We start from the raw sequence: 144,179 nt of genomic DNA on the forward strand, positions 1-144,179 counted from the left end.
AAACATAAACAATCTTGAATGAAGAATTTTCCTCTAATCTATGATATATTATACTATGAGAATAATTATGATGATGCAATAATAATTAAGTATAATTTCGGAAAGAATACATAATTAATAAATTATTGCCAAGAGCAAACTAAGGAAGGAGTCACAGGATATATCACCTTTGATGACCTTACAAAAGAACATGTAATCTAGCTCATTGCGTCTAGCATATAGTAGGTTTTGACGATTTAAATATTCACATTTTCTCTCGTAACTATACCCGGAGTTAATGGGCAGAAATCTGAATGAACATAAAGATGTAAATTTTCTTTGTATATTTTATAATTTAGCCGAATCTATAATAATAATAATAATAATAATAATAATAATAATAATAATAATAATAATAATAATAATAATAATAATAATAATAATAATAATAAATTATTAACAATAATGTCTTCCTTATTTACCACATCTCATCTTAATGTTGCGAGGCGTTTCCTAAATGGTTCAGTATTTTATGAAATAGTATATATATTTCTCCTGGACTACGCGCATATTATGTTGGTAACTAGGATTAGTATGATCTAATATTAAAATCTATTTTGTCTGGCAACATGAAATTCATTGCTTTGACTGAACAGTTTACCATCCATGAAACCTAACCTAAAAATGTATTTACTTGCTTGCATTTTCACTAGGCTCCTTTACTGGAAACCGAAATTATTGCTGCCAACATAACAGTTAGAAAATAACTGCCAGTTGTAGTATCTGTCAGTACCCGAAATTCGAAACTAAGTTGGTAAAAGAAAATTCAACCTGAGAGCTATAAAATCACTATAATCCACTAGCATATTTTGTAGTAATAGGAGAAGAATGGTTAGGTTTCACCCTTAGGGTATTAAGTTAGGTGATCCGAACAATATCAGTGAGGAATTCAGGGAGTGGTTGAGGTGGAATGTCCCGTCCGGGTTGCAGGATGCCCCTCCGAAGATTTCAAACTTTCAAAACTAAAAAATTTAATTTACAGAATAATAAAGGCCTATTTCAGTTTGATACGACTTTTCAGTAACCAAAATAAATTGTTATATTGTCAGGTGGTTTTTCTCTTGAAGTTATTTTTATTATTTATGTACAGGATTTTAATAAAGGTTGGCTAGTTGGTGACGTAATTCGCATAGGTGAGTCTGTCAGCCGATCTTCATTGATTAAAAATATGTAAATCATTTGAAATTCTAGTTTTGATTCTTACAGTCAAGAAGTAGATTGTGTTGCGTTTCTGTTAGTGTAGTTTCAGTGTTAGTTTCGTTTAGCAAGTATAATAATATTGATTGTTAAAACAGTCTGTTATAGCATATAGGCTACAGTAAATACATATAGGGCCTATTGCAGTGTACAATGGCAAAACAAGAGACAATGTTTATCTTTCTTAAAAGAAAAAAAAATATGTGGGCTTATTGAGGAGTCAATGGAAAGTTAAGGGGTTAGGTACAACTTACAGCAGTAAAAATTTTTTTAATGTTCAACATTTTTACCCTCCACTACTGTATTTTGTACAATAATGAAAATTAGTATGTGTAAAACACGGTCCTTTTGCTATATGAAAAAAAAATATTATTACGATTTAAAAAAGGATTATTTATTTATTTCTTTTCATTCAAAATGGTTGCAATGCACTGTGCAGTGATGAAGCGTTTCCCTCATAACTGGAAAACTATCCAGCATTTTGTGATGAAATTTTTTGTGTATTTATGCACGCCATATCTACATTTGATGCAAAATCAGTTCTCTACCTTTAGTAGATTGTCTGATAAAATATAAATTCATTTTAAAAGTGGTCAAATATCAGTAGTCTATTTTCTTCTAACATAAAAAAATAAAAAATATATATATTATTTATTAAGGAATGTAGTTGAAAGAACAAGATATTTTAAACACGAGTTTCACCAACAAAATAAAATAGAGAGAACATGAAAAAGTTAACAAGTTTGAGTTATAAGGGAAAAGCTTCATCATTGCACAGTGAACTGCCATCATTTTGAATTTTGAAAAAAAAAATATATATATATATATATATATATAATTTTTTATCGTAATTTCTTTTTTTTTTTTTTACACATACCAATTTCCTTTATTGTACAACATACAGTAATGGAGGGAAAAAATCTTGACTATTTCCAAAATTTTACTGCTGTAAGCTGTACCTAACCCCTTAATGAACAAAAACTCTCAATTGTCTTTAAGTGAAAGTGAAATCTGTGAACCGGTAATTGTAACTGTGTTACCTTCATTTATTGCTGATAGTTATCAGCCACTTCACAGTAACAGACGGGAAGTTAGACAGTTCCCTTCAATACAAACTATCATTTTTTGTAATATATTCTTCAAAACTAAATAGTTAATAACTATGTACAATCCAGTAGATAGGTCTATACTTTCAATCTACCGAAAGTGGAAGCAGTAGGCCTATGTTTCGTAAAGCAAGCTGAAAATTCATAATTTCGTTCTGTAATGGACGGGACACAATTTAGATATCCACCTTACTACTGCATGATTGGCTGCTTGTTCAAATATTTATTTATTTAAATATTTAAATATTTATTTAAATATTTAAATATTTATTTATTTATTTAAATATTTAAATATTTATTTATTTATTTATTTAAATATTTATTTATTTATTTATTTAAATATTTATTTATTTATTTAAATATTTATTTATTTATTTAAATATTTATTTATTTATTTAAATATTTATTTATTTATTTAAATATTTATTTATTTATTTATTTATTTATTTAAATATTTATTTATTTATTTAAATATTTACTCACTCACTCATTCATTCATTTATTTATTTAACCTGGTAGAGATAAGGCCATTAGGCCTTCTCTTCCCCTCTACCAGGGAATTACAACTACAATATTAAGAATACAATTACAATTAGGCTATAATTACAATTAATATTGAATTTACAAATACAATAAAAATCAAAATACTAAAACATTAACAGACTAATAAAAGCTAGACAGTTCATTGTAAAAATTTTATTAACTAAGTAAAAATTAAACCTACTCTACGCAGTAAGAAAATGCTTAATAAGTTTGCTTTTGAACGCTACTAAATTCCGACATTCTCTGATGTCACTGGGTAGGGTATTCCACAAGCGCGAAAGCGAGATTGTGTATGATGATGAATACGATGATGTCTTATGTGTTGGTATGGCTAGTATGAGGCTATTTTGCGTGCATGTGAAGAGGTTATGATATGATGACAGGTAACTGAAACGGGAGGCGAGGTAGGTAGGTGTAGAGGTGTGAAGGACTTGGAAAAGGAGAACAAGAGAATGAAAATTTCTACGTTCGTTAAGCCGGAGCCAGTTTAGAGTTTGGAAGGATGGGGTAATGTGGTCAGCGCGACGGACATCGCAGACGAAGCGAACACAAGAATTATGAACACGTTGTAATCTTTGCGACTGGTTGACATTGAGGTCGGTCAGTAGAGAATCACAATAATAATAATAATAATAATAATAATAATAATAATAATAATAATAATAATAATAATAATAATAATAATAATAATAATAATAATAATATGTGCTATCTAATGGATTATACTGATTTTGATCATTATTTCTGTGTATTAGTTATAAGAATAGTGTTCCTAATTTCAATATAAGAGAGATTACAGAACAGTTCTATGCCTACCTGGGGCCTATTTCAGGAAAGTACAAATTAAAAATTTACAAATTTACAGGAAATAGTTCCTGTAGCTACATTGCAATGATTGAATCGATCTTCTTGTGCTTCCTATAAGTTCCAAGAGATGTCAGGAGCTTGACAAGCATAGAAAAGAAGTGATCGATAACGATTCCACCTAGTGGCAAATTTGTATGAAGTATAGTATACTAGACCTAGGAGGATACGCAACAACAGTGTTGCGGGTTGCTTGCTGACTCTAGGTAACCAAACGCAGAACTCTAGTCATTATTAGTCATAAACTTCAAAATTGTAACCTTGCTGAAAACTTAAATCGAGGACTTCTGTTACAGAGAATCCTTGATTGTAGTAACGACCTCAGAGAAGTTACGACCACGATCGGAGTACGGTACAAACGAACGACCAAATTTCTCCCGCAGTGCGTCACCCCATCAGATCATCTTGCTCAACTGTATTCTTTGGAACTGGATGAAGAGTTCGGCCACATCGCTTCGGGAATCCAATAACTGTTCAACTATCAACTGAAAACTACTCATAGAAGGAAAAGGACATAAGTACTTTAAATATATTGTAACAATCAAAATTAATGCGAATAACGTATCTATAAATCAGTAATTACAATTTTTGGGACAAATTAAAATCTTTCATGTAGATAATATTCCTAATTTTGCACATATGTTTAATGCGGTTGTTTTCTGAACTCTATGAGATAAATTCAGATATTATTAGTAAATTACGTCACTGACTTTTTCAGTGATATAATTATACGAAGTCACTTTTTTTAGTGATATATACGAAATCTTCCATTTACTGTGTGTGTTATTACAGCAAATTCAGAATTACTGAAAAGTGACTTACGAGTGAATTCATGCCATACAATTTTAAAGTGAATACAGTTTTTGAATAATTTCAGTACGACGAAAACCAGAGTGGGGCTGAAGTCATTTTTTCGGTGGGGATTAGATTTCAGTATGATTTACACCCGACCAGGACAGAGATCTGAACCGAGACGGGCAAGTCTCTTGAAGCGGAGATTCGCTTCCAATAAAACATTCATCCGACCGGTACAGAAATATCTCTTCAAGCGTGGACTCTCTTCCAATACAACTTTCATCCGACAAGTACAGAAATCTCTCTTCCAGCGTAGAGTCGCTTTTAATACAAAATTCACCCGACGGAAAATGGGACATCTCTTCTGGTGGGAACTCGCTTTTAATACAAAATTAATTCAACCTAGAACAGGATCTCCCTTCTGCCGGGAATTCGCTTTTACTACAACATTCACCCAAGAGAGGATGGAATCTCTCTTCCGGGGGAAATTGCCTTTAACACAAAATTCATTCGACCTAGAACGGAATATCTCTTCCGGTGCGCATTCGCTTTTAGAGCCACAAACACCGAATCGTGACTGTGATCGTGAGAGAATTATCTTCCGGTGAGGATTCGCCTTTCAATTTTATTAGGTCACCTAACGACTCAGTATCAACTACTACGTTATGAAGAAGATAATACGCCATGATTTTCATTACATTACAACCTCACCAGCAGATGAACGTGTTGTAATTTGATTGAACCTTGTAGCAGACTCTCATTTACTAAGACATTCGCCCGACCGGGACCGAGATTTAAAAACGGTAGATATTCGCTTTTATTAAGACATTCGCCCGACCGGGACCGAGATTTTAAAAACGGTAGATACAGTCCGCATTTCACGAGAAAATCTGAGCAAGGAATGCGAGTTTTTCCCCCACTCTTATAACCTGAACCGACCTGCCATTGACAGAGTCTTATCAATGATATCACTCCCATCCACCTGCTCTTTCATTAACGCCGAGTCACTGGCTTACTCTCCTCTTACTCCGCAAGGACGATACTCCCCTCGCAGGGATCTTCTAGTTAAATTTGGACAGTACTCGCTTTTATTAAGACATTCGCCCGACTGGGACCGGGAAAATAAAAACGGTAGATACTCGCTTTTATTACTCGCTTTTATTAAGACATTCGCCCGGCCGGGACCGAGACTTTAAATACGGTAGATACTCGCTTTTATTAAGACATTCGCCCGGCCGGGACCGAGATTTTAAAAACGGTAGATACTCGCTTTTATTAAGACATTCGCCCGGCCTGGACCGAGATTTTAAAAACGGTAGATACTCGCTTTTATTAAGACATTCGCCCGGCCGGAACCGAGATTTTAAAAACGGTAGATACTCGCTTTTATTAAGACATTCGCCCGGCCGGAACCGAGATTTTAAATACGGTAGATACTCGCTTTTATTAAGACATTCGCCCGGCCGGGACCGAGATTTTAAATACGGTAGATACTCGCTTTTATTAAGACATTCGCCCGGCCGGAACCGAGATTTTAAAAACGGTAGATACTCGCTTTTATTAAGACATTCGCCCGGCCGGGACCGAGATTTTAAAAACGGTAGATAGTCGCTTTTATTAAGACATTCGCCCGCCCGGGACCGAGATTTTAAAAACAGTAGATAGTGGCATTTACTAAGACATTCGCCCGCCCGGGACCGAGATTTTAAAAACGGTAGATACTCGCTTTTATTAAGACATTCGCCCGCCCGGGACCGAGATTTTAAAAACGGTAGATAGTCGCTTTTATTAAGACATTCGCCCGGCCGGGACCTACATTTTAAAAACGGTAAATAGTCTCTTTTATTAAGACATTCGCCCGGCCGGGACCGAGATTTTAAATACTGTATATACTCGCTTTTATTACGACATTCGCCCGGCCGGGACCGAGATTTTAAATACGGAATATACTCGCTTTTATTAAGACAATCGCCCGTCCGGGACCGAGATTTTAGATACGATAGAAACTCGCTTTTATAACGACATTCGCCCGGCCGGGACCGAGATTTTAGATACGATAGATACTCGCTTTTATTACGACATTCGCCCGGCCGGGACCGAGATTTTAAATACGGTATATACTCGCTTTTATTACGACATTCGCCCGGCCGGGACCAAGATTTTAAATACGATAGATAGTCGCAATTATTAAGACATTCGCCCGGCCGTGACCGAGATTTTAAATACGATAGATTCTCGCTTTTATTACGACATTCATCGGCCGGGACCGAGATTTTAAATACGGTAGATACTCGCTTTCATTACGACATTCATCGGCCGGGAGCGAGATTTTAAATACGGTAGATACTCGCTTTTATAAAGACATTCGCCCGGCCGGGACCGAGATTTTAAATACGATAGATACTCGATTTTTATTAAGACATTCGCCCGGCCTGGACCGAGACTTTAAGTACGGTAGATACTCGCTTTTATTAAGACATTCCCCGTCCGGGACCGAGATTTTAAATACGGTAGATACTCGCTTTTATTAAGACATTCGCCCGGCCGGGACCTAGATTTTAAAAACGGTAGATAGTCGCTTTTATTACGACATTCGCCCGGCCGGGACCGAGATTTTAAATACGGTAGATACTCGCTTTTATTATGACATTCGCCTGTCCGGGATCGAGATTTTAAATACGGTAGATAATTACTCGCTGTTATTACAACATTCATCGGCCGGGACCGAGATTTTAAATACGGTAGATTCTCGCTTTTATTACGACATTCATCGGCCGGGACCGAGATTTTAAATACGGTAGATACTCGCTTTTATTAAGACATTCATCGGCCGGGACCGAGATTTTAAATACGATAGATACTCGCTTTTATTAAGACATTCGCCCGGCCGGGACCGAGATTTTAAATACGATAGATACTCGCTTTTATTAAGACATTCGCCCGGCCTGGACCGATACTTTAAATACGGTAGATACTCGCTTTTATTAAGACATTCCCCGTCCGGGACCGAGATTTTAAATACGGTAGATACTCGCTTTTATTAAGACATTCGCCCGGTCGGGACCGAGATTTTAAATACGGTAGATACTCGCTTTTATTAAGACATACGCCCGGCCGGGACCTAGATTTTAAAAACGGTAGATACTCGCTTTTATTAAGACATTCGCCCGGCCGGGACCGAGATTTTAAAAACGGTAGATACTCGCTTTTATTAAGACATTCGCCCGGCCGGGACCGAGATTTTAAATACGGTAGATACTCGCTTTTATTAAGACATTCGCCCGGCCGGGACCGAGATTTTGAAAACGGTAGATAGTCGCTTTTATTACGACATTCGCCCGGCCGGGACCGAGATTTTAAATACGGTAGATACTCGATTTTATTAAGACATTCGCCCGGCCGGGATCTAGATTTTAAAAACTGTAGATAGTCGCTTTTATTACGACATTCGACCGGCCGGGACCGAGATTTTAAATACGGTAGATACTCGCTTTTATTACGACATTCGCCCGGCCGGGACCGAGATTTTAAATACGGTAGATACTCGCTTTTATTAAGACATTCATCGGCCGGGACCTAGATTTTAAAAACTGTAGATAGTCGCTTTTATTACGACATTCTCCCGGCCGGGACCTAGATTTTAAAAACGGTAGATAGTCGCTTTTATTACGACATTCGCCCGGCCGGGACCGAGATTTTAAATACGGTAGATACTCGCTTTTATTAAGACATTCATCGGCCGGGACCTAGATTTTAAAAACGGTAGATACTCGCTTTTATTACGACATTCGCCCGGCCGTGACCGAGATTTTAAATACGGTAGATACTCGCTTTTATTACGACATTCGCCCGGCCGGGACCGAGATTTTAAATACGGTAGATACTCGCTTTTATTAAGATATTCGCCCGGCCGGGACCGAGATTTTAAATACGGTAGATACTCGCCTTTATTAAGACATTCGCCCGGCCGGGACCGAGATTTTAAATACGGTAGATACTCGCTTTTATTAAGACATTCGCCCCGCCGTGACCGAGATTTTAAATACGGTAGATACTCGCTTTTATTACGACATTCACCCGGCCGGGACCGAGATTTTAAATATGGTAGATACTCGCTTTTATTACGACATTCGCCCGGCCGGGACCGAGATTTTAAATACGGTAGATACTCGCTTTTATTACGACATTCGCCCGGCCGGTACCGAGATTTTAAATACGGTAGATAGTCGCTTTTATTAAGATATTCGCCCGGCCGGGACCGAGATTTTAAATACGGTAGATAATCGCTTTTATTACGACATTCGCCCGGCCGGGACCGAGATTTTAAATACGGTAGATAGTCGCTTTTATTAAGATATTCGCCCGGCCGGGACCGAGATTTTAAATACGGTAGATACTCGCTTTTATTAAGACATTCGCCCGGCCGGGACCGAGATTTTAAATACGGTAGACGCTCGCTTTTATTACGTCACTCGACGGCCGTGACTGCTCATCGGACCCGACATTTTTCCTCCGTTGGATTCTCGGTTTTAGTGCGTAATAAGGGAATTTGTGTCATGGGGTCCGCCTGGGTAGCATTCGGTTTAGCGCTAGTCTTCTGTGCTCGAGGTTGCATAAATGCCGGTAGCTGATAAGCTTTTAGTACGACATTCGCTTGGTCGGAACTGAACATCGAGTCCGAGAATTTTCTTCTGTTGAAATCTCGGTTTTATTAAGATATTCGCCCGGCCGAAACTGAGCAACATAACCGATATATTTCTGACGATGGAGTCTCACTTTTCCTAAGATATTCGTCCGACCGGAACTGACCATCAGGACACATTTTTCTTCCGTTGGAGTCTCATATATACTACGGTATCACACATAGTCGAACTCTGATCAGCAAACAAATTTCTGAGGCATAATTGAAGTTGTAGATAACAAGCTTGTACTAGAATATTCGCTCGGTTGGGAGTGACTATCGAGATGCTGAGACAGAGATTTTTCTTCAGGTAGAATCTCACCTTTAGAATAACATTCGCCCAGCCGGCACTAAACACCGATAGCAAAATTTTTGTTAAATGGGGGATTTGTTTTTGTACGACAGTCATCATATCGGGACAGAGATTAATACCGAAATCTTTCTTCTGATGTGAGCGACGTGTTACGACTTTCGTCTCGCCCATGGCAAAGTAGTCATCACCATTTCACTTGTTCGATTCCCGTTTCAGTCGCAGGATAATTTGTGATGGACAAGGCGGGCGCGTGAGTGTTATCTCGGAATTCTATCGGTTTAAGTTACAATTTGTAATATCCCACTCTATAATCACCCTCCCACTGAGAGGTCTTAAGACCACATAAAAATCATGACAAATGTAGTTTAATAAAGACTCTTATTATTACGATTCTTACATTACCGGGAAAAAGATCGAAATTTCTTTACTGGTGGTGGCCCAGTTTTAGTTCGACTTACCCGTCGAGGAACGAATCCAGATCGGAATCTCCATTGAGGTCTGATTTGCGGAATGGCTTTTTCTAGGGTGTTCGAGCTTCTAGCGAATAACGTATAAACATAAATCTTACGGACTTGAGGCATTATAATAGCACACAACTGCCGTTGTTATCTGCTGCTGCCTTGGTGGCAGCTTAAGGAGAGTTACTGGAATTTCTTCCTTCTTTGCATTGGGAATTGATCTCTTATAGGCAGCTTCAAGGAAAGATAGTGGAATTTTTCCCCCTCTGCATCTGGAATTGATCCCGGTAATCATATACGACAATCATCCTCCCACAGCGAGGGGTTAGATCAAATAAAAAAATTGGATTAAAAATGTAGGCTTTAATAAAGACATTATTATTACGATTAATACACGACCGGGAAAATGATCTAGATCTCTTCCCCTTCGGGACCCTGTTTTAGTTCGACTTACCCATCGAGGACCGGATCGATATTGGAATCTCTCTTGAGGTTTAGATGTGCGACATGGCTTTGTCTAGGGTCTCCGTGTTTGTATCTAAACGAATCTTACGGACTTGTGGCATTATAATAGCACATAGCTGCCACTTATCTGCTGTCTTGGTGGCAGCTTCAAGGAAAGATATTGGAATTTCTTCCCAATCTGCATGGGGTATTGATCCTGATATACTCGACAATCACAGTCCCACCACGAGGTCGCAAGATCAAATAAAAAAATGGATGAGAAATGTAGAGTTTAATAAAATCGTATCATTAAGATTCATACACGACCGGGAAAATGATCGACATCTATTCCCCTTGGGGACCCTGTTTTAGTTCGACTTACACGTCGAGAACCGAATTCGAGATCGGAATATCTCTCGAGGTTTGGATGTGTGTCTTGTCTTTGTCTAGGGTCTTCGAGTTTGTAGTGAACGACGTACGAGTATGTACACAAATCTGTAATAGCACACATCTGCCACTGATATTTACTACCTTCGTGGCAGTTTCTAGGAAAGTTGGTCGCATTTCTCCCCCCTTTCCCTCAAGAATAATAATACTAGACAATCATCTTATTGCGAGGTTACAAGACCAAATAAAAAATTGATGGAAATTATAGACTTTAATAAAGACTATTACTACGGTTCTTACACGACCGGGATAAAGATCGAGATCTCTTTCCGTGGACACCCAGCTTTAGTTCGACTTGCCCTCGAATGCCGAATCAAGATCGGAATCCCTCTTGAGGTCTGAATGTGCGACATGGCTTTGCTTAGGGTCTTCGAGTTTGTAGCGAGCGACGTGTCAACGGACTTCTGGCATTGTAATAGCACACATCTGCCACTGATATTTACTACCTTCGTGGCAGCTTCTAGGAAAGTTGGTCGCATTTCTCCCCCTCTCCCACAAGAATAATAATACTCGACAATCATCATCTCACTGCGAGGGAAGAGGACAAAATAAAAAATTGTTGGAAATTATAGACTTTAATAAAGACCATTATTTTTACGATTCCTACACGACCGGGAAAAAGATCGACATCTCTTCCCGTAGGGCCCCAGTTTTAGTTCGACATACCCGTCGAGGACTGGATTCGAGATCGGAATCTCTCTTCAGGTGTGGATGTGCAACATGACTTTGTCTAGGGTCTTCGAGTTTGTACCGACGAAGTATCTACCAAAATTACGGACTTGTGGCATTATAATAGCACACAGCTGCCACTGACATAAGCTGACGATTAGTGGCAGCTTCTAGGAAAGCTAGTCGAATTTGTCCCCCCTCTGCCAAGGGCATTGATCCCGATAATCATACTCGACAATCAACCTTCCACTGCTAGTTCACAACCATACAAAAATTGGATGAAAATGTAGATTTTAATAAAGACTGTTATTATTACGGTTCTTATATGACCGGGATAAAGATAGAGATCTCTTCCCGTGTACATCCAGTTTTAGTTCGACTTGCCCGTCGAGGACCGAAAAAGAGATCGGAATCCCTCCTGAAGTCTGCGACATGGCTTTGCCTAAGGTCTTCGAGTTTGTAGCAAGCGACGTGTATACGGACTTGTGGCACTGTAATAGCACACATTTGGGACTGATATTTACTACCTTAGTGGCAGCTTCTAGGAAAGTCGAATTTTCCCCCCTCTGCCACAAGAATTGATCCCGATTATCATACTCGGCATACAACCTGTCACAGGAAGGTTGCACGACCAAATAAAAAATACGTGAAAAATGTAGAATTAAATAAGGACTATTATCATTACGATTCATACACGACCGGGGAAAAGATCGAGATCTTTTCCCGTGGTTATCCAGTTTTATTTCGACTTGCCCGTCGAGGACGCAATCGAGATCGGAATATCTCGAGTCTGGATGTGCGACTTGGGTTTGTCTAGATTCTTCGAGTTCGTAGCGAATAACGTAGCTTCAGAAATCTTACGGACTTGTGGCATTATAATAGCATACAGCAGCAACTAATATGTGCTGTCTTTGTGGCAGCGTCTAGGAAAGCTAGTCGAATTTCTTCCCTCTCTGCCTCTGGAATTGATCCCGATAATTCTGTGTTGTTTGGGTAAAGGCAGATAAGTAATAAAAATGAGTTTGGAGATAAATGAAAATTAAACTTGGAACTCTTATTGCAAATAATTTTCTACACAAATAAAGCACATCAACTACTAGTACTTTTTTTTTTGCACACTCACTTTTATAATTTAACTTGTTTGTTCATCTGAGGAAGACAATTCCATCTGCACAAAAAATGACTTATCCCCCTTTATCCGAACACCACAGAATTATACTCGATAATCATCCGCTCACCACGAGGTCGCATGATCAAATAAAGAAATGGATGAAAAATATAAGAGTTGAATAAAGACTGATATCATTATGATTCATACACGACCGAGAAAAAGATAGAGATATCATATCATGGAATACAGTTTCAGTTCGACTTACCCGTCGAGGACCGGATCGATATCGGAATCTCTCTTGATGTTTGGATGTGCGTCATGGCTTTGTCTAGGGTCTTCGAGTTTATAGCGAACGCCGTGACTATACATTTCTTACATACTGGTGGGATTATAATAAACCTTGCTGCCATTGATACCTGCTGCCTTAGTGGCAGCTTCTAGGAAAGTTAGTCGAATTTCTTTCCTCTCTGCCTCGGGAATTGATCCCGATAATCATACTCGACAATCGCATTCTCACAGCGAGGTACAAGATCAAATAAAAAAATGGATGGAAAATGTAGAGTTAAATAAAGACTTATTACGATTCATACACGACCGGGAAATGGATCGAAATCTCTTCCCGTTGGGATCTGTTTTCAGTTCGACTTAGGCCAACTCGTCCAGGACCGAATTCGAGATAGGAATCTCTCATGAGGTTTGGATGTGCAAAATAGCTTTGCCTAGGATCTTCGTGTTTGTAGGAAACGACGTACTGTCCGCATTTCACGAGAAGATCCGAGCAAGGAATGCGAGTTTTCCCCTCCACTCTTATAACCTAGGCCCGTCACGGAATCGACCGGCCATTGACTGAGCCTTGTTTGTCCCAGCCGGCCAATGACACCACTCCCATCCACCTGCTCCTTCCAGAACGCTGAGTTATTGGTTTACTCTCTCCTCTCACCCCGCAAGGACCATACTCCCCTCTCAGGGATCCTCTCGTGAAATTTGGACAGTATAGCCTATACTCCATTGTTTTCTGCTGTCTTGGTGGCAGCTTCAAGGAAAGAGATTGGAATTTCTTTCCACTCTGCATGGGGTATTGATCCTGATAATCATACTCGACAATCATCTTCCCACCACGAGGTCGCAAGATCAAATAAAAAAATTGAATGAGAAATGTAGATTTTACTAAATTCATATCATTATGATTCATACACGACCGAGAAAATTCTCTAGATCTGTTCCCCTTGTGGACCCTGTTTTAGTTCGACTTACCCGTCGAGGACCGAATTCGAGATCGGAATATCTCTTGAGGTTTGGATGTGCGACACGTCTTTGAATAGGGTCTTCGAGTTTGTAGTGAACGAGGTACAAGTATCCACACAAATTTTACAATTGTGGCACTGTAATAGCACACATCTGCCACTGATATTTACTACCTTAGTGACAATATCTAGGAAAGTTGGTCGCATTTCTCCCCCCTTTACCGCAAGAATAATAATACTACAGAATCATCATCTCCCTGCGATGTCACAAGACCAAATAAAAAATTGATGGAAATTATAGACTTCAATAAAGACTTATTATTACGAATCCTACACGACCGGATAAAGATCGAGTTCTCTTTCTGTGGCCACCCAGTTTTAGTTCGACTTACCCATCGAGGACCGAATAAAAATCGGAATCTCTCTTGAAATCTGAATGTGCGACATGGCTTTCCTTAGGGTCTTCGAGTTTGTAGCGAGCGACGTGTCTACAGACTTGTGGCATTGTAATAGCACACATTTACTACTGGCAGCTTAGTGGGAGCTTCTGGGAAAGTTGGTCGCATTTCTCCCCCCTCTCCCTCAAGAATAATAATGCTCGACAATCATCATCTCACTGCGAGGTGAGAGGACAAAATAAAAAATTGATGGAGATTATAGACTTTAATAAAGACCATTATTATTACGATTCCTACATGACCGGGAAAAAGATCGACATCTCTTCCCGTAGGGCCCCAGTTTTAGTTCGACATACCCGTCGAGGACTGACTTCGAGATTGGAATCTCTCTTCAGGTGTAGATGTGCAACATGACTTTGTCTAGGGTCTTCGAGTTTGTACCGACGAAGTATCTACCCAAATCATAGACTTGTGGCATTATAATAGCACACAGCTGCCACTGACATATGCTGCCGCTTAGTGGCAGCTTCTAGGAGAGCTAGTCGAATTTGTTCCCCCTCTGCCAAGGGCATTGATCCCGATAATCATACTCGACAATCATCCTCCCACTGCGAGGTCACGACCATACAAAAATTGGATGAAAATGTAGATTTTAATAAATACTATTATTATTACGGTTCTTATATGACCGGGATAAAGATCGCGATCTCTTCTCGTGTACATCCAGTTTTAGTTCGACTTACCCATCCAGGACCGAAAAAAGATCGGAATCCCTCTTGAAGTCTGCGACATGGCTTTGGCTAAGGTCTTCGAGTTTGTAGCAAGCGACGTGTATACGGACTTGTGGCATTGTAATAGCACATGGCTGCCACTGATATTTACTACTGTCCGCATTTCACGAGAAGATCCGAGCAAGGAATGCGAGTTTTTCCCCCACTCTTAAAACCTAGCCCCGACATGAAACCGACCAGCCATTGACTGGCCCTTGCTTGTCCCAGCCGACCAATGACACCACTCCCATCCACCTGCTCCTTCAACAACGCCGAGTCACTGGCTTACTCTCTCCTCTTACCCCGCAAGGACCATACTCCCCTCGCAGGGATCCTCTCCCGAAATTTGGACAGTACCTTAGTGGCAGCTTCTAGGAAAGTTGGTCGCATTTCTCCCCCCTGTCCCTCAAGAATAATAATGCTAGACAATCATCATCTCACTGCGAGGTGAGAGAACAAAATAAAAAATTGTTAGATATTATAGACTTTAATAAGACTATTATTATTACGATTCCTACACGATCGGGAAAAAGATCGTGGGACCCCAGATTTAGTTCGACTTACCCGTCGAGGACCGAATTCAAGATCGGAATCTCTCTTCAGGTGTGGATGTGCGGTATGGCTTTGGCTAGGATCTTCGTGTTTACAGCAGACGTCGTACGTACATAAATCTTACGGACTTATGGCATTATAATAAGCACACAGGTGCCACTGATATCTGCTGCATGAGTTATAGCTTGTAGGAAAACTATTGGAATTTCTTCCCCTTCTGCTCCGGTATGTAACCTCTTGGCATGAATTCAGTGTCATCTTTTATGAGCAAAATGTGTGCATAATGCATTTTCAATTGAAGCGGTCAGAAGCAAAGGGTTGTAAATGCACTTACGTTATTTTCCATAAAATTTGATTAAAGATACTAAGGATTCCTAAATTCCTTGAAGTTTTAATTTAATGTGCGATGTGGTTAGAAGATTACCACTGAAATTTTAAATGCTTTAGTTTACTCTGGATGCACTTAAATCATTTTTTTAGAAATTTCACTTACACTCCTTTGCATCTAACCGCCTGAATTACGTTATGTAATTATTTTTATACTGCCAGAATGTAATGTGTAATTATAATTTTCAAGAAAATAAATTAATCATTGTGAAATGTAATCTAGTGTATTTATTAAAAATTAAAAGACATGAATGTATGAAGATTTCACTTCATTCACTGATCCTGTGATTCTGCAAAAAGTGATGCGAGATTCAAAGGACCCCTGTATTTGTGGGGAAGGTTTCGTTGGGTGTTTTTGTGATATTTAAATTTTTAATGATTTTTTTTTCTTATTTGTAAGGATTGTGGATATAACTGAAAATTAAATATGTTTAATGCAGTTTATTTGTTGTATTACCGGTATGAATAATTTTTTTAATTATTAAACTTTAATTTAATATAATTTTTACCATCCCTCAAATTTCTTCAATATGACACGTCAGATCAATGCAAGCATACCACATTGTAACTTGAAGAAATGGACAGAGTTTGGGGGATGGTTTCTATTTGTGTAATATCGTGGCTAAATGCATTACAGATGTGCATTTTTTAAATCAAGATATATATTGTCTAATTTAGGGATCCTCAAACTCTGGTACGCATGCCACCAGTGGTACGCGGAGGTTTAGTAGTTGATATGCCAACACATTTGTAAAAATTACCAATTGTCAGTATGCAATCAGGTCAACCGTAGGCCTATATCTCTCGGTTCTAATCATGGCAACGTGTTTTTTTCAGCTTCCTTGTTTTCATTATACACCAAACAAATGTCGATATTTGCTTATAATAAATGCTTTGTTTAAAAAAATTATATTGGTATCATTCTGGCCAGAGGAAAAAAGACCTTTGGATAGACCGAGACGTATATGTGAGGATAATATTAAAATGGGTTTGAGGAAGATGGGATATGATGGTAGATACTGGATTAATCTTGCTGAGGATAGGGACCGATGACGGGCTTATGTGAGGGCGGCAATGAACCTCCGGGTTTCTTAAAAAATATAGGTAAGTAAGTAAGCATGAATCCTGAAGCGGCAGTTAAGATACAAAACATTTATTTTAAATTATTAGAGAACTGAATTCTTCACATTAAGACTTAGTTTTTTTTACCAGAATTCTGAACTATTTTTACTCGTGAGTAGAAGTTTCCTTTCAAGTATTTCTGCTAAAAGCAGTTAATTGAGCTCACTTAGGCCTATAATGGCCTTCATATATTCATTAACAAGTTTCCCGAACTTCGTTTTTATTTAAAGGCAAAAGGAGTAAACATCATTGGCAACAAAAATGTAGTACAACTTTTATTTAAATTCCTGTTGTTTAGCATTTCTAGTAAAAAATGTGAAAATTGTAGATTTTTTTTTTCTACCTAACACCATTACTGTGTGTACTTTCATCCTGTCATAGGACTTTGTCCAATTCCACTTACAAGTTTGTTGAGAAATGTTTTTATAATGTTTGGATAATTGAATGAAAACAGTACTTTTAAATTTACATTTACCGTAACTTTTTTTTAGTAATTTTATAGTAAATATTGTTCAATCTTCAATAAATTTGCAAGCACATAGATCAGTTCCGAATATCGATTTCATACAAGTTTGGTTGTGCTCCGAGTACTAATTTTTATTATCAAATTTAAAAAAAATGACAAATTTTGAATGCAATTTTATTACGAAACTAATGTTTAATATATAAATATCTGCAAATATTTATGTATTTATTTATTTATTTAATCTGACAGGATTAAGGCCATAAGTCCTTCTCTTCCATCCTACCAGATAGCACATATAAATACAAAAAAGAAATACAAACACTGACGAAGATAATACAAATTAAGTTAGAGCCCTGTAGAGGGTCAACAGGGTCAAAAGAACACGATAGAGCTCTCATCGAGGTAATACATGAAAAAAGAAAGAAAAACAAAAATAGCAATGATGATAGTGATAACTGATGATGATAATAATGATAATAATAATAATAATAATAATAATAATAATAATAATTACATATTAATTGTCAATTTTACAACAGCATAGTTATAATATTTACTAGGTATATGTCATGGGTTAAGCCGAAGTTGCGCAACCTGACAGGTGTTCAACAAGCAATTCCATGAACTAGAATGTGATTTTTTAATTTAAATTTAAATTTTGATATTGTCCGATTGTTTATCTGTATTCTGTTTAGGGGTGAAAATGAGTGATCATCATCTTTTTGTAAAGTTTGTGCCACAAAAAATTTTGATAGAAAAACCGATAAATATCTGCCCTATAAAAAGATACAAGGTATGCAGATTGTTTCAGCCTACCCAGTATTTACATCTTAGCTTCGCCAATAAATTATTCTCTCACACAGAACGAGCAACGAAGATTAACGTAGTTCTAGTGACGAGGTGACGACAATACAACATACTTACAAGAATGATCAGTCGTTGCTGGGACACGACATTTCGAAACTATTGCAATTTGCATCTGCGATTGTGAAATGGAAGCGATAGAGAATTTCTTGAAGCTAAGCAACATTCTTCAGTTCGTGTAGGCCTATGGACTTCCCAAGTTTGCGTTCAAGATATTTTTTGGGTATGTATGAAAACATAGAACTATTACACTCACTGTAGCCTATGTTAGAAATTGGGATGGTGGCCAGGAACAAGAAATCAATCATCCAAATCCACATTTCGCTATCATATTTGGCTAACCTCTCTCGCTTCGTGCCTCAAAAAATACCGATTCGTATAATTTGATTACGTAGATTGTAGTTTTTCGTTCACTGCTATAAATAACCCTCTTCTCGTTTGCATTCTCTGGTTATTTTAACATCACTCTAAAAATTGACACGTGCACACAGCTTTACTATGTGCCTAGATCATATATACCCCGATAGCTCGGTGCTCGGTCTTATAGGCTTTGACGGTAACAACTTTTGTCAGGTTTACTATGCTGCCATCTAGTTGTTACATAAGGAGTTACTTCATAATTCCCATTTGAATTGCATTAGCGACTGTACTCGTGTTTGTTTACGGCGGACGGGTGGCGATCCTGGCGGTTTTTCTCTTCAAAGTGCTGCCGATTTTAACATAGAGATGATCTATCTGTTATATGTATGATCTAGGCTAAGTGGAATATCTTTGCGTAGAACTACGTGTGAGTGTATCGAGATATAAAACACGGAGAATACAAAGATTACCGGAAAGGAATACAAAGTGAACAAGGGAATGGCAAGGGGAACAAGACGGAGTCAAGAGGAATAAGGGAAACAGAAGGAGAACAAAGGGAATTTACGAGAACGAGGAGAATATGAGAACAAGGAGAATACATTGAAAATAAGGCAAATAGAAGGAGAATAAAGGGGAATATCAGGAGGGCAATAGGAATACAAAGAGAACAAGGGGAATACGAGGAAAGCAAAGGGAATACAAGGAAAACGAGAGGAAGACGCGGAGAATAAGGAGAAGACGAAAACAAGGGAAAGACAAGAAGAACAAGAGAAGGACGAGGAAAACCGAAGGGGAACAGAAGGAATATAAGGGAAATAGAGGGTTATCGAGGGAAGGAAAGAGAAACAAGGCTAAGGAAAGAAGGACAATGTTAATAGAAGGAAAAAAATTGGAGCACAAAGTGAATAGAAGGGGAGAAGGGGAATGCAAGAAGAACAAGTGGGATGTAAGAAGCACAAGGGTTAGGGAAGAAGAACAAGGGAAATACAAAGAGAACTACAGCAACACGAGGATTACAGCGGAAATACAAGGAAAACAGGGGGAAGAGGAGAACAAGAATACAAGGAGAACATGGGGAAAAGCGAGACGAGAATACAACAAGTAAATGGGGATACAAGAAGAGCAAGAGGGGGGTACATGGAGAAGGAAAGGAATACAAGGAGATCGAGGGAAATACAATGAGAAGAATGGGACTGAAAGGAGGACAAGAGGAATACAAGGAGAATAAGGGGAAGAGAGGGACAAAGAGAATAAAAGTAGTAAAAGGGGATACAAAAAGAGTAAGTAAAATTCAAGGAGAACAAAAGGAATGTAAGGATAACAAGCGTATAAAATCTGAATGCAAGGACGACAATGGAAATACAAGGAGAACAAGGGGACAAAACGAGACAATGTATATGCAAGTAGGACAAGGGGAACAAAATGAGAACAAGAGAAATACAAGAAGACAAGTATAATATAAGGAGAACAAGAGTAATACAAGGAAACCAAGAGGAATACAAGGAAACAAGGGGAATAGAAGAACAAGTAACACAAGGAGAACAAGGGAAATACAATGTTTACAAGGAGAACAAAATGACAGAAATGGTGGGGGGGGTGGCATTTTTATGTGACCGTCAATTCCTACGTATTTCTACGTAAAACCTAGGATGATTTTCTGCGGCGACTGCGTTTTCCATACAACCAGCCAGTTACATAGACTGGTCTTAGTTTGAGTCTCAGTCAGACCTGCGATATTTCATTGATAAATTCCTATGTAGTGACACTTATAGTGGGCGCATTTGGACAGTTTCTTGAGGGTTCTCTCGTTTCTGTCTATACGCGTGGATATCATTCAGTCAACGTCTCTCCATCCCATTATCAATATTCAAAATTATTACTCCATTAGTCGGTGACTTTTGGAGAATGCTGATTTAGATGAATGCGGTGTTACCTGCATGTATCCCGGTTTCCCTGATAAGCACAGTGATGTTAACAGGTGCGGGTGTGACTGCACCTAGCTGGGGTCAGTACAGTGCACCTGACAAGAATCAGGTCTTACTTACTTACAAATGGCTTTTAAGGAACCCGAAGGTTCATTGCCGCCCTCACATAAGCCCGCTATCGGTCCCTATCCTGTGCAAGATTCATCCACTCTATCATCATATCCCACCTCCCTCAAATCCATTTTAATATTATACTCCCATCTATGTCTCGGCCTCCCCAAAGGTCTTTTTCCCTCCGGCCTCCCAACAAACACTCTATATGCATTTCTGAATTCGCCATACGTGCTACATGCCCTGCCCATCTCAAACGTCTGGATTTAATGTTCCTAATTATGTCAGGTGAAGAATACAATGCGTCCAGTTCTGCGTTGTGTAACTTTCTCCATTCTCCTGTAACTTCATCCCTCTTAGCCCCAAATATTTTCCTAAGAACCTTATTCTCAAACGCCCTTAATCTCAGTTCCTCTCTCAAAGTAAGAGTCCAAGTTTCACAACCATACAGAACAACCGGTAATGTAACTGTTTTATAAATTCTAACTTTCAGATTTTTTGACAGCAGACTAGATGACAAAAGCTTCTCAACCGAATAATAACATGCATTTACCATATTTATTCTGCGTTTAATTTCTTCCCGAGTGTCATTTATATTTGTTATTGTTGCTCCAAGATATTTGAATTTTAGAGTCAGGTCTAGTAATATTAATTAAATTATTTATTTACTTGTTTATTTATTTATTTAATTATTTATTTGTTATTTACTTAGTTACCTACTTAATTTATTGACTGACTGATTTATTTATTTGTTATTTACTTAGTTACCTACTTAATTTACTGACTGACTGATTTATTTATTTATTTGTTATTTACTTAGTTACCTACTTAATTTACTGGCTGACTGATTTATTTATTTATTTATTTATTTATTTATTTATTTATTTATTTGTTATTTACTTAGTTACCTACTTAATTTACTGACTGACTGATTTATTTATTTAATTGTTATTTACTTAGTTACCTACTTAATTTACTGGCTGACTGATTTATTTATTTATTTATTTATTTATTTATTTATTTATTTATTTATTTGTTATTTACTTAGTTACCTACTTAATTTACTGACTGACTGATTTATTTATTTATTTATTTATTTGTTATTTACTTAGTTACCTACTTAATTTACTGACTGACTGACTGATTTATTTATTTATTTGTTATTTACTTAGTTACCTACTTAATTTACTGACTGACTGATTTATTTATTTATTTATTTATTTATTTATTTATTTATTTATTTATTTATTTATTTATTTATTTATTTATTTATTTATTTATTTATTTATTTATTTATTTATTTATTTATTTATTTATTTATTTATTTATTTATTTATTTATTTATTTATTTATTTATTTATTTATTTATTTATTTATTTATTTATTTATTTATTTATTTATTTATTTATTTATTTATTTATTTATTTATTTATTTATTTATTTATTTATTTATTTATTTATTTGTTATTTACTTAGTTACCTACTTAATTTACTGACTGACTTATTTATTTATTTATTTGTTATTTACTTAGTTACCTACTTAATTTACTTACTGACTGATTTATTTACTTATTTATTTATTTATTCGTTATTTACTTAGTTACCTACTTAATTTACTGATTGACTGACTTACTTAGTTACTTAGTTACTTAATTACTTATTTATTTATTTATTTATTTATTTATTTATTTATCTATCTATCTATCTAGTTATCTATTTATTTATTTTCTTACTTATTTATTTACTTGCTTACTTAATTGTTCACTTATTTACTTATACATTTATTTACTAGCTTATTTATTTATTTATTTATTTATTTATTATTTTATCTTATAGATACATTCTATGAAATAAAATTAATTTATATTAGCGTTGTACTAGATCCACTTTTTATAACGAATTGACAACTCTTAAATAGCCATTCCCATATGATCGATCTTTTACTCTATAACATTCCCTGACAAGAGTCTAGTGCTGCGTCGTTATGATCTACCATATTAATCAATCCCGTGACGCAGGATCCCTAACTGAGATAATACAGAACATCACAGTGATGACTGAAAAATATCCGTGTATTGACGGGATTCGAACCAACAACAGAGTCAAAACCACGCCCCTTTACTGCTGCTGCTAGTATAAAAAGCATTATAATAGGTTTACTATTGTTCGTACAGCTTGAGGTTCTTAAGAAAGAATCAAAATCAGAGTCAACTGTACCACAGTCTACTATATACAGTCACGAAGCTTGGGATGATTTTTTGCATTTCTCGTGATAGTTGCTAGCCGCTTGGAGCGCTGTGAGTACTAGGAATAATAAACTGTGTCACTGCCATCGTGATCTAATACAGCCTGTAAGGCATACCATGTGACTCGCTTAACTCGAACACGAAGGGCGGCGTTTCAAGCATATAAATTAGTTGGAATGCGTAAAGAGTAACATATATTTCTCTAAAATGTAGTGTAATTGCATTAATAAAATTTAAAACAAAGATTATGAGACACTTCAAACATAATTCACTTGCAAGTTAAGGTGTAATATTATTTTTAGTATGAAAATTATGTTGCCTTCATTTCGATTAAATATTGCGAAATTTTGTGCATTCATTTAAGCACAATTCAATCATTTTCAGTTGCACCGCATGGATATTTGGATATGTTAAAATTATAGGTTATGTTTACTGTACCAGTTGCCCCTTTCTGTCTAATTTGATTGGTCTCCAATGCCCTGCCATTACTATGTCATATGGACATTATTAATTAACTTGTATTCTTTTTTATTAAACCTCAAAATAGCTTCCATTCTAAACTTAAAATGTTGATGCGAACTGATTATGTTAACATGTAAAATTCTCTTTACATTAAAATAACACAGTTTTGTAATTATTTCTGCAACATACTATGCAACAAGAAGTAAACGGAACTTATGGACACATTACACTAAATAAAACTTAGCAATGATACGCAATAACGTTATAATATAATATTTCACTGAGCTCCATACACTGAAATAGAAAACCCAAACATATATTACGGCCTGGTCTAGATCGAAAAAGCATTGACTGTGCCGTATTTCGCACCGTCGTGAAAAGTTGTGTAAACTGTGAAATGTTTATCGGTTGTAATAACTGTAATAGACTAAGATACAATAATTTGAATAATAATATGGGACAAGGAAAAGTTTGTAGTACTATAAGTTGTAAGAACAAAGGTCAGAGTTATCCTTCTTCCGAAAGATCCATTTTATGAAAATAATATATAAACCCTATGTATTTCATATTTCAATAGTGGAAGAAAGGTGTTAATTTTTTCAAAAGAACACGATATCGGAAGTACAATACATTTTATCGTCTGCTAGGGAAAGGGTCTGTGATGAGGCGATAGTAGCGATCCTGGTGGTTAGCAACTATCTATGGATGCATATTTATTAAGTATTGAGCTTCGTGACTATACATTAGACTGTGACTATACTTCACAAGCCGTGACTCAATGCTGTTCCTTCCACTCCCATCTGACCTCTGTGGCCTGCCTTTGCGACCCTGTGATCCAATTTCAACTTGTGTGTGTTAAGAACAGTCATAAAAATAATACATGGGAGGTAAAACCCATGAAATGTCAACTACGTGCTTCGTTATAGAAAAGACGCAGATTTTTAATTACCATGGCCGAGTATAACAGCAGCAAACCGGGTGGGCAAAGGGGCCGTAGTAACAATAAAAATAAAGAAATAAACTGCGTTTGGAACTGTGTGAAATGGTTGCGGTAGTAAAGGATACAGAAGAGCAATGGTAGCCTAGCCCCAAATCAAAAAAGTTATAATGCTCCATCAGAGATTATTCCATTGTAAAAAAAAATCCACTGTAGAAGACGGCTCTGTCCGGATTAACCTGACGACCCCTCTGTGGGCAACCCCTCTGGTTTTACCTATCTATCCTCATGCTGGACATTGTAAGTAGTTCCGAAACGTTGGAAATGTCAAGTTCCAGGACAAGGTGGAATACACAAAAGCCTATTTCTGATTACAGTCACCATCTAAACCCAAAAATTCGTATGCTGTCAACAGGGGTGTACTTCAGGCCTGGCAGGCCAGGACAGTTTTACGATTTTCATATTGCACTGCTCCGCCGATTTATTAGAATGCGTCCGAGTCTAAAGAACACAGCAAAACAGTACATGATGAGTATGACAGTATGTTATGACGAGAATCCAAGCCCTCGCATACCGGTAAGGCATCATGTCACAATATTTCTGACAAAGTTAATATCATTCAAAGCCTTGAAAACGACGCAAATGTTAAAGATATTTCTTGAGAGTTTAAGGTAACATATATTTTACTTATTTAATTTCTTATTTACTTATTTATTTTCTTATTTACTTATGTAAATATTTATTTTCTTATTTACTTATGTACTTCTTTATTTTCTTATTTACTTATGTACTTATTTATTTTCTTATTTACTTATGTACTTCTTTATTTTCTTATTTACTTATGTACTTATTTATTTTCTTATTTACTTATGTACTTCTTTATTTTCTTATTTATTTATGTACTTCTTTATTTCCTCATATATTTATGTCAGGGGGCGTCAAGTGACTACACTCTCGGGCGTGCGTACAAACCCTCAAGCCCTGACGTACGGCTGCGGGCAAGGGAAGCTGCTTCCACAGTGGCGGAGCTAAGAACTTGTACTGTATGTGAAGCAAATTTGTGACAAGAATATAAATTAACTTCAGTTTTTAATTGAAGTACACTTTCACTGTTAATTGCACTATACTCAAAACACTACTCTACATAATTTGGTACAGTTAACTATATACGAAATAAATTTTTGCATAATTCGAAATTTTCTCGGGCTTCCAGCCAGGTCATAAGTTGGTGATCCACCGACGTTTCGAGGATGTTCATCTTCCTCATCTTCAGGGTTAAATGATATCAGATATGACCTGGCTGGAAGCCCGAGAAAATTTCGAACTATCACGTCGCCAGGAAAGCTTCAGTAGTTATTTCAAATTTTTGCATGTTTGCACAATAATGAAACAAAACAAAATATACACTTTTATACAGATTAACATACTACGAAATAAAACTGTACACTGTTTGTCTCCCTCTCATTGCTATACAATTCAATTAACAAAATAAAACAGTAAAAACGTTATTATTCAAATACAATTCTGTAATATTAGTACTTTTTCTTATATATTAGAGATCCGCGGCGATTTTTGCAGTTTTCTGTTAGTAAGCAGCTATTTAATTCTCGGAGCTTTTGTTTTAGTACCAGCCAATCGCAAACATGCTTTCAGTGTTCATCACTTAGTTGGCTTCTGTGACGTGACTTTGTAAACTTCATTAAAGAAAACAGTGTTTCGAATACGTAGGTTGTCCCGAACATGCACAACGTTCTTGCAGCGAGATTGTGCAGTTTAGGAAACCTTTCTCGTGGAAAACAAGTATAGAAATGGTTAATACTTTTCTGTTTTGATACTTATCCTTTAGCTCAACATCGCTTTCTAAATCAAGTATTTCTAATTGTGGTTCAGCAGGAATATCCAGGTCACTCACTGAAAAAGGTGTTGTAAATATCTGAAATTGTTGTTCAAGTTCTTTAATTTCCTGATATCTACGTTCGAAGTCTTCGCACAATTGTTGCATTATTCTTAATATATTCTTTCAAGGCTTCTAACAAGTTTCCCATGTACATCCATAAATAACGCAATTTCATTCCTAAGTGGGAGAAAACGTTCCAGAACTTTTCCTCGACTTAACCACCTTACCTCGGTGTGGAAGAGTAAATCCCCATACTCACTGTTAATATCATCAAGTAGTGCCCTGAACTCCATGTGATTAAGTCCTTTAGACCTTATGAAATTAATTGTTCGCACAACGACATCCATTATATTGCTAAGGTTCATGTTTTTAGCACAAATATTCCTGGTGCAAAATGCAGTGCACCGATGCCCCCAAGCGACCTCGATAGGCTCCACCACTGATAGACTGCAGTGTACAACTGTACTGCCCGCAGTGGAAACCGTAAGCAGGCCTGTATGCCCTCTCGCGATCTTGACTCGACCTGGCGGAGCCTGATTTATGTACTTATTTATTTTCTTAAATATCTATTTATGTACTTATTTATTTTCTTAAATATTTATTTATGTACTTATTTATTTTCTTAAATATTTATTTATGCACTTATTTATTTTCTTAAATATTTATTTATGTACTTATTTATTTTCTTAAATATTTATTTATGCACTTATTTATTTTCTTAAATATTTATTTATGCACTTATTTATTTTCTTAAATATTTATTTATGCACTTATTTATTTTCTTAAATATTTATTTATGTACTTATTTATTTTCTTAAATATTTATTTATGTACTTATTTATTTTCTTAAATATTTATTTATGTACTTATTTTATTTATTTATTTATGTACTTATTTATTATGTTATTTATTTACTTAATTGTTATTTATTTATTTACTTATATATTTTGTTACGTATTTATTTTGTTATCTATTTGCTTATTTATTTATTTACTTATTTATTTATTCACCTAGTTATTTACTTATTTATTTTTTATTTACTTATTTATTTTTTATTTACTTATTTATTTTTTATTTACTTATTTATTTTTTATTTACTTATTTATTTTTTATTTACTTATTTATTTTTATTTACTTATTTATTTTTATTTACTTATTTATTTACACATTTATTTACTAGGTTATTTATTACTGTAATCTTATAGATAGATACATTCTATGAAATAAAATTAATTTGTATTAGCTTTGTACTAGATCCACTTTTTAAAACGAATTGACAACTCTTAAAATATAGCCTACCCATTCCCGTATGATCGATGTTTTACTCCATAATATTCCCCGAATTTCATATTCCACCTAAACATGATGCTTGTCGATTGCAGGGGACTTACTCCGCGTGTTATATCTAAGTAGGTAAATGTTAGCTTTCTCCTATATCGACGGAGTAGTGGATCGTCAAATTTTGCATTTATAGAAAATCATAGGCTAGGCCTATGTTATTCATATTTAAACAATATTTCATGGGGAGGTTTAGCTACTTCGCAGATCCAGCAATATCTGTATCTATATCTCAACCTACGTATTTTCGTTTGACATTCCATAAATATTCCTGCGGAAATGATGGTGATGATGATGATGATGATGGCGACGAATGCTACCGGTACTACCGAAATCACAGAGCCAGGGCACTTTTTCGGTTAAAAATACACCACTGGTTGTCAAACTCATAAGAAAATACTTACAAATTTTTAAATTACGCTTTATTTAACGACGCTCGCAATTGCAGAGGTTATATCAGCGTCGCCGGTAGGCCGGAATTTTTGTCCCGTAGGAGTTCGTTTACATGCCAGTAAATCTACTGACATGAGCCTGTCGCATTTAAACGCACTTACATGTCATCGATCTCGGCCGGGATCGAACCCGCAACCTCTAATATAGAAGGCCAGCTCTATACTAACTACGCTACCGAGGGCGACGAAGATACTTTTAAAAAATTATATCTTCGTACCTTTTAGCTATCAGAAAGCGTAGCAAAATGACGCGTTCGCAACGAGTACTGAATATTGTTTGTACCAAAAATAAAATAAAAAATAAAATGCTTTATGTGCGTTGTCGGATTATTGGTATTGCGACCAAAGCTTCCATATCGGAGTCCATTTTCCTCCTGACTAGAGGTTAGAGAAAAGTCTCCATAAAGTGGGAACCACTGTTGAAATTGGTAACTTTTACAAAAGTCAGTGTTGCTTATTTCATTAACATATATGTAGTGCTCTGCCCAAGGGCACGTCTTTCACCGCAAATCCAGCATTCTTCAATCTCTACTATTTTGTGCCTTTCTCTTTGTCTCCGCATAAGATCCATATATCTTAATGTCTCTATCTTCTGATATCTTTTTCTGCCTCGAACTCTTCTCCCGTTCACCATTCCTTCCAGTGCATCCTTCAGTAGGCAGTTTATTCTCAGCAAGTGACCCAACCAATTCCTTTTCCTCTTCCTGATCAGTTTCAGCTCTATTTCCTGCACATGTTGGTGAAACTCCTTAATTTTTTGCCCCCTTAATACTTCTCCTATACTGTACTACCAAAACTTTTGTGGCTTTGACCTAGAAAATCGAGCAGCAGTGCATTACTTATCACCTACCAGCTGGGGCGTGGGAGTGCCAAGCTACTTGGAAATGTAGTGCAATTCTCGTGATTGCATCATTTACTGTGTTTCCACGTCTGATGAAATCATCATTAACGTAGCTCTAGAGTGACGAGCTGACGACAATACAACATAGCTACCAATAAGAATATTATCAGCCGTTGCTGGGACACGACATTTCGAAACTATTGTAATTTGCATCTGCGATTGTGAAATGGAAGCGATAGAGAATTTCTTGAAGCTAAACAACATTTTTCTGTTCCTGTATGGACTTCTCAGGTATGCATGAATAGTACATTACGCAACGAGCCTATAATGGTAGTAATTAAGACACGAGTATGTTTATGAAACTCGCTTGCGCTCGTTTCATAAACATACTCGCGTCTTAATTACCATTATAGTCAAGTTTCATACGACTTTTTATGCTCGACCATATTTATAACTTGAAATTATTCATAAATATTCATGTTATTCTTATCTCACTGAGGAGCGGAACTGACCTTGTGCAATACCTCGTAAATTGTGAGATGTGCGCAGACGCGAAAGTATTGATTTTTTCCGAGAAACAAATGTCGACATTGACCTTGATATAATCTAGAAAGTAAAATAAACATTAATCTTGATATAACCTTGAAACTGAATTAGACATTGAAAAACGAGATGACAAATTGAATTTATTTGAATATTATTTACAATTAACGCTAATTATTATAGTAACAGAACTGACTTTATTTCAAATATAGGTAATTTATTGATTTATTGTTGTCTTTCGATTGCATATCCGAGAAGAATCGATACATGGCGCTTTCATATTGCTACAATAGTATTTTCTGATTGGTGGAACACCTGAACTTTAATGAATAGGTGTACTTTAATGAGGTCCATTAAAGGGCTGCTACCAGGTGTATAATTACTACATTTCGGCATGGTCGAGCATAAAGTTATTTTTGGGTGAGTATGAAAAACAGAACTAAGACACACTGTACATTAGAAATTGGGATGGTGGCCAGGAACAAAAAGTCACATTTCGCCCGCATATTTGGCTGAGCTCTTTCCTATTCGAGCCTCAGAAAATACTAATTTTTAGCACAATTTGATTACTTTACGTAGGTTGTAATTTTTCGCTCAGTGCTATAAATATAATCCTCATCTCGTTTGCGTTCTCTGGTTATTTTAACACCACTCTAAAATCGACACTCGCACAGCTTTATTATCCGGAATATCTTTACGCAGAACTACGTGTAGTTGGTTCGAGATATGAAACACGGAGAATACAAAGATTACGGGAGAGGAATACAATGTGAACAAGGAGACGGCAAGGAGAAAAAGGCGGAGTCAAAGAGAATAAGACGGAGTCAAGAGGAACAAGGGAAACGGAAGGAGAACAATGGAAATAGGCCTACATGAGAACGAGAAAAACACGAGAACGACGAGAATACAAGGAGAATAAGTGGAAGAAGAGGAGAACAGAAGGGAAATAAGGGGAATAGAAGGAGATTGAGGGGAAGAAAAAGGAAGAAGGGAAGCAAGAAGAACAAAGTTAATAGAAGGAAAACAAGGGGAACACATGATGAATAGAAGGAGAAAAGTGGAAAAGGGGAATGCAAGAAGAGCAAGTGAGATACAGAAAACACAAGGGTTATAGAAGCAGAAAAAGGAGAAGGCAAGGAGAACAAGGGGAAGACAAGTAGAACTAGAGAAACACAAGTGTATATATAACAATGCAAATAGAAGGCGAACAAGAGGGTGGAAGAGGACAAAAGGAATACAAGCACAATGGGAAGAGAGGGACAAATAGAATACGAAAAGTGAAAGGGGCATACAAGAAGAGTAAGCGGAATGCAAAGAGAACAAAGGAAATACAACGAGAACGAGGAGAATACAAGGAGAACGAGGGGAATGCAAGGAGAACAAAGGAAATACTAGGAGAACGAGGTAAATACAAAGAGAACGAGGGGAATGCAAGGAGCACAAGGGGAATACAAGGAGAACACAAGGAAGGCTAGGGGAACGTAATAAGTAAGGAGATACAATGTTAATAAGAGGAATACAATGAGAACAATGAAAACAAAGGAACAAAACGACAACAAAGTAAATGCAAGAAACACAAGGGGAACGAAATGAGAACAAGGGGAATACAGGAGAAGGGTAATAGAAAGATAACAAAGGGAATATTGTACAATGAGAACAAGGGACATACAATGAGAAAAATGAAAATGCAAAGGAACAAGGAGAACAAGGAGCAGAGGAGGACAACTGAAGAAAACAAGAGAAATAGAAAAACAAGGGGAATATAAGGAGAACTAGGGAAGTACAAGAAGAAAAAGAGGAATACAATGATACTGTAACAAGGAGAACAAAATGAGATCAAGGAAGGGAGTTGCATTTTTATTTGACAGTCAATTCCTAAGTTACACATTCACACCTAGTGAGGGGAAAAACGTAGTTCTACGTAAAAGCTAGGATGATGTTATTTCTGCGGTGGCTGTGTTTTTTAGTCAGCCAGTTACACAAGCGGTCTTACTTTGAGTCCCGGTCAGGCCTGCGAAATTTCACTGATACTCTCGTAGTGGGCAAAGTCACATTCGGGCTCTTCCTCGGGTCTCTCTCTCATTTCAGAGAATATACTTGGATGTTATTCCGTCAATATCTCTCCTTCCCATTGATATTAGGGCCTATATCATTATTACTCCCATCAATGGTTGACGCTGTGTGCAGGACGCTGATTCAGGGGCATGTAAGTTTTACCTGCATGTTTCTCGGATAAACAACGTTCTTCATCACAGTCGACCATAGTAGATGTGAACGCGCTTAGATAGGGTCAGTACAGTACATCTTAGACCAGCATTTCTCAAACTATGATCCGCGGACCACCTATGGTCCTCGAGGTCTGCCCTTGTGGTCCTTCAAAAAAGACAGACGAGAAGATAAAATTCGAATGAATTGCGTATCACACTGTAGCTTAAAATCTCAGACTTTGGAAATGACACATGGCAATCGAATTTCACTTTTTCTCCCAGTACTGACATTTTATGAAATTTATTACCCTACCCGTCTATCGACTTACCACTCTACTCTCAGCAACAAAAGAGGGATTTAAAGCACTATATACGTGGTGTTTCTCAACATCTTTTCCCTGCACATCTGGCGCCGCGCCTGTGACCCAGCCAGGCACCACCCGAATTCATAACAAAGAACCAAAGTACCGAATCTTAATTCAATTTTAAAATATAAGTACACTGCTATTAAAACATGCTACAAAAATGATAAATTTGCTTTCGAAAGGGACTAGAGTAAGGTGGTCCGTGGAACTGTTCTGACTTTAAAAAATGGTCCCTACTTCAAAAAAGTTTGAGCAACGCTGTCTTAGACTAATCGTTAGTCCTGAACCGTCATATCCGCTATATTAATCATTCTCGTGATGTGAGTCTCCAAATGAGACAAAACAGAACATCACACTGAAGTCTGAAAAACATCCGTGTGTTGTCGAGATTAGATTCAACAACAGTATCTTCCATCAGAGCCAAAATTGCGCTCCTTAACTGCTGCGGCTACTATAACATGCATTGCAATAGGTCTACTATTGTTCATACGCTTTGAGTTTTTTAAGATTCAGAGTACACATCTCTGTCCTTGAGGACTAAACTTCACAAGCCGCCACTCAATGCGGTACCTTCCAGTCCCAAATGACCTCTGTGGCCTGCCTGTGCGACCCTGCGATCATATTTCAACTTTTGCTTGTTAAGAAGAGTTATAAAAATAAAATGGGGGAGGTAAAACCCATGAAAAATCAACTACAAGTTTCGTTATACGAGAAGGCGCAGATTTTTAATTACCACGACAGAACATGAACAACAGCTGCAGACCCTTACCGCTGGTGCACACGGGATCGAGAGTAGCAATAAAAATAGAGAAATAAACTGCGTTTGGACTGTGCGAAATGACGACGGTAGTGAAGGATTATGGCGTGCATACCTAGATGTTTTTTAACAAAGTGCACAAGAAGTTTTTTTTGAACGCCGTTTATAAAGAATAAAAGCAAACTCAGTTTTAAATTAATTAATTTTCAAACTTCCCCTAAAATAGGGGCTGCCCTGAAGGACAAAATATACCAAATATACATGTATTAGTAAATACAGTAGAACTTGGTTATAACGACATCCAATGTTGTTATAAACGAGTGTCGCAGTAACCGAGATTCACATTATCAATCTAGTGAGGTGGAAAATGAAAAATAACAAACTTAATTTGACTTATTTTAGATCTATATATTGACTTTTAAGCCTACAATGAACATAATAAAATACACGCAGGCCTACAATTATAAATACAGTATTCTATATTAAAACAGTTTGTTCAGAACTCACCAAACTACTTTACTTAGAAGTGAAGTAATCAGCCATTTTACTCTGTTGTCTTCTACTTGCCCAATACACACTTTCTAGGGCTAAATTACGTTCTATGTTCATAATTTCAGTTGTAATTTCACTGCTCCCTTCCCTAGCTTCATAGAACATGTTCATAATTCTAATGACATCTAAAGCGTCACTCACTTCTTTTAGTGGCCATACTGCATTAAAATGCGTGTACTTAGTGAAAACGTCCTGTCGAAACTGATCTAATACCGCATGAATTCGGGCAGGTTACAATGGGGTGGGGACTCCGCCTGCATTCCAGAGGTCTATGACAGAAGGAGACTGTAAAGAATTTATCAGGGTCAGATTTCAACAAAATATTTCTTAAAATACTTTGGTTCTTAGAAAACCTTATTCCAAACTGAGGTTGAAAATGACGTTATATGAGAGGTAGACGCATATGCGTTTGTCGTATTAAGCAAGGTTGGATAGCATATGTCTTATGGGGAATTAGTTGGGACCACAGAATATTTGACGTTATAGGCGAGGTGTCGCACAAAACGAGGTCGCTATAACCAAGTTCTACTGTACGTACAATTTTATGAAAATTTTTTCGTGAGAAATATAATTATTATTATTATTGTGTTGTGAATTTACTTTATATATGATATTTCTCAGAAGATAGATTGAATATTTTAGAGCTATCAAAGAAACAGTCTTGGCCAAAGAGGATTCAAGATTGAACTCTTTGCAGAAATTGATAATTTTTTTGTATTCGTGCCTCTAGCACCCACTAACAACCCAATAATTTCAGTTGTTTGTAACTTATACATATGTAAATAATAAGGAACAGTTGGACCATAAATTAAATTCTTCTCATTGTTAACATCTTCCGGTTGAGTTGTATTCAATTCGAAGCGAATAGTAGGAACTATTACATAACCTGTTGTGTTGTTAAAGACTAATATATCAACCCGCCGACAGCTTCCTGTTTCCGATAGATCATGGATTTCTTCCTAGGTGGTATATCCCTTGTCGCGAAGAGCTTGAGCGATTGCGGACCTGATTTTGTGATGCCTGGCATTGCGTAATGTCTCACCATGCGGGCAAGATCCAAGAACGTGGGCGAGAGTTTCTATCTCGTTGAAGCAGTGGCGACAACGGTTACTGTCCATGGATCTTCCCAGAATAACGCGTACAGCCGCAACATTACCGACCATTTTTATAGCATCCCTCCATTCACTGCAGCTCAGTCCTTCATGATGAGTGATCCACCGGTTTGTGGCAGGATGGGAATTCCTTTCCCTTTTTGAGAAAGCGCGCTCCATTTCTGAAATTCTAGATCTCTTAGCGTAGCCCTCACTTTCCTTGAATCAAGAAATCCGTCTCGGGAGTTAGTGAGACTGTCTTCGTATGTTTGGTTAGTCTGGTTAAGTAGTGTTTGCTTTCATCTATTAGGCATCTGGTATTTAGTAGGCCTATATAATCGGTTATGGTAGTCTACTATTGGTGACATTATTGGAATTTATACACACACCATATGAAATTGAAGAAAAAACACAAATACAAACCTAGAGTGGACGGCAATTGGGAAGGCGGTCGTCTGCTAGCGTTTGCGTCCAAATACAGAGAATTAAAATTATCAAAAGACAATAATGACCTTGGCGGTTGATTACTGTAAACACGATACCAAGCAAATCCTATTTCCTTCACTAACAATATTCTTTGCACGGTTCTCAATCTCACACTAGCAGTTGTTTCTTGAGCATTGACAACGTTGTAGCCAGCAACATGATGGCCGACAGCGTTCTGTTCGTCAACGTTTTAAAAATAATAAAATTATACACTTTAAACTAGCGTTGTGGGATTTAATCGATTAATCTAATCAATTAATCGGTCAATTTCTGTTGGAAGATTAATTGATTAAAAATATTTAATCGAATAATCGAATCGATTACAATTAATCGGTTGTAGTTTATATCCCTCGTGTTTATCGTACGGCTCGAGCTCCCCCATACGTTACCTGCACTTTGTTTACGTTTTCACTGTGCCTAAACGAGACGCTCTACTGTAATCCCCTTAGCAACATGATCCCCATTATGTTTAGGCGGAAACTGCACACTTTGATCCGGAAACTGCACAACGCTTTTCGAGGGATCCACTAATCCTACCCGGATACTGCTCACTGATTCACGAGGGTTTAACAAATCCTACCGGGAAACTGCACAATTTACAATAGTAATATACGTTACAAGAGCGGTATGTTGACGTTTTCATATTCGAGGAAAAGATTGAAAAAGCGAAACGTAGTTGAGCTTTTTTAATTTCCGAGAACATGAAAACAAACATACCGCTCGTGTATTGTACATTATTTTGTGCGGAGATCGTTTATTACATACCTGAAAGACGAATTTCTAATTAGTTGCAATGAAATCTCCATGTTGGCTTCTGTTTAATGACGGCGACTTAGGAAAACCAAAATATCTTTCTTCAACATTGTTGCTATAAAATGTTTTCTGTGTTTACTATACTCCAGCAGGCCGTGATATACGTCTGTCTTTTTTCCCCCCAGTCTATAAATGCGAACTTAAAACAAACGGTAAGGTTATGTAATGATTTATTTTTCATTTTAATATTTTAACAATATTATTTATATAACATATTGCAGTAATAACATCGGCATCTGGAATCTTGTTGATTTTTTCACGGCTTCCTTAATGTTACTTGTATCAGGAATGCAATAAGTTTCGTGGAGTAGTAGACTTTACTTAATTTTTGCAAATATTTAAAAACAATAATTAGCATTGCAATTTAGGTGAAATTGCAGTGGTAAGTTTCCAATTTATAATTATTGCTATGTTAAACGTCTCTAAAAATAATATGTTAAAAGCCTAAAGCAGTAAAATGAATGTCGCGCTTAAGCGGTAAGAAGAGGGAAATTGTTATGTGTGTTACGTTGGGAATACTGAATGTGGTATTTCACACTTACCGCGTATGGGTTCTGTGCGGAAAACAAGCAAATACGCACGATCTCGCATAAAATATGTTTATTTTGCATTTGACTGACTTTACATTGAAAATTCGCTTACTTGCTTCATTGCTTTGCAGTTTAATATACTATAAGTAACAGTTTGTATGTCCAAAAGTTGATTCACGAATTTATACAATGAAGGATGATTGCTGTAAAAACCGGCTTTTCTTTTCGTAGCTGCATTAATTATTTGGCGACTTAATGTCTTAATGTCCACCACATGGTTATACTCATCGCGTTCTCTGATAACTTTCATATTGTTCAGCAAGCTATAAATTTTCGCATTGCATTTTCTAACACAATACCTCCACATCACTTCATACCTTTCAATTCCTTAGCTTCATAAAATTTACGTCCTCATATATCAGCACTATATTTCCCCGTTCACTTTCAGATGTAAGCAAACGCTCCATTTCGAACAAAATTAAAACAGTTTGGTAAATTAAAACTATGTATATATCGGCAAAGCAGGTAGAAAACATTTTGGTGTGCAGTTTCCATATGACCGAAATCCAAATAGGAAATGTTGGTGTGCAGTTCCTATATGACCGAAATCCAGGTAGCAAATTTTGGTGTGCAGTTTCAGACGTGGTATGGCATAGTTGCGCCCCGCGGTCAATTGGTAGGCCTAGGCATGGCATATTGCGCCCCGAAGAAACCAGGTAGAAGAAGGGACATGGCATAGTTGCGCCCCGAAAAAATCAGGTAGCAGAATGGACATAGCATAGTTGCGTCCCTATGAGCATAGTACACACGAAAGTGATTGTCATAAAATAAACAAATTACTTACAAATATTACAGTGATAGCTGCATTGAAATCAGGTAGGCCTAGCATATGATCAATTTTACTACTTGAAATAACACTTTTTTTAATCGATCACACATAATAAATGAACTGCATTTTTTGTTTGTACATCAATATCTTAACCCTACGGTACAGGGTTTCGAAAATTGAAACTTAGAACCATTGTGAATTATTATTTATTATTTACCCTTTTCACTAAACTTAACATTAATTTTAAATTAACCTCACTATACGCCACAGACGGTGTGAAAATCATTAATAAAATGTCAAACACTGCTAAGCCCCCATATTCCAACGGCTCACTCATTTGAATATGTCAGTTAATAAAGTACTGCCAACTTCATGGTGTTCATTTTAACGGTAGGCTATCGATAATCACTGCATAAACAGTAGAAAAACAGTTAATAAAATACTGCCAACTTCATGGTGTTCATTTTAACGGTATCGATAATGAATATTAAATCGCATAAGAAATCAATACGTTTGGTTGATTACGACGCTCGAGTTTCCGTAGTGTATTTTTCTCTATCAATTTCATCGGGGCGCAACTATGCCATCCCTTTTTCTCTACCTGATAGGAACGGGGCGCAACTATGCCCACAAAACAGGGACCCTTTTTTATCTGCTTCATTTTATCTGACCGTGGGGCGCAACTATGCCCTGCCCTTCAGACGCCCGCCCCATTATAACTGAGCTAGTAAGAGGATTACAGGGGTCCATTTGACGCAGTATACGTCTTTATCAGTACCGAGTGTGGGTATTCGTGGTGAAACAAGAAATGACTCTGCTGTTAAGTCATATGGATGTCAAAGATTTTGCTGTAGAGGAAGTGTTACAATATGCAATACCGTTTTGATTTTTTAGTTTTGGAACCTCTATGTTTTGAATACTGACCGTATAGTATCGTCCTGTGTATTGCTGAATGTCCCTGTGAATGGTACACCGGACTTAGAAGTTCGTAAGATGTTACAAAATATTTGAAAACAAAATCCTTAAAATCTAACATACTGTATTTCCTTCATAAAAATGAAAGTACAAATATGGAATACTATTAACAAGTTAACAAGATTAACAAAATTGCAAAGTCAAAATGGCCTCTACTAAGAAAAGCACAGAACAAGCATTCAGCATCTTCATTACAGTCGCGCCAGAACTTGCAAGCGCGACGTTGTCATATGTACCCTCTACGTCTCTGTCTCTCAGCAGCAGTAGTTTTAAACCTGTGGAGCGCGACTCTTTACCTGAGATAGGTTTGATAGGGAGATGCAAAAGACTTCTTAATAATAATAATAATAATAATAATAATAATAATAATAATAATAATAATAATAATAATAATAATAATAAATATGATCATAAGATTGCATCGAATTGAAATTAAAAGTAACAAAATATAGAAAAACTAGAGGCTTGTGCAACAAATGCTGCAAACTAAGTTCATTAGACGTTCAAATAAACATTTTTCAGATTTATTTTCAATGAAGAATACCAGACATTCTGAAAGTTATTTGCTTCCATAATAATGAAAGATACTCTCTCTCTCTCGAGCCAATACTGAAGAGAACCACGCATATACAGTAAATATCTGCACCACACCGCCATAAAATATATGAAAAAGACCCAACCCCACTTGATTAATAACTATAAAAATATTTGATTTTTAATACTATTATCTTACGTAAGTTTTATAGCTTTCAGTAACATATACCATATAGCCGCCACTCAGTAAAATATAGAAATCAAAATCTAATTTAAGTTATTCTCTACATCTACTTATATAACCCCAAAACGTTTCACTTTCATATCATCAATATAGCAATAATATGTATAATTAATGAAAAATAGTCACATCACGGCATTAACTACAATAATATTTCATTTCTAATAGTAATAATGTCATCAAACCACCTCAAGTTTTGTAGTTTTTAATATCCAATACAGAGCTGTACCCAGAAAATTACACACCACAGAATGGAACCTGTAAATTATTTTCAGTAAGTTAAGTTTTTAATAATCAATTTAATTTGAGCTCTAAATAGGTCAGCATTCTTGCAGATTATGGCCTTCGTGTAATATTGTTTACTGTAGTGTGTGTTTTGTTTTATTCTGAAATGCAATACGGCTGACTTGATGCTCGCTTCGCTTCTCCTGAATGCGATTAGCTAGTTCTCAAAACTGACGACAGATGGATTTTGGAAAATAGGAAAATTATGTAGGAAAATTGACATTTCACTGAAAACTACTATTTTTCCGAAAAACTCTGGGTTCCGAGCTTCAAAATGAGGGGCCATTTATTAAAATCCGTTCAGCCGTTTTCCCGTAATTTCCATTACCAGTTCAAATTATATATATGTAGATTAGTTAGTCAGACGTAAATAACCATACTCGCTGAGTTTAGATCAGTTCTTGTAATAGTTTTACTTTTATTAGGTTAATAAAGTTGTCGAATAACACAAAGGCGCAGTATGATAAAATAAATTGAATGACAGGATTAATTTGAAATAGTAATTTTCTGTACAAATGAATTGACCATGGCCCTAAATAGCATTATGTCCATGCTGTCAAAGCATATTCTTACAAAAATAGAGCGATTATTAAACTATATGCCTGCACATTTCATACATAACGTTTTATAAAATACCCCGTTTATTGCGCTCAAGATCCATATAATACGCCATTTTTGTGGAATATTTTCGATGTAATTTTCAGCAATGTACTGTAACAGCAATGAAACATTTTGGCCATTGAATAGAAATTTTTGCTGGTCAATTTGTTGTCTTTTAGTGTATTGCAGTATTTGTGAGTGTGATTGCAATGAGTGTTACAGGAAAAGCGCTTTCTGTGTCGGAAAAATTCTTACGAAAGTACGATGAAAACGGTACTCTTAATCAGAAACAACTCTCTGATTCATAAGGAATCGCATCATCGATACTAAAAAATCGCGACTCAATCTCTGCAGCTGCGACGTCGGGAGGATGTAAGCGCAGGAAAGTGAAGTGTGGTAAACATGAGGACTTTGAGAACACGCACACGGCAAACAACTATAAATGACTTTTTTTTTTCGAAAGAATTAAGCACAGTACATATTGTAAATGTGTGTGACGTACAGTACAGTAATTACACAATGGAGTAATACTGTATTACCTTTCATGAATAATGTATTTCAATAAAGAAAAATGCTAATAGATACTGTATATAAGTCAAAATTAGTGTACCCGCCTAATACGCGGTCCCGGTTAATACGCGGTTTACACGCGGCCCCTTGAACAACTTCTTATCGGAGTTTTACTGTATTAACCCATAAAATTGGAACCACTGGGGATAGAAATGTGATTTTTGTTTCTGTGTGTTCAGAAAACATAAAAACATTCATCATATAAGTATACATGCAGGATTCCTACAACATACCAATTTTCCGAGCGCACTTGTTAGTTGATCTTGAGACTTTCTAAGCGGCGAGTCTGCGTGCCCATATGTTGCAACGCAGCACTGCCGCTATTGGCTATCGCCGTTAAGCGAACACATCTGCAAACGTCAGGAGGCTTGAGCGCGACTGTAAAGGCCCATTCACAATGAAAATTAAACGTAAGCGTAACGCAAACATAAAAGCTAGATGCTATGTAATGTAATGGAACCGTTCGCAATGGAGCATATAAACTTAAACGTTAACGTTCAATTAAACGTTAACATAGAAGCTTGGAAGCTCCAAGCTTCTGCTTTTATGATTATACAAAATGTAAGAAATCAGCCAATCAGAACGCTTGCTGTTCGCACTTGCACAATGGCGTCGATTAGTTGTCATTTACCAAACACATTCCTGTTTGCATGACAAGAAACTGAAGCCATATAAACATGCAGCTTTAAAATCTAATGCATAGGAATCAATTTCATGTGAATTGAACTGTGAAATTAAATACAAATATGTTTTACATTGATGTAAATTAATTAATTATATTAATATACGTACATAACTACTTCGTTTTGTAATGTTTTGCAACGTTGTAGTTATTTATTTTTATTGTCACGTCTATCATGAATGTCGTGACATCAGAAAACTGTACTTTGAAATTGTAATTTTTATTTTATAAGGAAATTGTGCATTTTATTACAGTTATTGTCAGTCAAGAATGAAACTGTTACGAGAACGATACAAGTAGTCATTTTGCATCAGCTGTTATCCTTCCACTTCTTCTCTTTTTCTGATTGGCTAATACTTTTTTTTATTATCCAATTTAATAAACCCTAGTTCACTCTGAGGTATATTAGGGTTATAGTTGGCATCAAAAACATATTTTATAAGCAATAAACAATAGTAACGTTATAATATAAAATAGTGGTCACAGTTACAATCCACATGATATATGTATAAGAATGCACCTTAATGAAAGAATGTATCCTGTTAAAGATTAATGAGATGTTTGAGGAATAATCAATGCAAAAGATATACAAAACGTCTAACCGTTTCAGAGTAAATACACGATCTTAAAAATATAATAAATAGTAGATTAATATAACAAAGTTTGACTTTCACTTTCAAATTAATACTTAATTAATGAACAATGGAACAGTTAAAAGTAATAAAGGAATATTACAAGCAATGATTTACAGTTAAAAGTTACATACGTGATTCAGGAACTAGTACAATTATTAAAATAAGACAAGTAATGACGAAATTCTTGAAGGGCAAAATATAATAGTAGGGGCAATACAAAAGATTTAAAAACAATTATAAACAGTAAAGGAATAGTAGAAAAATTGACTTAAAATTACGAGTTTAACACATTCTTTTTAAAGCAATAGGTAACAACAAAGAGATACTAATAACAATACACTGACTGTAGTTACAGATTAAACACAAACACGCAAGGGATCAATACTATTACTTAAGTTTGCGTAGGCTATTTCATTGTGAATGTCTACATCCCAGTAATTTTACGCGTTTAAGTTTTAAGTTCTTACGTTTGCGCTTAATTTTCATTGTGAATGGGCCTTTAGTATTTTCCCAACCGTAATACTGAATCCAGATGAATCGTCTCTCACGTCTTTTCTCGAACTTGCTTCATGGATTCTTGCATTGCCTTTTCATTCCACTGTTTTCTAAGTTTGTTAAAAAGTGAGATTCTCTCTCCTCCTACAGATGCCAACACTAGTAACGAAACAGAAAACCAAGGTTTAAAGATGTAATATACTAATAATAGATCTACTAGTATTTCATAGGCTATTTGTGACACACAGATGCAAGTCATAACCTCAAAACATATCATAATTTAAAAATGAAATCAATTAAACATACATTGCTATAAACGTAGATTATTTGTCTTTAAGAATATATATCATTAATATTTCTAACATTATGGAATAACAATGTATATTCAAGAAATGAACTTACCGCCAAAATTTTCACTTTTCTCGAAAACGAAATAATGATAAACGTTTCAACAGTTCAGCTTCTAACTGCAAACTAAAACATTCTCGCGAAAGAGAGTATGAGTGCGTAGTAATTTCAAAGGCTTCCGCTATAATACGACACGTCTCAGCCCGTATATCACACTATTTCATATTTATAACACTTCCTCTACTTTTCTCAGGCCTTTAACTTATATTTTATGCGAGTAAATACATTCTGAAAAAGTAAACAATTAAAAAAATATGCACTAACTAGACCGAGGAACTTTATGTAATTGCATGTTTTTAATAATTTATCATATTGAAAAACTAAAAGCAGGTCTTTGCCGATCATGGTTTTTACGTTCTAATGATAATAATCTTTACGTATGTAGATTCTTCTAGCAACAGTGAATATTTCTGTACAGATTATTGTGCATATTATTGTGGAATCCCGGCCCCCAAGTCACTCAACTGAGTGCGCTCCTTGTATAATGGCAATTGACTTAACATGAAATGTCAACTTACATGCCCAACTTGGAGTCAGGCCACAAAGAGAAAAATACTGGAGGAGGGGAGTTCGATCCGGTGCTGTGGATTGGACTTCGGCGTAGCTCAATGGTGAGAGCGCTTGGTACATAGTACCAAGGACTCGGGTTCGCTCCCCGGCGTCGGAGCGAATTTTTCGCCTCTGATATTAATTGCAACTTTATTTTGCAAGAATGCTATATTTCGAATGGTGAAAGTAACACAACACGGAACTGCACACACTGTATTGTTCACCTAATATAATTAGGAATAATAAATTCAGACGTTTGAGGAGGACAGGACATGTAGCACGTAGGGATAAATCATGAAATGCGTGTAGTGTATTAATTGCGAGACCTGAGGGAAAAAAGACCTCTGGGGAGGCCAAGACGTATATGGGAGGATAATATGGATTTGAGAGAGGTGGGATATGATGGTAAAGTCTGGACTAATCCGGCTCAGGATAGGGACCGATGACAGGCTTATGTGAGGGCAGCAATGAATTTCCGGGCTCTCTGAAAGCCATTTGTAAGTAAGTATAAGTTCGAAAATAACTTTGCCCCTTCAGGAGTTTTACATAACTGCGTACGACAGAGTTGAGTCGTAGGCCTATCTCGTACATATGGCAACCCTGTCAGCGTCTGTCTGGTTTCTCGAACATTCGATGTAGCCTAGATTTTACGACGGGCTTGGCTTCTTATTACTTCTTTCTTTGTGATTGTTTCATAGCAGAGCCCATGAACAATGCACGTGATCGGAGACCAGAGGTCACCTTGTGTGTTTCCCCTTCGCCTCTCCAGTTAGACTAAACAAACTCAAAGTGTCGCGCTTCACGTTTCCCGACCATAACGATTGCAGAAACAATACCGGCCTTATTGGTATGACTTCTGAGGCTCCAATAGGGTTTCCACCCTTCTGAGTTTCGCCCTGATAACCCGGGAATTAAAACATTTGTCCGGAGTCCTGTAACTCCGAAAACCTAAACGTTCGGGAATATCGATGTACTTACATTTATTATTATTATTATTATTATTATTATTATTATTATTATTATTATTATTATTATTTTAGTGGGTTACTTTACGACGCTTTATCAACTGCTATGGTTATCTAGCGTCTCAGTTATATGAAGGTGATAATGCCAGCGAAATTACTCCATGGTCCAGCGCCGAAAGTTACTTGCTTCTAATGCGTTGAGGAAAACCCCCGGAAAAAACCTCAACCAGGGAACTTGGCCCAACCAGGATTTTAACCTAAGTCCGCTCGTTTCACGGTCAAGCAAGCTGTTACTCCACAGCGGTGGAATTATTATTATTATTATTATTATTATTATTATTATTATTATTATTATAATTACTGTTATTATTCAGTTGAGATGCTTTTGTCATTTAGTCTGCTGTCAAAAAATCTGAAAGTAGGAATTTATGAAACAGTTATTTTACCGGTTGCTCTGTATGGCTGTGAAACTTGGACTCTCACTTTGAGAGAGGAACATAGGTTAAGGGTGTTTGAGAATAGGGTGCTTAGGAAAATATTTGGGGCTAAGAGGGATGAAGTTGGAGGAGAATGGAGAAAGTTACACAACACAGAATTGCACGCATTGTATTCTTCACCTGACATAATTACGAACATTAAATCCAGACGTTTGAGATGGGCAGGGCATGTAGCAGGTATGGGCGAATCCAGAAATGCATATAGAGTGTGAGTAGGCCGGAGGGAAAAATACCTTTGGGGAGGCCGTGACTAGATGGGAGGATAATATTAAAATGGATTTGAGAGAGTTGGGATATAATAGTAGAGACTGGATTAATCTTGCACAGGATAGGGACCGATGGCGGGCTTATGTGGGGGTGGCAATGAACCTGCTGGTTCCTTAAGAGCCAAGTGTAAGTAAGTAAGTATTAATCATTATTTTAGTGGGTTATTTTACGACACTTTATCAACTGCATTGGTTATCTAGCGTCTGAATTATATGAAGTCGATAATGCCGGCGAAATGAGTCTATGGTTCAGCGCCAAAAATTACTCAACATTTAATTTTAATGGGTTGAGGAAAAACCCCGGAAGAAACCTCAACCAGGTAACTTGTCCCAAGCAGGATTCGAACCCAGGTCCACTCGTTTCACGGTCAGGCAAGCTAATCGTTATTTCACTACTACTTACAAATGGTTTTAGTGAACCCGGAGGTTCATTGCCGTCCTCATACAAGCCCGCCATCGGTCCTTATCTTGAGCAAGATTAATCCAGTCCCTACCATCATATCCTATCTCCTTCAAATCCCTCTAAAGCTGTGGACTATTATTATTATTATTATTATTATTATTATTATTATTATTATTATTATTACACTAAAGCCTTTGATAAAGTTAATAGAAATAAACTTTGGAAAACTATTAAAGATTAAAGAATTTCACATCATCTATGGGTTACAAAATTTTATATAGAGTTTACACACATACAGATTGAAAACAATGGACATAGAAGTGGAAAATTAATTGTTAACCAAGGAGTAAGACAAGGGTGTCCGTTATCACCTACGTTCTTCAATTTTTATATTGATGAAATAAGTTATATTCAAAATGTAAAAAACAACTATTTTCAAAGTACAGGCCTAATAAACATATAATCTTATTAAATTTGGTATCCCCAAGAAACTAGTTTGATTAATTAAAATGTGTCTCCGAGAAATGTACAGCAGAGTCCGCATAGGCCAGTTTCTACCTGATGCTTTTCCAATTCACTGCTGGCTAAAGCAAGGAGATACTCGTACACTATCACCTTTACTTTTTGACTTCGCTCTAGAATATGCCATTAGGAAAGTCCAGGATAACAGAGAGGGTTTGGAATTGAACGGGTTACATCAGTTGCTTGTCTATGCGGATGACGTGAATATGTTAGGAGAAAATCCACAAACTATTAGGGAAAACACGAAATTTTACTTAAAGCAAGTAAAGAGGTAGGTTTGGAAGTAAATCCCGAAAAGACTAAGTATATATATGATTATGTCTCGTGACCAGAATATTGTACGAAATAGAAATATAAAAATTGGAAATTTATCTTTTGAAGAGGTGGAAAAATTCCTATATTTTGGAGCAAAAGTAACAAATATAAGATTTAAAATAATGGAGATAATAATTACAGTTGTCTGAACACTATTTATTGATAAAATAATAAAATAAATAAAATTGGTTCTTCAAATTTTTTCTTAATTAAGTTTATAATGTAATTTCAATTCAATACATTGGGTCATTTTACTTTTTAACGATGTTATCTTAGACTTCGTATTTTATAAATTTTATAATTTTGTAGTATATTCAAGATCTTTATACATACACTCTTGTTGCAGTCGTGGTAAAACCACTGATGATGGGGGAGCACAGCCCCCGAAACATGTATAGTTTCTAACCAATTTTATTTATTTTATTATTTCATCAATAAATAGTGTTCAGACAACTGTAATAATTATCTCCATTATTTTAAATCTTAACTTATGAACACTGTTGTATTTCGACCTTCTAAGTATTTAATCATAACAAATATAAATTACACTCGGGAGGACAAGATAACTGGGCTCTAAATAATTACCGTTCCATTCACAAGTTTAACTTCAGTAACTCTTTAATAATCAGGCTACTCTACTCCAACCACGAGAAAGTCTCAAGGGAATGAGACGCAGCAGGGTAATGCTGTGAATGAATGTTGATGTCATAAGGTGTCATATGTGGGTACACGCAACTTCATTGGCTAACTCTCAAACCACAAACGATAACACTGATACACACATACTTATACTACTTCATTTCCTGGTCTTTTAATCCCTCCACACAGGAAATAACATATGCAGGAGAACGCATGTGTTTTAAACTGACGTTATAACGGTAGTATTATCTATCTACTTCGCTCCAATAGATGACGCAATAGTAAGCACATTCCTTTCACGGTTAATCTTCTGGTTGGAGAACAGTACCGTACTCGTGTATATTCTTCCACGAATGAACCGAATCATTCGTGAACAGTCTTGGGCGAATATACGCCCACAAGAATCGCGATAACAGCGCTAAATGCATGTCTGTTACACTCACTGCCTGATCATTGTCAAAATGAGGAGCTTATATTCAAAAACACGTTTCTACATGGAAGATGATTATGGATAAAAATGAAAAAAGTGAATCTGAAACAAGATTTGTAGTGAATGGTTTTATCTTACGAGTAACTTGATTAAGCACAATGGTCTTAAACTAAAAAATCCCATTTCAATACGTAATATCTTACAAATGAACATATTCTGAACTTAAAATTTTCGAAAAAAAAAAAAAGAAAAAAAAACTAACAAAGTTGTATAAAATATAAACTATCTGTAATATCAGCAAGCATTTTGCGATGTTAGGTTGAGAACTGTTGACGGGATAAACTGCATTTCTCAGCAGGATGGGGCACCACCCCACTGGTACTGGTGTATTAGAAATCAGAAATTATCTAGACGAGACACTTCCACAGCGCTGGACTGATCATACAATGAACGACAATGCGCTCTCGCAGGGTGACCACCAAGCAGCCCCGACCTCATACCTTGAGACTTTTTTCTTTTAATATTTGTGAAAGACAAGGTTTACGTCTCCCTAATGATTTATAGCAGTGGTGGTCAGCACTCGCTCAAATGTGCAAAGGGTACGCGGTGCTGTCCCGTGTGCACTGTCGTGCAACAGGGAGAGATAGAGAGCATACCGCTAGCAGCTATGGAGTGCACCCTGGTGCACTGCGTTTTCCGCGGGTAAGAGTGTCTAGCCCCAGCGTGCTCTGTGCTGACGACCCCTGATTTAAGGGAATTCAAACAACGTATCACGAGAGCTGTGGCAAGTGTCGATGCAGGGATGTTACACCAGGTTTGGGATGAACTAGAGACTACAGTCTTGATGTATGCAGGGTGACACAAGGAGCACATATTGAAAACTTGTGAGTTGTCAAAGGAAATTTGAAGCATTACTTCATAAAGCAGTGTAGATGATATTACCAGTTTTGGATATCATATTTTTATCCTGGTCTCTTTTTACAAGCTTAAATTAAATTAAACACATTTCTAGCTTTTCTGACACAACGATAAAGTTTTTATTGGTCATATAAATGCATGGTTTACAATATTTTAGCATTAAGTCATATTTGATCAAGAAATGGTAGAAAAGCATATGTTTGGTCACATTACAATAGTTTTAACAGTTCTGTAAGTAATATTCTCACGTTTCGTTTCAACAATGGCAAGAGATTTTGTTTGCATTATTATAAGTGAAAAACAATTTTGCGTTTTCGAAGTAAAGCTACAGTTTCTTTACGGCGATCATCGCCGGACGCACATCACCAGCCATTATAAACGCTGGCGATGATCGTCAGGAAGTTGTTTCTTTATCAGCGTACATCGCTGTCAATTCTAATTTGTTTTGCTGCCATAACTCGATTCAATATTTCTACATGGCCTTCTCTAAATATCCATTATTGAACATGTATGCGATGATGTGCGTCCTGAATTTGCTTCAGAAGCAACCTCCAACGATCTACGTTGGCTATCATCGCCGTAAAGAAACCGTGCGCATTCATTTTAACTACTAACAACTCCAGGCGACAATCGCCGTAAACGAACTGCAGCTTTAGTGCATGTTTAGAAAATTTTGCTGGAAGTCTGGCAACGTTGCATCGCCGCTCACCTACGAATACATACATGCACTCTGGTCTAAATGGCTGCATTTTGTCCCTTACTCATTGCAGCAGGGTTGTCAGACTTCCTAATCGCAGGAAATAATGATATGTAATAAAATTATTTAATTTGCAAGAAAATCGTCCATTTTATTCAAAAACTGCAAAGGGATTAACCATTCCTTTTCAGTAGAGAGCGGATTTTAGCATATTTTGTATGTTTTATTCCTTAGTTACAAATCATATGCTATCATTATGTAAATGCACTTCAAGTTATTTGCAATCAAAGGTCAAGTTTTTATAGTGCAAATATAGGCTATACAGTACAATATATGCACATTTAAGGAGGTTAATGCATATTATATCAGCTTTTTGCGCATGTAAAAGCATATATTATTAATTATATTTTAACAATGTGGTGCTTAATCAAAGATTCAGAATTCCAAATATCGATAAAACGGAATACAGAAAAACCGCAGACATTGAAACACATTACGGTAGTTATATTGCGTTTATTGTAATCTGACAACCAGTGTTGCCAATTTAGCTGTTTTCCCGCTAGATCTAGTGTTTTTCAGTGTTAGTTTAGCGGGTAAATTTTTTTAAATTTTTATTACTCATATAGGAATTTAGCGGTTTTTTAACACTCACAGCGGTAAAATCTTATTTTTGCATTGACTATTACACTCTTACTACGTCATACTATTTTTTACCAATAAAACGGTACGAAAGGACGTATTTCAACCAATCACGGCTGCTTATCGCACAATTTTATCGCGTCCCTGGCATTTGTTTCTTTGTTTGCCCACATTTGAAACTGCGCTGGTCTGGACGTAAAAAATATATATATATATATATATATATATATATATATATACATATACATATATATACATACATATATATATATGTAATTACAAACCACTCCAGTCGATGCACAGCAGTTTCAAATATGACTCGCATTGGCATTCAAGAACAAGAATTAATAAAAATCACTGATCATGCCTATGCATCTTCTGAAATCCGATTTACAAATAAATGAAGAGCACCATTCGGAAATCCTGAATAAGTTGAATACACCATGTAGGCCTAAATCAACGAGTTCCACTTCTATTACGCACACGTCCAATATAACATCAATTGAACCACCAACCACATTCAAATTTGAAAATTGTACATTCAATAATCATTCCTTTTAAAATTATTCATGTTTATTTTTTATGTCATCGTCGTTAATTAAAACTTTTCTAACACTTGTGTACAGTATATTAGTTAGGTTATGTTATAGCTTCTACTATATGATATTATGGATAGTCACGTATCAGAGATTGTTTAATATTAAGATTTATTGAAAATCATCTGTCAAGTGACGTTGATTACTGGGATTCGGATAATTGAAGTTTTAATAATAAAAATGAAACTGAATCAACAAAGCCTTCTTGACTAGTAACATTGCCATCGTGTATACGTGTAGATCGAGAACTTCTCGAACGAGAAGGCATTGCTCACTGCTGCCATCTAGCATGCATCTAGCGTAATATTTGTAATGTTGAGATGGTACAATAATACATTTGAAGACAGTTGTATTTTCGCAAGTCAATATTTTATTGTATTGGAGTACTTCGTTACTTCTAATCTTTATATACTTTCTTCTAATCGTGTAATAGTCAATTAAATCCCACTCGAGTTTTGATTTTCTTTAGATAAATCAAAACGTCTAGTGAGATTACTGCTGACAATATAGCAATTTAGCGGTTTCGGCACTGTATCTTAGCGGGTTTTTAACAATCGACTTGGCAACACTGCTGAAAACATACAGACAGTGCACTGTTGTGGAATCATTGTGGACAATTTCCGTGGCAACCAACAAAGCACTCCATAATCAAATACATTGCTGACTGTGCAAAATGTACGAGTATATATGACTGAAACGTTATGGTGGATGAAAGCTGAGATTAAAAGAACATACAAAGAGATACTCAAAACAATAAGCCGTCTTATTGTCTGCTATGCACGTGCATAAGATTTTGAGATTTTTATGAAAAGACTGCAATATGATCGGCACGGGAGTTACAGGAAGTGTTGAAAGATTTCTTTGCTCTCGCTAAACTCGAATTTCGCCGCCTCTCAACAATAACAAGCCTAGTCACGATAATGCAATTTCCTTTCTTCTACTTGCCGACATGGCAACTAAGGCTATTTCATTTTATTGTGGTGATAAATGAGAGACACTTTGATAGTGTGTAGAGTGCGTTGTATTTTAGAACAGGTTAGCTGCAAGAAAATTATCAATTTTGAATTAGTTTTTTTAACGATGCCTAACGGAAAATGTGCCATAATTGTACTACTTAAGCAATGGGTTGAAGAATAGTACCTTTAAAGGGAAATTTACTACTCTACACCACCAACCAATGCTCCAATGATTTATTATTTATTGATCCATTATCTCAGGAATTATTCACGATATCATACTGAAATTTTTGCAGGATAAAGATATAATGTTTATAAGAAAACTGACTGATTTATCAAGAAATATAAGCCTAAGTTGTAAAAACACATCTGAATCTTTAAAATAAATGTTAAATGCTATGTTTTATTTAACGACGCTCGCCACTGCCGAGGTTATATCAGCGTCGTCGGTGTGCCGGAATTTTGTCCCGTAGTTCTTTTACATGCCATAAGCCTGTCGCATTTAAACACACTTAAAATGCAATCGACCTGGCCCGAGATCGAACCCGCAATCTCGAGCATAGAAGGCTAGCGCTATACCAACTGCGCCAACCAGGCAGACTATAAAATAATGTTTATTTTATTTTGGTATTTTATGCAAATGCCCCATTTTCTCACAAACTATAAACTATAAATTTTAAAGACATATTGATAAAAATATATTAATGAATTTGACGCATATTAAGTGTTGCATGTCTATTAATTTGGCCAGAAAAATATTTTACATAAAAGTAACAAAATGAAATCAACATTACCAAAAAAAAAAAAAAAAAAAAATCTAGTTTTACAATTTGTATTTTTTTTTTATAAATCTAGGTCAGTTTTCTTAGAAATCTTGTATTTTTATCCTGAAAAAATTCAATACGATATTTTCATTAGTTACTGACATAATGGGTCATTAAATAAGTAAATTTAACATTGGGGGTATAACGCAGTTAATCTCTCCTTAATAACTGAACGTATAACAGAAAAACCGTCAATAATAGTAGGTTCCTTAATATAATAGTACATTATGCAACGAGTCTATAATGAAGGTAATTAAGAAGTGAGTATGGATATTTATGTAACGAGCGCAAGCGAGTATCATAATTTTCATACGAGCTTCTTAATTACCATTATAGGCGAGTTTCATACGACTTTTTACGCTCGACCATATTTCTAACTTGATATTATTAATTTTCTTTGTATCTGACCTTGACCAATGTCCCGTATGTTGTGAGATGTGCGCAGACCGAAAGTATTGATTTTTTCCGAGGAACAGATGTTCACATTGATCTTGCTAGGCCATAAGAACATACAGAGATAACATTGAAATTAAATTAGACATTGAAAAACGAGATGACAAATTGAATTTATTTGAATATTATTTACAATTAACGCTAATTATTATAGTAACAGAACATAACCTTCTGCGACAGTATTGGATTTCCAGCCTCCGTGACTTTTCGCTAATTCTCTTTCGATTGCATATCCGAGAATAATCGATACTTGCGGTTTTATAACGGTAGAAAGCTGACCTGTCATTGGCTGAAAGACCTGAGCTTTAATGAGTAGGTGTACTTTAATGACATGCATTAAAGGTCTGCTACCAGGTGTATAATTACTACATTTCGGCATGGTCGAGCATAAAGTACTTTTTTTCAGTCTTAACGTGCACATTTTTTTTTTCCATTTTTAATGCATATGTTCGGTTTTTAAGTGCATACGTGCATCCATATTTTGTCAGTTTTTTAGTGCATATGAATCCGCCCCCTCTTATTAGTTTCTCTAATGAAGATAGTAAAATTCAGAATCGTAGGATAGTTCACTCGAGCGAAACAGTGTTAAAGAGGAGAATTATTTTTTCTTGTGAAAATTATTCATTGGTACTGGACTAGGACTGCACGAAACCGCAGCGAGTGGAGAGACATCCGAAGAAAGAGGCAGGAAGTGCTAAACATAAACACGATTATATCTGTAGTGTCCGACCGGGAAGAAGGAAGAAAGTGCGAGAAGCGCGGAGTGACGCACACGATCACACAATGCCCGATCGCAAAGAAGTGAGAGAGGAATAAAGAGGTGAAGTTCGGAAGTGACCCAGTGACTGCCCATAATAGGGATATCTTATGCGAAGTTTTACCGCTAGATGGCAGGAGCGTTCCATGCGGTGCAACATCTTGTAGGGCTATTGTTACATCATACGCTACAGTTCATTACGTTCTCCCGCTTGTTGGTTTTCTATGCGTGTCAAAATTATATTGATAATATTTTGTATAACCTAGTTTAATTTAATATAATTCAGAATTTTCTTACCTCATAATTTAATTTAATTTGCAATAAATAATAACGTAACGTATTGAGCGATTCCCCTTAAGAGATGGGTGGGGAAATCTGCAGTATGCAGAATATAGATACGAGTAATTTGAATGTTCGTGAACTAAATGAGAACTTTGAGAAAGAGGTGCACGAATAAAAAAATAGGAACTATGTCGAAGGTGAATATCATCTTTAGTCATTAGTATTTACGAACCGTACGCTAAAAATAGGATATGCAGCCACCAATGTGGTTTTTTTTTTTTATAAGGAAGGGACTATCGAGATTGAATTCCTTGTATTTTTTTCTGTAGTTGCAGAAAGATCAAATGCAATTTTGAATAGGATATAATATGATCGCAGTAGTATCACGATTAGTCGCGCGTTTTGTAGGTTAAGGATATGCAGTTTTGAATACTATGTAGGATGATTTTGAAAATTTGAAGTTAAAACATGGTTTTAATAATTAGGGTACAGTACATTAAAAACATAATTCACGAAATGGATTTCAGTACGGATCGTCCTGGATAATAAACATCCCAGTTTATCGAGAGTTTACTGCAGGCGTAAACTTCGGAGACTTCTACAACTGCTGGATAATATAATCTAAGCTAACATAGCTTGCTGTCGAGGTTGCATATGTCTTTATTATTTTTTTTTTTCCTCTTCCAAAATGAAACTGTAGTCAACAATTCCTTACTTGAAGTAGTTACTTTTATTTAATAGCTAGCACTTTCAGGGCCAATTTAATTATTTATATTTTTAAAGTTTAAAGCATATATTCAGAATATTTCGGGACCTGATTGAAGACAAAAAGCTTTCCCTGGTTTTTACATATAGGAACATAACAAAAATTTGCATTTTTAGTTGTTTTTAAGAGTATTTAATATACTAATACACTACGTATATCTTCAATGTTTATATACCGAAAAACAAATGCACACGCAAAGCGCGTCCCTCAAAGTACACGTGCGCTATCTGTTGGTGCTAGTTCAGGATATCCCTATTGAGCGAATTCCAATGAAGCTCACCATTTACTCGGACTAGCTCCCCGCGTGAGTCTTACCAAGCTACCCCTCGCAAAAGGAGGCCTTAGCCCTTCAGGGACAAATCGGATATTCATTCATTCATTCATTCATTCATTCATTCATTCATTCATTCATTCATTCATTCATTCATTCATTCACCAGAATGGAAAAGAGCTGATGAAGGAGAGATAGATGTGAGTCAGAGTCTGAGAAGCCACAATCAAACCCTCTTCTGGAAACCCCAGGGAATTTACGCCATCATCAGAGGACAATCACCAACCTGGACACCTTCCAATAGGACGTTATTCATAAGTCAGTGTAGCCTAATTTTATATGGGTCTAATTGTAGCAGTAAGAAAAAACTAAAACGCCCAATATGCTAATACTTTTTCGTTTTCTTAATTGCACACAGGAAGTGTTGGCTACAGTGATAAGTTGTATAGTTTATGTGGATATACGGGCTATAATAGAACTGTGACGATTTTAACAGCTAATTTCCAGACTCATGTCTATCTTCCTCCTTCGTCAGCTCTTTCCCAATTTTTATAACAGTGGACATAGGGTAAACTAGGGTCTGTTGGACAGTCGGGCATGTTAGACACTCCGTACTTTAACGTGTTACCACGAGTGGGGCTACTTCCGTCATTGACTTCTAGCAGAATGTGGTGTCCACAAGTGGCGTGGTAACACGTTAAAGTACGGAGTGTCTAACATGCCCGACTGTCCAACAGACCCTAGTTTACCCTATATCATATTTCTTAAACTGCCGCAATTTTGTCCACGATCTTGTTCACGGCTACAAACGGACCTTCAGTTTGTATTTCCGGCTAGAAATATTCTCGTATAAATCACAAAATTTCACAAGAATCATCCCAATTTTGATAGCTACTTTCGTCTGCTTTTCTTCGGTATTCACTCTACTTTACCACCGATATTCCAGATTAGGACATTGCTACGGTAAGAATATTTGTAGGCACACAAATGAAAACTAACTAGAATGAAGTTACTGTATAGCGATTTAATAAAGTGAAACCACGATTAAACTGAACACAAATTACGTATAAATTTGATAATTCAACAATACGATGACAACTAAACGAATGATCTACTGTTTGGTAAGACCATGTCCTCTTTATGTGTTGCTCCACAATACGTGACCAGTCCAGTTTCCAATTACTGAATGATCCGGAGAGAGAGTGAAAAAAAAATACGTTAGGGAGCTGTCAGAAGTTGCTTCTTTTGGTCCGACATTATAGTGGCTAGAGGACGTATAAGCGCATTTATCTTTAGATACCTTGCATGTATCATCTTATATAAACACAGGTATAGTAGGACTAAGCAAGGTCCGTTAAAAATAACCTACGAAAACGGGGGTCCGGTAGACTATGTGCTTACAATGTTAAAATCAAAGAATTCAAGGTACATTTACCCAGAAACTATTAGGCCCTAATTGTATCACAGTGAATTTTTCTCACAGATAATATGGACATATTTACACAGTTTAAGAGCACAATGTTTCTGTACATGTTTTCATTCAAGAATAATAATTTAATTAATAAGCCGTTTTTTATATTAAGAAATTGATTTAATCACCTTATTTCAATACTAAAAGGATTTTTTTAAATTAATCGCTGAAAAGCTTCCAGGTTATAATGTCCATAACAAAATGTCCACAAGTACAAAAGGTCCACAAGAAAATGTCCATAAACTAAGTAGTCCAACATTTAAAGTCCTACATACAATTTGTCCATGGAGTAAAAAAGCCCAACTTCTGTGTGGTCCACCATATTGTAAAGCCCAGCATACGAAAATGTCCATTATACGAAATCAATTCTTTCAGCTTTTCACAGTGCATGGGATTGTTTGAGGTTTTGTATTTCCTTTAGTATACTGCCTAACTGTAAATAAGACTGAAAATAGTTACCGCACTGTATATAATGCGATAAAAATTATTTAGCACATTTAAATCTCACTTGCAATCCTACCTATACTGTACAATGTCCAATTTTGAAATCGCCAATATGAAGCTTGTCGACTGGCATTCCATTAGGCAGTAGTGAATGGGTGTCTTTTTCACTTCAGTCAAGCAATACGGAAAAATGTCGTCAACAGGGGTCTGAGGGCACGATATTTGGATATTGAGAACCCTGAAGTAAGAAACCAAATAGAGGAAATTATGGGATTGCCGTTTATTCCGCTAAGTGACTTGCAATTTGTTTGGGATTTATTGAATGAAAGATTTGTGGACAATATCTTGGACTTAGCATATTACATTGAAATCATATATATTACTGGTCATCTGGCAAGAGAGCGAAGGCGAGCAGTTCCCCCTAGATTTTCTCATTTGACATAGAAATGAATTAGTATTAATGGCAGACGGCATACGAATAATGTAGTTGAAGGATTCCACTCTCAATTCCAACGACTTATGGTGGCACATCACGTGAACATTTCGCGATTCGTTAGCCATTTGCAACAACAGAATCGGAAACAGAACATTTAGTAACCCATGTCCTTCGTGGGCATACAAATATTAAGCGGCCAGTAAATAAACGGTAGCTTATATCAGCAATCAAACGAGAATTTTCAACATTGTCGGTAATTACCAAGATTACAAAGACAGCAATGAAATTTTTCGATATTTTGGAGCATTTGAAATTATAATTATAGTGACCCTCAAGATGAACAATAGATGTATCTTTTGTATTAAGTAACATAATTGAAATGACAATAAATTTCTTGGCACATTCCTTGAGTTTTCCTTTTCGGACATTTTAGGAAAATGGACGAATTTATTTGTGGACATTTTAAAACTTAGGACATTTTTAAGAAGAAGACTTGCTGACAGTGGACCTTTCCAGGTAAGGACATTTTTATGGCACGGACGAATTTTCTATAAGGACATTTCTAAACGTCTGACATTTTCGTAGAGAGGACCTATTGCAAAGTGGACCATATCTCACTTAACCGCTGAAAATGTTTTGAAAATTAGAGCTTTCTAGCTGTAATAGTTTCTGAGAAAATGTTCTTTGACGTCTTTGATCCAATTTTTATATTAAAAGATAGACTAATTGTTTATTTCAATACTAAAAGGATTTCTTTAAACTATCGCTTGAAAATTTGTAAAAACCTATGTATGAATAAACGCTGAAAATTTTAGCTTCTATGTGTAATAGTTTGAGAAATTGTTCCTTGAACTCGCTCATTTTTACATTGTAAGCACGGAGTCCCTTTGAAATGTTTGTTTTTAAAATTTGAAGTGCTGTGGCACAAAAGATACAACAAAAGACAAAAGCTGTTGAATAGATTAGATTAGATTTAGATTTATTTATTTAACCTGGTAGAGATAAGGCCGTCAGGCCTTCTCTGCCCCTCTACCAGGGGATTACAACTATAACATGAACAATAAGATTACAATTAATATTAAATTTACAATTACAATTACAATAAAAATTAAAGTACGACAAGAATACCTGATTAATGAAAGCTAGACATTTTATCATAGACGTTAAGAACAAATAATATTTTTGTATTTACTGAATTACAAATTAAACCTACAATAACAAAATTCTATAGTGATGAAATTACCGGATATTGAGATATTTTGTGGTAGATTAAAAGAACTATTTACAAGAAACCATGTCTGAACGAGTCTCAATTACTGACCAAGTGCCTAGTAAGTTTGCGTTTGAATTGGATTTTATTTCGACAGTCCCTGATGCTAGCAGGTAACGAATTCCAGAGTCTTGGCAGGGCTATTGTGAAAGAGGATGAGTATGAGGAGGTGCGATGGGATGGTATTGTTAGTATTGTTTCATGGCGAGAGCGTGTGTTCAGATTGTGGTGGGAAGAAAGGTAAGTGAAGCGAGACGACAGGTACGAAGGAATAGAAGAGTTCAAGATTTCGAAGAGAAAGAGAAGTGAATGTAAATTTCTTTTCTTATCTAGTTTAAGCCAACCTATTGCTTCCAGGGATGGAGTAATATGATCATATTTACGAACATTGCTTACAAAACGTACACACAAATTATGAGCACGTTGAAGTTTCATTTTGTTGTCGCTGGAAAGGTCAGTCAGTAAAATGTCAGCATAGTCAAAATGGGGAAATACAAGGGTCTGCACAAGGGACTTTTTTAAGCAAGAGGGAAGATGAACATTTATCCTTTTTAGCACATGAATAATAGAATATACTTTTCTGCAGGTTTCTGTGATTTGCATGTCCCAGTTGAGATTATTATCCATGTGAATGCCAAGATTTTTTACCGAAGAACTGAAAGGGATATGCACTGTACTTACTTTAACGGGGGAAATGTCGAGGTGCTTTACAGCGTCGGTTTGCCGTTTGTGTCCTAATATGATTGCTTGTGTCTTTCCAGGATTGATATTAAGATGGAATTTCTTTGTCTATGTCACAATCGAGTCAATGTCTTTGTTCAATTTATCTATAGCGTCATTTATTCGATCTAAGCGGGAAGAGATGTAGCATTGAAGGTCGTCAGCATACAAGTGATAGTTACAATGCCTTACATGAGATGTAATATCACTGACATATATCGTGAACAACAATGGTCCGAGTACCGAACCCTGTGGTATACCTGATGTTATGTTAAACCAGGAAGAGCTTCGATTCCCGGATACAACACATTGTTGTCTTTCCCGTAAGTAGGATTCGAACCAACTCACAGCAGTCTCTGACAAATGCAGATTTCTCAATTTATGGGTGAGCAGGTCGAAATTTACAGAGTTGAAAGCTTTGCTAAGGTCAAGAAGTGTTAGTATTGTTACTTTATTAGAGTCGATTGCTTCACGAATGTCTTCTGTCACTTTAAGTAGAGCAGTGCTTGTGTTGTGTCCAGCTCTGAAACCTGACTGATACTTGTCGAATAGTTTGTGTTCGTTCATGTAGTTAGTAATTTGTCTGTGTACGATTCTTTCCAGTGCTTTTGATATGGCTGGCAGGATACTGATTGGTCTATAGTCGTTCGGGTCGGTGGGAACTTTGACTTTTGGAAGAGGAAGAACGAAAGCTTGCTTCCATATTTTAGGGAAAGTTGAAGTGATTAAGGAACTATTGAATATGTGTGCAATTGTAGGTATTACTATGTCTTGTATTTTCTGTATGAGTAATATGCTAATGTTGTCTGGCCCTTGAGCTTTCGTCTTGATGCGTCGGATGGCTTTCATTACGTCAATAGGAGTGACGTCAGTAAAATAGAATTTGTCTCGAGTTGGGGGAGCTGAGTCAGGCAAAACTGTGTCTTGTTTCGTTGTGTTGTTTAAGGTCGGGTCCTTTACAAAGTGTTCGTTCAATCGGTCAAGTGGGATGGGTATGTCTGCTTGTTCACTAGCCCTTCCAAGTCCAATGACCTTCAGATTTTTCCATAACTCGGAAGGGGTTGTGTTGGGCTCTATAAGTTTGTAGGAGTATTTGAGTTTAGCGTTTCTTATTAGTTGAGTCGTTCTGTTTCTTAGGTGTTTATATAAGTTAAAATATTCGTCGTTTTTATTGCGGGTGTATTTCCTATAGGCTAAGTCGCGTTCGGACATCAGGCTACGTATTTCAGTCGTCATCCAATGGGCTGGGGTCTTTCTGGTACGTTTGGTCTTTAATGGTGCGTGTTTGTCATAAAGTTGAAGTATTAACGTATTGAATAAGTCTACTTTCTCGTCTACAGTTCGTAATGTCCAGATCATGTGCCATGGAAGTTGCGCAGCGTCTTCTTTCAGTGCAATATCATCTATTCTTTTGATATCCCTGTAAGTAATTACTCTAGGAGTCGATTTAGGACACTGCAGATTAAACGATAGATAAATGATATCATGCCCTGATAGTCCTGGTGCAGGCAACTGTCCATGCGTCAGTATTTTGTCGGCATTGTTAGTAATTATCAAGTCCAGTAATGTGTCTGTACCTTCCGTATGATGTGTGGGAGCTAGGGGTAGGATTACCATATCAAGGCACTGAAAGAATGATTTAAGTCTTTTAGTCGTACTAGAATGTAAGTCAAGTAAGTTTGAATTGAAGTCACCCATGATTATAACGTTCTCATATTGCGGCGTTACGTTTAGTAAGGCGGTTTCGAAATCATCTACGTCATATATATGTGGGGGTTTATATACGACACACACTAGACATTTTGTAAATAAGGTGCAAATTTCAATGAACATGAACTCGGGTTTGGCAGAGTACTGGCTTGGAGAATGATGAATAATTTTAGGTCGCAAATCGGATCTAATATAACCAGCCACCCCTCCGCCTCTCTTGCCCTCTCTGTCATTACGGCAAAGCGTATAGCCAGGAAGGTTTACGAGAGTGGAAGGAAGATTAGGATGTAACCAAGATTCGGAGATAAGAATAACGTGACCAGAGAAACTCAGTAAGCTAAGAAACTGTATCTTATTTTTCTTTTTCTTGTTCTTATATTTCTTGCACCAAATTCCCTTCTTTTGATCACAGCGTGTTCCTTTATACGCATCTTTAAAACTTTAATACTAATAAGTTCGATAATAAACACAATTAAACTTGCACAATACCCGATTAGAAGCAAATATAATACCATCTCAAAATGAACTAAAGATAAAACCACATAAGCATCAATTTCCATTTCAAAATGGAAGTCTGATCGTGTTATGTTACTAGTTCCATTGAGCAATACGTGTTTCTTATGCTCAAACTGGTTGGAATGAATGAAATCATTCTTGACCTTCCAAAATATACCAGATTCAATCAGAATTTTAACAACACGACTGATACTGTCAGTAATAGGATTTCCCTTTTTCATATACATTGTGTTCATTATTACAAAATCACCATCTTGTAGACGACACAAACGCAAATTATTAAAATTTGAAATATAAAACATTTCAAGTTCCTCGGTTTCCAAATATGCAAAATCTCCTACAATGTTCACACGATCGAAGCAATAAGTCTTCTGCTTACAATGTTTCCTTAATTCTAAAGTTTTCAACATCTTCCAGTCATCTGAAATTGATAAGTAGAAATCGTTGCTCTTGTCATAACCAAATTCTATTTCAGAATTCAACATTTCTTCGTAATCAACAATTTGCTTTTGTCGTCCTGGATCCACAAGAAAAGTTGTGAAATATGTTTGGTATACAGTGTTCAAGGTTAAGGCATACCACACAAATAATGAAAACAAAAGTCTGAGATTTAATGAACGAGGCTGTTTTGGTACAGACACACCCAACATGATGGACCACAACACGGAGAAACATTTTGAAGCAGTTCCAAATGGGTGAGATCTTTGATGTGACTGCCACATCGACAGATGTGATGCGTATCTCATAACGACAAGCGTTGCCAGAAATGAGAGTGTCATGCTGAGCCACACGTAAATCGAGAATATTCTAGATATAGTCTCGACTCTAGAAATCCGCCTCCCACAAGGGACATACCACACGAGATGTGATCCATAGTAAGGCGTAGAATAATCAAAAAATTCTGTTACTCTCAAATCGAGTGGCAAGTCACCGATAACGAGGTCAAGACCATAAAAGACTAGATCTCGTGTTGCAGCTGCTACTGCTTCAAAATAGTTGTCCCATTTTACTACTGGTTGTGACAGGACAAGTGAGAAGTTTAGTATTTCAGATATAACAGCTAACAAATCAATTTCAAATTCATTATAATGTAAAAAACTTTCGTTAGTCTTCGTTTCCCTGTAAAAATTTCTCAATGCAGATATAACTTTCAAGCGACATCCGCGGAAATTACTTGGAAATCTAACTTCATAATAATCAAATGGAAGAACGAAACCTTCGTCACCCTCATATCTGGCGACGAGAGAGACGTCTTCGAGTACTAAACATTGATTACTAGAAGTCGTAATGCTCCACGCATATAGCTCAATGGTAAGGGATATATTTTTTCTAGCAGGAAAAACAATGAAAACTTTAAATGCATTGAAGTTTTCCCAAAGTTCTTTGAGTATTGCAAGTAGTAACATGTTTGATGTGTCATAATTCCGTACAGAAAGTACAAGTAAGAATGTTGCTCTCTGATTCCAACCACCTGCAACAATTATTGCTTCCAACTGATCACTTAACGTCATTAAATCACCTTCGTAAACAACTTCGGGTGGTACGAATATGAGATAATGCTTCTCTTGCTCTTGGTTTAGGTCATCTCGTTCCAGCGTTAAACTCTGTAGTCCAGAAATACGTAAAAGTGTTCGATTATGAGAATTCAAATTCTCCAGAAGAAGATATGACAAATCTTGATCATCGATGTAGGTCGTTAATGTACGTTTGTTATGTCGACTAATATATTCTGACGTGAATACGGAAATGTGTACAACACGCCCTAATTCCAGATACCTACTAATAACATAATTCAATTGGATTAGCATGTTTTGTTGGTATTCTGTTAGGGTAAAACTTCCAGGAATTAAGATATTTAGTAGAATAATTGACGTAAATATAATTATTAAAATTATCTTCATGTTTTTGGTCCCAAGTCTACTTCAAGAATCAACGGAGAGATGTCAATGGCTGTAAGAGGACGACTTCTTTTCTGTTTTTAGTACAGAATGTCGATGAATTTTTTACACACACATACACACACGCTCTTGGACGTAAATTCTCGACGGATATAAATGAAGCAGGTTTCCAAAATTCAGTGTCTTGAGCCTCAAAATTATTTCTGAAATGAAAATATACAAGTATGGTAGTTCTATATTCTCAAAATCTATTTCCACCTAATTTTAATTAGTAACAGTTATAATTACTGCTCTCAAAGGTACCTTTTACATTAGTTCGAAGTCACACTGAAAGTGTTCCTGAACAATACAATTATATCTACTGAATTAGAGAAGTTTCTTTGCAAAAGACCTGAAAATGAAAGTTCCCGTCAATATAGAGGTAATAGGTAGATCTATTCTCACACTCAAAAAGGGATGAAGGTGCGGTCTATGTCATTTAATTAAACATGGTGCACTTAGAGTCTGCTTTAGAGTGAAACTGTAGCGGTTGACGAGTTTATTTTTATGAAATATTATTATGCCACAACTCGCAAACGAAATAAATATTAAAAGTGATTAAACAAAGATTACAATGACCCTCTTTAAACATGATAATGCCACAGAACTTTCATGATACAGACTGAAAGTGCCTTCTTTCAAGATGGCAATGCCACATGCGATTTATGAGACAGATATTACTAATTCTTTCTTTAAACAGGACCACATCACAAATACGAAAGTTATATTAAGAGCGTCTTCTTTCAACATGATCAAACCAGAACCCAAATCTGAAGCTGTGAATTCAAGTGCCTTCCTTGAGCAACGACACAACCAATATGTGAAACATAAGATAAGTTCTTTCTTTTAACAAGACATGCATGGAACACAGATTATAAGAACCTTTGTAACATGACAATATCACATCACATGCATGAAACACAGATTATAAGAACCTTTGTAACAGGACAATGCCACATCACATGCATGAAACACAGATTGTAAGAACCTTTGTAACAGGGTAATGTCACGTCACATGCATGAAACACAGATTATAAGATTCTTTGTAACAGGACAATGCCACATGCATGAAACACAGATTACAAGAACCTTTGTAACAGGACAATGGTAGATCACATGCATGGAACACAGATTATAAGAATCTTTGTAGCAGGACAATGCCACATGCATGAAACACAGATTACAAGAACCTTTGTAACAGGGCAATGTCACGTCACATGCATGGAACACAGACTATAAGAATCTTTGTAACAGGGTAATGTCACGTCACATGCATGAAACACAGATTACAAGAACCTTTGTAACAGGACAATGGCAGATCACATGCATAGAACACAGATTATAAGAATCTTTGTAGCAGGACAATGCCACATCACATGCACGAAACACAGATTATAAGAATCTTTGTAGCAGGACAATGCCACATGCATGAAACACAGATTACAAGAACCTTTGTAACAGGACAATACCACATCACATGCATGGAACATAGATTATAAGAATCTTTGTAGCAGGACAATGCCACATGCATGAAACACAGATTACAAGAACCTTTGTAACAGGGTAATGTCACGTCACATGCATGAAACACAGATTATAAGAATCTTTGTAGCAGGACAATGCCACATGCATGAAACACAGATTACAAGAACCTTTGTAACAGGACGATACCACATCACATGCATGGAACACAGATTATAAGAATCTTTGTAACAGGGCAATGTCACGTCACATGCATGAAACACAGATTACAAGAACCTTTGTAACTTAAATAAAATTATGTTTTTATTTAACGACGCTCGCAAGTGCAAAGGTTATATCAGCGTCGCCGGATGTGCCGGAATTTTGTCCCGCAGGAGTTCTTTTACATGCCAGTAAATCTACTGACATGAGCCTGTCACATTTAAGCACACTTAAATGCCATCGACCTGGCCCGGGATCGAACCCGCAACCTTGGGCATAGAAGGCCAGCGTTATACCAACTTGCCAACCAGGTCGACTGAACCTTTGTAACAGGACAATGGCAGATCACATGCATGGAACACAGATTATAAGAATCTTTGTAGCAGGACAATGCCACATCACATGCATGAAACACAGATTATAAGAATCTTTGTAGCAGGACAATGCCACATGCATGAAACACAGATTACAAGAACCTTTGTAACAGGACAATGGCAGATCACATGCATGGAACACAGATTATAAGAATCTTTGTAGCAGGACAATGCCACATGCATGAAACACAGATTACAAGAACCTTTGTAACAGGACAATACCACATCACATGCATGGAACACAGATTATAAGAATCTTTGTAGCAGGACAATGCCACATGCATGAAACACAGATTACAAGAACCTTTGTAACAGGGCAATGTCACGTCACATGCATGGAACACAGATTATAAGAATCTTTGTAACAGGACAATGCCACATCACATGCATGAAACACAGATTACAAGAACCTTTGTAACAGGACAATACCACATCACATGCATGGAACACAGATTATAAGAATCTTTGTAGCAGGACAATGCCACATGCATGAAACACAGATTACAAGAACCTTTGTAACAGGACAATACCACATCACATGCATGGAACACAGATTATAAGAATCTTTGTAGCAGGACAATGCCACATGCATGAAACACAGATTACAAGAACCTTTGTAACAGGGCAATGTCACGTCACATGCATGGAACACAGATTATAAGAATCTTTGTAACAGGACAATGCCACATCACATGCATGAAACACAGATTACAAGAACCTTTGTAACAGGACAATACCACATCACATGCATGGAACACAGATTATAAGAATCTTTGTAGCAGGACAATGCCACATGCATGAAACACAGATTAAAGGAACCTTTGTAACAGGATAGTGCCACATCACATGCATGAAACACAGATTATAAGAACCTTTGTAACAGGGCAATGCCACATCACATGCATGAAACACAGATTATAAGAATCTTTGTAACAGGACAATGCCACATCACATGCATGAAACACAGATTATAAGAACCTTTGTAACAGGGCAATGCCACATCACATGCATGAAACACAGATTATAAGAATCTTTGTAACAGGACATTGCCACATCACATGCATGGAACACAGATTATAAGAACCTTTGTAACAGGGCAATGCCACGTCACTTGCATGAAACACAGATTATAAGAACCTTTGTAGCAGGGCAATGCCACATCACATGCATGAAGCAGAGATTACGAGAACTTTCTTTCAACAGTATAACGTAACATCCAATATATGAAACAGAGCGTATGTCTTCTTTAAAGAGAACAATACCACATTCCATGTGTGAAACAGAGATTATAAGTGTTCTCTCTCAGCAGGACTATGTCTAACATGAAAATTTGATAAAATCATAATTAATATTTAACCTACATAAATTAAAATTATTTTATAAAAGTTAGCGAACCACTGTTTTAATGGCAGGCTTCCTTTAAGAACTTGACACTGTAATACTTAAAAAATCTATGTCACTAAACGTGATTAGAGAAGAACCTCGCTACTCTGATATGTTTTGAATATCCGAAATTATATTTCCCGGTGTATTATTTTACATTTATATTCCTCCAATATACTGCGTATTATTTCTTTTAATATAAGATCCTATTGTGCTACTCAGCATCTTGTCACTTATTAGGCTATATATTATTTATCCTGAAACCATTTTTAAATATTTTGATCCGATCCTCACAGAAAGACTGAACCTGTAGGTATTTTTAAAAGTTTTCCTTAACACCCCTAAAAAAATTATACTGTAATCTGACTACATTGGCTAAAATTTCCGTTTATTTCTTCCCTCATTTGGATTTACCCGAAATTTTGGACTACCGTAGTTAAGATTGGCGATCTTCTACTACATATATACAAGGGTGCTTCAAAAAGTAAGGTAACAAAAGCTTTCATGGACAAACTTTATTTCACAGGCAGATATACTGATACACAGTAGTAGAGCACTGGTACGCATTACTTTTCAACATTGTGATCATGCTTGTCCAAACACTTGTTCCAACTGCAGACCAAGGCATCGATGCCGGCATATAAGAAATCTGAAGCCACCTCATGACGGCTTGCTGAACGGCCGTATGGCTGTTGAATCGCTTTGCTTCCTCAACGCCCCAAAGAGACGGAAATCGCTAGGTTCCAATTTGGGACTGTAGGGTGATTGGTTCACTACCTCCCACCGGAAGCGCCGTTTCGCACTGCACACCTCAACAAGTTGACGATGAATTTCTATTGGTGAGGTACCCTTCAGACGCAAAAATCGGATCAAATATAAACTTCCATGTTTGACCATGTTTCTTTGCGCGCAGCCATCTTGCAGCTGATATTGCGAGGGTCTGACGCAACATATGCATCATCTATTGCCTCCGTGATAAATCTGTGGTCTGATGCTGCGGCCCTGGCGGGAAATTCGAACAAAAGGGGGATATGTCACCCTTGAGAGCTCTTGTAACTTTACATTTTTAATCACCCTCGTATAGAACTATATTAAATAACTAACCTCATGAATATATAGTAATTACTACTGAAGTAAAAAACTACACATATATCTCCTGCAGTAGCAGAAGTAAAGAGTCTAAATGCGTTGGCACAATAAAGTTAACTGCGTACAATTGATGACTCAAAACATTTCAAAAGGCAGAACACTACAACATATTGATGTTTCGTACAACATAGTTAATTACACAAATGGCATTCTATTGTTTTGAACATTAATTCTATACGTAGAAACTATCTAGTTTATTAGACGCCAGTACTAGCACGCAGAATATCTGTACGAGCAGAAACACGCAAGGCTGATACATACACACTGTTATAATATATTGAAACTTCTCCGTTTGTTCTCGACTTAACATCTACATTTATTTAATTTTCAACGGTTCATGCGAAATTTAGACAGCTTAATATTACACTTAATTCATTATAATTCATTGTATGCCAACTTTTGGAACAAATCGTGTCACGGAGACAAATATATTTCGTCAGAAGTTTCACTAGTTTCATAGTACGAGTACTTCAGTTCCTTTATCTTGTTCCGAATGACAATATATTTTATAGTTAAGTTTCTTTAGCTTCATAACTATATTATTTGAACTGTTCGAGTAGATACGTTTAACAAATTATCACAAATTACTTAATAGAATAATTAGGGTAAAGCTTGGTAGTACTGTGAAACGAGTAATATTGTGACAGTTCTTTTTGAGAATTTATTACAATTTTACTGAGCGAGAGAAGGACCGGTTTTGTGCAGCAACTTGTCCACTAATATTCCCTCAAAGGGTTAGGTACAGCTTACAGCAATAAAATTTTGGAAATATTCAATATTTCTTTCTTCCATTAATGTATCCTGTACAATAATGAAAATCAGTATGTGTAAAACACTGTCCTCCTGATATATGAAAAAAATATTTTTACGATTTAAAAAAAATTATTTACATTTTGTTTTCAAAATTCAGTTCACTGTGCAGTGGTGAAGCGTTTGCCACATAACTCAAGAAAAATCCAACATTCTGTGATGAAATTTCTTGTGTGTATTAATGCATGTCATATCTACAATATGGTGCAAGATCACTACTCTATCCTTGATAGATTGTCTAATAAAAAATAAATTCACTTTACAAAATGATCAAATATCAGTATTTACTTCTAATACAAAATAAAAAAAATTATTAAAGAATGTAGTTGAAAAAGCAAGATAGTGTAAACATGAGTTTCAACAATAAAATAAAAGAGATGACATGAAAAAGCTAACAAGTTTACGAGTTTTGAGGGAAAAGCTTCATCACTGCACAGTGAACTGCACATTTTGAATTTTGAAAAAAAAAATGTATATATATAATTTTTTTAATCGTAAAAATATTTATTTTCATATAGCAGAAGAACAGTGCTTTACACAACCCATTTTCATTATTGTACAAGATATAATAATGAGGAAAAAAATGTTGAATATTTCCACAAATTTTCCCGCTGCAAGCTGTACCTAACCCCTTAATACTCTGTACGATGACGTAAAAAAACAATCTTCCTCTCACTCAGTAAAATTGTAATAAATTCTCAAAAAGAACTATCACAATATTACTCATATCACGATATTACCAACCTTTACCCTATATGTAGTATTGTAATAATTTCTAATATTTACTTATATACACAAATCTGTAGAGAGAGAGAGAGAGAGAGAGAGAGAGAGAGAGAGAGCGAGAGAGAGGTGAAAAGCATGGGGAAAGCATTGGTTCCCAGTCAACATTCTACCGGGGTTGAATGACTATCTGTGACGTATGCAGTCACATAACATAGACACCGAATCCGTACCAAGTCAATGACGCGGAGGTGGAATGAAGGGATGAGTGACGTATTCCGATGAGTGACATATTCCGATGAGTGACGTATTCCGATGAGTGACATATTCCGATGAGTGACGTAATGCCACAATTGGCGCCCATTTCGCCAATCCTAGCTATGCCATAGCATATACTCAATCAAATATGAAATAATGGATTGTCCACTTCATAGATCTACTATTCTTTAAATTTTAATCCCATAAACCAGGTCTTAACTTGTGAATGGGAACTAATATATTGATTGAGAGATGTTTTCGCTATTATTAACATAGTCTTAATATCTGCTAATCTTCCCGTAGCCGTTGTGCTGTGTAATTTTTATCCACAAGAGAATAAGCTTATGTGAAGAATTTGTTAATATAGCATTACGTAAATGAAAATCAAGATAACATGTATTGTCTAGCAATTATTTAGAGTGGGTATACGTATCAACTTTCTATATAGATCTACCTACATTTCATTCGAAATTCGAACATTTCAACACGTTTTGTTTTGCCTCTCATGCCATTTTTTATCCCTTTCTGACCAACAGAAAATTTTCAGTGCAGAACTTGAGGTCCATAGTATAAGACGAAGGATTTCAAAGTAACAAGAATGAATGGCATTGATTCAATACACTCATCTCTTTCGCCAATGCTCTACGCTTGTAAAATTGTTGGAATTACATCATACTCCACATTAACGTTCCAAAAATTTTCAAGATATCAAGCACTTACTGGATATATCGGATCATGCTGGTCTCTGTTTTGCTTTATAGCATATTCATTTCTCACATATATTTTGATAGAGTGGCAACTTTCAGAACAGTATTCAAAAAAGGTGAAATTCATGAGATGTCTTCAAATATTACCTCAGTGCACAACAGCCTTGACTACACTGATAGTGTTCGCTTCATCTAAGAGACTTATCATTATGCAGATATTTAAACAACTATCAGAAGTCGATAATATTTTATTCAAGGAACAGGAAAGACATTTGATGTACAAGAGGGAAAAAATGCAAAATATATTAATTCTCATACTCCATATCATTTGTATCAGTATACCACTTGCATTGTTTATATGTGGAAGTTTCTCTCAGAGATTCACTTTGAAAATTATTGCTCACGTCTTCTTGATGTACGCAGATAATATTATGGTTGTTCTATTTTTAAGTTTAGTACTGTGTTTAAGACAAAGATATAGTCGTCTTAACTGTGTAATAAAAGCCCTACATCAATCAGAATTCACTCTAGAAGATTCTACACATCCGAACAGCGTTGGAGTTATTATAATCGATATAGAGAAAGCTGTTGACAACAACGTCGTAATGGTATCTAAAGCAAAATTAGTACAAAAGATTAAAAATATCAGTTATATTTTCAGTAAGCTACATGATGCATCGTGTCTAATGAACTCAGTTTTCGGATTGCCTCTCCTTAATTCATTTCCATGGATATTTATGAATATCGTAACCATGTTGTTTGCCGTCCTGCACTTCATGAGCGTGGAACCTGGAAACATTTTTGGAGACTCAAGATTGATTTTATTATCTGGATGTGCAGTCCTCACTGTAATGACTCTCTTGTTATTTATAGAGGTGTGTGTGTTGTGTCACTTGACGACTGAAGAATCTAGACAATCAGTACTCCAAGTGAAGAAAATAATACTACAATCTACTCTTGATAATGACGTTGTGATCGAATTGGAGAGACTAGTGAATCATCTTACGGGTTTGGAAGCTGTATTTTCAGTGTGTGGAGTGTTTAATATTGACTTGCCCTTTCTTTACGTCACACTCGGCGTCATTTGTTCATATGTGATTGTATTGATTCAAACCAGCTGAAGATATATTTCACCGAAGTAGATGCGCTACAAATTTTCCGTGTCTAGCTTATGAATATGTGTGTTGTAGCTTAATTTATTTAGTAAATACTTATTTTTCTAGTGTAAGCAAATTAGTATTATACAGGGACATCATTTTATTTTTACTTCAATTTTTATTGTACCTGACTTTTTAATGTAAAGTAGTGGCAAAAAACCGGACCAACCCTTGTGGCTGATACAAAGGAATCCTATGCTGTGTATTGTGTCAAACTGTGGTAATTTCAATATGGATAGTGAAGCCACAGGTATGTACTGATATTTAATGTAAAAATATGCAGTTATCTTTGCCGAATATGGGTAGAAAAGTAATATTGATGCCAGATGAAAATAAAACTCGCAAAGTTTTTTGGTCTGTAAGTTTGAGGCACTGAAGGAAACAAAAAAGATTGTAAGAATCGAACAAATGCAATTTTCATTGTTACAATAAAAGATGGATGTGTTTTGTTTTTTTTTTTTCTTTTTTCGTTGTTGGTAACTCTATAGCATCTATTAGATGTTTTATGGTTGTGTTAACAGATGGAGTTACTTGTCAACAATGTGACGCTGAAACGTGTGTTCAGGTTACTGCCCAGCGACAGTCCTGATGTATTTTTTTTATATTTGTGATGATTGGTTAATTAATATTAACCCGGCACACTCACATTCATACAAATTTCCAGACTCTAGACACCCAAGGAATTCCTCTCCTTCAAGAAAAATTCACCGAGAACGGAGCCCGGGAATCGAACCCCGGACCTCCTGATCTGGAAGCGAGCATGCTGACCAACAGACCACGGAGGCAGTCGTGTTTTGTGACAAGCAAAATTTGAATCTGTGACTTTTAAATCGCTACAAGGATCGGTCCGGGTTTTTTTTGCCACTACTGTACTTCATTCCCACCCCTTCTACTAGTAAACCTCACCCATCCTCCATACAGAACCAAGGCCGCGTATGGGCTATTCCATACGAAATCGATCAGTAAAAAACCTCGCATTTTTTTATACTCTAATTTTTTCCCTACTTGTACAAGGTGCTGAGGGGAGTGCATTTTCAAAAATATACTAATCGAAAGTCAAACGGTTTTCCTATTATTGAGCGACAAATTTAGCGTATTTTATAAAAACAAGCCTCTTTCAGCGCTCAGAACTCTGGAACCATTTACTGCAGAACATTGAACGAGAGCTTATTTTGAAGCCGACATTTGGTAGGTTATGTTAAGAAGTAATCCTTGTTTTTATTGTACACAGAGAGACAGATAATCTCATTTCACTTACTTTTAGGTCATTTGCAAAAATGTAAAAATATATTGAGAAAAAACCTTGCATTATTAAGAGGGATTCGGCATTGTTTGCTTAGTGGTACGGCAACAAGTTTCGAGGGTATTAAATAGATTATTTTCACACGCCTGGACTTGAACGGCGCAGTACCGCACGAAGTGGCCGAGAGCTGAAGATAAGCGAGCGTTGGGCGTCATTTTACTCCTGTGTTTATGAAAACTTGTGATAAAGCTAGCCCAGCTATGCGCTACTAGACGACACATTACGTGTTTGTCTTCTGGCCTTGCTTGTATCGGGCTAGCTCCCGTCTCACAATCAGCTGGTTAGTTCACAAGCGTACTATCTATTTTCTTTATTTGATATTTTCAATACTTTCTTATCAACATACCATCAGTAAAAAATGTGTGTTTATTTGTACTTTCAATGCGGAATCTAACTATATATTTTTAAAATATTTTTCCTGGCCAAAGGCGTCTTAATGAGGAAAAATCTAAATTTCTCCATTTCCATAAAAAGTAAGAAAATCTGTTTATATGTAAATATAAATTTTAATTTCTCAGCATCAAAATAAACCATGATTTTGATCATTGAGTGAAAGGGTTTCGGAGTCACAACAGTTTAAAGTTGCTAATTTTATGAAAATACGATAAATTTAAATATTTGTAATTTAAACACTATGAAGTTCTGATGCCTCAAACTTTGCACAAAGCATTGTATCACAGTTCTCTACGTACAAAAAAAAAAAGTTTCATTGTATTTAGAAATTGTAAGGTCAATTTTCTCTATATTTCGGTCGATTTGAGATGGAATAGCTCGTATGCAGTCATAGTCGTCTTACGGTCATAGTAAACAGCACTGTATAGTACGTTCCAGAAATATGGTCGTATTTTCCAGTAAAGGAAGAGCATTCATTATTGAATCATACTGCATTTTCGCACAGGTATACTACTGTGTCCGTTAGGTTACGTCACATCCCGGTTTTCCTACACATTTCTGCTTGTACCTCTGTAAAGATTAGTGGCTGGGCTGTCTCATCTCTTTTCTGAAAATGTTTGCTATTAAGAATTGGACGGTTACGTAATATTATTACAAATGTCCAAAATAATTTAAATAAAAGGGCTCGTAACTGTCATGTAATTTCTCCATTTCTACGACCCTGCGACATAACCACTTGAACGTAAAATAGATAGCATGTCTGAGTAAATTTTATCTGTGCGGATCGGGCAGAAATGAAGATTGAACTTAGAGTACGTAAAGTTTATTAAATTTGTATTGCTGATATAGGGATTTAGCGGGTATTTTTAGCACTCACAGCGGAAAAATAATCTAATTTTACATTGACAATATAGCAATTTAGGGGCTTCTGCACGGCTTCACAGCGGGTTTTTAAGAATCGAGTTGGCAACACTGATTCTGTTATAGAGCAGGTACAGAATTACTTCAACAGACGCAGAATTATGGTCCACCATGTCGCCTGATCTGAGTGCTTTGCATTATTTCTTTTGGGGTTACTGTATAGCAGTTGTGTTGGCGAAACATTCTACAACAATAGAAGAATTAAAGAATTACATTCAAGAAACAATACATTAGATTTCAGAAGATAGGCTACGCTTAAAAACACGTTCGATAATATGCACAAAAGAACTGAAGCCTGTATCGAAATTAACGGCCACTATTTTCAACGATTTGTTTAAATATCCAGATTTTGATTATTTTTCAATTTAACTGCACTCCTCGTATTGTACATAAATGTGCTGTAGACAATGCACAATGAATACGTCCGCCTGGATAGTTCAGTTAGTAAGTAAAAGCACTTACAGTTAATACTGTTTTGATTAAATAAAAATGCTAACGAAAATTATCAAATTCAAAATCGTAATACTTCCTAGTTTACGTAAATGGTAGTACTATACCTAGGCCCGATTGTATAAAACTCCCTGATTAAAGATCAACTTTGATCGAAGATCGAAAAGTGAACCGAGTTCAGACACTTCTTCTATTGTATAAAACTTTTCTGCGATCAAATTACCTTGGTTCAAATGCAATCTAAGTTCACGTGAAAAGGATTTGGCAACATCGCATAAACAGATGAAATACGTGATGCGCGGACCATGTTATACAGGTTTGTTCAGTGTTGCCAATCTAGCGACTTTAACTTTTTTTCAACAATAATTTCTTTCAACTTTTATATTGCTTAAATAGGGATTTAGCGACCTTTTTAGCACCCCATAATGACAAAATTTAACCTTTCTTTGTTGATAATGAGAACTCTAGCGACTTTACAACTACTTTTTGGCGACTTTCCGTATTACACTCTGTTGGAGACACTGGTTTCTTTGTGCAATGTAAATAATGGCGGACAATAAGAAGAAGGTTGACTGTTCTCCAAGTTGTTATGTTATGGTGTTTGATACTGCTAAACATAATAAAGCTTTATAAAACGACAATTTTCGTTCAGTAATACAATTAACTGAACATTTATGAATGTCCCTATCATATACATTAATAATTAATGGTTGTTATAAACATAATATAATTATAGGTTATGTTATTTGATACTGCTGAACACTATAGAGCCTTATAAAATATAAGATTATTTGTGTATTAAGGCAAGAAATTGAAAGACACATATGTAAATGTACCTATCATATCTATTAATATTAATAATAATGGATATTTTATTTGCACAATTTGTCACTCGTATATTTCAAACAGAAACGAAATAACTGAACTTGGATCATCTAACTTAATCGGAGAAATTTCTTCAGTCAAAGTTGACTTTAGTATGAGACAAATTAATCTCAGATTAGGCTTTATACAACACAAAATTCCAAGTTCAGCTGAAACAAGGATCAATTTAACCTCTGATCTAAGATTAAACGGTTTATACAATCGGCCCCTAGTATTCCTAGTAAAGCGATTTTTTGTATTTTACACTAGTATCATCAAACTCCGGTTGTGGAGGGGGGTAACAAATAGTGTTTCCGGTTCTCAACCGTTAATCCAAAGGTATATTCAGGTTAATATTATAAATATTAGTAAAAACAAAATGATGTCCTTGTAGTTCTAAAAATTCCTCTGAGTTTCTGGCTGATATGTATACATAAATCTACTGCATTATCAGGTAGTACATCTCCCTTGACGATATGTGTCAGGGGAAAAGCAACTGTTTGTATACATCTGAAATCTGATTAGCGTAATATGTAACTAATCCCCATTTCAGTTTGGTTGATAGATCTTTCCCCTCACTCACACTCTTTACCATCAGTGAAGAAGAAGATGCTACTATCCATTTCACAGACATTCGACTAAACTTTCAACACTGACAAATTTTATTATTTAAAATTTGTACCGGTAATCTATATTTCCAAAATCTTACTAAGCGTTTATATTTCACTGTTATTGCTGTTCAAATCAACTGGCACATTAAAAGCTACTGACAGCAGAAGATAAATGTTTTCTCCACCGCTAGTTGCTACACTACAGCATACAATCTGCACTGTGTCGCTCCACCCCTGACTTCATAATACAAACTAACATTCTTTAATTCAATTAATTATTAGTTGAAAGTATTGTAAGAACGGCACTAAAATATACTCAAAAGCATCTGTATGCCTGTATTTTACATTTACTTATGTATTTTATTATTTATTTTCTCGTGTGTACAGCTTGGGGGGTGCAGGTATAAGAGGTAACAGCTACCTCTCTGTCGCTGACGAACTAAGGCAAGCAGAAAGGGAAAGAAATGACTTCCTATCCTCTCAACTTGTATGAAATGTCGTTTAGTCAGCGATGTATGCAATGGAGGAGAAAGGAATAGCCACCCTACCCATTATCTCCTGGCTTAGTTGCCTCATGAGTGGTGCCTTGTTAGTGTCACTTATGAGGTTCAAATCTGGCTTCGGACAGTTGAATAAACAACGACTAAACAACATAATACCATATTTACTCCGCTATAATACGCCATCGAATATAATACGCACTCCAAGTATTTTAAAGGATTTATTTTAATTTAATGTTTTCTCAACAAATTTAAGAAACACTAGGACTGAGTTTTTACAAAAAAGAAATAGTAAAAAAAAAAACTTTTTTTTTTTGTACAAAAATATTAATTGGACACTTAGAAAATTGATAGCAAGCTTTTTTTTTTTTTTTTTTTTTTTTGGGCCTCTACATCTTCTTTGAGGTCCAGGAGAGATTTTTATACAGGCCTGTTCCTTATGCCAGTATTGTATCTCTTTTTAGAATTTTGTATTTTTCTCGAAACTACGTTTCTGAGGTTCAAATTGCTCCATGCGCATGCGGTTTCACCAAATTGAATGAAAATATTCGTACGCGTCCATGTATATATTATCAGATCTAACTACTCTGTACAATCTTTATAATATTCCAATCTTTAGACCTGTATTTTACTTTCTTTTTTTCTATTATGGTATTATTTTCATAACGTTTAGTCAGTTTAATGTCGATTTGGTTATGCTATTATTTTTATAATATGTTAGTATCCTGTTCTTTAACTTTTTGTTAAATTTTTACTTCTTGTATACATTGTCACATGGTAGTGTATGGCTTTAACTATGCCAGTATAAATAAATAAAATTTATTATTATTATTATTATTATTATTATTATTATCATTATTATTATTATCATTATTATTATTATTTACAAGTCGCTTTTAAGGAACCCGCAGGTTCATTGCCGCTCTCACATAAGCCCGCCATCGGTTCCTATCCTGTACAAGATTAATCCAGTCTCTGTCATTATAACAGACTTTCCTCAAATCCATTTTAATATTATCCTCCTATCTACGTCTCAGCCTCACCAAAGGTCTTTTTACCTCCGGTCTCCCAATTAACACACTACATGCATTTCTGGATTCGCCCATACGTGCTACATTTCCTGCCCATCTCAAACGTATGGATTTAATGTTCCTAATTATGTCAGGTGAAGAATACAATGCGTGCAGTTCTGCGTTGTTTAACTTTCTCCATTCTCCTGTAACTTCATCCCTCTTAGCCCCAAATATTTTCCTAAGAACCTTATTCTCAAACACCCTTAATCTCTGTTCCTCTCTCAAAGTGAGAGTACAAGTTTCACAACCATACAGAACAACCGGTAATATAACCGTTTTATTATTATTATTATTATTATTATTATTATTAATTATAGAGTTAATCCCAAACGAGATAGCTTCACATTCTTGGGTATACCTGAAAGATTCAGCCTACCTGTAAATCCAAACATTAAAAAAGATAATATTACAATTATATGTATAATTAATTGCAAAACATATGTTGCATCGATGGACAAGTACCGTCATGTTATGGGTAACTCTTATTAAAACAGAAACATTTACATTAACTAAAATAATTGTATAAATGTTTGTGTAAAATGCCCAAGAAGTGTTTAAGAACTTGTAATGCCATCTCCTGTAAGCGACTGATGTTAAGTCCAAATTTATGAACAATGAGACATCGAAGCTGGAAATCGCTCCTCAAGCACCGAAAAGAATTCTGATGATTTCCCAAGATTTACTGCTGTATTTTTCTGCCTTGTAGTGCAGCAAGTTTGGTAATGTTTCTTTTCTGCATCAACATCCTTTATTTGGTTTACAGGTTTTTCGATTCATATTGTTGGGTCAACAATATAGTCACAGTCTAGTATATACAGTTACGAAGCTCAATACGTAGTAAATATGCATCCATAGATAGTTGCTAACCAATAGGATCGCTAATATCGCCTCATTACAGACAATGCGAAATAGTATCGGCACAGTCTATTGTTCCTAGCATCCTCACAACTCAAGCTTCGTGACTGTATATACTAGACTGTGATATAGTCTTCACAATTGCACCTGTCAATCACTACGATATCAGTTTTTTTTAATAGAACCTCCATCTGAAGTGCAAACTACTACTTCATATACCTACCCCATAATTTTGAGCATTTCAGAAACCGCTTGCAATGGAACTGCGTACTTTATGCTGTCTGTTATTATGGAGAAGCTCGCCCTTTTTGCAGAAGTCAAGGACATGAACGAGGGTCAATCAGTGTTGCCATACCTACTGATTTAGCAGGAGAGTTCCTGTTTTTCCATGGTCTCTACTGCTCTACTGATTTCTTTGTCAAAAGTCCGAATTTCTCCTGCCTTTTGGGCATGCTAAAGTCACCATGGTACTATGCTCGGATTTTCAATAGGCCTACGCTCGCAACTACACAAACACACACTCTCTCTCTCTCTCTCTCTCTCTCTCTCTCTCTCTCTCTCTCTCTCTCAAAATACAGAGTGGAAGGTAACCACTGCACCATAATGAAACTGGTAATAGATTATGAGGAGAGATTTTAAAAATCTAAACAAGTTCTTTCTCTAACATTAACCATTTTAGACGAAATCGTTATGTTTCTATAAGGCCAGATTGTATAAACCATTTAATCTTAGATCACAGGTTAAATTGATCCTTATTTCTGCTGAACTTGGAATTTTGTGTTGTATAAAGTCTAATCTGAGATTAATTTGTCTCAAACTAAAGTCAACTTTGACTGAAGAAATTTCTCCGATTAAGTTAGATGATCCAAGTTCGGTTATTTCTTTTCTGTTTGAAATATACGAGTGACAGATTGTGCAAATAAAATATCCATTATTATTAATATTAATAGATGTGATAGGTACATTTATGTATATTTCTTTCCATTTCTTGCCTTAATACACAAACATTCTTATATTTTATAAGGCTCTATCGTGTTCAGCAGTATCAAATAACATAACCTATAATTATATTATGTTTATAACAACCATTAATTATTAATGGATATGTTAGGTACATTCATAAATGTTCAATTAACTGTATTACTAAACGAAAATTGTCGTTTTATAAAGCTTTATTATGTTTAGCAGTATCAAACACCATAACATAACAACTCGGAGAACAATCAACCTTCTTCTTATTGTCCGCCATTATTTACATTGCACAAAAAACCAGTGTCTCCAACAGAGTGTACGGAAAGTCGCGAAAAAGTAGTTGTAAAGTCGCTAGATTTCTCATTATCAACAAAGAAAGATTAAATTTTGTCACTATGGGGTGCTAAAAAGGTCACTAAATCCCTATTTAAGCTATATAAAAATTAAAAGAAATTGTTGTTGAAAAAGAGTTAAAGTCGCTAGATTGGCAACACTGAACAAACCTGTCCGCGCATCACGTATTTCATCTGTTTATGCGATGTTGCCAAATCCTTTTCACGTGAACTAGATTGCATTTGAACCAAGGTAATTTGATCGCAGAAAAGTTTTATACAATAGAAGAAGTGTCTGAACTCGGTTCACTTTTCGATCTTCGATCAAAGTTGATCTTTAGTCAGGGAGTTTTATACAATTGGGCCCAAAACATTTGGCAACATCACGGCTACTGCAATGACTCTAACAAGCACGGCCTGCACTCCTTACCTTCTCCTCTCCTCAGCTGTACTCAGTCAGCGACACGCGGCAGTCCGCTGAGCTGAAAGATTTATTTTAACGATTTTCCCAATTATTCCATTTAATTCAAGAGTAAACGTTTTAATTCGTAAAAAAAAGAATCAATACTATACATTACTATTAAGATTATGTTTACGTATCTGTAGCAATCAACCATTTCTCCCAGGCCATTACCGCAATAGAGCGCTGTAAACATTGGGCAAAGACTATTTTTTTCCTGCATAAAGGTGGTTCATCGAAGGAAAACTATTAGAAGTTTTGAGATATACAGAGTGTTTAAAAAATACGGGGCATAATTTCAGGTATGTATTTCCCACATGTAGACAATCAAAATAGTTCATTACAACATGTGTCCGGACATGCTTTATTTCCGAGTTATGGCCTTCACAACATTGAAATTCACCGGAACGTTTTTCTTTCCGCAGGTCGTTGCCATCAAAGGAGACATTAGGAGGGCATTCCGAGGCGAAGGTTACATTCAGTGTTGTGTAGGCGTTAGACTGTGCGACATGTATTCAAATCAAGAGCTGGCAGAGATACACTTCATGTACGGTAAGGCGGAGGGCAATGCTGCGCTGGCTAGTCGTTTGTACCAGGAGAGGTACCCACAGCGACAATGTCCAGATCGGAAGACATTTGTACGTCTCCATTACCGTCTGTGCGAGTATGGAAAATTTAACTCTCCTGGTTTGGGAAGGGGACGACCAAGATCTACAACTCCAGAAGTACAGGAGAAGATTCTGGAGGCTGTGAACATGACTCCTTCTATCAGCACACGAAGGGTAGCGTTGCAAGTCAATGTCCCTCATATGACTGTCTGGAGACTGTTGAAAGAGTATCCTTATCATTTGCAAAGTGTATAGGCCCTGTAACCAGCAGATTACCCTGCACGAGTTGGGTTCTGTCAGTGGTTCTTGCAGCAGTGTGGTGTAAATCCGAACTTTCCTGCCTTAGTATTATTTACAGATGAAGCACAGTTCACACGAGATGGCATAACAAATTTCCACAATCAGCATGTATGGGCGTATGAAAACCGAATCGAATCGTGGCATGTTCCGAGGACATACGCAATACTCCTGGAGTTTGGGATCGTGTTCGCAGGTCAATGAGACATCGATGTGAGGTCTGTATTCAAGCAGGAGGTGGACATTTTGAACATCTTCTGTAATGCATCGGTCCTCTTCCACCGTAAGAGGAAAAATAGGTTTGGAAATGCATGCAGAAACACAAAGCATTTGAAAAGATCAGTCACTTTAGAACAAAAAACGATCAGGTTTTACGAGCGATTTTACAAAAATAAACACTATGGCGAGAGAAAAGAATAAACACTCAGACGAGAGAAGCAGAAGTGAGACCAATCTGTTTTTGTAGTAGAACATAATTTGTTGAGCAGTATTATGGTGCACTTACCAGCACTAATTAAATCTATTTGTCCAGATTCAGAAATTGCGACAAAGGTAACTTGTGGCCGTACAAAAACTACAGCTGTGTATTGTCCAAAATATAACGGGAGTGGAAAAAACAGAAAGATAATGCAAATTGCCGATGAATCCACAGACGAAAGTTCTACCAAACATATTTTGTGTATTGTTGGACGTGTTGACGGACTTAGGCTCAATTGTATAAAACTCCCTGACTAAAGATCAACTTTGATCGAAGATCGAAAAGTGAACCGAGTTCAGACACTTCTTCTATTGTATAAAACTTTTCTGCGATCAAATTATCTTGGTTCAAGTGCAATCTAAGTTCACGTGAAAAGGATTTGGCAACATCGCATAAAAAGGTGAAATACGTGATGCGCGGACCATGTTATGCAGGTTTGTTCAGTGTTGCCAATCTAGCGACTTTAACTCTTTTTCAACAACAATTTCTTTTAACTTTTATATTGCTTAAATAGGGATTTAGTGACCTTTTTAGCACCCCATAGTGACAAAATTTAATCTTTCCTTGCTGATAATGAGAAATCTAGCGACTTTACAACTACTTTTTCGCGACTTTCCGTATTACACTCTGTTGGAGACACTGTTTTTTTTTTGCAGTGTAAATAATGGCGGACAATAGAAGAAGGTTGACTGTTCTCCAAGTTGTTATCATGTTATGGTGTTTGATACTGCTAAACATAATAAAGCTTTATAAAACGACAATTTTCGTTTAGTAATACAGTTAATTGAACATTTATGAATGTACCTATCATATCCATTAATAATTAATGGTTGTTATAAACATAATATAATTATAGGTTATGTTATTTGATACTGCTGAACACGATAGAGCCTTATAAAATATAAGAATGTTTGTGTATTAAGGCAAGAAATTGAAAGACATATATTATATAAATGTACCTAACATATCTATTAATATTAATAATAATGGATATTTTATTTGCACAATCTGTCACTCGTATATTTCAAACAGAAAGAAATAACTGAACTTGGATCATCTAACTTAATCGGAGAAATTTCTTCAGTCAAAGTTGACTTTAGTATGAGACAAATTAATCTCAGATTAGACTTTATACAACACAAAATTCCAAGTTCAGCTGAAACAAGGATCAATTTAACCCAGCGATGCCCAACCCCTTCTCATAAGAGCTAATGACGTCACAGCGTGGCTTTACCCCACCTCCTTCGTTTGGAGGCATGACCGTGGATGAACCACTTCCCCTACTTTTATTCACTCAGGGGCGGCTGACTGTAATGGCAGGTTCCAAGGCAACCAAACATACCATTTTCCAGAAAGAGTGGGAGGAAGAATATTTTTGTGTTGCAGAGGAAACGACGGTCAAGTGTCTTATTTGCAAAACTCATTTATCGTGGGTTTCACGATATAATATTAAACGGCACTTCGAAAAATAACATCATACTGATTATGGCAAACATATTCTATCAGGTAAGCAATCATTGACATCACTTGCTATTAGAGTTTGAATATATTTGCTGAGTTTTAAATTGACTATCTAATTAATAAATCTCACTTGCAGGTGAAGCAAGATTACAGAAATTAAACAATATGAAAACACCAACTCCTGACGGCTTTAGTACTGGCAATGTTGTTAAAGTTTCTTATAGAATTGCTGAACACATTGCAAAGAATATGAAGTCTTTTAACGAAGGGGAGTTCATAAAAGATTGTTTAATTACAGCAGCCGATGAAGTTTGTCCTAATTTAATACCCGCTTTTCAGTTACTACTGTCTCGAAATACCGTGACAAGACGTGTGGAAGAATTGGAATGTGATATAGAGAGACAGTTACAGGACAAAATAAAATCATTAACATGTTTTTCTCTAGCGTTGGATGAAAGCACGGACAGAACTAATGAAGCTCAATTGGCTGTGTTTTTGGGGGGGTTACTAGTGAATTTAGTATTATTGAAGAGCTTCTATACGTAGTTTCTCTTAAAACACACACGTATGGTGAAGATATTTTCAATGCTGTGCGAGATGTTGGTTGCAGATTAGAACTTCCTTGGGCAAAACTAGTTAGTGTTGCGACCGATGGGGCCCCGTCGATGAAAGGGGATGAAAATGGTTTTATTGGCAGACTAAGGAAGTTTCTAAGAAATATGGATATGCCCTCTGATTTTTTGTCTATACACTGCATAATTCATAGGGAGGCTTTATGTGCAAAATCAATTGCTTTAAATAATGTTATGTCCGTTGTTGTGAACTGCGTGAATTTTATTAAATCAAGCTCCCTTCGCAATAGACAATTTAAAGAGTTGCTAGAAGAGCTAGGATCTCATTATAAAAATGTGCCATATTATTGTCATGTCAGGTGGCTCAGTCGAGGTGCCCTGTTAAGACGTTTCTTCCAGCTACGATGTGAGATAAATAACTTCATGAAAAAACAAGTAAGCATAAAAATGTAAAATACTCATATTTAGTATCCATTATAACGTACCCCTAAAATATAACTGGTTTGTTATAATTTATAATATTTATTATTTGTAGGGCCATGAAGTTCCAGAACTAACTCAAGAAGAATGGCTGTGTGTCCTGGCTTTTTCGACCGATCTATTTCATCACCTTGATATCCTAAATATGAGTTTGCAGGGGAAAGATAAAAACGTAATTAGTTTATCTGACGCAGTGAATACATTTATGACAAAATTAACACTATGGCAAAGTGAACTGGAAACTGGCGACTTATATCATTTTCATTCCTTGGAATCAATTTTTACAATAAATGTCACTCTGTTAGAAAAATATGTAACAATTATAAAGGAACTATATGACACTTTCGAGTCCAAATTTCGAGACTCGAAAACAATAGGGGCGAAAATTAGTATTTTTAACAACCTGTTCAATTTTGCTTGCAAAGATGCTCCGCATGATCTGCAAATGGAACTAGTTGCTTTGCAGAATTCTACAGCCACGAAATGTTCTCAGAAAGAAGGTTGGGATTTGTTTAAATCTTTACCCAGGGAAACAGTTCCCAGATTGCGAATGTTTGCTGCGAATTTAATGACAATCTTTGGTTCTACATATATCTGCGAGCAGATGTTCTCGAGAATGAATCAAATAAAAAGCCAATCTCGTAATAGAGTAGGGCACGAACATTTGGTCCACCTTTTAAGACTCTGTTGTTCATCCTTTGCGGCAAACATTGACGAACTGGTTGGAAGTAAACAGTGCCAACAAAGCCACTAACAGAAAAGGTGTTCAAGATGTTTATTTGATTTTCTTTCCATCATAAAATAATGACATTGAAATTAACTGAAGCCGCCACTGTAATAAGAGAAGTTTGTGACGTCATGAATGCGTAGTAGCTTCGTAAAGAGAGGGTGGAGGTAAATCCGCCGACTCCTCTTGCGGTTAAGGTTGGGCATCGCTGATTTAACCTCTGATCTAAGATTAAATGGTTTATACAATCGGGCCTTAGTTACATAAAATGACTAGAGACGGCTGTAGTTACATTAGCAAAATTGTTCATTTCAGTGGTGGGGATGTATTGTGTAGTAATACAATAGGGGGGGGCCTACCATTTTTTATAGTATACATTGTTTTGTAATTAATATAATAGAATGAGGAAATTAATCGTTAATTAATCTACTGTTATCTCCTGTTTTTTCGATGATGGTTTTCCTGATTTTCGTGAGTAGGTCGCGGCAACACTGGGATCAATGATATTTCACAACCGATCACCCATCCATTTCTTTGTGGGCATTTAAGCTAAGTGCGACTATTCATAACAATTACTCCACTTCAATAATTTTCTTCTTACAGTAGAACAAATCGCATGGTCTCGTGCATTGTCCCATGGGACGTTTATCAGGAAAATCGTGACACAGATATCACGCGAGTACGACAGGAAGCGCCGGTGAACTTCAGATATTACGTTGAAATCAATACTTTTCCCACTGTGTTCTATGTAAACCATTTACTATTCCCTCTGTTTGTTATCGCATTTTTTGCTTCGATCCATTTTTTTATTGCCCCCACTTTTTCATCTTCTTTCAATTCTCTATATCCCGCTCTTTCCTCTTCCTTCATTTTTTTTTCCTGTGTAGTAGATTTTCTTGTAGTACTTTGCTAATCATTATATCAGTTAATCATTGATCCATTGTGTCTATACTAGATCGTCGTCTTTTTTAGCCTACTTATCTAACACTGGCGACTGTTAACTTAATTATTTATTATTTTTACTATTAACTGAAGAGAAACTTTAATAAGTGATACACAGAAATCCATGTTGAAACAATATTATGTAATCTAGAATCGCATTTAATACGTACATTCATTACAATATATCTGAACCAGTTCTAAATATTTAGGAATGTTGGTCAAAAATGAGATATATAACTTATAATATGGTATCTTACATTCTACGTCTAATGCAGTAGTTAGTTTTCCAACATCTCAACAGATGGTAGAAGTACACAGATTTTACTTTCCTGGTAACTATACAAACTGTTGCATGTATAAATGTTTACCTACCTAATAAATCCTCTGATTGAGGTTCTGGCTGATACGTATATCTATTATCAGGCAGTACATCTCACTTGACGATATGTTTCAGAGGAAGAACATTATTGTTTGTATGCATCTGAAGTCTGCCTAGTGTAATACGTAGCTAGTTGGCGATGTATGCATTGGAGGGGAAAACGAACTGGCCACCCTATTCCATTATCTCCTGGCCTAGTTGCCTCATAAATGGTGCTTTCTTGGCATCACTTTTGAGGTTCTGACCTGTCTTCGGACAGGTGACCAACAATAGCAACTACCTAATAACTTCAAAACACTAAAATGTCTCACTTACCATGTTTTACTCCTGAGCCCCTCAATTGTTATCTCTTATTGAAGAATTAGATTTGATTACATGTTTATGTCCAACACTATTAACATTTTTAGATGGCTGATCTTCTCAATTCGCAAGCATTCATATCTGATAATTAAAGCAAGTAATAACTAAAATAGATTTGAAAATAGATTGCGGTGCCAAAAAGGTCATCATAACGTTTCAGTGTAGTAGTAGTAGTAGTAGTAGTAGTAGTAGTAGTAGTAGTAGTAGTAGTAGTAGTAGTAGTAGTAGTAGTAGTAGTAGTAAGCCTATATAATTTTCATCGTCACTGTCACTACCAGCGGTACCACACCACAATCACAATCATCACTACTACGCCAATTACATACCTAATCATGATCGAATTTTCAAATTCAACTCTTTTTGCGACAAATCTCTACAAATTTCGCTCTTCCACAATCAAATAGTAATTCCCAGAAATAGGTACGAGATTTCTTATTAATAACGTCCCATCTGAGAACCACAATCTGTCATTACATTCATTTACGTAAAGTCATTAGTTAAAAGGCAGTAAAATGTGTTTCAGACGAATGGGTATACAAGATAATTCTTCACAAATTACAGAACCACTTATTTATTTCCACGATCATGCTTTTACAATTATCATTATAATGTTAAACATTGTATCATAAATTACATATGTTTTGAACAAATATATTTAACAATTCGTTGTAAAATATTTTATTACAAAATTTATGTAACAAATAATCAGAAAAGAATCATTCGCTGAAGGATTATTTAAATATTATTCATCCATAATTAACAATATTTTGATGTCGTCTATCAATTGTTTTAATTGTTTAAAAATTAATTATAGACTACTAGACTAGACGGCATTTCGGAAGGCTGTTAGCTTCTATATGCGCCGTAGCATTTCTGGTATGGACGTCACAAGCTTGTACAGTAGAACCAATCAGAATCAGCCTATAACAAGCACTTCCCGAGTTCGTTTGTTCACGTGCGAGTGTTTTAATACATTGAATAAGTAAAACTAACATTTACTGTGTGTATGTAAGGTAAATAAATGGAAGAAGAGACTGTAAAAAGACAAGTATTACACAAGCAGGCGCGGAAAATAGTGTTTAAGGTGTATAATTATTTTAAAAACGTTAACGAGCACAACGCTGCCGGCCATCTTGATGCTGGCTGCAACGTTGCCAACATGCAAGAAACATCTGCAGAAGCATGTGGTGTGGGATTGAGAACCGTGCAAAGAATATTGTTAGTGAAGGAAAGAGGGTTTGTTTAGTGTCATGCTTACAGTAATCAACGGCTAAGGTCATTATTGTCTTTTGATAATTTAAATTCTCTCCTGCGCTATTTGTATTGCACGTGCTCGTGAAGTACGATGTGGCAATGTTGTACGTTGCATTGCTCTCTCTATCTGTCTCTCTCGACGCAAACGCTAGCAGACAACCGCCTTCCGAATTGCCGTCGACTCTAGTATGTGGTAGGGCTATTTCATTTTATGCTTCAGTTACAGTTATTGGTGTTGAGAAACGTACAAACCAATATTATTGAAAGTAATTATGCGCTCTGTTTATAAGTGCTTGGAGAGTGGATCATCACTCGAGTTAAAACACAATGAAGAGGATATATGGTACAAGATTGGCCAAAGGTCACTATCAGCGTTTACAGCTAACGCCATGAATGTCCGCATGGAAAAGGCTTTTGAAGAAATTAGGTTCAGATATTGTGTATAAATATATGTGCAAGTGTGACAAATCATATTCAGCAATGCACTAACACAAAAATAAGACAATTAAAAAAAAAGGGCAGTGCATTATGTAAACGAGAATATTTAACATTTATTGTGAATTACCGGTGTATTGATTGAACGTTCTGGCGATAATAACTGCCTACAATTAGAATATAAGGAATAATAATTATTATGTTTCTCTTGCCTTCGTCAGTAAATTGTAACGGGAGTACGCCTGGAAACAAATTTCCCTCAGTACCGCGTCGTTCGAAAAGTAACACGGGCAAGTAACAGCCCGCTTAGCGGTGATTTAGAGGATCAACTTTTCGCTATAAAAATTTCGTGACTTATACACTAGGCTACATTACAATCAATACATTAGCTTACTTTACAATAAGACCTGGAAATGTCGATTTCTGTTTAATTCTTAATTGAAGATTCGCCTTTCTAATTGCCACGAACTAAATTAAACTACACTGAATGGAAGTCAGCTTTATACTAATGATATAACCTTGGCAACCCTTTAGCCTGTATTATCTGTCTACAGTACGCAACACAATGCTTCCCGCGCTCGATCTAGGGGAAATGTATGCAAATGACAGTCGTGTTCAGTTTATATCAATAAAGAAATTTACTTGAGAGAACTTTTTTCCTGGCGTACAGGAACAGTACTTTGATAAAGAAAGCTATTTTTTAAAACAAAGACAACTTTTTTCTGTATCCAGCTTTCGATTATTATGATTATTATGATGTTGATGGTTATTATTATTATTATTATTATTATTATTATTATTATTATTATTATATTGATACCTGCGGTAATAACTACATCAAGACATAATAAGACTGTCATTTATTGAAATTAGAGCATGGACTGTGTTACTTGTTAATATTTATTAAGACAATAATATGTGCGGTCAGTATTAATTCTCTATTAAGGTTTAATTTTTAAGTTTTTTTTTTTTTATTTTATATACGAGCACTTCGTCGCAGATGATAATTTAGTACAGCAACATTAATGCAATTAGTGAAGTCTACAGAAAAATCTTACTCGAACTTAGAAAGGTTATAGTTCAACACAATGCTGCAATTCTTAGGAACTAAATCTACAGTAGATGTCTACTGTTTATTCTAAGTGAAGATTGAGTCTCTAGACTAGAATTTCTGCACACCAACAATGTCAATTGGAATGAGAATGTTGCATCACAGTCTAGTATATACAGTCACGAAGCTTGAGTTTTGAGGGTGCTAGGAACGATAGACTGTGCAGGTACTATTTCGCATTGTCTGTAATGAGGCGATAGTAGCGATCCTAGTGGTTAGCAACTATCTATGGATGCATATTTATTACGTATTGAGCTTCGTAACTGTATATACTAGACTGTGGTTGTCTACTGAAAATAGTACATCAAATAATTTTGTAGGAAACTTCGACAAAATACTCTACAAGAACGAAACAATTATTTATAAAAAAAATACGTATTATTTATTTACTTAGCCTAGTAGAGATATGGCCATCAGGCCTTCTGTCCATCTGTCTATTAGGGTCACGGGATTTAAGAGGTTTTAACCTGAGAACATAAACAAATTATTTTCTTCATATATATTTTTTTTCTGAACGAAATCATCATTGAAGTTAAAACCCTTAATTATGTGATCCTAAAGTTCAACGAGTATTGACTTCCTTAAATATTTAGAAGTTTATATCTTAATTGAAAAGTCAGTACTGCTTGCATCATGCCTTACTGAAGGATAACAATTTCGAGCGAATGAATATACTGCATTATGGATGTACAGATATCCGGTACTAATGTTGGTACAATTCAAACGGCAACTAATACAATTCAAAATATAAAACACAACACAAAGAACGCAACAGAATACAAATCCAAACCAGAAATATAACACACCAACACACAACAAATCAAACAACACAATTACAAAACAACAACACATATACAAAACAAAAACACAAATACAAAATCACAACATAATCACAACACACAAAAAATATATATAAATATAACACAAATCACCTTCTTTAGTATTAACAAAGAAACATTTTTCATGGGGACAGATAAAAAAGTTAATTTTTTTTCTTCCACCATGTTAAAAATGTAAAAACAGTGCTTATACAAATTTTGGCCACTCGAGTGCAATTACGAGGACCGTTCAGAAAGTAAGTTTCCCTAAGGCTATTCACAAAAAAAGAGCACAATTTCAAGAAAAGATTTATTAGAGCAGATAGAGCAATTGTTGAGATATTTTTCAACATATTCCCCACAGGAACTGAGAGATTTGTCATTCCGTGGTATCAACTCTTGTATCCGAAATCTGTCGCTTAGAACAGGAACCATTGTGTGACACTCGTCTGCACGTCGCTGTTGATCTCTTCTTATGACATGTCTCAATTTCGGTCGGGAACATGTTGAAAAATTCCTCAACACAGTGGCGGCCGGTGAGGCATTCTGGTGGTGGTGCCAAAAATGAAAAATGGTTGTACGCAAATTACCCTAGTGAAACTGATAATTGCAGCTCACGTTTACATTATATGTTAAATAAAACACATTAATTAAACCAGCTCTTTTACCAGGTGTACAGTTAATAATGCATCTAGTAACAGTTACAATAACATTTCCGAAACTAATAACGAAATTTACAGATACAGATAATGCAAAACTTTCACAGTATTGTTAATCAAATATAAATAACTTTTATAACTAGTAAGATTACTGGCAAAAACACACGAGATAAACAATGATATAGATAATAAACAAACACGTTTGCACTTTATTTAACAGGCCGATAAATCCAAGGCAGCGGCCTGAATAGCACATGTTCACGTCCTGCACATATTTCATGTATCGTTAACAAAAGCATTAATACTATAGCAACAGTGTAGCGATATTTAGTTGCCGCAAAATAAAACAAATATTACGCAACATTAACAAACAGTTTTACATAATATGAAAAAATATTTATCTTTCTAAAAAGAATCATGACTATCTCTGCATTCAGTATAGTTAAATGGATAATATTTTACACATTCAAATCCAAGTTATGTGCATTAGTTTTGAATTGGCAACATTACATTAACATTTGGCGCGAAACTTTAACTTGTGTTTTCGTGTAAGTCTGCGGTTGATGGTTCCCTTCCTAACGTCTCCAACAACCCTGCCATGTAGCGAAATTTCTGCATTACTGTGCTCTAGCGGGAGGAATATTAACTACTGAGTCAAATTGAATTCGGTTCAAAGCCTGCCATAAGAAACGTATATAAACTAGAATCAGTAGCCTTTTGTACAGTGTTATATGGACGTAGGCAGTGCCACACCGAAGTGGCTCCAACGTTCGGAAAAACGCTGCAAGAGTGCGTCCCGATCTGTGCGCGCGCTCGTTCAGATGAAATACGAATAAAATATGTAGAAATAAACTATTACAACTGTTTTTTAGGATATTTTTTTTTTCATTGCCATGGCACACTGGCACTACCCCAAAAGCCGCCCCTGCCTCAACATATTCCAATAAATCTTTCCATGAAACCATACAAGTTAAATCTAACTACAAGAAAATATTTCAGAATAAATTTTATTGCTTTCTTTAGTTTTATTTAATTTGTTTGATTTTTATTTACATGCAAATCAACAGATTTTTATGAATCTTGGTACTAGCGGCAGCCCTAAAATGCACCTACTTATCTGCGAACATGTCTGACACAACATCTTGTGGTGAGCTTTATCGTGCTACATTGTCTAACTAATCAACTGTATTTGATTTGATGATAAAGATACGCGAGAACAGCGCAAGCAGGAAGAAACATTTTCTCCCGTAAGAAAAGTCTGGGAAATTTGGTTTGAAAATTCCGCTGGAGTTTTGTTACTGGATTTTCAGCATAGATATTCTCTTTAGCTTCAACTGCAGATGTTCTGGTTGAATTTTGTACACTTTCTTTCCTTTTCTTCGGTAGCTGAATGCGCGGTGAGTTTTCCGTTCCCTGTTTCCTTGCTTCTTTTTCGTCTTTCTTCATTTGTTTGTTTTGCATGTTTCCTACAATTATTCTCTATCTCTTCTACTGTATCTTCCATTAATTTTTTCCCATTGAGTTGCAACTTCATCCTGATATATATTTCTGGATCGTTGTCACTGTCACAAACTTCATCATCAAACTCTATTTTGCCTTCAGCACCTTCATTTTAACTTTCACCTATAATTTCCACAACAGTGTCAGGATCATCATATAAGTTTTCATCCACTAATACTGTCTTTGATATAAAAAAAACACTTAAAAATTAAGCTGCTAACAGAAAATTTTCTATTAATACTATTGATACGTAAATCTGACGTACACTTCCAAATATACCTTATAAGAACTTGGCTAAGCCTGCAAGTTGCAGCTTGCTGTCACGCCTTAACAATCTTAACTAGAAAACGTAGGGGCTCGCTTGGCGAGAAAAGTAGTGAGGATGAATTATTTACCCATTATACGTCAAAATTACGTACGATAGCATTCTAGGGGTTTTTTTTCTCTTGTACGGAGGAGGGACCCGAAGGCTTGCACTGCAGCCTGAGGCTTATTGTGCATGCCACCCCCATCATGTGAATGACTGGTTAGCCGAACGACCGCGCTCTTGTACAAGTACAGCACGCTGCACAATGAATTTAACCTGGGTTATGGTATAGATGATAATATGTTAATTAATGATGGAGAAATGAGTCCGAGGTCCAACGCCGGAAGTTACCCAACAATTCTGTTTTAAATGGTTGAGGGAAAACCCCGGAAAAAACCCAACCATGTAACTTGCCCTAACCAGGATTCGAACCCGGACCCGCTCGTTTCACGGCCAGGCGTGATGACCATTACTCCACAGCGGTGGAGTTCTAGGGTTAATATCCGATATTTCACTTGTCTCTCAACAATATGATTGAATTTTTACCGTTGCGCCATGGCGGTAATAGTTCGAAGTGTCAGAAATTGTTCATGTAATATTTCGTGTCATTATTGCAAAAAAATATTATTTTGGTCGTTATTTTAGTAGTATGTACTGGTTTTGAGTATTAGGCTACTATCGTTGTAATAGATTTCACAGGGATTTGTATTTCAAATTGGTTAAGTACCAGCCCTGATCACTCTATAACAGATTGCTCAGTCTTATAGCTTTGACGGCAACAGCTTTTATCAAGTTTACTATACTGCCATCTAGCGAAAGTAGAAGGAATCAAGTCATAACTCCCATTTGAATTGTATGGAGCAACTGTACTTCCATCTAGTGGTTATTTTAAATCGACGGTGGCGATCCTGGTGGTTGTTCTCTTCCACATGCTACCGTTTTTAACATTGCGGTGGTCAATCTGTTATATAAGTGATCAGGGGTACCAATAAGATGGTGGGGATCGCAAACTGAAGTCTGGCCCAAAAGTGTGCTGAGCCTTTAAACACCCTTTATACTTCTTAGTTTCCGTCTTCAAGCTAATCGGTTATTGATTGCTCATAATTAAAGAAAACCATTCGTATCTCGCACAATTCCTGTAAAAATTACTGTTGTATTATCTTCTTATGGTCTAACCAATAAAAACTCTATATACAGACGTTTAACTGTCTTACACATATACAGTGAGTAGCTCGTTTATAAGTCGTGTGTAAATTCCTTACTAATAATCACTACATACGTCGTGTATAACAGTATAACTGTTACACAGCTACGTTATAGTTTCGTAATTTCGTTACGAAGGTAATAGAGTATCTGAGATTCTCTATTGCATCCGGTAGAGCGCTCTAGTGTGGCGTGTTAAGTATCGATAATACAACTGGCTCGAATCGATTACCACACTATATTTTGTTCAAAGAGTACAAGCTATAGCAATATTATTCTAATTATTTTGTGCTCTTTGGTTTGTTCTTCTGTGGTTACAAGGCAACCATCGTCATAAAATGACAGTCGATATGAACAGCTGTTATAAGGGCGGCAATTTTTTCTCTATATACAAAGCTTAAACAAGGGGTTTCGTGTATATAACTATTGCAAAGCATTTCCCATTGTATAGCTACAGACTGTTTATACATCCATCGCTTATGCATGGTTTATTAGTAACGTTTTCTGTCTCAACTCTGCATAAGTCTCGTATAAAACTGTACACTGTTTCTTACATATTATTTCCTCGTACGTAATGATAGTAAGTTAGTTCCAATATGAAAGAAACTAAGCTCAGAAAGAGTCCGATTAACAAAAGACAAAACGGCCCAGCAAGATGTAACAATTTTAAAGAAACTGGACCACTGCTTTGAGTTTCAGAACGCTTACCTGAGTCCCGAACAACTTTCCTTAGCGCATCTTTAATAAAATAGTTCGACAATCCAGATGTCACAAATCTTTCAAGAAGAGTGTTTATTCGATCGACAAGAATGGGGTATTTAGTAACACCAATGCTGAAATAGTTTGTCGATGCAACTTCTTTTAAAGGCGAAATTCTAAATTTACCGAAATTGTAACGGACTTGCAAAGTGTAAGTAAACAGTTCCCGTGTATGCAGGAGCGCTAAATCGCGACTATTTTCAGCTCTTTGCAGACAGTCAGCAAGTTCACATTGCATTTTACCAGTGCAGCATTCAATCCAGGTTGTCGAGAAGCACAATGGAAAGGGTGTGATATCAGATTCCATCAGTTCTGCAATAGACTGAATAGGCTTTTCTTCCCCGTGATCTACAAGAAATGAAACGAGAGCCGACTGATAGGCTATGTTTATTTGTAAACAGTAGAGAAGCCACAGAACGATCAATGACATTGGTAATGAGACCTTGGAATTAATGGGTATACAGTTGCCCAAATGTATTCGTAAATTATTTATCAAAGCCAGTGCAATTGAAGCGTTTTCCATTTCCATATGTCTTTGTTTAAACTTATACGCCACCCAAAGCATAATCCATCCTAAAACAAATGTTATGCCCATAAATATCCACATTATTGGTTTGAAAACTCTAACGAATGATTTAGAGCGAAGAAACGGTGCTCCAGGCGGAACAAACCACATAATTTCCATCCGTAAGTGTGGATATGTTAATAGAATTCCTTTGAATGCGTTTTCCTTATATGACGAAACCATATGAGGGCCGAATATATCCGTAATTACGTCCTTTCTCATTGTTATGTACTCAAAATTTCTTTCCTTCTTCAATTCCATTAGTGCGACCACAGCAGGACCAAGGAACTTTGAGAACCTTTCATCGTGTGTATGTGTAGTTAATTTAAATGATGATGGAGGCATATTATTCAAATGATATATGATGACACAACCTGTCATGTTCCTATGATCCTTCGATGGAAACAGATTCGTGTTTTGTATAAATCTTTTCTGAGATGACAACCACTGGTCTTGCAATGTGACACGACTAACTGTAACACCGCACGGATCTTCTTGTTCCTGGGGGAACCACGTATACACATCGATGACAGATGCCATCACATCACACGGAGATAATACAACGACATCTAGAACCATAATTAATTTAACGGTAAGTCTCAACACTGAAGTGATATATTCGATCTTCTCCGTACCTTGAGAAAGTGTCATCAAAACAATCATCAAATGCATCTTCGTAGTGCGGGCATTTTTTAGCACCAAAGATATTTTGGAATGTAATTCCTCTAGTTGTAGCATATACTGAACAGCAGACACAAGAATCACAGATGACCCATGCTCTTGAAAAGGCAACGCTTTTGAAAATCTAGGACCTTCTCTCAGAACTAACACAGGCACGATACCAGCATGGTTCAACATCCTTAACAGATTATTGTCGTGTGTCTTGGAGGTGTCTAAAGATGGTACTGCTAACGGTATGTTTCTTCGAAAATATTTCTCTATGATCTCAGTGACACAGCGCATTGTGTTTTCCTCTGGATTGGATTTGGCGACATGGACGTTAGAGAGCGTAGCGGAAACACTGCTTTGAAGTGTGAAGATGACAAGAGAAAACGTTAGAACCCTCATGTCTTCAAGTAGATCTTGCACATTAAACTAAACTTATACCGGTACTATTTTAACAGTTTGTAGATTTACGTAAGTTTCCTTTATTATTTCTAACAACAATTCTCTATTGTATCTAAAAATTTATAGATGATATCAATTATACAGAATTTGGTATACTTATTTGTTTTCATTAATGACAAAAGCAGAATGCTGAACCACTCTATGTAACCCCGAAGCTACAAATGTATTTCTATAGAAGTCTTCGATATCCGTTACTTTTTCTACGCATACAGAGGAGAAATATATGACGCCATAGTAAACAATATTATCGATACGGGAACATGAACTCCAATTGAGAATATTATACTATTAACAAAATCGAAGCGACTATACCATTGTTGAGGTGTAGGTAAAGAAATGTGAAAAATCAATATAGCCTCTATATTCATAGAAACATCTTAGTCCTATTGCATTTTAAAATTCTAGAAAACCTAAGTTAATATATTTACAGCAAGAAATAATATCAGACGAATAAAAGTTCCTATGTGCTCATAAAGTGTGAAATCTGTCACTACATACTTCTTTGTTTATTATAACGTTTTTAATGGAGTTAATATCATTGACACCTCTATTCCTCGAACTTCAGTATTTTTCACTAATCCCCATATATTGTCTGCTTTTATCTAGCCTTGTTACAATCAGTCATTCAATACGGAATAATAGGATGGAGTGGAATGGCAAAGACTATCCTAATTCCATTAATATTAGCCTACTACAAAAACGTATCATCAAAATTTGTCTGCATAAACCAATTGATTATCCGACACAATTTATTTATTCTGAATTCCAAGTACTAAAAATTGATAAAATATATAAACATTGATTACTAATTTATTTTCACAAAAATCGAATGAACTTTATAACTGACAAATATGTACAGAAGAAATGTCCCAACTCTTTTGGCAGATCTTAAATGCTAGGCTACAGCTGGATTTAAGACACTGTAGGAATTATGGACCAAGATTATAAATTCAGTAAATAATCCAGTGCCTAGCAATTTAAACATTGCTAAGTTTAAAAATAAATTAAAATTGTTTGTATGATTATGTTTCATTTTATTATTATTTTAAGTGTTGCTAATATTATATGTTACTAATATTTATTTTATTTGTTACTCTAAATAGATCACATCTTGATAGATAAACGGAGACATATTAGTATAGGAGACATTCGAATCTTCAGAGGACAGACTGTAATTCTGACCATTATTTGGTAATTCGAGAATTAAGAGAAAGACTATCAGTAGCCAATCGAGTAGAGCAACAAGTTAATATTAGTGGATTCAATATTCTAAAATTAAAAGTCGAAATTTCAAATAGGTTTGCCGCTTTAGGAAGTTCCGACGAAGTTGAGAAAGAGTTAGATGTTAATAGCGTGTGGAAAAATATCAGACATAGTATCAAAATTGCAGCTGAGCAGAGCATAGGGGATTAAGAAAAAGAAACTGTGGTTTGATGAAGCTTGTTCCATGGTAGTAGAAAGAAGGAAACTGGTAAAATTTAAATTCTTGTAGGATCCAGTTGACGCGAATACAGATAAATATTTCAATGAAAGATGGGAAGCAAGTCGTACACTTAGGAATAAAAAGAGAGGTTACTTGAAGGAAAAATTGAATTAGGTACAAACATATAGTAAGAATAAAAACATTCGAGATTTATATAAGGGTAGGCTATAAAGGAATTTAAGAACCAATATCAAGCATGGGTAAACGTGATCAAGGATGAGAATGGTAACTTGCTTGCAGACTCTCATCCAATCCTGAACAGGTGGAAAAATTATTCTGAACAACTACTAAATGTACATAGGCCAAATAGAAATGATCGGGACGAAATTCCAATACAAACTGCTGAGCCATTTATACCCGAACTCACACTTTCTGAAGTCGAAATTGCGATAGAAAATCTGAAAAAGTACAAGTCTCCAGGTATTGATCAAATTCCAGCAGAATTAATACAAGAGGGTGGAAGCGCATTATCTAGCGAAATTTATAAGCTTGTACTTGTAATTTGGGAAAAGGAAATTGTACCAGAACAATGGAAGGAGTCCATAATTGTACCTATTTTTAAGAAGGGGGACAAGAATAACTGTAGTAATTTTCGAGGAATAAGTTATCACTTTTGTTGAAGTCATACAAAATTTTGTCCAATGTTCTTTAGAGAAGATTAACTCCATATTATGTAGATGAAATTATTGGGGATCATCAGTGTGGTTTTAGGCGTAATAGACCGACTATTGATCAGATTTTTTTTTGTAATCGACAGATATTGGAGAAAAAAATGGGAGTATAAAGGCACAGTAGATCAGATATTCATAGATGTCAAAAAGCATATGTCTCTATTAGGAGAGAAGTTTTATATAATAAGTTACAAGAGAATGAAGAAAGTTACACAACGCAGAACTGCATGCATTGTATTCTTCACCTGACATAATTAGGAACATTAAATCCAAACGTTTGAGATGGACAGGGCATGTAGCATATATGGGTGAATCCAGAAATACATATAGAGTGTTAGTTAAAAGACCTGAGGGGAAAAAAATTCCTTTGGGGAGGCCGAGACGTAGAAGGGAGGATAATATTAAAATAGATTTGAGGGAGGTGGGATACGATGCTAGGTACTGGATTAATCTTGCTCAGGATAGGGACCGATGGCGGGCTTATGTGAAGGCGGCAATGAACCTGCAGGTTCTCTAAAAGCCATTTGTAAGTAGGATAAGTATCACCATCTCACTCAGACGCTAAATAATCACAGAAGTTGTTAAAAAGTCTTAAATAAAACTGTAGAGATTATAAGTACATGTGCAAATGAATCTTCGGGTGTTTCAAACTATTTGTCGGTGTGCCACATATTCAAAGCTGGCTAATTGGTATTTTGAATGTACCGCGTTCCCCTTTTCCGTGACGCGATATCAGCCAACATTTAAGAATTTTTATGCTCGATCATGCCGAAATGTAGTAATTAAACACCTGGTAGCAGTCCTTTAATGCATGTCATTAAAGTACACCTACTCATTAAAGTATAGGTCTTCAGCCAATCACAAGTCAGCTTTGTACCGTTATATCGATTATTCTCGGATATGCAATCGACAGACAATTAGAGAAAAGTCACGGAGGCTGGAAATCCAATACTGTCGCAGAAGGTTATGTTCTGTTACTATAATAATTAGCGTTAATTGTAAATAATATTCAAATAAATTCAATTTGTCATCTCTTTTTTCAATTCTAAATCAATTTCCAGGTTATATCAGACTAATGTTCATTCTTATTCTGTGCCAAGGTCAATGACATTCGGCCTCGGAAAAAATCAATACTTTCGCGTCTGCGCACATCTCACAATTCAGGTCAGTTCGCACATAACCATAAAAAGACCTAATTTTCAATACTTTCAAGTTAGAAATATGGTCGAGCATAAAAAGTCGTATGAAACTTGCCTATAATGGTAATTAAGACGCTCGTATGAAAATTATGACTTGCGTCTTAATTACTACCATTATAGGCTCGTTGCACAATGTACTATTAAATTACTCTACGCTTTTTCTTTAGTATTCGTAGCGGATAATTACTACCTTATTTAATACTTTTCAAATTAACATTTTAGAATTTAAAGTTATTAGTGTAGAGAACAGGGTTGTCAAAAAATTAGAATGACACCACTAACTAAGAACAACTGCTGGATAACTTTCGGCGCTGGACGCTGGACTCATTTTGCTGGCATTATCATCTTCAATTCACTCTGACGCTAGATTCGACTAGATAATCATCGCAGTTGATGAAGTGTAATAGAATAAACCAAATAAAAACTTGCACCGAAATAAGCCTACTCTCAAAATGTTCTTTGTAGTTTTAAATATTGCCGCCAGAGGACAGATGCGTTCATAAAAATGTTGTAACTTCAAACTTTGTCATTAGATGTCACTAGCAACATCACTGCACTTGTGCTGCCAAACAAGGTATTTCGGAGTATGTCACAACTAACACGATCGGGTCCTCCAGAACTACCCAATCACAATAGCCAACACTCAACTTCTACTCCAGCGAAATCTCACATATCTCCCTCACCTCCAAACTCTCCTGGAGCGAAGTAGCCGAAGAAACCTGGAGGTAATATAACTCAGCAACCAGAGTAATAAGATACCTAAGTGGCATCAATCGACCTGGCTGTATAACCGAAATTCTCCTCCACCTATACAAAGCATTGGTTCGATCCCTATGCATACACCCCCCCCCCTCCATTTTCCTCACACAAGCCGCTCCAACGACCCATTCGAAAATCGAAGCCCGCGAAAGAAGAATTCTCCGCCAAATCTTCCACCTGCACAGACGCACCAGAAACAACACAGTTTACACTACGACAAAAACAAAGCCGGTCTTCACACATCTAAACAACATAAACAGGAAATACACACATTCGGCAGTAAATCGCATATATTATATACACAACACATCTTCGCAAATCCACCGAACACAAAAACACAACAACACGAGAAACTCCTCTACAACTGCCACCAGCCCCAATCACCAAACTGAAACGCACAAACAAAACCGCAAACACATGTTGGAAATTTGAATACTGTCTGAGAGGACACACGACAGCAACCGAGAGGCAGATCAATAAAATAACTGTACACCATGAAAGTCTCCATAACCATTAAGACGCTTCTGCCACCGGAAGGGGAAACTTTAAAATCTGAACAAAAAATATATATGTGCGTATGTATGTATGTATGTATGTATGTATGTATGCCAGTGGCGGCTCGTGGGTATTTAAATAAGGGGGGCTGCATACAAAAATAAACTAAGCAAATTACTTTATTTAAAGATTACTTCCATGCGCCTTATCTTGTAAGTTTTGTTTAAATGGGACAGGCTCACGTCAGTAGATGTACTGGCATTTAAAAGAATCCTGCAGACAAAATTCCGGCACACCGGCGAAGCTGATATAACCCCTGCGGTTGCGAGTGCCGTTAAATAACCATAATTTAATTTTTTATATGCAGATTTGAACCTTAGAAATATCTAACTGGCGATGTTGTAGTTGGTTGTAATATATATATATATATATATATATATATATATATATATCAATAAATAAAAAAAATAACTGAGCCAGAAATTGAATTCAGGATCTTCAAGAGTACGCACCAGGGCGCTTGCCTTATTTATTGTCATATTGTTAGACGTTTCAGATTGCATTATATTTTGAAAACATTCTAGCAATGGCTCCTTCTTCTCATGAACAACATTTACTGTTCTTATTTTAAATCCATCTTGTTGCCCCAGCTGATGAAATTGTCTTTGAAACACATTAATCTAATACAGACTGAGGGGAGATCGAGAGAAGAAAGCAGGGATACTGGATAAATTATCAAAAAAATATGCGAGCCTTTGTATTTTGTTTAGCGGCTCTTTCCATTATAAGATTCAACTGATGGGCACTTAATTTCACATTTCTCCTGAATTGTTAAGGTACTGAACCGTAGAGACTGTAAATATTGTACAGAATTAAACATTGTTGCACTTGTTATACTCACAACATTAAAGAAAATGTATTTAAAACTGCGCGCTACTGACAAACTGCTGCAAATTTTGCAGCGCCTGGATGCTCTGGATTAATGGCAAGGGGCTCCAGGGGGAGGGGTAAAACTAACGCGCAAAGCATCCGAGACGAGACTGGCAGCTCCAGGGGAGGAAGTGACTTCACCCTATAGTCATTGTCTGTGGTTTCGCTCTGGCAGCACCAGGGGAGGACGTGACTTCACTAACACTTGCGTGCATGTCATTGAGAGCGAAATTTTTAAAAAAATTCGAGCCGCTAAATAGAGACTGTATAATAAATGTTTTTCACAACATGAAACGGGACAAGAGCCACAAATGTCTGGGGGTGCTGCAGCTCCGCAGCCCCTCTTCGAAAGCCGCCCCTGATGTATGCACAGTGTTCTGCCCAAGAGCAGGTCTTTAATTGCAAACCCAGTATTTTTCATTCTTCCCAATTTCTTGTTTTCCTCTTAATCTCCTCATATAATACCATAACGTTGTCTATCAGCTGATATCTCTTACCTCTAACTCTTCTCCCGTTCACCACTCCTTATATGTACCATATGTATATTATATTCCTACTAACTAGCCCCCTACAAATATCGTAAATTAACAAATTAGGTCTACACCAAAATCAAAGGAATCAATCACTGCACTCACACACCTACTGGCACTTATGCCAGAAATAGTCTCATACGTGTATACTGTGCTCCAACCACGAGAAAGTCTCTGACGGGTGAAACGGAGCGGGGTAATGCTGTGAATGAGTGTTGATGTCATAAGATGTAATAAAGTCACACACGTGGGTACTCTTATCTCTGTTCGCTAGCTCTCACAGCACAAACCATAACATTGATACAGACATATTGATACTACCCTAGTTACAAAATTAAATCACTGTTAATCTCCTGGTCTTTTAATCTCTTCATACAGGAAATAACATATACAGGAGAGCGCATGGTTTTTAAACTGACGTTATGACGGTAATATTATTTATCTACTTCGCTCCAATAGATGACGCAATAGTAAGCACATTCCTTTCACGGTTGATCTCCTGGTTGGAGAACAGTATATATTTTTGTGCGAGATCGTGCGTATTTGCTTGTTTTCCGCACAGAACCAATACGCGGTAAGTGTGAAATACCACATTCAGTATTCCCAACGTAACACACAACAATTTCCCTCTTCTTACCGCTTAAGCACGACATTCATTTTGCTGCTTTAGGCTTTTAACATATTATTTTTAGAGACGTTTAACATAGTAATAATTATAAATTGGAAACTTACCACTGCAATTTCACCTAAATTGCAATGTTAATTATTGTTTTTAAATATTTGCAAAAATTAAGTAAACTCTACAACACCAAAAAAGTTACTGCATTTGTAATGCAAGTAACATTAAGGAAGCCGTGAAAAAATCAACAAGATTCCAGATGCCGATGTTATTACTGCAATATGTTATATAAATAATATTGTTAAAATATTAAAATGAAAAATAAATCATTACATAACCTTGCCGTTTGTTTTAAGTTCGCATTTATAAACTGGGGAAAAAAAAGACAGACGTATATCACGGCCTGCTGGAGTATAGTAAACACAGAAAACATTTTATAGCAACAATGTTGAAGAAAGATATTTTGGTTTTCCGAAGTTGCCGTCATTAAACAGAAACCAACATGGAGATTTCATTGCAACTAATTAGAAATTCGTCTTTCAGGTATGTAATAAACGATCTTCGCACAAAATAATGTACGATACACGAGCGGTATGTTTGTTTTCATGTTCTCTGAAATTAAAAAAGCTCAACTACGTTTCGCTTTTTCAATCTTTTCCTCGACCATGAAAACGTCAATATACCGCTCTTGTAACGTATATTACTATTATTGTTTTTTATATGTACAATGGCTCGGCGTATAAGACCCTAAAACGGCCTCTGGCTCAAAATCAGAAATGTAAAACAACAACAACAACAACTAACACGATGTCGATGTACAGTAATTCAGGATGAGGCATGGAGCATTTTAAATTTTACATAATAATAGGCATTATTATAAACTAAAATGCAGGTATACAACTTTTCAGCTGGTTTTTTAAAGTCCTACAGGCGTGGTTTGGGCATTCGCACAGTGGGGTTGATTTGTGATGTATTCGTGGAATTTATGACGGGAAACAGAAGAACTCTGAAGAAAAAACTCTCAGCGCCTTGTCCATCACAAATTCCTTTCTGACCAAGACGAAGATCGAACCCCGGTCGCCAATGTCGAAAGCAGGAAAGAACCATTCGGCCACGGGTGAAACACAGATAAGCTTTTTATTCGTAACTCGATATTAGAAAAAAAAATCTAAAATCAGATTTCTTTGATTCTATGTCCTCTACATACAAGTCAGAAAAGATTCTTGTATTCCCCTTGCCCTGCTCGTATTTCTCTTCTCCTTGTCTTTCCCTTGTTCTCATCTTCCAGATATCCTCGTATTCTCTTTGTATTCGTCTTGTTCTCATCTTCCCCTTAACCTTTTCTTCCCCTTGTTCTCCCCGTCTTCTCCTTGTCATCTTTGTCCATGTCTTCCCCATCTTCTCCTTGACTGCCCCTTGTCTCCCTTGCCTTCCTTTGAACGTGCTTGTTAAATTCTAAGTGAAGCCAGATGTAGGCTAATGAAGCATTTAACACATACTGTATAAAGTCAACTCCGGGTATAGTGAACCTCTGTGGACTTGCAGATTTCGAAGTGTCTCTTCCCTAACCTTAAATGACAGAAATGAATGAAATTGTGAACAAGAAAATAAAATATTTCATTTTTGTGGAATGGATTACACTGTATGCTGTTACTCATAGCAGCTTTACTTAAACTATGTTGTCGACCCACGTCCGCTTGCGAAAGACCACGTTCAATGTCACTTATAATATTCGCCTTATCTTCCAAAGAAAACAATTTATGCTTCGACATTTGTATACTGTAAATTCACTAGATTAGATAGAAATGACAAACGCTGTTATGGTATGACTGCGTACTCAGCCTTGGAATTTCCCGGCTCACTTAATGGAAACTGGGAGAGGGTTCATGGAGTTTGAAAGCCATCGAAATCTTACCTTCATTTATGCTCTGGAAATAATGTCCGTCCCCTTTTAATACAAGAAGGCAATTTCATTTCCGTTTTCCGTTGCTTCAATGCTATCAGTCATAATGGAAATGTTTCTGAGAACCCTTTGACGGTGGAGGATTAGAAATAATAGTAGAGTAGTGTGCCTGAGAACAGAATGGCAACCCTTCGACGGTGGAGTGAGGCAAGGTCGTCACGCGTTGCCTGGATTTACAGTACAGCTCATTGTCTGGGAATCACTAACCCTACCTTTGTCCTTTGACTAAAGGAGTAAGAAACTTAGAATGTTGTTCTCAACACATTCTTTCAATTTTATACAAGAAGGTCTAAATTCAAATAATTTGTCAGGATACAAGGTTCACTATAACCGAAGTGAAGGTTCACTATAAACGGAAATATTAATGTACTTTTTAATGTATGCGGGTCGGGACCAACGATTTAGGTTCACTATAGCCGAATGTTCACTATAACCGAGTTCACTATATCCAGAGTTGACTGTATTAGTCATGCAGAAGTTTTAGTCAAAGAAGTTAATGTAATATCCGAATTTTCAGTTGTAAGGAGCAGAACTAAAGTTCTGCCATTTTGATTATTAAAGTCCCGACAAAGAAACAAAAAATCCAAAAGAATAATTGTTTAGAACACAATTTTATCTAATAATTGTTCACACTGCATTAAATTCCATTAAGGCAAGATCTGAAAATCTGAGAGTGCTATTCATAGACATTTCGCAACACGAGCTATGAGCGTACAAAGCTAGCTCCGGCTATTAGAGACCTGCAAACTGCGCACACAACCGGTTTAGTTTCGTCCGGTCGGGAGCCCAACCGGCTACGATGAACATCGGGCCTAATAACTCGGTTGTCGAGCGATTACGCCTGATGTATTGCAGAGTTGACAGAACATCAGGCGCATTTACATGAAAATAACGTTTTTCGAGTACACAACAGGAGTAACAAGGAAATTTACGTTGTCTTATTGAAAAAAAAAAAAAAAGTGTTTGCAAGTATTCTTACAGTTCATTCGACATTGTAACAAATATATTTTCTTTATTATTCTGAACTTGCAGTAACTTTATAAGTATCGTTTACATTTTAAACTTTTAGAGTTTTACTAATGAAGTTGTTAATTGTTAAACAATGTTATAGTTTTTCACAGAACAAGACGTGCACAAGCCATGTATATTTTTCTTACCAATAAACGCTATATACCTGGCGTTTTTCCATACCAGTGTTAAACAGTATACGTCATAAATTCATCATTTGATTACGTCGTAACTCTTTCTCGTCACATATTGACTGAATCTTGTTCAGATTTAAAAGGCATGATGGGACCGATAAGCTAATATACTATTAGTGACAATTAAAATTTATTACATGTGCCGTCTATGCTTATCCTTATTTAACAAGTATATTGGTTATACAATATTTTGTTACATAATATATCAATTGAACGTTTTGGGCTCTATGGAGCCATCATCAGAAACAAATAAGCCCATATGTATGATATAAGTTGTTGCCCCAGCTACTACCAAATTATGGATATCCACACAGGCAGCAAACTGGACAACTATTAGGCCTACTCCTGATTATAATAATTTTAAAGTATTTTATGTAATTTTATCATCAACAATTTTAACACTCTAATACGGCCTACATAGCCGCTTTGTATTTATAATGTAATTATTGCCATATAATCATCGATTTTACAAAGAAGCATGTTAATTAATATTAACTGAGTTTACTTGTACGGCAATCGACTGTGTACTTATATCATACATATGGGCTTATTTGTTTCTGATGATGGCTCCATAGAGCCCAAAACGTTCAATTGATATATTACTGTATGTAACAAAATATTGTATAACCAATATATTTGTTAAATAAGGATAAGCATAGACGGCACATGAAATAAATTTTATTTGTCACTAATGAGTCTTGTTCGATTGGTATAACCCAATGATCGATATTACATAAGTTCATGTAAGATCGCAAATTATTTAGGACACAAATCTCACACAGAAAGAAATGGTAAGGAGGAAGAAAATACGATCTCCAAATAACACCAGGTACATTTCATCATACAATAACTTTTTAACATTTTCTCAGTAGGCTATACAAACAGAGTAATAATATTGAAGGATATTTATTTTGTTTAATTACAAAAATATGTTTGATTCAAATAGGAATACAAATAATTTGACACTTTAATACATTTATTTTTGTATTTCGAACTTGCACTAATTTGACTAGTAACAAATAAATGAACAATGGACACAGTGACATCGAAGGAAATAGACGTAATGTATAATGTGAAATATCATAATGTAAACATATTCAAAAATATAATTACAATTCATTATGAAACAAAATAGAAAATACGTACCTAAGTCCATTGTACTTTAAACTAAAAAAATATATAGGCCTACCTCTAAAACAATAGTTGCATGCTTTTTAATTATTCTAATCAGTTGCAATATTATTTATTAAGAAATCAATTTAAAAAGATAAACAGTAATGTTATTTTCAACAATACGATTATTTTGGCTCCCAATGGTGGTTGTTCTGTACAAAATAAGTATAATTTACACATTTCTAAACTACGAATAACAAAAGAATATCAAGGTTTAGAAACAAATCATTCTGTATAGAAAATATCTACTTCAGAGAAAACAAGTGTCATTCAAAGAACTATTTTATTACACACGTGCTAATATCAACTATTTGATGTTCACAATTATTATTAGGGCCTATTATCATAGACTACATGATCAAAGTTGACTTCTTGTGTTTATGTATTAATAAATCTGTTTTACTAGTCTAAAGTTACGCTCGGTGCAAACACTTATTTATGTAATGGCCAATATTCATTTCACAAGTGTTGCTAGAGAGGCTAGAGTTGTTTGGTGATCTTTCCATCAATTTAGTATGTAGAAAATGAAATGAGCATAATGTGTAATGTGAGATATAATAGGTAAATAAAGCCAAAATAGAATTACAATTAATCACAAAACATAAAATTAAATAATTATTAACTCTAAATACATTTCTCCAAAACAGTAGCTATTCATATACAGGGTAGAAGTGAAATAACCCTGCAGATTGTACGGGGCGATAAGGTTCACTTAAATGAATGGAAAACCTATATTACGTTTAATTCTCTAGTCATAGTAAACATACTAAAAGCATTGGTTGTAGTAGGTTTCAGAAGATATAAAGTTATTTTTGTTTTAGTTTTACTATTGATCGGGTTTACTGTTTTTTAAGTGTGTCATTATTGTAATATTATAATTCAGTTTTCTAGTGTAAGCAAAAATTACAACCTTGGTAATTTGTGGATACCGAAAGTTTTTTTCTGCAATTTACGCTTTACAACGTCTGTAGTTTCACGCTGCATGCTCTTTGTTCCTCTTGATGATCCGCAGCTATAATATCTGGATGATTCACTGTGATCTTCATTTTATACGCCAGAGCCGTCCACCCACAGAGAGATCGGATCAACTCGAATACACGTTAAACCGAATACTGAGGCAGTACGCAAGCAGATGTACTTCGCATACCGCCTATAAAGCCAGGCGTTCAGTAGCGCTATGCAAGTTGGTTCGGCTTTCAACCGGTTTTGCAGGACTCTACCGGCTATCCACTGGTTACTAGTACAGAATTCAAATTATATCCTATCGCTAACACTGGCTTATGAATACGAAAAACGCTGATCATCCACCGGAAGCCCGCGCTAAAAATGTCTATGAATACGGCCCTGAATGATTGTAATAGTATATTAATTAAATTTCTTTGTAAATTCAGAGAAATGACAAAGAATGAAATTTTAAAAATGTTGTTCTGATTTAGATGTTTCCCTTCAAATTAATAAAGGAAGTGCAAATCTTAAAGATGTTGATGGTCCTGAGCTCTCCAATGAGCTGGCAACATTCAGAACTTTGAGCATTGAGCAATGACGATGATGGTGTTTCAGAAACTGATCCATTGTACTGTATTGTATTTATTAACATTTCATGGTATTCATACATTCCTTCACAGCTAGAATATGGAACAAGTCAAAAAAATTAATACTACTCTAAAGTCTTAATTTATAGTCACAGTCTAGTTGAAATACATATACAGACGTGGACAAATTATTAGCAAAATTGAAGATTTTTATTACATATTTTTACAAAATATGATTCTTCAACTTAGACTACAGTTGACATTTTTGCGTATTTCGAAATTATTAGCAAAATTGAAGATTTGTATTGTATATTTTTTTTTACAAAATTTGACTCTTCAATTTGGACTACATTTGATATTTTTGCATATTTACAAATTATTAGCAAAACTGAAGATTTTTATTATATATTTTTACAAAATTTGACTCTTCAATTTGGACTACAGTTTACATTTTGGATATTTCCAAATTATTAACAAAACTGAAGATATTTATTTTATATTTTTACAAAATTTGACTCTTCAATTTAAACTGCAGTTGACATTTTTGCATATTTACAAATTATTGGCAAAATATGAAGATTTTTATTATATATCTTTACAAAATTTGACTCTTCAATTTAAACTACAGTTGACATTTTTGCATATTTCTATCTATTGTAATGATAAAAATGTGCAAAATTGTCAACTGTAGTCTAAATTGAAAAGTCAAATTTTGTAAACAGTTTTGTCATAAAAATCGTCAATTTTGTTAATAATTTGTCCACGTCTGTATAGGCCTACAGAATAGGTTTACAATATAGTCTACTAGTACACCATAAAGTTTTAGTATCAATTTCATGAAGCGTTGTTGAATGTCATGAACTTACCTACAGAACAGAAGGCGGGAGAAATTAGGTACTTCTTTAATTTGGCCCTAAATAACCTTATGTTTTGAATTTCATTTTTTATATCGATAGGGAGGCTATTAAAAATTTTTACTGCCATATAACGCTCTCCTTTTTGATAGCACGATATACTTGCCGATGGAGTACGAAAGAATCTTTTTGACGCGTATTTATGCTATTAACTGTTGAATTAGTTACAAAGTTTTCACGATTACATACGAGGAAGATTATTAATGAAAAAATCTACTGATAAGTCATGGACATTATTTGTAGTTTTTTGAAAATAGTACTACAGCTCGACCAAGTTAAGTCTGCGAGCCGAGAGGGGAAGTTGGAGGCAGGTTTGTAGTGAAAGGAGGCGGTAACGAGAGGAGACCCGTACAGTCACATACAACAGTAAAGTTTTCCTACTGCGCTTCAGTTCATAGAGCACTCCGATAACAAGACACTTTGAAATAGACTGTACTTCTACTTCTGCTTGACACACTCTCGACAGTGAGGTTTGGCGTTCCGATTGGCAAGCGTGGGCATAGGAGAGAAAGTTGCATGTGGAGGGGAGGTTAGAAGACAGCATAACGGTTGTCACAGCTTGCCTTTTTCTGAAGACAAGGACAACAACTGCGTAGTGTATTTCAAACGATGTACACACTTTGACATCTGAGCCTCAAATGATCTATGTGGCAACTGTGTTTTGCCTCTTCATTCCATCCCGGTATCCCCACTCGCAGACTTGACTTGAGCAAGCTGTACACGATTCTCTAAATTTTGCTAATTACTCTTTTTTTGTAGTAGGAATATTACTATCTGTGAAATTTCCACAAAATATTATTCCAAAACTCATTACCGAGTGGAAGTATGCAAAGTATATTGTTTTTAATGTATTGAAATTTACTATCTTTTGCATAGATCTAATAGCAAAACAAGCTGAATTTAGTTTGGGGGTAATTTCATTAATATAATTTTTTCAAAAACTTGACCTACACTGTACAAAATAACTTGTCATCATTTCCTAATTTGTTTATAGCTTTGAGAATTTTTTTTCATATTACCTGTGAGTGCAGCATCAGGTGAAAAGAGTTTTTAAAAACTCATACTTATTAAAACACATTTAAGAACAACAATGACTCAAGAAAATTTAATGATTTAGGATTGCTAGCTATAGAAAATGAGTTGTGTGAAAAATTAGACTTGTCAGATGTTATTTATGAACTGGCCAATAAGAAAGCAAGAATAGCGCCGTTCTAATGTAGTGATTAATAGTTGCTTCTGTTTCATACACTTTTACATTTTCTATGTTTATAAATTTCAAATAAATATTGTATGTAAAAATTTGTATGGGTTTTTCTTTGTCAATTTCAAAGTTCTGATACAAGAAACACACTAATAGGCTTCCATAGGTTGAGTTAAGCTGTGAATATACTCGCTATGTGCATTGTTTAAGGCGGTCAATTAGGGGAGAGTATCGGACATCGGGTAGTATCGGACAGTGCGTTTCTTTCATCTACCACCATATGGTAGTACCAGAATGATATGGTTACGTTTCTCTATGCGACATCACAGAAACATAACCATGTCAATCAGGTACTATCATCGTGTGGTAGATGAAAGAAACTCACTGTCCGATATTACCCGATGTCCGATACTACCTGACTCTCCCCTGTATCTAGCACGCAGGCGTCGAAACAGCGTACTTGCACCTTATTCCGATAATATGTTCCATTTACATAATAACAAACGATTTTGTATTATAAATTGCTATAATTTGCTCATTACGGGTTGTATGCAAGAGGAAAATGACACAGAAAAAGATGGGTTGACATGTGACAATCACTAAACCGATTGTGTATTAACATATAAATTTATAAGACACGTCTTTTCTAAGCACCTGATAATTAATTGCACAAGTAATTTCTTTCGTGTATGTAAGTTATACGACAGGTAAGAAACATTGCCTATCGTGAGTGGTTCATAAATCAGGTCGATACTTTATGTAGGCTACATACATATCTTTTTCGTGCTGAAAAAAAGGTATTTATGTAACAAGTTACGAAATGAGAGTATTTTACGCATTAGGTATGAAGATTAGCGACCGAGGCGAATAGTTTAGTGCAGCGTTTCTCAAACTTTTTTGAACTGGGGACCACTTTTTTAAGTCAGAATAGTTCTGCGGACCACCTTACTCTTGTTCCCTTCGAAAGCCAATTTATCATTTATGTAGTATACTTATATTTTAATGTAGAAATAATTAAAATTAATTTAATTCAATTAATTTAATTCAATTAATTTTATATTAATATTAATTAATCAAGTTAATGTTAATAGAAGAAAATTTCTTATATCGTCATCTGGAAAAACAGAAATAAAAAAATAATGCAGAAACATGCCCGATTTTCAACAAGTAAAGATGCAATTTTGCATGTTCTGTTATTGGTGTACGACGTACAGTACGTGACCATTTCAATGTGCAAACTGGGTGTCGGCAAAACTATTAAGAAAGTCATAAATACATGAAAAGATTCGATACTTCGATCCTGTTATGAATTCGGATGGTCCCTAGCTGGGTTACAGGCATGGCGCCAGATGTGCAGGGAAAAGATGGCGAGAAACACCACGTTCATAGTGCTTTAAATCCCTCTTTTGTTGTTGAGAGTAGAGTGGGAAGTCGATAGACGGGTAGGGTAAATAAATTTCATAAAATGTCAGTACTGGGAGAAAAAGTGAAAGGCTACCGCCATGTGTCATTTACAAACTCTGAAATTTTCGGTTATAGTGTGATATGTAATTCGTTTGAATTTTATTTTTTCTTCTGTCTTTTTTTGAAGGACCACAAGGGCGACCTCGAGGACCACAGGTGGTCCGCGGATCATAGTTTGAGAAACGCTGGTTTAGTGGGCTGGACTGAGCTGGAGGTAGAAGAAGTAGCAGTGGGATGGGTAGGATTTCGTAATTTCTCTACAATCGATGAATGATGCTGTTTACTTATATGCAGAAAGGGTTTCAGTGATCCTGCATTGGCGTTACCTGTAATTTTCATTAATTCTCGTTCCTGTATCCCAACCTGAACCATATTCGATATTGATTTATTTAATTGATAAAAACAGTAGTGGTATCACAGATACATAGACAAAGTCAATTTTTATTTTTTTTATTTTTTTTTGGGTTATTTTACGACGCTGTATCAACATCTCAGGTTATTTAGCGTCTGAATGAAATGAAGGTGATAATGCCGGTGAAATGAGTCCGGGGTCCAACACCGAAAGTTACCCAGCATTTGCTCGTATTGGGTTGAGGGAAAACCCCGGAAAAAACCTCAACCAGGTAACTTGCCCCGACCGGGAATCGAACCCGGGCCACCTGGTTTCGCGGCCAGACGCGCTGACCGTTACTCCACAGGTGTGGACTAGACAAAGTCAAAAGAAAAACAAGATAAACAAACTAAAATATTATATCAACACTAGTTTCCATTAATTAATTGATTAATTAATTAGTCGATTGAAAAATTAATCGATTATTAATGAATCGGTCATTAATGAATCTATTATTAATCAATCGATTATTAATCTAGTCTATGTTAAAAATGACTTCTTGCGAGTTTATATTGTATCTGTATTCTGTATATAAAATAATAATATAATTAATATGTTCTGAATTTGTGAGATATAATTCCTCGAGTCATGATTAAAAAAAAAATTGTATTATATAAGCGGGCGTACAGCGATCAAGGGGTAAAAATTTTTCCAATATAAATTCAAACATACATATACCCTATATTGATTTTTTGGTACTACCGATACAGAGATAAATTCTGGCTCACATGACACCCCAACGGGTTCAGACTGGGAACAAGGGAATTCCCTGTTCATCGTCAAGTGTGTCTGAAATTTAAGTGAAAGCATACATAGACATGAAATTACGTGAAATGTGTGTCAGCACAGCATAGATCAATGTACAGAGCTTATAATTACTTTATCTCTGTTTCTGTGCAACGTCACATTTGCGGTGGGGAGGAAAGGACACGGCAGAAAGGTTGTAATGATTTTTAACACGCTGATTCCCACGACTAAGATAAGTCATTTGAAATTTAACAGTCACTGACCGGCAGAGATAAAATATAAGATCCGTAGAATATTGATTGAGTTAACGTTAAGTGGGCCGAGGGATGCGTTTTTGTTTTGCTGAACTTCAAGGCAATGCTGGAGGTGTGCTGCGGACAAGAAAGATTGGGCGAGAGCTGTAGGAGAGGCCAGGGTCCTTCATGGACTGTAGCGCCAGGAGAATGGAGAATGAAAATAAAAGCAATGCTAATTCATTTAAAGTTTGTGTTGCTGTAGCCTGTATATATTTTCGTTTGGTTTCATTTCATTTATAGTCCGATTTTTCTATTAGTTTATTTGTATTTCTGCTGATGTGGAAGAGAAGGTCTGATGGCCTTAACTACGCCAAAATAAATAAATAAACACACATATATATACATACAAATTAAAAAACATTTGAACGTATGGCACGTGATGAAATGTTTTCTTTCGCTGCCTGACCTACAGTTGTTTTAAATTGAGTTAATCCTTTCAGGCATTCGGCTAAGAAGTTCATTAATTCATGTAAATGACACTATGTAATGATTTCATCTTTTTGGACGAGAAAATCTAACCAGTTTAATAAAAAAAAAAAAAAAAAAAAAAAAAAAGGACAACCCAGGGAACACCGGGTGCTTTCAGCTAGTAATTAATATATATTTTTTCCGCAAAGTTTTCTTATTATCTCTGAACGTTGTTCCTTGCCTGCATTAGGATGTATTATAAGTAACGTTGGAATTTAGTTTAGTATGAGTAAATATGTATTTATCTCGTAATAAAGCTTGTGGCCAGACTATCCATCTCAATTTTGTTTGGAGGTTTTCTTGAAGATGCTTTGGGGTTGAGATTCTTTGCGTTGTTTCTCACAGAACTTGTCCTCATTCAATCATTTGGCAAAGCTTGTTCTCATTATCTTAATCTATTACCTCTGTTAATTAACGTAATAGGTTTCTTTCCACCCTGTATATAAGGAATAAACATTCAAAACCAGACATCTCCATTTTCAAAAAATGTTACAAATGTGTGTGTCTGAATAAACGACGATTTTTCTATGGTGAAATTTTATATGAATCAACAGTAAAAAAAAAAATCCTTAATATTTAACCACACAAAAAAATTTTGGGTAAAAACGTAATACGGCGAACGCTAAGCTCCGCCCACGACCCCTTTCCACTTTTCCCCTACAAGCTCACCACACACTCTACGTTTTCGCCAAATTTTGTTCATGGCAGAGATTTCAGTTTTTGGCATCTAAAGTGTAGGCCAATTTTTTTTTATTGGACATGTCTAGTTTTGAATGTTCGCTCCTCATATGCAAAATGCGTATTGTATGAAAATTATTTAACACGTTGACTGCCGTGTGAGAAGGGGTGTGTCTCACACCAATTTTGTACCTGCAGGCCTTGTGAGACATCAATTGTCTCACAGGGAAATTTTTACTTCGAGCCGCGTGATACAGCAGCGGTTGCACAGAGCCATATGAGTTGCATGTAGATGTCGAGGCATTGGCCTGAGGGAACCGACGCTGTTCTTGGCCTTCAGCTTCCACGACCTGAAAAGGTGCTAGGGTCATGCAAATTTTGTTGGATTTTCACATCAATTTATTGGAAAAAATTACTAATAATAAAGAATACAATGACAAAACACATATAACAAATAAAAAATTGGTGATTTACATAATACACTAATGTACACGACTTGAAAAGGAGCTAGTATCATTAAAATGTGTCTGATTTTCTCCGAAATTTATTGGAAGAAATTACAAAATCAAAATACACAAAAAATAAAAAGTGGTGATTTACATAGTACACTGATTTACTACGAAAAAGCAAGGAATGCAATAATGATTGTCACAGGAAATACACAAATATCTTACATTAGATGCTTTTCTCTGTGCTTCTTTTCTCCCAGAAACATTAGCTTTCTTTTTATAGCACTCCTCACAGCGTTTCTTGCAAGACATGGTTTTCTGGAATGTTTACATTTGGAATCTGCTCATCATTGTCAGCATTCTTCATTCCAAGCAGCTCTTCGCACACAATTTCTTTGAATCTAGTAATACTCATTTTATTTTTCGTGACTGTGGAAAATATGATATGGGCGTTCACAATTGTACCGAAAATTGCCAGCTTACGGTACCATTTGATACCACGTTACAGCGACGTATTGTAGGCCTTCAATTGATCTGATATGTCATTAAATGCTTTAGAATGATTATAGTCAATTATGACCTTGGGCTTTGTAATTTCTTTGTCATGTTTTTGCACAGTTACTGTTTCATCTAAATGTTTGCTACTGAGCATTAGGACGTCCAGTGTGTCTTTCCACTTAGAAACAATGGCACCTGTGTCACTCTCTCGCAATAATGCCTCCTTTATTCAATTGAGCATGGACAACGTCATTTGGCTTGCATTTTCGATTTTTTCGGAGAGTACCCGTCAAATGAATATTGCGGGAAAGAAGTTTGTGAGCCAGAGTAACACTTGTGTAATAGTTGTCCGTAAATAATATATAATCTTTTCCCAACAAATCTCCCACTAAGTTTTCCACCACACATGTAATGGTTCACTACTATTGGTTTCTTTGCCACAATATATGTATAATCACCCGTTATACATGATTTGAAAAGCATGACCAATGTTTCATCGATACATATTTCCTCCTCTGGTACGATAATTACTTGATATGTTGCTTTCAATTTTTCCAACAACGGAGACAATTTCCGAATCTTTGATATTTGCCCCAAATTTTCATTATCATGAAATTGCCACATGCATAGAAAAGTTTAAACCTATTGCGATATATAAACGTTTTTACATAATTGTCATAAATCTTTCTTTTGACCAATAGTTTTCCAGCTTTGGTTATCTCACCAACCCCATCCAAATCAAAATGCCCATTCATTTCTTCATTTCATCTGAATTGATCTCTTTCCACTGGCGCAATCTGGGTTTAGGTGCTAACAGAGGATCGTTCAATTTTTGAGATGCGTATCTGTTTGTTTCAGTTACCAAGATATTTATAATTTCATCGTCAATGAAAAGCAAGAAGAAATCATTGGGCATTTTGTCAGTATAGTTCTGAGAGACTTATGGATCAACTCGAACATTTTGCACTGTAATAACTTCATATTGTCTTCTGATACTATTCCCCAGTTTATATTGTCAGTGTTCACGCCATTTCCGTAGTTTTCACCTTTGCCCCATCAATTACATAGTCCTGTATAACTTGATCAATCGATGATCCAGCAGCATTACTGTCCTCATCTGTTAGACCCTGGTTCTGATGTGCTGTTCTCGAAATAGAATAAAACCACAGATAGACTAAAAACTTGAGACTTTGTATTATATAGGGCTATACTATATAATTATATGAAAACTATAAATATATACTGTATATATACAATAACTGTATATATGGTATGCACCACAAATACTGACAAACTATTCGATACATACCTTTGGGTTGTACCCTTGTATTTCTTTCTTACAAGTTGGTGGTCACTTCCTGACTCAGACGAGCTATGTGACGATGGAACATAATTATCAGATGATCCATCACAAACTCGACAATCCATCGTCTGATAAATACTGATCAAATAACTTTTGTATATGTGCTTGCTCCTCTTCATATGACATACGAGTATTTCGATAAAGGACAATTGTCACCCGTCTCAAGATACAAGTAGGACACGCTAAATAATCCTAACGAGAGTCCACGGCTCCAACAATGTATAGAAATAATTTCCAGCTGGAATAAAAGTTTGGCGGGATTAGATAAAGGCGTGAGAAACGTTAGTCTCACACGGCTTGAAACGTAAAAAACTTGTTATAAAGGCCGCGTGAGACTTACTTGTCTCACGAAAAAATATCAAGATTCCAATGAATCAAACGTTATATTCCGATAATTTACAATACAGAAGTTCCCATAAATGCATTCTTTGGACAAAGAAAAGAAAATAAATTAGTGGCCGCATAAAAATGGTCTTACACATAACATTACGGCAGTCAACGTGTTAACTTAGTTTTCAATTATCATGATATTAGTAATCAGATAAACATTTGTTGGTGGATATGATTGCATATTTTAAGATGTAGGCCTATTTATATTGCTTGCATATTTTCCTATTTCAGTATAAGAATTGCATATTCTGGATATTTTCTGATGTATATTTCCTTTCGTAATACAACAAAATGACATACAGTCTTACTAATAAACCGTGTATAGTTTTTATAAGAGACTTATGCAGAGTTGAGACAGAAAACATTACTAATAAACCGTGAATAAGCTATGGACGTATAAACAGGCTGTAACTATACAACGGGAATTGCTATGCAGTAGTTATATACACGAAACCCCTTGTTTAAGCGTTGTATATAGCGAAAAAATGGCAGCCCCTCTAACAGCTGTTCGTATCGACTGTCATTTTATGATGATGGTTACCTTGTAACCACAGAAGAACAAACCAAAGATCATAGAATTATTAGAATAATATTGCTGTAGCTTGTACTCTTTGACCAAAATGTAGTGTGATAATCGATTAGAGCCAGTTGTACTATCGATATTTAACACGCCATACTAGAGCGCTCTACCGGATGCAATAGAGAACCTCAGATATTCTATTACCTTTCGTAACGAAGTAATGACGAAACTATGACGTAGCTGTGTAACAGTTATACTGTTATACACGACGCATGTAGTGATTATTAGTAAGGAATTTACACACGACTTATAAACGAGCTACTCATTGTATAAGTATAAGACAGTTAAACGTCTGTACATAGAGTTTTTATTAGTAAGACCGATACAGTATTAAACAATTCTCCGTAGCTTAATGAGGAATTATTCATATCCTGTTGAAAAGCAGCATTATGCTTAGCTCATTTGTAGGGCCGGTATTTATGAAGATTGCGAAAATCACGACATAATAGGTATACAATAGATTTTTGCTAATCTTTACGAATTAGGCCTAAGTGATTCTGTTTACCTGTTTATGTTCTGCGTACTGTGTACTTAGCTCTGTTTCAATCAATAATTCAGTATGGTATGGCAAAATGGCAAAATCGACTCTCCACCCTTTAAATTTGCGCAAAAAAAAATTATCAAAATTTGTCTATATAAATCTTTTGATTACCCAACAAAATTAATTTTTCAGGAAATTAGTGTATCAAACTTAGAACAAATTTATAAACAAACATTGCTGATTTACTTCCATAAAAACCACAATAAATTTAAATTTGATCCTCATGAATACCATACGAGACAAATCTAGTTTCTTTCTAAAAATATCAATGCCTTAAAAACAATATACTTTGCATACTTCCACTCGGTAATGAGTTTTGGAATAATATTCTGGCGAAATTCCACAGATAGTAACAATATATTTCTATTACAAAAAAGAGTAATTAGAATAATAGTAGGTGCGAAATCTAGGGAGTCGTGTAGGAATATTTTCAAAAAATTACAAATAATGCCCATGGCTTGTCAGTATATCTTTTCATTAATAGTCTTCCTCGTATGTAATCGTGAAAACTTTGTAACTAATTCAACAGTTCATAGCATAAATACACGTCAAAAAATGACTTTCATACTCCATCGGCAAGTCTATCGTGCTATCAAAAAGGAGTGCGTTATATGGCAGTAAAAATTTTTAATAGCCTCCCTATCGATATAAAAAATGAAACTCGAAACATAAAATTATTTAGGGCCAAATTAAAGAAGTACCTAATTTCTCACGCCTTCTATTCTGTAGGTGAATTCATGACATTCAATAACACTTCATGAAATTGATATTAAAACTATGTCTTGTACTAGTAGACTATATTGTAAATCTCTTCTGTATATATTTCATCTAGACTGTGACTATAAATTAAGATTTTATAATAGTATTAAGTTTTTTGACTTGTTCCATATTCTAGCTGTAAGCATGTATGAATACCATGGAATTTTAATAAATACAATACAATACAATACAATACAATACAATACAATACAATACAAAATACTCCCAAATGCCACACAACTGCTGGATTAAAACACAGCAGAAATTTTGGACCCAAAATATATAATGCATTAATTAGAGCTTACCCTGAGCTAAGTACACTTAACACACATAGATTTAAGAAACAAATCAGATTAATTATTTAATTGTTTAAGCTAATTGAGTTAAAAATTGATACTCAAATATTCATGTACTTTTGTATTTTCTATTTGTATATAGACCCCTATTATTACATGCTATATGTATTTTACCATTTATTAATGTTATTGTGCTCAATGAACTCTCTTAATTTTGTGATATATTTTGTATAACTGATCTGAACTGCGCCCGAGAACGAGCCTCTGCTCTTTCGGGCTGCAATGCCTAATGTAGCTCAAGTGTATAGTATTAAATAAGTGAAATGATTAATAATATGCGGATAAAACAATCGCGACAAATCGCGAAATAGAGTTTTAATAGTAAAATATGAACACATTCGCGCATTATTACAATTGCGTCGTTTTATAGCGAATTTCATATTCTTGATTTTTCTTCGGATTTTTATTTCACTTGAATTTGTTATATAATATATAATAATATGACTTGTTCCATATTCTAGCTGTGAAGGAATGTATGAATACCATGAAATGTTAATGAATACAATACAGTACAATGGATCAGTTTCCAAATAATTAACATTAAAGGTTCGTTGGATTCTGGTAAAGGTGCGGTATAGCCAATAGACAATATTTGTTGGATTGAGACTGTATTTAACACACATTCATTAAAAACGAAAAAAAAAAAAAACTTGCACTCCTCAAATTAACACTTTCAAATTATTTGTGAAATGTTGAATTCTTCGTCTTTTGAGTTCACTAACGTGGTCAGAACACCTGGAATATCATGTAATATAGGCTAGTTTGATAATATCTGAGTGAAAATCAATCAATTAAGGTGTTCGACAAGGTTGTAGCACAGTCTACTATATACAGTCACGAAGATTGGGATAATTTTTTGCATTTCTCGCGATAGTTGCTAGCCGCTTGGAGCGCTATGCGTATTAGGAACAATAGACTGTGTCACTGCCATCGTGATCTAATACAGACCGTAAGGTAGACCATGTGACTCACTTAATTCGATCACGAAGGTCGGCGTTTCAACCATATAAATTAATTGGAATGCATAAAGAGTAACATATTTCTCTAAAATGTAGTGTAATTGCATTAATAAAATTTAAAACAATGATTAGGAGACACTTCTGACATAATTCCTTGCATGTTAAGGTGTAATGTTATTTTTGGTGTCAAAATTACGTTGTTCGTATGTGTAATACCTGCCTTTATTTCGATTAAATATTGCGAAATTCTTGTACATTCATTTATGCACGATTCAATAATTTGCAGTTGCACCGCACGAATATTTAGATATGTAGAAATTATAGGTTATGTTTACTTTACCAGTTGCTCCTTTCTGTCTAATTTTAGTGGTCTCCAATGCCCTGCCACTACATAATTATGTATGTTATGTCATATGGAAATTATAGGTTATGTTTACTATATTTAACTTATATCCCTATATTCGCAATTATACATTATAAATAAACATAATGTCATGTATGACACCCGTCACATTTTATTGTTTGTATTTTAATACTACAATTGAGTACTGATTTATTGTATTTTTCTACTACCTAAGAGACGAAGTAACACAATCGTACGTACGCTAATTTCATAGGAGTGGTATGGTAAATTTTCTGTCTACTATTAAGGAAGGTAGATGTGCTAAATTAAAATCACAATATAAATTCGTTTTTGTTGAACCTCAAAATAGCTTCCATTCTAAACTTAAAATGTTGATGCGAACAGATTATTTTAACATGTAAAATTCTCTTCACATTAAAATAACACAGTTTTGTAATTATTTCTGCAACATATTATGCAACAAGAAGTAAACGGAACTTATGGAAATAAATACATTAAATAAAACTTAGCAATGATACGCAATAAAGTTATAATATAATATTTCACTGAGCTCCATACACTGAAATAGAAAACCCGAACAAACATTACGGCCTGGTCTAGATCGAAAGGCATTGACAGTGCCGCATTTCGAATTGTTGTGAAAAGTTATGTAAACTGTGAAATGTTCGTTATCGGTTGTAATGACTGTAAATGGCTAAAATACAATAATTTGAATAATAATATGGGACAAGGAGACGTTTGTGGTACTATAAATATTGTAAGAAAAAGAGATCAGAGTTATCCTTCCTCCGAAAGATCCAGGAAGGCGACTTTATAAAATATAATACATACTTTATGAAAATAATATACAAACCTTATGTATTTCATATTCCAATAGTGGAAAAAAGGTGTTAATTTTTTCAAAAGAATACGATATCGAAAGTACAATACATTTTATCTTCTGCTGGGGAAAGAGTCTGTGATGAGGCGATAGTAGCGATCCTGGTGGTTAGCAACTATTTATGGATGCATATTTCAACTGTCTATTTATGCATATTTAGGATGTATTGAGCTTCGTGACTGTATATACTAGACTGTGGTTCTAGCCTATCCCCGTTACTATTTACTATATATATATATATATATATATATATATATATATATATATATATATATATATAAACTGGAAAAGAACAAAACATGGTAATTTGAACATCAATAGAAATTTAAAGTTAGATAGATTACAGTTTGCAGATGATGTAATATTGTTAGCAGATCTTGAAGATGGCCTCCAACGTTCTGTTTTCCAATTACAACTCATTTCTGAGGAATACGGAATGGAAATTTCAGTTAGTAAAACTAAAGTAATGGGATTCATCGGAGCAAAATTTACCTTTATAATAAACCTGTAGAACAGGCCCATGTTTTAAATATTTGGGTTATCATTTGAGTTATGAACAAGAGAAAGATATTTCTACAAAACTGAATTACTTTAACTATGCAATGAATACCATTAATAAAATTTTAAAATCTTCTCTTGTCCAAAACATACAAGAATTAAAGCCTATAAAACATTGGCGATACCTGTTCTCATTTATGTAAGTGAAGCTTGGATGTAAATAGATGTAAATGTGATGAACACCGAATCACTGTCAATGAAATTAAGTTTTTAAGAAAAACTGCTGGCTATACTACATTCGACGAGAAGAAAAATTTGGATATTTTGAAAGAATTAAATATTGACCCAATTTTAGAGAAAATTCAAAATTATAGACAGAAATGGAAATCTCATATGACTCGGTTAAGAGTGAAGTTTTATATAATATTCTTATTGAATTTGGTATTCCCAAGAAACTAGTTCGATTAATTAAAACGTGTTTCAGTGAAACTTACAGCAGAGTCCATATACGCCAGTTTCTATCTGATGCTTTTCCAATTCACTGTGGGCTAGAGCAAGGAGATGCACTATCACCTTTACTTTTTAACTTCGGTCTAGAATATGCCATTAGGAAAGTTCAGGATAACAGAGATGGTTTGGAATTGAACGGGTTACATCAGATTCTTGCCTATTTTATTTTATTGGGTTATTTTACGACGCTGTATCAACATCTAGGTTATTTAGCGTCTGAATGATATGAAGGTGATAATGCCGGTGAAATGAGTCCGGGGTCCAGCACCGAAAGTTAGCCAGCATTTGCTCGTATTGGGTTGAGGGAAAACCCCGGAAAAAACCTCAACCAGGTAACTTGCCCCGACCGGGATTCGAACCCGGGCCACCTGGTTTCGCAGCCAGACGCGCTGACCGTTACTCCACAGGTGTGGAATTCTTGTCTATGCGGATGACTTTAATATGTTAGGAGAGAATCCACAAACGATTAGGAAAAACACGGAATTTTTACTTGAAACAAGTAAAGTGATATGTTTGGAAGCAAGTCCCGAAAATACAAAGTGTATGATTGTCTCTCGTGACGAGAATATTGTACGAAATGGAAGTATAAAAATTGGGGATTTATACTTCGAAGAGGTGGAAAAATTCAAATATCTTGGAGGAACAGTAACAAAATATAAATGGCACTCGGGAGGAAATTAAACGCGAAATAAATATGGGAAATGCGTGTTATTATTCGGTTGAGAAGCTTTTGTCATCTAGTCTGCTGTCAAAAGAGCTGAAAGTTGGAATTTATAAAACAGTTATATTACCGGTTTTTCTTTATGGTTGTGAAACTTGGACTCTCACTTTGAGAGAGGAACAGAGATTAAGAGTGTTTGAGAATAAGGTTCTTAGGAAAATATTTGGGGCTAAGAGGGATGGAGTTACAGGAGAATGAAGCTACACAACGCAGAACTGCACGCATTGTATTCTTCACCTGACATAATTAGGAACATTAAATCCAGACGTTTGAGATGGGCAGGGTATGTAGCATGTATGGGCGAATCCAGAAATGCATATAGAGTGTTAGTTGGGAGACCGGAGGGGAAAAGGACCTTTGGGGAGGCCGAGACGATGATGGGAAGATAATATTAAAATGGATTTGAGGAAGGTGAGATACGATGATAGAGACTGGATTAATCTTGCACAGGATAGGGACTGACGGCGGGCTTATGTGAGGGCGGCAACTGCGGGTTCCTTAAAAGCCATTTGTAAGCACATAATGGAAATTTCATATACTCAGGATGCCTATAACAAGGATACCACGCCAAGCACTAAATTACCGTCCTTTAGGAACAAGATCTTTGGGCCGTCCGCTGAAACGATAGAGTGAGACAGTAACAGGGCACCAGGCTTAATACGTGACAGAGAAAGAAGAAGAAAAGAGAAATTGTATGCTTAAATATATTAATAGTGTAACTCAAATTGATTGTTTAATTATGTTTTAATGAAAATTGGAAAATGTTTTACACAACTTTCAACAAATTATGAGGTTTAAAGAAAACCGCCATCTTTTTAAAACTAAAAACATTTATGGGCTGTAATTTGCATAGTGCATGTTTTATGATTGTACTGACCATATTTGCGTGCATATTTCAAACTTCATAAATGCATATAGGTCATAGATTACTTACTGTAATATATAAGTTAAAAGCTTTGTATTTATAGTTTGATTTATAGTTAGACTAGTTCAGTATTTTCTTATCTTTTACAGGTACTGAATTATTGACATTCACCGACGTACAAGCCAGGGTGACTTACATTTTCGTATTCGAGGTTCGCTCGTTGACAAACATTAAAATTAATATATATTTTATTAGTGTAAGCATTAGTAATTACTACTTACAGTGTACGGTTGACAGTTTAGGCATTGCAACCATATAATTCCGTTGTTGTATTACATGACCACAATTTTATTTGCTTTAACAGACCTTATTTAGAATATAATATAATGAACTTAGGATCTGCTTGGTAATAGTATCAGAATAAATTAGCCCCTAAACTTTTAATGCCACAAAATGCGTATGTCTAATGCCTACCCATTTCACTTTGCGTGATTCGGGTTCCGCATATTGCGGATAGATGGCAGGACTGTGGCCAATTTTCAAGTTACACGCCACTTCGGCGGGCCACGTTATACATGGTGTATCTGTGAAGTTACGTTGTGTAGTAGGATGAGTGTATGCTAAGTGTTCGTGTAAGTGTAGTGTAGGGAATGGGCGAGGATAATGTTCAACGTGAGTAAGGGAGAAGGGGAAACCTGGCGCCGGCACGTAGCATACTCCTATCGAATTGACAGAAGCCCACCAGGCTTAACGTCCTCATCCGACGGACGAATAACGATCAACAATGACATATGCCTTCCCTTCATATGCACTGCGGATAATGACGGATTTATTATTTCATTGGTCCACTTTATTTTATTTCAGTAGATAATGTACCTAGATGTATTAATTGTATGTGTTATATTTCCACTGTGTCGACTGCTAGCTGGTGTGATATCAGCTCCAACTCTAGGGAAAAAACAGAATTTCACGCTCAAGCTGGTTTGAAGGTCATTAAAAAGTGTGTGTGTGTGTGTGTGTAATGCCTATCCACTTCACTTGCGTGATTCGGGTTCCGCATACTTCGGACAGATGGCAGGACTGAAATAAAATATTTGTGAAATTTGACGTGTCAGAGAGGTTTCTAAAAACCTCACACTTAATTTTAATTGACTCGGGGGTTGCAGAAACAGTACATGTCAATACGCCACACATAGTGACATGTACTGTTTCTGCAATCCTCGATTCAATTAATTTATGAGTTATATAGGTCGGTGTCTCAAAGCTATGTTTTCAGCTGAAGTGAAGTAGATAGTTGTCTAGAAAGCAGGATGTGACGTCAAAAGTCATGACCCAAAGCTACATAGTGCATAGCAATCAAGTCCGTAGTAGCTAGTAAACAAAAATGCTTGCTTCGTGGATGACTTATTCACTAAACAAACATGGATACCTCTCATCAGCAATTTGCGGTTATGAAATCTGAAGATGCTTCGCAAGTGAAATAATGCAGGCCTAAATACAGGGACATCATTTTATTTTTACTTCAATTTTTATTGTACCCGAGTTTTTGAATGTACTTCACTCCCATCTCTTCTACTAAGGAAGTTCCAACTCCACACAGAACCAAGACCGAAGATAGTAAGCAGTACTGAGTTACTGGGTATAGTACGTTCCAGAAATATGTTCGCGTTTTCCAGTGACGAAAGAGCTTTCAATATTGAATCATATTTTCGCACAGGTACTGTCCGTTTGCCTACGTCGCATCCCGATTTCCCCCACCTGCTTCTGCTCGCCCCTCTGTAAAAGCTGGGCTGTCTTAGCTCTTTTCTGAAAACATTAATTTCTCTTAGGAATTGGACGTTTAAGTAATATTATACAGCTGTTTAATTTAACTTAAATAAAAGGGCCTCGTTAAGTAATTAACTGTCACGTGATTTCCTCCCTTTCTACAATCCTGCGGCATAACCACTTGGACGGACAGTAGATAGCATGTCTGAGTAATTTTATATTTTCGGGTCGGGCAGAAGTGAAGATTGAATTCACAGTACGTAGAGTAGGTACAGAATTATTTCAACATGAGTTACTAGTACGAAGGACGAAACTGGCAATTGGAATTAGATGCAATAGTCTATAGTGCGATAATATGCACAAAAGAACTGAAGCCTGTATCGAAATGAACGGCCACCATTTTCAAAATTGTGTTTAAATATTCATATTATGATTATTTTTCAATTTAACTTCTTTCTCTATATTGTACGCTAATGTGCTGTAGACAGTATACACTGCATAATGAATACGTTCGCATGGATAACTCACTTCGTGAGTAAAAACACTTATTCTTAATACAGTACTGTACTTTGATTAAAGAAAAACCTAATGAAAATTATCAAACTCAAAATCTCGATATTTCCTAGTTTACGTAAATGGATGAACTACTTTTCTTCCATCCTTTACCTAGTAGAGTGATTTGTGTTTTACGCCAGTATCATCGAAGTCCAGTCTTGGAGGGGGGAGCAAATGATGTCCCTGTATAATGTAGAACAACACATTGACTTTGAACATAGGCATTGTTAGTTGGTAGCTTTCATAATTCAGTGTTGCACCGTCATGTCATGATTTTTAGAAAAATAATCTGAAGGCCGTGTTTCAAGCATACATGTCCAAAGTTCCCTAGTGTATAGTGTACAAGTCACCTACTTACTATATAATCTGTGCATTTCAAACTGGCGGCTCAAGGTCAAGCAATAGACTGCATTTTCCAGGTGTGCTTACCCCAATCCTGGACCATTCTCAACTAAAGTCAGCTGGGATAGCCGGAATTATCAGTACTTCGGTTCACAGTTTTCAATTCAGTAACTCGTGCGTGGTTTGTACCTTTGTGCGTGACCTTGAGCCGCCAGTTCGAAATGCACAGATTATAGTCACTTGTGTGTAGTATGAACTTGAGCTTTGAGACACGGCCTTAATATTCTGTAAGCGTAATGAGAATATTCATTACTTCTTTAGTGCTCCAGAGAGATAGAGAGAGATAGAGATAGAGATATAGAGGGAGATAGAGATATAGAGAGAAACAGATATAAATAGAGATAGAGATATAGAGAGAAACAGAGATATAGAGAGAAACAGAGATATAGAGAGAAACAGAGATATAGAGATATAGAGATATAGAGATAGAGATATATAGATATAGAGGGAGAAGAGATATAGAGATAGAGATATATAGATATAGAGAGAGATAGAGATAGAGATATAGAGGGAGATAGAAATAGAGATATAGAGGGAGATAGAGATAGAGTGATGAGATATAGAGAGATAGAGATATAGAGGGAGATAGAGATAGAGAGATAGAGAGATATAGAGATATAGAGAGAAACAGAGATATAGAGAGAAACAGAGATATAGAGAGAAACAGAGATATAGAGAGAAACAGAGATATAGAGAGAAACAGAGAGATAGAGATATATAGATATAGAGAGAGAAAGAGATATAGAGATAGAGATATATAGATATAGAGAGAGATAGAGATAGAGAGATAGAAATATAGAGGGAGATAGAGATAGAGAGATGAGATATAGAGAGATAGAGATAGAGAGAGATAGAGATATATAGGGAGATAGAGATAGAGAGAGATAGAGATATATAGGGAGATAGAGATAGAGAGATAGAGATATAGAGGGAGATAAAGATAGAGAGATAGAGATATAGAAATAGAGAGATAGAGAGATATAGAGATATAGAGATAGAGAGATATAGAGAGATATAGAGATAGAGAGATATAGAGATAGAGAGATATAGAGATAGAGGAAGATAGAGATAGAGAGATGAGATATAGAGAGATAGAGATAGAGATAGAGAGATATAGAGACAGAGAGATATAGAGATAGAGAGATGTAGAGATAGAGAGATATAGAGATATATCCTATAGAGATAGATATAAAGCGATAGAGAGATATAGATATATAGAGAGATATTGAGAGATATAGAGAAGAGAATAAAATTGTTGTTTTGTCATCTGTCCGAAGGTAGGTCCGAACCTCACAAATGATACCAAGAAATGCACCACTTATGAGGCAACTAGACCAGGAGATAATGGGGTAGGGTGGTCAATTCCTTTTTCCCCTCCAATAGCAACAGAGATATATTACACTAGTCCGGTAAAATAGAGTTAAATACTGTGTAAATAGAAACGGCGACTGAGTGCATTCAAAAGAGTAATGAAGTATTAGGTTCCACCGATAGGGAACAGCTGAAGATAGGCTGACATTTTGAATAGCACTTCAACAACCGATTGTCGTTCAGAGACCCGAGTGCTGGAACGTGTATGAATAGTTTATGTAAATGTCGCCCCGTCTTCAAGTTCAGTCGATCTAAAACTCAAATACTGCCACCCGGACAAGTCTATATTCTAGTCATGGAACAGTATCTGTAAATAATAGAACACTCGTGGTCCGTTTCCTTTCACGATACCGTTTTGTTCTTATATGGGAAATTCTACGTTCGATCTTTGACATCTGCTATTCTAATACTTTCCGTGGTTTTCTTCACATTCAAAGATCGGATTCAGTTCTGTATTAAATCATTCTATTTTCTGAAATACATAAAATGATAAAATTCATGTGATTTCGGTCACATCACCATCTTCCTTTATTAATTTTTTTAAGTCAATTTTTTTAATACAAGTTATTTTACTGCTAGTTAAGAAAACCGGATACTTGTATGAAGTTCTTTGCTTCTATGAAAGTATTAAGACATATTTAACGTATTTACTCGCGTAATCTCTTCCCTTGATTAATTTCCCCCCCCCCCACCAGATTTTTAGGATGTTTTTAAGAATTTTATTTTGCTCGCATAGTTTTCTTATATTAAACAAGACTGGGCACTCCTTTTTCCTTCAAAAGCATCTTTCGTGAAGATTCAAAGTATCGAAAAAAAAAAAAAATAAGCATGGGAAAGCCCCAGATCATTTTTTATAATTTTAATTTTTTATTTTATGACACTATCAAACTGCAATGGTTATCTCGAGTCTGAATTAGATGAAGGTGATGATGTCAGCGAAGTGAGTCTAGGGTCCATCGCCGAAGTTACCCAGCATTTTTTCTTAGTGGTTTAATGGGAAAACGCCGGAAAAAACCTCAACCAAGTAACTTGTCACAACCAGATTTGAACCCGGACCCACTCGTCTCACGGCCAGGCATGCTAACCGTTACTTCACAGCGATGGACACGGTCATTAATAAATAATAATAATAATAATAATAATAATAATAATAATAATAATAATAATAATAATAATAATAATAATACCGGTAGTAATAATAATAATAATAATAATAATAATAATAATAATAATAATAATAATACCGGTAATAATAATAATAATAATAATAATAATAATACCGGTAGTAATAATAATAATAATAATAATAATAATAATAATACCGGCAATAATAATAATACCGGTAATAATAATAATAATAATAATAATAATACCGGTTATAATAATACTAATAATAATAATAATAATAACAACAACAATGATAATAATAATACCGGTAATAATAATAATAATACCGGTAATAATAACAATAATAATAATACCGGTAATAATAACAATAATAATAATAATAATAACACCGGTAATAATAATAATAATAATAACACCGGTAATAATAATAATAATACCGGTAATAATAATAATAATAATAACACCGGTAATAATAATAATAATTATAATAACACCGGTAATAATAATAATAATACAGTAATAATAAAATAATAATAATAATAACACAGTAATAATAAAATAATAATAATAATAACACAGTAATAATAAAATAATAATAATAATAACACAGTAATAATAAAATAATAATAATAATAACACAGTAATAATAAAATAATAATAATAATACAGTAATAATAAAATAATAATAATAATAATACAGTAATAATAAAATAATAATAATAATACAGTAATAATAAAATAATAATAATAATAATAATAATAATAATAATACAGTAATAATAAAATAATAATAATAATAATAATACAGTAATAATAAAATAATAATAATAATAATACAGTAATAATAAAATAATAATAATAATAATAATACAGTAATAATAAAATAATAATAATAATAATAATACAGTAATAATAAAATAATAATAATAATAATAATACAGTAATAATAAAATAATAATAATAATAATAATAATAATACAGTAATAATAAAATAATAATAATAATAATAATACAGTAATAATAAAATAATAATAATAATACAGTAATAATAAAATAATAATAATACAGTAATAATAAAATAATAATAATAATAATACAGTAATAATAAAATAATAATAATAATAATACAGTAATAATAAAATAATAATAATAATAATACAGTAATAATAAAATAATAATAATAATAATACAGTAATAATAAAATGATAATAATAATACAGTAATAATAAAATGATAATAATAATAATACAGTAATAATAAAATGATAATAATAATACAGTAATAATAAAATGATAATAATAATACAGTAATAATAAAATGATAATAATAATAATACAGTAATAATAAAATGATAATAATAATAATACAGTAATAATAAAATGATAATAATAATAATACAGTAATAATAAAATGATAATAATAATAATACAGTAATAATAAAATAATAATAATAATACAGTAATAATAAAATAATAATAATAATACAGTAATAATAAAATAATAATAATAATACAGTAATAATAAAATAATAATAATAATACAGTAATAATAAAATAATAATAATAATAATAATAAAATAATAATAATAATAATACAGTAATAATAAAATAATAATAATAATAATAATAATACAGTAATAATAAAATAATAATAATAATAATAATACAGTAATAATAAAATAATAATAATAATAATACAGTAATAATAAAATAATAATAATAATAATACAGTAATAATAAAATAATAATAATAATACAGTAATAATAAAATAATAATAATAATACAGTAATAATAATAATAATAATAATACAGTAATAATAAAATAATAATAATAATAATACAGTAATAATAAAATGATAATAATAATACAGTAATAATAAAATGATAATAATAATAATACAGTAATAATAAAATGATAATAATAATAATACAGTAATAATAAAATGATAATAATAATAATACAGTAATAATAAAATGATAATAATAATAATACAGTAATAATAAAATGATAATAATAATAATACAGTAATAATAAAATGATAATAATAATAATACAGTAATAATAAAATGATAATAATAATAATACAGTAATAATAAAATGATAATAATAATAATACAGTAATAATAAAATGATAATAATAATAATACAGTAATAATAAAATAATAATAATACAGTAATAATAAAATAATAATAATAATAATACAGTAATAATAAAATAATAATAATAATAATACAGTAATAATAAAATAATAATAATACAGTAATAATAAAATAATAATAATAATAATAATAATAATACAGTAATAATAAAATAATAATAATAATAAAATAATAATAATAATAATAATAATAATAATAATAATACAGTAATAATAATAAAATAATAATAATAATAATAATACAGTAATAATAATACAGTAATAATAATAAAATAATAATAATAATAATAATACAGTAATAATAATAAAATAATAATAATAATAATAATACAGTAATAATAAAATAATAATAATACAGTAATAATAAAATAATAATAATACAGTAATAATAAAATAATAATAATAATACAGTAATAATAAAATAATAATAATAATACAGTAATAATAAAATAATAATAATAATAATACAGTAATAATAAAATAATAATAATAATACAGTAATAATAAAATAATAATAATAATACAGTAATAATAAAATAATAATAATAATAATAATAATAATAATAATAATAATAATAATAATAATAATCCGTGGCGCTACAGCCCGTGAAGGGCCTAGACCGACCAGCCGGCTGCTGGCCTCACGCCCACATGCCTAAGCAGAGGTGGACGATCATCTAACCAGAATGGAGGTATCGTGTGGTTAGCAATAATAATAATAATAATAATAATAATAATAATAATAATACCGGTTATAATAATAATATCGGTAATTTTATTTTATTTATTTAGGATATTAACGTGCAAAACAACAGCACAAGGCCAATTACTGTTTAGCACAAGAAACAAAACAAATCAACAAATGATGATGAGAATGAATGATAGAAAATGGCAGTGAGATGAAATACAATCAATATAACAGTCTATAAGTAATATTGTAAAGATATTCAATTGACAAGAATAGTATGATACATATATTTTAACAAATGGCATAAATTAATAAAACTGACATAAAAACTCAAAAGATATACTACACATTAAATGGATCCAAGTTCATTCCATACAAATTAGCATATTTAATGCATCTGCAGACCGGAGAGAGAGATTTAGAATTTCTATTATAAAACAATTTATGAAACCTTAAACCTTTAGCAGGAATACGAAGACTGATATTGCTTATGAAAGATTCACAATCAATATCACCCTTAATGACTTTACAAAAAAATAAATAATCAAGATCCTGACGTCTGGTAAACAAACTACCGCAATTGAAATATTTGCAATTAATCTCATAGTTATAATCGGAATTTGGTAAAAATCTATAAGAACACAAGGAAATGAATTTTCTTTGAATATTCTCTAATTTATCCGAGTCAGTGGAAGTAATGGAGTTCCATACAACAGATGCATATTCAAGCTTGGATCTAACCAATGTATAGTATAAAATTAATAAACACATAGGAGTAGAAAAAGAATAAGTTATAGATCTAATTAGACCAAGCATTCTTAATGAATGGGTATAAATATATTGCACATGATCATGAAAATATAATTTTGAATCAAGTAAGACACCAAGATCTCTAATACAATCTTTCTTAGTAATTACGACATTACTAAGAGAACAATTAAATTTTTGGGAAGTAGTTTTCCGTGAGAAGGAAATAACAAAAGTTTTGGATTGATTAATTTTCATTCCATTTTCAACAGACCATTGTAAAATTGAATCAATGTCATTTTGAAGAATTTGACAATCAGCCGAACTATTAATTTTACGAAAGATTTTGAGATCATCCGCAAATAAAAGGCAGCTAGAACTTATTGTTTTACTTATATCATTTATAAATAATAAAAATAGGAGAGGTCCCAATGTAGACCCTTGAGGAACTCCGCATACACTATTAAATGGAACCGAGAGAGAATTACCTAGTCGAACACAAGGCTGTCTATCTGTTAAATAATTTTCAAACCAATTAACGTAGTTAGTGGAGAGACCAAAATTACTTAATTTATTTAATAAAATTTTGTGAGGAACAACATCAAATGCTTTGCTAAAATCAAAATAAATTGAGTCAATTTGACCTTGAGTTTCGACAACAGGCATAATGAGATTGAGATAGGAAACTAAATTTGTAGTAGTAGATTTCCCTCTAATAAATCCATGTTGAGCCGAATTGATCTTATTTTTGACATAAAATGAAATGTGTATGTGAATAATTTTTTTCAAAAATTTTAGAAAAATTGTTTAGGATAGAAATGGGTCTATAATTAGTAACACTGTTTTTATTACCATTTTTTAAAACTGGAATAATGGATGCTTCCTTCCAAAGTGATGGGTAAATTCCTGTTTTTAAACTTAGATTGAGTAAAAAAGTTAAAATGGGTATGAAAATATTAGAGCAACCCTTGATTATAAAATTAGGAATGCTATCTGTACCTTTAGATTTATTAGGCTTTAGCTTTTTAATGGCTTTAGTTACATCATCAGATGTAATTTTAGGCAGGGGCAAACAGTCAGCAATATTAAAATCAGAAGTAATGAAATTAGAGTTACAATTTTGTTGAACAGATTTAAATTGACTAGCAAATGCATTTGCAATTTCTTTTTCATCTGTGATGTGAACACCATTTATTATTAATTCTGTGGGATTGCTATTAGTTTTTCGAAACGTTTCTACATATTTCCAAAATTTATTTGGTTCATGCTTTAGGTTATAATAATAATAATAATAATAATAATAATAATAATAATAATAATAATAATAATAATAATAATAATAATAATACCGGTAATAATAATAATCATCATCTTCCTAACAAGTATTAGGCCAAGTGGTCTGTTACGGTCTCAAACTAGAATTTTCAGTCCAAGGTAATAATAATAAATAATAATAATAATAATACCGGTAATAATAATAATATTAATATTAATAATAATAATACCGGTAATAATCATTTATTGCTACAACAAATATAGGCCTAAGTTACATATAAAAATCACTCTACAACCCAACTCGTGCTTAGGGTGCATCCCACAAAATTTTAAGAGCTTTTATTAATTAACATAATAAAAATATTACAATAATTAAAACTATTTTATATTTCCTGCCTAAACAATATTTTTATCGACTTTTTAAAGTAAGGAGCATTATCAAGTTGAATGTTTGGGAATTTAACTTATCTTATTACAGAGCCTTTGCCCGAAGTTGCTACTGTGATTATAAGCTACAGTTGTGGTACAAAAAATAATCCAGCAGTTGGTACAGCGTCGTTAAATAAGCAAGTAAAAAATCCTTTAACATTTTAAATTTATGCTGCCTTTTTTTATGGGTTTTTGATTAACCATTCGTAAGAGTTCTCTTTTTCCGGCTACAAGTTTTTTTACATACTTTACTTATAGCCTTATCAACGTTTTCTTGCAAAATCGACTTTTTTAACCTGGTTCCGTTAATCAGGACTTTCCAGATATTTGTCCACGCCATGATTTTTTCGCCTTCAGCTAATTCATTTCGCAATTCCCCTTTCTTCTTGCGAGTAGATGGACCTCATTCGTCATCGGAAAAATTAATATTGTAGAACAGTAAACTTGCCACGATTAGATAACACTGTTTTAATGACATGTACTTCAGAATAAAAGTTAATTCAAGCTGATGCATGTACAGCAATGATGCAACTGAAATTGAAATGGAGCGATGAATGATATGTGACCATGGCTGACGTAATCAGGTTATATTCTTTGTGTAATTACAGGCCCTGTTCACTCAGTTGTACAGGTCGACGTATATTTCATATTACTAAAAGAAAATACCTTACTATAATAATACCGGACAGCTGTATACTAGCAGCATTGGCGTGAGTGCGAAATATCGCGGACCTGACATCTAGCGGAGAGGGATGGAATTACGTCCACACATACAAATATTAACATAGCGAGATTCGAACTATTGTTTAAAACGTGAGATACTAATGTGGAATTATATATGAAGCACTTAAGAAATGTTGAATAATATTTAATGTAAAATTATCATCTTATATCAAAGCTGCATATTATGAGAAATATTGCATACTTCATATTACTTTCCGTAATTAATTGTTACATATTTTTTCTTTGGTTTACCGAGACAAAATCAATCTGATATTAGGAATGAATTTACAGTAATGTTTTATATACGTATTGCTGACAACTGCAAAGATAAAATTGATATTAATCTAATGCTTATAACAATATTAGTAAAGACATGTGGACAACAATAAAACTTAATTTGATAAAACCTTAAAATCCAATACATTTTAACTTCTATTCATTTATTAGGTCTAAATAAAAAAAAACTAATTTGTATTTTTCTATCAACACAAAGACGAAAGAATTAGGCCTACTAAAGAATGTTGTTGACTCACGTTTTATGAACTGTCGGAAATCGAAAGTACGATTTGGAGCAATTTGTAATGCTGCAATTGTCACAATTATAAACAGCACACATACACCCTGACATTTTAACACAGCACTAATAAATAATTAATAAAACTATTAACTAGCCCAGCAACAATATACATTGCAGTTGATTACAGCTTGTTTCGCGAGTATCTCCACCAGGTAGGTAGCAGCACCAGCGTCGTTCGCACGCAAAACTGCTAGCTGTCCGGTATTATTATAGTAAGGGATTTGCTAAAGGTATCAAATTCAAATTAATTAAAATACATGGTGATTGTTATGAATATGAACAAAAGAATAAGAAAACCTTACAATACGACCAATTTAAAAAAAAAAACCTACCTTAATCCCTACTAAATTAAAAATATCCCTATGATAGGAATTTTACCCTACACTGCTGACTGACGACGGACTGCACCAATGTTGCCAGGTTGCTGTAACCAAAAATCCCTATTGCCCGTATAAAATATCCCTACTTCACGCAAAAGAAAACCGTACAAAAATTATTTTTATGCAACATAAAAATAGACTGTGTTTCAACTAATAAGTAATGACATTGTATTGTGTAGTCAAGATTCTCCTCAAATACAAATAGATAGATCTCTTTAATTATAACTTTTTTGTGTTAGATCTTCCACAACTTTGCTATGTGGAAAAGGGCTCTGTTGTACGAAGTGGTCCATTAAATTAAAACTACGGCTATGTTCAACTATACTTGTTTTTTTGAAAGATGGGACATGACAGGAGCGTTGCGATCGGAAAAACAACTGAATATCACACAGCGTGGTAGACCTGTTGCTATGGTAACAACGGTTGAGTTGCCAAACTTACAGTTCGCACGTGGCGAGTGCTTGATAGCTCTCTCGGCTACATTTATTGTGCACACAATGTTAGCATTGGTACGTTTCGTGTTTGATTCTCTGTCGATTTTTGTGTTGTTTTCTTACCTCCACATCAAGTGTCAATGAATGTTTTAATGTCAGCCATCTTAACGACAATTGCTACCTTCCATTAGCTGGCAGCGTGGTAGTCCATATTGGCAACATGGCACTGTAGTTCCAAGCTCGGCCGCTTAACTGTCATGTCCTATCTTTAAAAAAAAAAAAACAAGTAGGCTACACATTAAATACATGCCCAAATTTTGACTTTTTAAAATGTTCATTATGGTCAGGTATACATAAAATTATAGAATCTCACGCTCAAGCTGGTTTGAAGGTCATTTAAATCAGTCATGCCACTTCAAAAGTATTGACGCGAAGTGTCCGTAAGTGTCCGTCTTATAATTCCCTAGACGCTGGTGTATCTGGCTGGCATAATCATAGGCCTGAATGATTGGTGTTAGTAGAGATCGACGTGGAATTCATAATCTATTCCTAGAACTGAGGCGCTCTCGGCCTCTCTATCTAATCTAATTAATCTTGCTGGTTGGAATACAAGACAATTAAATAGTAAAATAACCCTCCCATGAATCGTTATAATCAGGATGGTAATCTGGGTGTCGAGGTATTCAAGTGACAACACACACTCACTATGTAAAACACAGTTATTTATTTGAATAAGCAAAATAAATTCGTAGCACAGAAAAATATCTTCTTCACAATGTAACGTAAACCAAATCCAGTTAATTACCTTACATAGGTAGGTACTTCCCCACGCTGGCATCCATCTTGTCATACAACCTTGACATAACCATCACTCAGCACACACACACATAGCCGTTACATACAAATTGGCCACCCCTCAAACGTCACACAACAATGGATGCCTTCATCGTGAATTCTTTAAATTCGTTCTACTGCAATAACTAAATAAAACATAAGCCAAAACCAACTCACTGAACTGATTGTATATTGGGGTAGGCTTTTAGTTATATCACAGCTAGAAAAACGATCCTCTGAAATAAAAATACCGACCAGTATTTGACCAGAGTTGACTGAACGCAAGTCAGTCAGGAAAATGAATACAGTTCAAGCTAATAAGTACATCCCAAAACTCGCCGCTAAATTCCACACGAATATCTTCTGCAATACACTCGCAGGTTCCCACAACACCGCGGACTATGCAGCTTCCAGTAGACTTATCGAACCCGGTTCGATCCCCGGCCTACGTAGGAGCTCGTGCCCGTATCCTCAACCGCCGGCACACATCCGACCTGAATGAGTCCATCCACCAGACTGACGCTATTATCGAAAAGAAACTCGCTTCACAGACCAAATTTAACTCACGCCACCGTCTTAACCAATCAGCAAGCGCTATTATAAAATAATGACTGCTCCCTCGATAAAATAATAACTGCTCCCTCGGTCTCAACTCATCACCAGTTTATAGAAACAGAACCAGAGCATACAAAAAAAATAGAAAGCTAAGAGGAAAGCCATCTACGAGAAGTAAGAAGAACTAGATCAGAAAGGAAAAAACTACAAGCCATCTATGAAGCGTTAGAATAATTAAAACTAACAGAGAAAAATATAAAGATAGAAAAATGTAAAAGAAATAGAAAGGAAAAGAAAGACGTGCCGAAATATAAACGGCACAGAACTGTAAAATGTAAATCGACTAAAATACATGACGATTGTTATGAATATTAACAAAAAAATGAGAAAACCATACAATTTGGCCGATTTGACATAAAAATCCCTCAATCCCTAACAGGGTTAAATATTCCTACAATGAGGGTACTAAGAAAAGCTCCGATAAATCCAAAGAGATTGCATGTAAGTCACTAGTTCGTCCAGTAATGAAATATGGTGCTGCATGTTGGGATCCTTACAGATTATAACATATTAAGATATTGAAAAATATTAAAAAACGGGCTCTCAAGCGTTGTCGTAATGATTGAAAATTGAAATGGGACACACCCACGAATAGGAGAACTCGAATTTGATTATGTGCACTGTTCAAAACATACAGAGGTGAGCCTGCCTGGAGAGAAATAAAAAATAGGTTGCAGCCGCCAAATTACTCTTCAAGGAACGACCACTCATATAAATTGAGGGAAAGAAGACAGAGGACGGACACTGGAAAGTTTTCTTTTCTCAATCGTACTATCAGAGACTGGAATGCTTTACCTGCAGACTTACTAAAGGCTTTACCAATAACCAAAAATGTATTTAAAAATAGGTTTGAGGACTTTACTAATAGAAGGTAGTATTTATACACACTATTTAAAGGGTGTAATTGATGTTTTGTTACTTGAATTGTTGTATCAGTGAAGAAGTGTGTTATGTCAGTGAAGTGTGAAGTGTGTTGTCAGTGAAGTGTGTATGTGTCAGTGAAGTTTTATAGTTTATAGTGGTAGTGCAAAGTATTTGAACAGTGAAATGTTCAACACTTCAAAAACATTTCACTGTTCAAATACTTTGCACTGCCACTGACATTTCTTGATGTTCTTAAAATCCGCCAGGACCCTGGACAAAGGCTTAAAAAGGAGGACATGTCCGAACAAAGGAGGACGTCTGGTCACCCTACCTGGAGACAGAGAGCATACAGATCAAACTAGCAAGCTGTCTCGTTCGCGGAGGCGCATAGAGCACTTCTCCCCTACCACTGTCTGCCTACTGTTGTGCACTGTGAACAGCTCAGTTCTAATAACAGTTGAGAAGGCTGCATAGGGAGGGTACATCTTGAATACATTGTCAAGCGGTCAACTTTTCAAATAAGTTAACTATACCTGGGTATCGGAGCCTAGGTGGGCCCCCTCCGTTAGCTCTACTACTTCCCCTCTCCAGGCAGCTTCCTAATTTGAGGCATCTGTACCTTATAGAAATCCGTCCTGCGCGAATGGACTGCACTTGTGGCGCAGAAGTGCTACACGCAGAAACTAATTTGAATGCGTAAGTGAAATATAATACTGCAAATGATGCCTAAAAAATTTCAAATCTTGTATATTGCAATAAATTTTAAAAAATCCCCTCTGTTTGGCAGGTTTTTTCCTATTTCCCGATAGGATCGTACGAGCGACCATGATACCAAATTATCGTACATGTACGATCCAGATCGTACGGTGTGGAGTAACGGTCAGCGCTTCTGGCTGCGAAACCAGGTGACCCGGGTTCGAATCCCGGTCGGGACAAGTTACCTGGTTGATGTTTTTCCGGGGTTTTCCCCTCAACCCGATACGAGCAAATGCTGGGTAACTTTCGGTGCTGGACCCCGGACTCATTTCACAGGCATTATCACCTTAATTTCATTCAGGCGCTAAATAACCTAGATGTTGATACAGCGTCGTAAAATAACCCAATAAAATATATTTAAAAAAACATCGTACGGTTTGCAACACTGTGTAAGGGCGACAATGAACTTTCGGGTTCTCTAAAAGCCATAATGTAGAAAGAAATATACCAGTTTTAAAGCGAGATAAGTATTACGAAAAAGTAAAAGAGCTAATGAACTTAGTTTCATGTTGAATATAGGTGATGAACTAGACTTTTAAAAAGAACGGATAGGAACTGACGCAAAAACTTTTTTATACCTTATAATAATCCTTGAACTTCAAACCATTTACAGTGCTAGGTGCGGTGACTTGCAGGTTTGTAAGATATATTATTATGCCAACAATTGCAGGCCCTGCGAATGAGATATAATTTAAATTACTACACTATTAAAATAAAAATCTAGTAAATGAAGGGTACACGGGAATAACGATCAAGGCCCATTTTAGAAAGTTTCGAGAAAAACGAATTTTAAAGTTTAAGCACTTAATATTTTGTTATGTGTATATTTATTAGAAATTGACGTAGTGGAATGTCAAGAACGATTATTTCTTATTACTAGCTAGACCACATGATAGTACTTCCTTTCCACTATAAGATAACATTATTAACTCAATTTCGATTTTTGGTGGACCTTGATCGTTTTTCCCGTGTACCCTTCAAATGTCATAAATCTATAGACTTTTAAGTTCGTTCGCATTACTTAGCTAATAATTCCTGCATGTAATTTATTCCCATAATATGAAATGATTTATTTTAGGAGTGGGCTTATCGCGTAGAGAAAAAGATGATTTACCTGTCGTGGAACTATTTGAAATGACAGGAACTGAACTGCGTCATTAATTATGTACACACAAAGTTAGATTATAGGACTGTGGTATTGCCACTTTTAAAGTCATCATAAAGACAATGATTAAATCTTATTTTCTGAAGTTCTGGAAGCAATTGAGTTGGAACTAGTATACATTCTTATTGAAACACCAGAGTTTGTTAAATTGTGAAGTACAGTTTCCTACAAGTATCACAAATAATCGAGACCACTTTATGCCACTGAGCCTACCGCCTGTTCTTCATGAAGGTAATATTAAAACTAGGAGCAGACTGATAGAATCCCTTGTCAGAGAAGCTTCGAAAGAAAAATAATATGTTTCACAAGTCAGTTAGCTGAGAAAAAAAAATATGCGCTACCTGTAACTTCAGTACAAAGTTTCAAAAAGAAACCCGTTAGATAGGAGAGAAGTTATAAATTGTTCCTAATGCACCCCTCTATAAAAGGTAGTTTCTCTTGTACAATATTAATCAGAGACTGTACACAATAAATATACGCTATCTGTAACTCCTGTACAAAGTTTCAAAAAGAAACCTGTTAGATAGGAGAGAAATTATCAATTTTTCCTAATGCATCCTCTATGAAAGGGTAGTTTCTTTTATACAATCATAATCAGAGACTGTACACAAAAAATATACGCTATCTGTTGAAAGGGTAGTTTCTCTTATATAATCATAATCAGAGACTGTACACAAAAGATATACGCTATCTGTAACTCCTGTACAAACTTTCATAAAAATATGTTAGATAGGAGTGAAGTTATTAATTTTGTCTAAATGCACCCTCTATAAATGTATAGTTCTTCATATACAAACGTAATCAGTAGTATTGTAATGTTGGGGACCAATAGGATGCCTTACGGTGGTTTCAAGTGGACTATCCGTTCACCAGTCAGTACTATATCATGCGTAAACAGTGTACCTGCTGAATACTCCGTTCACCAGTCACTACCATAGCATATATAAACAGTGTAGCTGCTGAATACTCCGTTCACCAGTCACTACCATAGCATATATAAACAGTGTACCTGCTGAATACTCCGATCACCAGTCACTACCATAGCATACATAAACAGTGTACCTGCTGAATACTCCGTTCACCAATCACTAACATATCATGCGTAAACAGTGTACCTGCTGAATACTCCGTTCGCCAGTCACTACCACAGCATATATAAACAGTGTACCTGCTGAATACTCCGTTTACCAGTCACTACCATAGCATACATAAACAGTGTACCTGCTGAATACTTCGTTCGCCAGTCACTACCATGGCATACATAAACAGTGTACCTGCTGAATACTCCGTTCACCAGTCACTACCATAGCATACATAAACAGTGTACCTGCTGAATACTCCGTTCACCAGTCACTACCATAGCATACATAAACAGTGTACCTGCTGAATACTCCGTTCGCCAGTCACTACCATATCATGCGTAAACAGTGGACCTGCTGAATACTCCGTTCGCCAGTCACTACCATATCATGCGTAAACAGTGTACCTGCTGAATACTCCGTTCACCAGTCACTACCATAGCATATATAAACAGTGTACCTTCTGAATACTCCGTTCACCAATCACTACCATAGCATACATAAACAGTGTACCTGCTGAATACTCCGATCACCAGTCACTACCATAGCATACATAAACAGTGTACCTGCTGAATACTCCGTTCACCAATCACTAACATAGCATACATAAACAGTGTACCTGCTGAATACTCCGTTCGCCAGTCACTACCATAGCACACATAAACAGTGTACCTGCTGAATACTCCGTTCACCAATCACTACCATAGCATACATAAACAGTGTACCTGCTGAATACTCCGTTCGCCAGTCACTACCATAGCATATATAAACAGTGTACCTGCTGAATACTCCGTTCACCAGTCACTACCATAGCATACATAAACAGTGTACCTGCTGAATACTCCGTTCGCCAGTCACTACCATGGCATACATAAACAGTGTACCTGCTGAATACTCCGTTCACCAGTCACTACCATAGCATACATAAACAGTGTACCTGCTGAATACTCCGTTCGCCAGTCACTACCATAGCATATATAAACAGTGTACCTGCTGAATACTCCGTTCACCAGTCACTACCATAGCATACATAAACAGTGTACCTGCTGAATACTCCGTTCGCCAGTCACTACCATAGCATACATAAACAGTGTACCTGCTGAATACTCCGTTCGCCAGTCACTACCATATCATGCGTAAACAGTGTACCTGCTGAATACTCCGTTCGCCAGTCACTACCATATCATGCGTAAACAGTGTACCTGCTGAATACTCCGTTCACCAGTCACTACCATAGCATACATAAACAGTGTACCTGCTGAATACTTACTACCATATCATGCGTAAACAGTGTACCTGCTGAATACTTCGTTCGCCAGTCACTACCATAGCATACATAAAGTGTACCTGCTGAATACTCCGTTCACCAATCACTACCATAGCATACATAAACAGTGCACCTGCTGAATACTCCGTTCGCCCATCACTACCATAGCATACATTAACAGTGTACCTGCTGAATACTCCGTTCGCCAGTCACTACCATAGCATACATAAACAGTGTACCTGCTGAATACTCCGTTCGCCATTCACTACCATGGCATACATAAACAGTGTACCTGCTGAATACTCCGTTCGCCAGTCACTACCATAGCATACATAAACAGTGTACCTGCTGAATACTCCGTTCGCCAGTCACTACCATGGCATACATAAACAGTGTACCTGCTGAATACTCCGTTCACCAGTCACTACCATAGCATACATAAACAGTGTACCTGCTGAATACTCCGTTCACCAGTCACTACCATAGCATATATAAACAGTGTACCTGCTGAATACTCCATTCACCAGTCACTACCATAGCATATATAAACAGTGTACCTGCTGAATACTCCTTTCACCAGTCACTACCATAGCATGCGTAAACAGTGT

The sequence above is a fragment of the Periplaneta americana genome, chromosome 2, assembly GCF_040183065.1.
Source record: "Periplaneta americana isolate PAMFEO1 chromosome 2, P.americana_PAMFEO1_priV1, whole genome shotgun sequence".
Taxonomy (NCBI): domain Eukaryota; kingdom Metazoa; phylum Arthropoda; class Insecta; order Blattodea; family Blattidae; genus Periplaneta; species Periplaneta americana.